Source organism: Mustela nivalis (genome assembly GCF_964662115.1).
Source record: "Mustela nivalis genome assembly, chromosome: 7".
Lineage (NCBI taxonomy): Eukaryota > Metazoa > Chordata > Mammalia > Carnivora > Mustelidae > Mustela > Mustela nivalis.
In genome coordinates this window covers 66,053,854-66,193,984 of record NC_139026.1, presented here as the reverse complement: position 1 = coordinate 66,193,984, position 140,131 = coordinate 66,053,854, and the positions used below count along the sequence as shown (strand labels likewise).

The 140,131-nt window shown below is 40.0% G+C and overlaps 2 protein-coding genes and 2 pseudogenes across 4 annotated transcripts in view; 3 read left to right on the top strand and 1 right to left on the bottom strand.

The window, feature by feature from the left end:
* The window catches only part of LOC309868824 (MANSC domain-containing protein 4 pseudogene), a 7,747-nt pseudogene extending 515 nt beyond the window's left edge, over positions 1–7,232 (bottom strand). Inside the window, exons 1-3 of the transcript in view lie at positions 5,948–7,232; positions 2,614–2,748; positions 1–126 (exon numbers count right to left, since the gene is read on the bottom strand). The exon at positions 1–126 is cut by the window's left edge and continues 515 nt beyond it. The product of the transcript in view is annotated as an MANSC domain-containing protein 4 pseudogene (transcript). The remainder of the gene's footprint in view (positions 127–2,613; positions 2,749–5,947) is intronic.
* Positions 7,233–12,792: 5,560 nt separating this feature from the next.
* LOC309868500 (kelch-like protein 42) lies at positions 12,793–24,243 on the top strand. Its single transcript, XM_082738425.1, has 2 exons — positions 12,793–14,112; positions 23,827–24,243. Exons 1-2 carry the CDS (start codon positions 13,259–13,261, stop codon positions 24,026–24,028), a joined length of 1,056 nt encoding a protein of 351 aa, XP_082594551.1. The 5' UTR covers positions 12,793–13,258; the 3' UTR covers positions 24,029–24,243.
* A 49,919-nt stretch (positions 24,244–74,162) lies between these two features.
* Positions 74,163–137,804, top strand: LOC309870252 (liprin-beta-1-like). The gene is made up of 26 exons (XM_082742437.1): positions 74,163–74,307; positions 77,536–77,744; positions 86,066–86,152; positions 87,089–87,202; positions 88,112–88,243; positions 92,785–92,877; positions 93,199–93,291; positions 94,646–94,760; positions 98,193–98,254; positions 101,581–101,665; positions 111,756–111,910; positions 117,093–117,208; positions 118,182–118,238; positions 119,405–119,603; positions 121,815–121,986; positions 124,613–124,745; positions 125,032–125,160; positions 126,651–126,801; positions 127,486–127,597; positions 127,745–127,833; positions 131,460–131,582; positions 132,307–132,432; positions 133,008–133,196; positions 134,724–134,903; positions 135,591–135,656; positions 135,938–137,804. Exons 1-26 carry the CDS (start codon positions 74,244–74,246, stop codon positions 136,022–136,024), a joined length of 3,138 nt encoding a protein of 1,045 aa, XP_082598563.1. The 5' UTR covers positions 74,163–74,243; the 3' UTR covers positions 136,025–137,804.
* Positions 137,805–138,496: 692 nt separating this feature from the next.
* LOC309868610 (rab15 effector protein pseudogene) lies at positions 138,497–139,209 on the top strand (annotated as a pseudogene). The gene has a single exon. The product of its transcript is annotated as a rab15 effector protein pseudogene (transcript).
* The last annotated feature ends 922 nt before the right edge of the window (positions 139,210–140,131 follow it).

Genomic DNA, 140,131 nt, shown 5'->3' with positions numbered 1-140,131 from the left:
TGGTTTGTTGTTCATCTAAATGCGTAGCTTTTAAAATCCTTAGTCTGTCCCGTGTGTTAGATGAGGAACGAGTATTTAGATATGTGGGACGTGATTGTTCAAAAACCAGCAAATCTGGATCTATACCTGAAAGATAAATAAGGCATCATTCATTTTATTTTTTATTTCAAGGAGAGAATATCAAAGCACAGCTTGGAGAAGTCTTGGGTTTGCCACCAAGTTAGTGAACTGAGCTTAAGTTCAAGTTCTACTATTGCATATTTCTGGAAGGCTTAGAAACGTACTGGCCACATTTGAATTTATCTTAACTTTCAAGAACACTTTCTGTTACAAACAGCTGGCTCCATCATGGAGGATTCTTTGTGTCTGCCGGGGCTTCTGGGTAACAATAGCCAATGTTAGTGCAAGAATTGCAAAAAAAGCAGTAACCATTTGAGATATGTAGCATCTTAAAGTTTTAAAAAAATAAATAATACAGAAGTATAACTGTATTCAAAATCATGAGCGAAGCCCTCTGTCTCCTCCCTTCCCAGTTCCTGAAGGTAATGACTTTGTCTTCAGTATTTTCTCTCTTGTAAAGGAACTCCTTTCCCTCTGACTTCAGACACAAGCAAATATTGCTCTGTCTATAAAGGGGAGGGGAAAAAACTTCTCAACAGCTTTTCAGTTGTCTCTCCTATCAGTTTCTGTCTCTCTGCCTCTCTCCCTCTCAACATAACGATATCCATTTCCTTTCTTTGTTGTTTGCCTTCTGCCATCTTGTTCCATCCGCACTATTCTGTCAGAATTATGCTTCTGAGATAATCAGTAGTTTCCATATTTCCTGGCCACCTCATTGTTCTGACTTCTCTTTTACCCTCAATCCTGCTGGCCATCCTTTCCCTAAAATTCTCCTCTTGTGACTCCCTGGAATGCAGACTCTCTTGACACTTTATCTCAGATTGCCTGTTTCTCATTTTTTCTTTCTTTAGCTGGTTCTCTCCTTGGTTCAAATTGGTTGTGTGCTTTCTACAATCTTTAGTCTGTTGTCTTCTGCTGAATTTTCCCTTCATCTCACCCCTTCCCCCCCTCCCCCCACACACAAATATCCTCATCGGCTGTCACCATTATGTCAGTGGCACTGAAATCCGCATCACCTGTTATTTCCTCTTTCTCGGTCCCTGGTCTCATTGCTCCTGTGGTCTACTGAAGGTTCCCACCTAGACATCTCATGTCATCACTGAACAGTCCCAAAGCCAAAATCATTTTGTCTGGCACTCTATCCCTTTCGGTGACCTCACCAATCTTCCATCACCCAAGCTGGAATCTATGTACTGCAGAGCAATCTTGGACTCCACTCTCTTCTTTTCCTTCATCCAAAAAGTGGTTCCTATCTGGTTCCCTCCCAAAGTGCTGGTAATCATCCCTCCTCTTCATTGCAGTTACGGTCACCTTCTCCAGATCTAATGCTTCCCTGACTAGATATTCTAATTCGCATCCTGCATATTATTTTTCCAGACTAAAGACAATCACACTCATCACTTTAATGATGACGTTCTCTCACTAAATTCCTTTGCTGGTTCTCTGTTGCTGACAAAGTCAAGTCCAAACACTGCTTTGTCCAAAACACTTTTGTAACCTGGCCTACCCTAGCCTTACCCAGATTTTCATTGCAACCCCGAAAGTGCCCCTTTTGTAGCCAGATCTGTTTTCTACTCTCCCGTCGTGTGATACAGAACTCCTTGTCTTGCCTCTGCCTGGCCTCTTCCACGAAGCTGCCTCTGAACATAGGTTTCTTTAGTCTCCTCTTCTTTTGAGTGCTTGTACTTGAGGCAGTATCACACATTTTTGTATTTAATTAGGTTCTACACTAATTGTGAGCCTTGTCATATCAACTAGATTGTAAGAAACTCGAGGGCAGACATACAGCTGCCATCTTCTGCAATGCTGCTCCTGGCCTGAATTAGGTGTTCAGTAAATAAAACCAATGACGAAATTTAGCGCCTTTGTATCCGGATGGCAAAAATCTATTCTTTCACATTTACCAATTTGTACCATGTGTTTGTATACATGGGCAAGGCACGCTTAAATGTGTATTTATCTAAAATAATGGTTATCTTGGGACCATTGGTAGGCTAATGTATGTTAGTAAGTGCATTTCCTTGTCCTTGACATCAATCTTTGTAGAAGCCTTGTATACAGTGTCTGTCCATAGACCTCAAAACTGCCACTAAGCATTTTCTTTGTTCCTAGTAGTACGCTTAGCCCCTCTAGTAGGAATGCCTTCTTTTTTTTTTTTTTTAATTTACTTGTTTTTTTCAGCGTAACAGTATTCACTATTAGGAATGCCTTTTTGGGCTTTTGCTAGGGGCTCCTGGAATATAGGTAATGCTTAAGCTCTTCTTTGATCACATACAATTTGTTATCATCTGGAATGAATTCATCAGTGCTGAGCATGCCAAACTAGAGCAAATTTATTTGTAGTTTTCTGCCCTGGATGCCCAAAACTTTTCCCGATAGAGATCATGGGAAAATAGTGGTTCAGGTTGTTACCAGCCAGTTTCTAGGTTATACATCTCTACTAGAGCGTTACCAACATTCTTCAGCATAAACACAAAATGCACAAATCATTACCTTCTGTTACGTTGTATAAAATGGCACTGGTTCCAGGCTCTAATATGCAGCTCTCCAGTGTGGGGCAGTGAACATGGAGGCAGTTGACATTGTCATGCATGGGATCATGGTAGAAGACAGCCACGTTACAGGAAACTGAAAGGAAAAGTGCATCTGCAGGTGGTTTTGGTTTCTCCCAGCTGGAAGAGCTCTGAGTAGCTTCTATTTCTTCCAAGAACATGGCATTCACACCAGTATATTGCAGGGCTATGTGCAGACATCTCACAGAACATGGTGAACTACAGTAACTGTTTCTATGAATGTGGAAAATCCCCTTTTATTTTTTATTTTTTTTTAAAGATTTTATTTATTTATTTGACAGAGAGAAATCACAAGTAGGCAGAGAGGCAGGCAGAGAGAGAGAGAGGAGGAAGCAGGCTCTCTGCTGAGCAGAGAGCCCGAACCGGGACTCGATCCCAGGACCCTGAGATCATGACCTGAGCTGAAGGCAGCGGCTTAACCACTGAGCCACCCAGGCGCCCGGAAAATGCCCTTTTAAAAGAAACTGTCCAGGGGCGCCTGGGTGGCTCAGTGGGTTAAGCCGCTGCCTTCGGCTCCGGTCATGATCTCAGGGTCCTGGGATCGAGTCCCACATCGGGCTCTCTGCTCAGCAGGGAGCCTGCTTCCCTCTCTCTCTCTGCCTGCCTCTCCATCTACCTGTGATTTCTCTCTGTCAAATAAATAAATAAAATCTTTAAAAATAATAATAATAATAATAATTAAAAATAAATAAATAAAAGAAACTGTCCATGGATTTTTCTCTAATCTTTCACACATTCCATTCCACACAGGATTACCTGGAATCATTTTCCAATCCCAGGATTTTATGTTCATGAAAATTTCAGTTGGCTACAGAAGCCCCTGGGGCTTATCAGATTTCTAGTTGCAGTGCCCTCTCAGAATGCTAATGCACCGGAGTTCACCAGAGAAAGAAAAACAAAAATCAAGTGACAGATGTTGTAACAAAAGAGGGAGTCATGGGAAGGCAAACACTGCAATTACTGGGAGAGGCCCGGATGGTAGAAAGGCAGCAGGCCAGGTGAACGCTACCCTGACCCTGATTATAGGGAGCACTAGCCCCATTTGCAAATCACACATCCAACGGAAAGCCCATTCAATGTCCTTTAAAGAGGAAGAGAGTCCACTGACAAGGATGTGAACATTTGGAATTCTAGTGGGTGGGGGTACGTCACTGATGCTATCCCCCTTCTCCTAAATAACTTTGCTCCATAAAATGCATCTTGTTATTTCTGGAAACCCTTAAGTCTGATTTGCTGAGTGCCAGTATCCAGTCTGTCCTCCCTCAAGTACAAAACAGACTTCCCTCCTGCTGCAGTGTAGTAGGAACCATGCACTGGGAAATATCCATTGACCAAAGGTATCAACTTCTTTAATAAAATAAGATTACAGAGGGATAGCATACAATTACCAGACCTCAGAGTATCCCTAAAGCTGTTGTGGAACTGTGGTTGGCCAAACCTTTGCTGCTTCTGTGTAAGGTTAACTGTGGGGAGCTCTATCCCACCCCTCCCCCGTTACCTCTGGGCCAGCCAGGAGGATAAAGAAGAGGGCAGAATTCAATGAATAATACATTGCGGATACATTTTAGATTACAAATGCATTCCTTAAAGACTGGACTGTCAAGTTTAAGGGAAAGGATTAAAAAAGATTCAAATTTAGACATTTAAATTTTTGATAAGAAAGTAGTTGATGCTGTAAAGAGAACAATTTTAAAAGAAGTTTTATATTCCTCTTCGTGTACATTTTAGAGTTCCAGCTCTGAATAGGTTAGTTATTGCAGGACTGTGGCTTTTTAAAGTTCTGGCTTCCAGCTAAAAACAGACGTGTGTTCGTGCCCTTTCTTCTGGAGGAAGAAAACCACAACTTGGAAGCTACAGAGGCTCTAAAATCATGGAATTCTACTGGATGCTTAAAGTATCCCTGGAAGTCCAGAGGACACAGTTTCCCTGCGATGGACAGTCAGGTAAATGGATACCATGGGAAAATGCTGAAAGGCACACCCCCCCACACACCTTCCCTTCAGGCTTATGGGAGTTAGAAGCATCTTTAAGGTGAGAATCTAGATTGGCAACCTTTTCAAAAAAATTTCCCTTTGGGGCACCTGGGTGCCTCAGTCAGTTAAGCGTCTGCCTTTGGCTCAGCTCATGATCCCGGGTCCTGGGATCAAGCCCTGCATTGGGCTCCCTGCTAAACGGGAAATCTGTTTCTCCTTTCCCTCTGCTGTTGCCTCTGCTTGTACTCTCTCTCTCTCTCACACACACACACACACACACACTCTCTCTCTCTCTCAAATAAATAAATTCTGTAAAAAAAAAAAAATTCCCTTTAAAAAATTAATTGCTCTCTTGTGTGCCTGATTAACTTTCTAGGGCTTCGCCCGGGACAGCTTCTCACACTGTGGTCAGTTTACACCCTTGGGTAGCCTCAGTACACATCCCAGAAATCTGCCATGTGTACTTGGATAGGAGGCACTGGCAATTAATAAGTCAGTATCAAACCATGGAAAGAAAGTGTAGAAGAACCAAGAGAATTATTTTAACGTATTGTGTTGCTTTTGCTATTTCTTTCCAAGTAGCTTTAAAATCTTGGAAAAATGAAAAACAAATGAAAGTAGTCTTTAGACAATTATAACTGGAAATTCTGCAATAATGAAATGTTTTCCTTATTATAAACCTTGATCATATTACATGGGTGATGCTTAACTCTGATTCTGGACTTCAGACAAAAAAATCAGAATATTTAAAATATATATTTATTTTCTTTCTTTTTGCTAGTTGACATATATCTACCTATGTCCTTCAAAACATCTAAACAATCTAAATTCTTGCTCCATGCAACCCACATTTGCTCAACACAAACAAGCACATTTCAAAAATTTGAAATATTGAGATCACCAAAAGAAGTTTGAAAAAGAAATTATTGTATTATTTTTTGAAGCCAAATATGCCATTTTGGGGGGATGTGGAAATATTGTTAGTTAACCCTCGAGGAAATCGTTTCATTTAGCACTTTAGTGAAGAAAAGAAGATTCTGTGTTACCTGTGGGTTCCATGGCACTCTGGATCATCACCAGATTTGTAAACTGAGCCAGAACTGATCCAAACGGCAAAGTCAGCCTCAATCTCTCTCCTGCCTCCCCCATCCCCTTGTCTCTCCCTCATCTTCCCTAGTCCTGATCATCTGTTCCCTGGAACCTCTGCCTAGAGCTCCTTACTTAGGTCTTCATTTTCTAAGTTTCTCCTGATTTTTGCTCAGGCATATCATTGATACTTACCATCCTTCCTAAGGCAGCAGCTCCTGCTACATTTCTGGCCGGTACTTTCAGAATAATACTTCAGGAACTGAGCTCCCAGCTTCTGAGACTCCTCCAGGTCAATCAGAAGACCTGGAAAGCGACGGATCCAACAGTCTCTATAAAAAATGGTGGGTGAGCAGAGAGAGTCTGAGGTCCACCCCATGCTCAGCAGCAGCACCAAGGCTGTTTCCACCACTGCCACGTGCATTTCCGTGGTAGGAAGATCGGGCAAGAAGTCTGAGATCCAGACAGACGCCGAAGCTGACCATCAGGGTTGAGGACAGGTTCTGGAATTTCAAAGCTGTTGCTAAGGGACTCTCCTAGAGAGTCACCTTCTAGAAAAGTGAAGCCATTCTTTGACTGCATATTGATTTTTCTTTTGTTTCTTCCCAGCTGAGCCCTAGGTGAACATTTGACTTTCTGATGTTAATTCTGAACATTTTCCAGGCCATTTTGATACTCTGTCCCTTACCCTCTTGAAGATGTGGATTCTCTCCTCTGCTTTTCTTCTTTCTCTGAAAGTGAATAGTCACAGACACCTCTTCCTAAGTAAATATAAAGACAAGTGGAAATCCTAGCCCAGAGTCTTTCTGAGGAAAACAATAATTTAGTCACTTGACGTCAGATAAAGGAAGGATCCATTACACCAGAAACAAGACATGGTTTGTAAGGGGACTGTTGTATGGTTTTAAAGAAACCTGTGACTGCAGACTTTTAATTTTTTAATTTTTATTATTTTTTTTAAAGATTTTATTTATTTATTTGGCAGAGAGAGAGAGAGAGAGATCACAAGTAGGCAGAGAGGCAGGCAGAGAGAGAGGAGGAAGCAGGCTCCCCACCAAGCAGAGAGTCTGAGGTGGGGCTCGATCCCAGGACTCTGGGATCATGACCCGAGCCAAAGGCAGAGGCTTAACCCACTGAGCCACCCAGGCGCCCAACTGCAGACTTTAAAAAAAAAAAATGTTCCCCCTATGATTTAAGTTCTGGTATTTACATTCACCAGAAAACCAGTTTGTGCCCTGGTTTAAATTTTTTGTTTTTATTAACAAAATAACAACAACAAAACCTTGAAAGTAAATGAAAACTGAAAATGAAAAAAAATTAATTTTGCAGTGATTTGAAAACATTGAATGTGGATATGTGGATCCTGGTCACTTCTTGGAGCTAGGCATTCCCCAGCCCCTCAAAGGTCAACCACAGACTTTCTTTAAAAAGAGAAAATAAAACATAACAGTGAAAATTGTGAAGAAGTTCAAAAAGTGGAAGGGGGGGGGCACCTGGGTGGCTTAGTCATTAAGCATATGCCTTCCTCTTGGTTCCTGATCCCAGTGTCCTGGGATTGAGCCCCCATTGGGCTCCCTGCTCAAGCGGAAGCCTACTTCTTGCTTTCCCACTCCCCCTGCTTGTGTTCCCTCCCTCGCTCACTCTCTGTCAAATAAATAAATAAAATCTTAAAAAAAAAAAAGTTCAAAATGGGGGCTTGTTTGCAAGTTATAAAAGATACTTCTTTGTGAAGCATATACAAAATGCATAGTATCTCTGACTAAAGCAGGGACAGTTTCTAAGAAATGTGTATTAGGGAAATGAAATGGTTTTAAATTTCTAAGTATTAATAAAAATCACTTCAATTGCAAGGCCAAAACATTCGAAAAGATACTAAAGGAGGCAAAAAATGGCCTCTCACTTTTGTGAAGGTTGTAGTTTCCATATCCCATGATGATGTCCACGTTGACAAAGTAGTTCAAAATATGAAACTGTTGGGTTTTTATCCCATTTTTATACCAAGCATAAGTGAAAATCAGCTTTTGGCATAAAGTACGGCTGAACTGCTCTTTTAAAAAAAAAAAAAAAAGATAAAGCTTTTTCTATCCTGTGATCTCAGTTTCTTTCGTACCTTTTGCACAATGACTCATTCACTTACTTGGCACAAAAATGTTAACATTCTTTGAATTTTCATTTCTCTACCTGTTTTGTAATAATAGCCTATCACATATGCTTTAATTTTTAGAAATATATGATTTAATCATCAATCATAAGCAAATAATCAAAGGGCTGAATAACTTTAAAAACAAAACATTTTACTTTCTCCTAAGCAAAAATTATAACATGGATTAAGTCCTAACCCTCATAAGCCACCTAAAATATACTAAAAATGATTAATGTGTTATTCTATTGAACTTCTCATAGAAAACAAGTTTCAGTTGCTTACCTGCAAATAATCCGACCATTCTGTCTGTTCCAAGGAGAAAGGGAAGAGAGGTTTGCTGATGGCAAAGTAAGTGACAGGCTAGGAACAAAAAGATTACTCCCTTTTTTTCCATGAGGTTCCATAGATACAGCAATTAGTTCATGCCCCGGGGACATAAACCAGAAAGTCAGCTTTCTAACCTTCTCCCCTCAGTGTCTTTCAATCACATTAAATGCAGTTTCTTTTGTGTGATATAGAATTCCTTGAAGTTCTCATGTATCCTGCAGGGATAATGGAACAACCCATAATTGCTTAATCCTTTTGCTGTCAAATGGTGTTCAAGTAAAGATCAAAGTTGCATTTTTTAAAGAATCTCCAAATACCAATGTAAAAGCATGCTTTAAAATTTTTTAAACATTTTTTTTTTTTTTGTGATTGCATAAACATTCAGTTGGAAACCAGGAACTTCTTGGAGCCAAATATTTTGAAAAGGAGAGATAGAAACTGGACTGCAGGGGCAGAGGGAGGAATCCACAATGGGCTGAGATATGCGGCCCAGAAACATCTAGTCTCAAAATTGTCCATGTGAGATGAAATTACAGAAACCAGAAAGCAATTCCAACTCTGAATAAAAAATTGCTATATAGGCTTTTTATAGATTTTATCAAATATTGAGAACTGTTACACTATTGCAATGCAGTGATATATTGTATTTATTTCCAACTGAGTGCTCTTAAGAAGGGTTCAAAGATTGTATTCTTACCTTAAAAACCACATTTTTCTTCCAAGAGCCTGATTCAGTTGTTCTAGTCTGGGAACCAGAATTCTTAAAAGCGTCCCAGGTGATTTACTAAGATGTTTGGAAAACACTGACATAACACTGACTGCAAAAAAATGGAAGTTTTACTTACATTAAGATGCTCAATCGGAATTAAATATGAACGATTTTTATTTTTTTTTAATATTTATTTGAGAGAGAGAGAGTGCACACATGGGGGGGGTCAAGGTGGGGGTAGAGAGTGAGGGGGAGGAAAAACAGACTCCCTGCTGAGCAGGGAGCCTGACCTGATGGGGGTGGTATAAAGATGAAAGGGGTTGGATCTCCTGTCCCTTCCCAGAGATCATGACCTGAGCTAAAGCCAAAAGTTGGATAGCCAACACACGGAGAATCACCCAAGAGACCCTGAGCCATTTTTAAAGAACTGTACTACTTTATAGTCATTTAAATTGTCCCACATGCTTGCATGAAAGGAAAATATTTCAGTTTTGCTTGTTAAAAAAGAAAAGGAAATAATCTTTATTAAGATGTTTTGCTTTTTATTAAATTGATATATGTTTCACTTTAAATACCCAAACTTTTGGGACACCTGGGTGGCTCAGTTGTTAAACATCTACCTTCGGCTCAGGTTGTGATCCCAGGGTCCTGGGATTGAGCCCCACATTGGGCTCCCTGCTCCATGGGAAGCCTGCTTCTCCCTCTCCCACTCCCCCTGCTTGTGTTCCCTTTCGTGCTGTGTCTCTCTCTGTCAAATAAATAAATAAAAATCTCTAAAAAATTTAAAAAAATAAAAATAAAATAAAAATCCAAACTTACAGAAAAGCACAAAAAGGAATAAAAACTACAGTCCTATAGTCTTAACACTTTCATTAACATCCTTCAGGACATCTTTATAGAAAATATATATATATATATATATATATATGCCATTGTACGTAAATGGATTCATGCTGTTCCAGAAACTGTTTTTTAAAGATTTATTTATTTATTTATTTATTTTAGAGACAGAGAACATGAGTGGGAAGGGCAGAGGGGAGGGAGAGAGAATCTTAAGCAGACTGTACACTGAGCATGGACCCCACTCAGGGCTCAATCCCACGACCCTGAGGTCACGACCTGACTTGAAACCAAGAACCTGATGCTTAACTGACTCTGCCACCCATTTGTCCCTCCAGAAACTGTTTTCTAAATACCCAGGGTAAAATTATATTTTTCAGCGTTTCTAAAGAAGGATCTACATGTTTATCCTCAGTTGTAATGGCTCTCCAGTATTTCATTCTACGAATGTACCAAAATTTACTCTGTACTTCAGCTTCCTCAGCTATGAAGCAAAATAAAAAATTGTATTGTAATCCACAAAATCACCGACAATTTTGCTTGGCATATAATAAATACTCAATAAATGCTGGCTACTATTACTATTATACGTTATGTTTTCTAATTTTTTATTATTAAAAGCAGCAATGTAATAAACATCTTGTACTTAAATATTTTTTTTCTTCTCAGTCATTAAGGTTGTATTTTCCAGAAATTCTTAAAGAAATAGCCTGTGTCTGACACTTACTGTAGTCTTTTGTAAAAAGATCATAAAATATAAAGTGTCTGAAGTGAGTCATAGTACCACAAAGGCCAGTCTTTATTATTCATTGTTCAGTCAATAACAGATCTATAAAATTATACCACCAACTATATATGAGCAATATTTTCATAAGGCTTAGAAATAATATTTTAGATCTTTTATAAATGAGTTTATATTGCTTTGACTTTGCATTTCTAGCTCAACAGAAAGCTTACTGTGTAAGTTATAAAAATGATTTGTCTTTTAAGATACTTCAAATCCGAAGTGACATTATTATCATTATCAGGGTCAAAAAGCTTACAGGTTTAGTGCCTGGTATTGTCAGACTCACACCCCAGATTCCCTGCCCATGCTAATCTTACTCTGATAATATTACTGTGCGTGAATTGCCTTTCTGATGTGCATCATCCTTTGAGTATGATTTTTTTGGGTCTCTTTTTAGAAGGCAAGAAAATACCAGTCTGAGGCATATCCATGACGTTTGGAAACAAAAGCATCCATTGGTGAAAGATTCTAAAAGGACAGGGAAGAGACTAAGAGCCTGTTCTTCTTGGCTGACCCACTGAATCTGGCATTGTTGCCAGTGGAGGCACAAATAAATCCCAAGTCCAAGCCTCTTTAATGGAGGATGTGCCTCCCAGCAAAATTTGCCAGTTTAAGGCCTAATACTAGAGGTGGCGCTTTACTTTCCCAAAGACATTGCTAAAGTCATGGTTGCCTACACCCAAGAAACTTAGAATGTCTTGACTGCACCCTTATTGAGAACAGAAGTGTGAGAAGTTGCTTGAGAATCATTACTTTTATCAGTAATGATTTAAAGTCCAAGAAACAAGGCGAAAAGATAAAGTTCACAGATTTAAAAACAAAAAACAGATGAATAAGGCAAGTCATAGATCCATCCTTGTCTCCTTCACTTTTCCCAGGAAGGCCAGAATCTACTAGAATTTTTTTCTATGTCTTTAATATGTTAGTTCCTTATCCATGGTGTTTTATAGAGAAGATAATGGAGGACAACTCACCACGAGGCAGTTAAGTTACATAGTGAGAAGAACAAATTAACCAAAAAGGTGCTGAAATGATTTCCTGCTTTACCAATCTTTCTTCTCTGGTTTTTAATGCTTCCCCCCTTGCTAAGGTAAAATGTTAATCCGGTTGTAGGAGATAACTTGTTTCAAAAAGCGGAAATGTATTTATGAAGAAGGTGTCATTTAACAACTTGCCATTCCAGAAGACAGATGAAGCTTGTCATAATAAAAACAAAGCCCAAATACATCTCCTCCCCAAGTTGAGGACTATTACGGAAGAATCTTGGTCTGGGAAAAATTTCAAATTTTTTTTGTTATTGTTTTTTGTTTGTTTTGTTTTTTAGGATAGGGTGCCAGTTCCCTCCCAATCCTTATCCCTCCATCTACCCAAAGCTAACCTAACAGTATCCCTCTCACTCCCTTCTAAGATTAATTCATATCTCATGAACAACACGAGGTCTTCATTATTTGGCCTGAGCTTTTTACTCATCTCTTTGCAACGTCCAGTGACAGAAGACCGGGAAGTTGCCCCTCCTTCAGTAGTCCTCATGGGCTGGGGAACATAGGGTGGCAAGAAACGCCACTCGGTAGGCCAGTATGACTAAAGGCGGCCAGATCTTCTGCTCAGACCATCTGTCATGGCTAGCCCAACCAAACTGAAATAGGAAAAGCAATAACTTTTAGACGAGGTTTTAAAAGAAGTCACGTGTCCTCACTTAAATTGTCTTTCTTTTAATAGCATAAAAAGACTTAACGGGCCCCAGCAGCAAATACAAGCTCGTCTGCTTCCCGACCCGTTTCATCTGCTGTACTGTGCAGCCCAGCGAGCCCTGCAGAACCTGCTGCCATCTGCCTGGACCTTCTTTCTGCAAGATGGCTCCTCCACGATGACCCTGGCGAAGAATCAGCTCTAGGTGTCACCTGCGTGTGTAGGGACGGCCTATGTGCCTCAGGCCCCGGGACACTATGCCGGATTGGGCTAGATGGGCGATCCCAGATGTGATGTCATTTTGACTCCCAGGACCCCCGACTCCCATCATCCCGGTCCCCCCACACCTGTTTCTTCTTCTCTTCTCTGTCACCCCGCTCGTAAAGCAGCGCGGAAGAAACAGCGGACTGGCTTCACCTCGCCTCCAGTCCCCCTCCCAACCCGCGCGTCGCTGCGGAGCCCGCAGGCCGCAGAGCCGCTGCGCCGGGCGTGCGGGGGAGGCTGCGGGGGCGTGGCCGCAGCCGGAGCGCCGGGGCCCGCAGCCCTCCCCGACAACGGATCCGCTCGCAGGTCTGGCGGGCGGCAGGGGTCCTGCGGGCGGAAGTGAGAAGCGAGGCGTGGCAGGAGGCTGCGGGCTGGGGGCTGGGATCCCCTCGGCGGCGGACGCGGCCCGGACAACCCGGACGAGGACGGCGGCCGCCTCCCGACGCCCGGCGCGCGGCAACCCGGCCTTTTGTGGCGTTGAGGCAGAGCAGACCGGCAGGGCGGCCGCTGCGGGGGAGCGAGGCTGAGCCGCCGCCCCCGGGACCAGGAGGAGGGGCTGCCTCGGGGGCGCCGCCGCGACCCAGAAAGGCTGGGCGGACGCGGGAGCGGGCGGCGGCCCGTCGCCTCCCTCCTCCTCCGCGGCGCCATCCCTCGGCGCGCCCAACCCGGAACCCGGCGAGCGCGTGGGGGCGGGGAGGCGAGCGCGCAGAGCTGGCGGGCACCCCCGCGGCCCCCGGCCCCCCAGCCATGTCGGCCGAGGAGATGGTGCAGATCCGCCTGGAGGACCGCTGCTACCCGGTGAGCGAGAGGAAGCTTATCGAGCAGAGCGACTATTTCCGCGCCCTCTACCGCTCCGGCATGCGCGAGGCCCTGAGCCAGGAGGCCGGCGTCCCCGAGGTGCAGCAGCTGCGCGGCCTCAGCGCCCCGGGCCTGCGCCTGGTGCTGGACTTCATCAACGCCGGCGGGGCCCGCGAAGGCTGGCTCCTGGGCCCGCAGGCGTTGGAGGAAGAGGAGATGGACGAGGTGAGCCTGCTGGCGGAGCTGGTGGAAGCGGCCTCCTTCCTTCAGGTCACGTCTCTGCTGCAGCTGCTGCTGTCCCAGGTGCGGCTCACCAACTGCCTGGAGCTGTACCGCCTGGCGCAGGTGTACGGGCTGCCCGACCTGCAGGAGGCCTGCCTGCGCTTCATGGTCGTCCACTTCCACGAGGTGCTGTGCAAGCCCCAGTTCCACCTCCTGGGGGCTCCTCCTCAGGCCCCCGGGGATGTCAGCCTGAAGCAGAGGCTGAGAGAGGCCCGGATGACCGGGACTCCGGTTCTTGTAGCCCTGGGGGATTTCCTGGGGGGCCCCCTGGCCCCACACCCCTACCAAGGGGAGCCCCCGTCCATGCTCAGGTATGAGGAGATGACCGAACGTTGGTTCCCGCTGGCCAACAACCTTCCTCCCGACCTGGTGAACGTCAGGGGTTACGGGTCTGCCATCCCGGACAACTACCTCTTCATAGTGGGCGGGTATAGGATCACTAGCCAGGAAATCTCGGCTGCGCACTCCTACAACCCCAGCACCAATGAGTGGCTCCAGGTGGCCTCCATGAACCAGAAGAGGTAAGCGCCCAGCGGGGCTGCTTCTGCTTCTTTTCCCGTTCCATTCATTCACTTGCTCACTAGTTCGTTCATTCCCTTGATGTTTGCTGGGCAATCGCAGGAGATTTTGCTGAAGTGGGAATGACATCTTCAGGAGTGTCGCTGGCCTGGACTCTGGCAGAGTTCCCAAGGAACTGAGAACTTGCGAGGAAGAAGTGGCCCCCGCCAGGTCAACTAACCGAGTACTTTCATTGTAGGTATCGCTCTTTCAGACAAACTGCCTTTTTGCCTCTTTCCCAGTTGGGGGGCGTGGGGTGGGGGATGTCTGTGGTTTCCTGGAAGGATACTGTAAAGGAAAACTTTTTTTAAGTTTGCTTTCATTTTTACCTTTTTTTTAAATTTTTTAGGCTCTAATCCTGATTACAGTGACAGACCGGGCAGTGACCTGTAATGCGGTCTTGGGAGGATTTTTGTTGTTGTTATTGACTTTGAAGCTTTCCACACTGGGGCCCCAATCTGTAAACAGATTACCATTAGAATTGTACCTTGGATTGTCTTTTTTATTTTGTATCCTCTCTTTTGCATCTCCCTTCCTTCCCAGACAGTTTCGTCTTTGTTCTAAAATTTGAGCCTGGCAGTGGTCACCTACAAAATTAGAACGTTTCAGTGCACCCAACCTTCCTCCTCCCATCCTCAAATCCCTCCCAACATGCCCTTGGGTGACATGAAGACAGGTAAAGGAGGAGGGGAGGCAAGGGAGAGTAGGGAATAGAGGAGGGAAAGGAAAAGGAAGAAGAAGGGAAAAAAAAAAAAAGAGCAGAGCAGATACAGGAAGAGATGGTAGGAAAGAAAGATGGAAGGACTCAAGATGGCCCAGAGCCATTCACACTTAAGTGGGGAGAAGAATCAATCAGTATGATCCACGAAAGGACAGGAATACCCTTTTTTCTGCTATTCTTGTATCCATCTCAACCCCCACATGGGCCCTACCCTGAAGTGTGGAACAAGTAGTTGGGGGACTCACCACCAGGCAAAGAAAGTTGTAACTGGAATGGGAAGACCATTATACATACATACTTGACTTAAGGGTACCCCAGCCTAGGGGGGTGGGGGGAACAGTGGCTTTATTTCTACTCTAACATGAAATTCATTTTGGAAAGTGTTCTTTTTTTTCTGGTGATAAAAATAATACATACTTATTTTAGAAAAGTGGAAAATGGAAAAGAATCAAGAAACAGAAAGACTATCACTCCTGCTCCCTCCCTCACAGAGGCAATACTGTGTAGAGATTGGCATGTTTTCTTCCAAGCCCTTTTTAGTGTATTATTTATACCACTGAGATGATACTGTATTTAAGGTTTGGTATCAGAAGTGTTATTTTTAGGCAAATTCTACAAGCTTTAATTGAGGTAACAAAGGGACATTCAGTGGTTACGAATGGTGCTCAGATTTGGGGTGGAAGGCCCAGCCGGTTGTCTGTCACCTCTACACACGTGTGTCCAGCTGTATCAACTGCTGCTCAACAGAACCCCTCCACCCCCAAATCCAGCTTGAGTTCTAACATAACACCTCACAGAATTCTTATTTTTTTAGAGAAGCGGGGAAGGCCACAGGGGGAAAGTGAATCCTAAGCAGGCTCCGTGTCCAGCACAGAGCCTGACGTAGGGTTTGATCTCATGATGCTGGCATCATGACCTGAGCCAAAATCAAGTCAGATCCTTAACCAACTGAGTCACTCCAGTGCCGCCTTTTCTTTCTTTACAAATCCTTGATAGTCGTTTTTCTTTTTTCTCTTTTTTTTTTAGGAATATTCTTTATGTCCTCCAGGGGAAAAAAAAAAAGGTATTCAAGTAATTCGTAAATACATGCTTAGAAAAATTACAAATGACACGAGAAACCACAGAGTGGAAGATATGTGTATCTACTGATATATATTTATATATTATACATTTGTAAATATATGTTATAAATGTACATTTATATAAACATAAGTATGTTAATAATTGTTAGGGGAAAATGTTTGTATGTGTGTACATGTAGGGGTGTCTGTTCATCTTCTATATATTTTTACCATAGGTTGATTAGGCTGTGCTGATTATTATGACAATTCCACTTGGAGAGTTTTTTCTGTATCAACAAATATCAACATACATAGAGCTGTCTCACTCATTAAGAGCTGTATTCTAGCCTTTGGCTGTATGGTAATGTAATCAGCCCATCCCTTACTCGTGAGCATTTAAGTTGCTTCTATTTGCCATTATAAACACTGCTATAATGGGATGCCTGGGTTGCTCAGTGGGTTAAGCATCTGCCTTTGGCTCAGGTCATGATCCCAGGGCCCTGGAATGGGTCCCATGTTAGGCTCCCTGCTCCTCGAGGAGTCTGCTTCTCCCTCTCCCTCTGCCCCTCCCCACACTTGTGCTCTCTCACTCGCTCACTCTCTCTTTCGAATACATAAGATCTTTTTAAAAAATGCTATGTTGAACATCTTGGCATAGATGTGCCTCTCTTAGCAGGCATTTTTCAGTAGTCCTAAATAACAAATTCCTGGAATCTCTGGATAGGTGGGCCAAAGTATATATAAGTTTTAAATTTTGGTAGCCCCTGCCAAATTGCCCATCAGAACATTGTTCAGATCTCCTCTCCTATCAACAGTGTCTGAGCTTGCCAGTTCCTGTACTCCTGCCAAGACAGGATATTATCATCATTTTATATTTTTACCAATCCAGTTGGCAAACACTGATGTGAATCTTTCTGCTTGGGAGAGAAATTTTTCCTCTCAGATGTTTATTGGCACTTTGTATATATTTTATAAGTGGCCTTTGCCAATGAAAAATAAAATTGGTTTATCTTTTTCCTATTCCGTTTAGAAATTCTGTTTACATACGTAGAATCAATCTCTTGTCTCTTAGGTAATGTTGCACTGTTTCCCCCCTGCCTTTATTTTACTGGAAGGCCTCAAAAATAAAAATCCACAAAGTGACTAGGCTGGTGAAGTCAATGAGTAGAGGGGTGGGTTGGAGTGATGATGAATCGGAGAGCTGTCACCCTACCGCAAGAGGGCCCCACCCCTGTCACCCACAGCTTGTTGCTATCTCCAAGTATAGAAAGCATTGCCAGATAGCCAGATGCCCTGATTTTTAAAGACTGGCAACTTACTGCATTGAAAAAACCAACATCAACAATAACAGAAACCTTGCAGACCAAACAAACTGTAGGACAACACTGGCATTGTGAGCCTCCAATTTTGGACATCAGATTTTAAATCTTTAATATGTAATACCTAATCTTCATTATAATCTTAAAAAGATCTCTTTATACAAATGTATCACGTATTCTTACATGAGGAAATTTAAATTTTGGGGGAGTCAAATTTGTCCTACATACTATTAGCTTTTAATCTTGCACAGGAAAGGTGTCTACAAGTTAAGAATATACAAATATTCATCTGTCTTATAATCTATTTTATGGTTTTGCCTTTTTACATTTATATTTGAATGTGTTTGGGATTTATTTTTATGTAAAGTATAATGTAAGGTTATAGCATGTTTCCTAAATGTCTCAGTGGCCTCAGTCCTCACTGTGATTTGCACAACCAGTTATCAGATGATAATTTTCCTGTTTCCATATTGACATATTGGCTTTTCCTTTACCAATAGCATACTTTTATTTATATTTATTTATTTATTTATTTATTTATTTATTTTTTCCAATAGCATACTTTTAAATTATTGCAGCTTGGTAAACTATTCTGTTATCTCGTGGAATAGAGACCCATTTTTTTCTGTTTATTTTTTTTTTAAGATTTTATTTATTTATTTGACAGAGAGAGAGAGAGAGACACATCACAAGTAGGCAGATCAGCAGGCAGAGAGAGGGGGAAGCAGGCTCCCTGCTGAGCAGAGAGCCCAATGCTGGACTCGATCCCAGGACCCTGAGATCATGACCTGAGCCAAAGGCAGAGGCTTAACCCACTGAGCCACCCAGGCACCCCTTTTTGGTTTTATTTTTATTCTCTTAGCTATTCTTTGTACATTTTCCCCTTCAGAGAAGCTTTAGAATCCAATTGTCAAGTTCTGTTGGAGTTTTGATTGATATTTATCAGTTAAGTTGGAGGAGGATTAATAGTTTCATAATACTTTGCAGATAGAAAAATTGTTTTTCCATGTATTTAGGTCTTTTGGTCTTTCAGGAAAGGTTTATGATCTTTGTATAGTCTGTATATTTTTTGCAACTATTCTCAGGAATTTTCTAGTTTTTTTTAAAACTTTTGTTTATTTTTTTTTTAAGTAAGTTCTGGGCGAAGGTGGGGCTTGAACTCAAAACCCTGAGATTAAGAGTTGCGTGCTCCACTGACTGAGCGAGTCAGGCAACCCCGAGCTACTGTTTTTTTTCTACACAGATACTTTTTTCCACCAAATTTTAAAATTGGGTGCCATGTTGGAATTTGTAACCTTCTTTATCTCTCTCATACTTTGACTCAGATTTGAGGGTCAGCTCAATTGGATGTCCCTTTCTGAACTCTGAGTTAGGCTAAATATTCAAATTCTTTGTTTCTCTAGAATACTTTCCACCTCGAATTGAAGTTTTCTGCTTATGTCTGCTTCTCTCCCTTCCAGTCAGGTCCAGTTCATTGCTTCTGTGTGCCCCTACTGCTAATGTGGTATCCAATAATTCATAGATGCTCAAAATGCACCATTGTTTTTGAATTATGAACTATATCATATATTATTGTAATAAAAGTGACTATATTATTTTTTTAAATGTAATATTGTGAATATTTTTATCTTGTAACAGTCACTGTCGTTATTTAGAATAGCAGAAAAATAATATTAGGTAACATTTAACTGAACATTTACTCTGTGCTAGGTACTGTTCTTACTGCTTTGCATGTATTATCTCACTTATTCTTCACAAAGACTGTATCAGGCAGGTTCCCATTTTACAGTCAGAAACTGTAAGTAAGTAATTTGCTAAGGTGTGTAGTAAGTAGCGTAACCAAAATGTAAATATCCATTGAATAGATATAACCATTTAGAGTATTTACAGTTTGGCTTCTAGACTGGCAGTGACCATCTTCATGTGCATTTTTTAATTTTCTTAAAAATTATTTTCTTCAGAGAAGTGGAGCACAGATGCTTTGTGCTGCTTTTAAAAATTTCATTACATGTGTTTGAGCTTCACCACAGCCTTCATTCATGTCTAGCATCTTTCTAGTCACTATTGGGCAAACAACAAAGACAACATGGTTCCTGTCCTCAAGGAATTTAGATGATGAAACAAGTAAAAATGAAACTTAGAATGGGATTGTTTCTGGATAATGTATCTAATACAGTTTCTGGAAACACCAGAGGAAACTTAGAACCTTGAGGAAAAGCAGATTTCAGCCCCTGTGATTACACAGCATTTCACATCTGGCTTGATTCACTGCCTCTGTGATGTACCTTTACATCACAGTACCTTTACTGTTTTACTTTGACAAAGTGGTCAAATGCAAAGCAGCCCACATTCCTCAGCAACGGAATAGGGTGGTGATCTCAGAATCTTAAATAGTATGGGACAGGCAGGAACCCTAGCTTGAGAGATTCTGTAAAGCCCTTTGCACCCTGGATAAAATGGTGCATGTGACCAGTAGTGTTCCCCATGCCCCCCCCCCCCCGCCCAAAAAGGAAGAAAGAGATGTTAGTGTTGTGCTGGCACACTTGAAAATGGCAGTGTGAGTACACAGCAGAGCAGAGAGGCTGCTTTGGAGTCCAGGGATGCCCCACTGCCCAGTGGTCTGCATGTGGGTTTGATCTCAGGAGTTGTCAGGACATCTGTGCGAAAGTCTGTGTACCCACAACATTGCTTGCCCTCCCTCCTTGCTTCCATTGGTGATAACTTGCAGGAACTGGCCACTGTTGCAGCAATCCTGGTCGTTCATTTCTCCGTCTCTAACATCTCTAGTCTCTCTGATTGCCCTGTACTTTTGCTCTGCAGTTGTTCTGTGTGTGAATACAAAGCCGGGAGAGAGTTAAACAAGTTTCCTGGCTGAGACGGAATTACCGTCGTCAGCCTTAGCTGTTCCCTTTTTCTCTGGGCCAAAGTTTAGTATTTTAGGGCATTTCTGGTCTCCTTTCTAGTTAAGGTTGCAGCCCGAGAATAGTGGGAAGGAAAGAAAACTATATGTCTGTTCATCCCCCACTCATTGTGATTTTGTCCAGTAGTTGCTTCGTGTGCTCCAGTCTCTCAGACACCTAGTAGGTAGCGACCTGCTGGTCCTCAGGGGAGGTTAATCCATAGGGAAGTGGCAGAAGGTAGGCAAGAGGAGGAGGAGGAGGGGACACAAGGACCTGAATGCTCCACAAACTATATGTCTTTTCTGTGTGGTTGAGAAAAGATCTTGCCATTTTTCTCTGATGTTTACTCCAATGGCAACAAACTTTTCTTTGTACCAAACCTTGACAATGGTTCCTATTTCTTGAGCTCTTAACTCTGGGCTACATGTTGTAGACACTGTTTTAGATGTCACTTCCTATTTCACACTCACAGCATCTCTTTGGAGTAGTCTCTTTTTAGATCTTTTTAATCTCTTTTTAGTAGTATTGGCTCCATCTTCCCAAGGGGAAATTGAGGATGAGTTTCATAAGTTTGCATGGTTACAGGGCCAGCACTCGAAGCCGCTCCCACCTCTGTGTCACCGGCCGCCCTACAGCTGTATACAGCTACTGTTGATCTGTGTAGCAGGGTTCAGCATGTTTCATGTCACTTAGTTTTTAAGGATTTGCTGGGCTCTTTATTTCCTTGAGGTGAAGTAGTAATTAAATCAGCATTTTTCCCCCTTTATTTCTAAGTCAGTCAAGGATGTAGCTACAACACATCATTATTTGGTTTAAAAATTATTCTTTTTACCCCCTGAAGGTAGTATGTCAGGGATCAATATTAAGAAAACACTAGAGATGAATTTTTTTTTTTTAAAGCCGTAGCTTGGATTCATACTTTCACCCTTCCAGTAGGTGAAGAGTGAAAGAGTTACTTTCAAAGAGTAGGAAATGAGGTGCTTCATGGTGAGAATTTATGGATGAGAGAGCACTTTGTATGTAATTCCAGAATACATTCCAGCTGGTGACTGTTGCAGTTAACAAATGACAAAGAGATCCTCTCGGAATTAAGAAATTTAGTCTTATGACACCCAGAAAAAGCATTCCCTCTTGTGACCCCTTTCTGCAGGTGTTCCCCTTTTCAACTCTTCCTGTGTGATATATGTTCCTTTCTCCACTTCACAGGTGGGGAAACTGAGGACGAGATGAACTGAGATTTAGTGACTTATCTAAGGTCACACAGCCATTGAGTGGTGGAGCTAAGATCTCCCCGTGTGAGCCTGGGCTCACAATCCTCAGCAGGACGCGTGTTCACTAAGTGGTCCGCGTTGGGGTGGCAGTTTCATCTTCAACTCAATATTGAAAAGCGTCTTCTCTTCAAGTGAATTTGAGCATGCTGGGTCTGGAGAGATGGAATTGTTTACTTTTAACTGCTTACTCATTCAGCCCTTACATGTTTACTTAGGACAAATGCTTATGCTGGATGAATATTAAAAACCGTTTTGATCTTAGAAAATTTACTATCTGTGTACCTTTGGGAAGCAAAAACAAATTGCAGACTGGTAAAATTTAGTCCTTATTTGCAAGCTTTATTTCCTTTGGTTCCCCAAATTTGCACACACAGAGAGGGCATCATGGTCAGATTTTTTTTTTTTTTTTTAAGATTTTATTTATTTATTTGACAGAGAGAAATCACAAGTAGATGGAGAGGCAGGCAGAGAGAGAGAGAGGGAAGCAGGCTCTCTGCTCAGCAGAGAGCCCGATGCGGGACTCGATCCCAGGACCCTGAGATCATGACCTGAGCCGAAGGCAGCGGCTTAACCCACTGAGCCACCCAGGCGCCCTCATGGTCAGATTTTAAGGACCATTGGCAGCAGGAAAAGTAAGCAACATGAAGTAGAGACCCCCCCCCCCCCCCGGTGGCTGCCACCCCAGTGAAGTCGGTTGGCATAAAATGTGACTGGCTGGCTAGGTGTAATGGACAATGTGAGGTTCTTGCTGAAGAGTACTCTGTTCACTTTGTCATTTGAAAAACAAAATAAAGACTCATTTAAACGGACACGTTGCAGGCACCTTTGAAAACATCTTACTGTTTTAGTAGGTGTAGGTGGCTATTACCCACATGTCCTATGTCATGGTACATCAGTGTTGATTAGACTCCTGCTAGGATATCACACATGGCCAACTTGTTCCCTGTTTCTTCCTCATCTACCCTCTTACCTGCATTTTTCAAATGTGGGTCTCCCCATTCTTTCTTAGGATATTGTTAATTTTGAAGACATTGTTGTATTAGTGGTAGATGTGGTCTCTAAATTTACTACTTTATTTCAAACACTAGAAAACTAAGAAATGATAATGGTAGTATCTTATCTCAGTGTGGTACTTCCTGAGAAACTGTTGCCTGTAATGTCTTGACCATCCTGTGATGAGTATTATCCCCATACCAGCAATAGTGAATTGGTGTGTTTGGACTAGGGTCAGAGAGCTGCTTCAGGTCTTTCTGTTGCATTGTGCTCTGTTCACACTCCTGTAAACTTGAGACCAAGCACCAATCTGGGAGACTGACCCAAATGTGTATCCCATCTGGCCTTCAAGGAGTCATTAATTTCTGTGCGCTACACTGGAACAAATTCGTTTTTTCTTTTCAATTCAGAAGTTAAAAGTTACAAGACTTTTATGTAGCATCTGAAGCTGATGAGCAGTATTTGATTGTATTACTGAATATGGGGCTTAAAACCAGTGTCTTCTCCTTTTAAAATTATTTTATTTATTTGAGAGAGACAGAGATAGTGAGAGAGAGCATGAGCAGGAAGGAGAGGGAGAAGCAGACTCCCAGAACCCTGGAATCATGACCTGAGCCAAAGGCTGACGCTCAACCAGCTGAGCCACCCGGGTGCCCCTAAAATTATTTTCTATTATGATAAATGAGCATTTGTTGATTTAAGTATTTGTTAACATACGGAAGCCCCCGTAAGGGTGCTGTATCAAAATATGTTTAGTTTGGTGCTTATGTAGCCCTTTGTATTGTGTTGTGAAACAGTATATAAGATGCCCTCGGATGGAGCGGTGGGATGGGGGGGCGAGAGATCTGCCAGGAGCACTTGTGGTAAAGGGGTCTTTGAACCACCCTCTAGCACCCACCCTTAGCATATGCACCATAGAAGGTGCTAGTGTGTACCTAACATGGAGCCTCCTCAATGGGGAGGAAGAATTGGAAACATGCTGAGTAGAGAGACAAGGGAGGTTATGCGTTCCTCCCTTAACACTTGCTCCCGCTGTTGAAAGAAATATTAAAATATTAAATATTAATATAAATTATTATTTAATGTTAATATGAATAAATTAATATTACTATTAAAATATCTTTGGTTCTTGGCATAAGGCTAAGCAAGACTACTCTTGGTTATATTGAGTTGCTTATCTCTAATTGCTAACATTTGAAAAATGCTTCATTCTTGTGAATTCTGAGATAGGAGTGAAATTTGAGGTGTCATTTGGCCATTCCTCTGTCCCCAGGCAGAATGGCACCCAGCTTGGAGAGCTAATTTTCTTTAGATCTCCAGCACATTCCTCAGTCTGCTTTAGCAGTTGATGCCATTTGCCTTCTTTATGGTTAAGAAAACTGACTCTCTGGGCCTTTGTATCTCTCTTTCAGGTCTAACTTCAAACTTGTGGCTGTTAATTCAAAACTCTATGCCATTGGTGGGCAGGCCGTTTCTAATGTTGAGTGTTACAATCCCGAGCAGGATGCCTGGAATTTTGTGGCACCCTTACCAAACCCTCTGGCCGAGTTCTCTGCGTGTGAGTGTAAGGGGAAAATTTATGTCATTGGAGGATATACGACCAGAGGTAAGTGAAGGGGCCAAGTAAGTGATCCTCTTCCACGTGAGCTTGGGCAGCCTGGGGAAATGCTCTGATGTACATATTGTAATTTCATACATTATATACTGGACATTTGCATATCTGGGAGGAAGAGAGTTGAGTATTACAAGGGTACTTTGGACAGAAGGGACCTTTGATCCCTTTGTGTGAGCATGAAAATTGAATGGGGTAGAGGATGTGATGAAGAGAATACGTATTTTCTTTTTTTTTTTTTTTTAAAGATGTTATTTGTTTATTTGACAGAGAGAAATCACAAGTAGATGGAGAGGCAGGCAGAGAGAGAGGAAGGGAAGCAGGCTCCCTGCTGAGCAGAGAGCCCGATGCGGGACTCGATCCCAAGACCCTGAGATCATGACCTGAGCCGAAGGCAGTGGCTTAACCCACTGAGCCACCCAGGTGCCCCAAGAGAATACGTATTTTCTTTCTGCTCTGGAAGCCCAGCCTTGTGAGCAGCTGTCTTGTGACTGGACTGGGTAAGTGCCATCCTTCTTCCAAACACATTTAACACTATGGAATTTAGGGCCAGAACATCCTTGTGGATCTGTGTTTTCACTTTCTTCGTTCTTGAGCACAAACCTATCAGACAGTTTCCAGAAGCTCAGCTCAAGGCTGTTGTTCACATAGTGTAAGAGGATTACAAAAGACAACAATATAAGAGAACTTTTTCCTGACCAGAGGTGGGAGGTGGTTGTGCTTTTTATTAAGCTGTACTGTTTTTGGTGGGCATTTGGCATTGATAATTTGGAAATAAGTTTTCCCAATAGGTTTTTTACTGCTGTTCTTGGTAGATAGCATCTCACATGATAATGACAAACTTGGTTGTGTTAGGAGACGGTGGGGCCCACCAGATAGAAGTGTGTCTTGCCTTTTATCGCTCTCCCCCACTTGTGTCCGAGTTACCTCTTGGCCAAAGAAATTTATTTATTTTTTATTTTTTAAAAAAGATTTGATTTATTTATTTGACAGGAATAGAAAGCGAATATCTTTGAGGGAGCCACTGTTGAACTCAGTACAGGTGCTGTGTTTATGCATCTAAGGAGAGGCAGTGACCAAGAGAAATGCATGGGACGCAGTGAACTTTTTTGTTTTTTAATGCCCTCAAGTTTTTATCCCTGTGGAGCTAGTCCCAGTGCCTCTCCCTCATGACTTTCCAGTAAAGAAGAGATAATTGCCAGCTTTTTGGGGTAATAAATAATTGAAAAAAGAGAGAGAGAGACCTAGCACCCATTTCTTTTACCTTCTACATTGGTGTTTGGGTACGGTGGTCAACTTCATGTGTTTAATGAAACCAAATGTTCTTACAAAGAACATTTGTTGTAAAGGCCTGTAAAATACATTGTTTGAATTTTAGAGATAAACCTCATGCCTGTCAAGCAGGTTTATATAACACTGAAAAGTAAGCCCAAATATGTAAGCAAGTCTGAAGAAAATGATTTTGTTTTGCTGGTACGGCGCACATACTTTTTTCTCTCATTGGGATCCTACTGAGTAAAAAATTGACATGGGGTGGGCAATAAAATTTACGTTAATCTCTCCAATTCTGTGTGTGGAGAAAGCTGAATGCTCTCTATGTATGCTTGGTAAGTTTTCACCACAGTTTGGCCCATTATGACATTATTGATTCTAGAATATGAGTATCTAAGGTAACAAACACTTGTCTAGTGCAACTAGCTGAACTTTGTAGGTTTCAGGTTGAGCGGTTCACTTGAAGGAGTTGTTTTAGTTTTGGATATTATGATAATGGGAATCCCAAAATGTTTTGGTTATTTCAGTTAGCGTGTGTCTGGCAAGTGCGGTCATTCGAAGCTTAAGATCACAGCAAAGGTAGGACCTTCCAGGGACCACTTTTATTTTGCTCTCAGTCCTTTTGATGTATAATGGGCCTCCTCTAACCCCAGCCCCATGTGTGTGACAAAAAGTGGAGAACCTGGTCGTAGTTTAACATGTAGCTAATAGCGTCATAGCATATTTGACACCATAATGAAGAGGAGATAATGAAATATTTCCTGTTTTTAAGCACTTTGACTTGCTTTCTGAGATATAGCATGATAACCCCAATGAGACAAAGAACATTTGTTGTAAAGGCCTGTAAAATACATTGTTTGAATTTTAGAGATAAACCTCATACCTGTCAAGCAGGTTTATATAACACTGAAAAGTAAGCCCAAATATGTAAGCAAGTCTGAAGAAAATGATTTTGTTTTGCTGGTACGGCGCACATACTTTTTTCTCTCATTGGGATCCTACTGAGTAAAAAATTGACATGGGGTGGGCAATAAAATTTACGTTAATCTCTCCAATTCTGTGTGTGGAGAAAGCTGAATGCTCTCTATGTATGCTTGGTAAGTTTTCACCACAGTTTGGCCCATTATGACATTATTGATTCTAGAATATGAGTATCTAAGGTAACAAACACTTGTCTAGTGCAACTAGCTGAACTTTGTAGGTTTCAAGGTTGAGCGGTTCACTTGAAGGAGTTGTTTTAGTTTTGGATATTATGATAATGGGAATCCCAAAATGTTTTGGTTATTTCGGTTAACGTGTGTCTGGCAAGTGCGGTCATTCGAAGCTTAAGATCACACACAGCAAAGGTAGGACCTTCCAGGGACCACTTCCATTTTGCTCTCAGTCCTTTTGATGTATAATGGGCCTCCTCTAACCCCAGCCCCATGTGTGTGACAAAAAGTGGAGAACCTGGTCGTAGTTTAACATGTAGCTAATAGCGTCATAGCATATTTGACACCATAATGAAGAGGAGATAATGAAATATTTCCTGTTTTTAAGCACTTTGACTTGCTTTCTGAGATATAGCATGATAACCCCAATGAGACAAAGAACATTTGTTGTAAAGGCCTGTAAAATACATTGTTTGAATTTTAGAGATAAACCTCATACCTGTCAAGCAGGTTTATATAACACTTTAAGCCCAAATATGTAAGCAAGTCTGAAGAAAATGATTTTCTTTTGCTGATACGGCCCACATACTTTTTTCTCTCATTGGGATCCTACTGAGTAAAAAATTGACATGGGGTGGGCAATAAAATTTACGTTAATCTCTCCAATTCTGTGTGTGGATAAAGCTGAATGCTCTCTATGTATGCTTGGTAAGTTTTCACCACAGTTTGGCCCATTATGACATTATTGATTCTAGAATATGAGTATCTAAGGTAACAAACACTTGTCTAGTGCAACTAGCTGAACTTTGTAGGTTTCAAGGTTGAGCGGTTCACTTGAAGGAGTTGTTTTAGTTTTGGATATTATGATAATGGGAATCCCAAAATGTTTTGGTTATTTCGGTTAGCGTGTGTCTGGCAAGTGCGTTCATTCGAAGCTTAAGATCACAAACAGCAAAGGTAGGATCTTCCAGGGACCACTTCCATTTTGCTCTCAGTCCTTTTGATGTATAATGGGCCTCCTCTAACCCCAGCCCCATGTGTGTGACAAAAAGTGGAGAACCTGGTCGTAGTTTAACATGTAGCTAATAGCGTCATAGCATATTTGACACCATAATGAAGAGGAGATAATGAAATATTTCCTGTTTTTAAGCACTTTGACTTGCTTTCTGAGATATAGCATGATAACCCCAATGAGACAAAGAACATTTGTTGTAAAGGCCTGTAAAATACATTGTTTGAATTTTAGAGATAAACCTCATGCCTGTCAAGCAGGTTTATATAACACTTTAAGCCCAAATATGTAAGCAAGTCTGAAGAAAATGATTTTGTTTTGCTGATACGGCGCACATACTTTTTTCTCTTATTGGGATCCTACTGAGTAAAAAATTGACATGGGGTGGGCAATAAAATTTACGTTAATCTCTCCAATTCTGTGTGTGGAGAAAGCTGAATGCTCTCTATGTATGCTTGGTAAGTTTTCACCACAGTTTGGCCCATTATGACATTATTGATTCTAGAATATGAGTATCTAAGGTAACAAACACTTGTCTAGTGCAACTAGCTGAACTTTGTAGGTTTCAAGGTTGAGCGGTTCACTTGAAGGAGTTGTTTTAGTTTTGGATATTATGATAATGGGAATCCCAAAATGTTTTGGTTATTTCGGTTAGCGTGTGTCTGGCAAGTGCGTTCATTCGAAGCTTAAGATCACACACAGCAAAGGTAGGACCTTCCAGGGACCACTTCCATTTTGCTCTCAGTCCTTTTGATGTATAATGGGCCTCCTCTAACCCCAGCCCCATGTGTGTGACAAAAAGTGGAGAACCTGGTCGTAGTTTAACATGTAGCTAATAGCGTCATAGCATATTTGACACCATAATGAAGAGGAGATAATGAAATATTTCCTGTTTTTAAGCACTTTGACTTGCTTTCTGAGATATAGCATGATAACCCCAATGAGACAAAGAACATTTGTTGTAAAGGCCTGTAAAATACATTGTTTGAATTTTAGAGATAAACCTCATGCCTGTCAAGCAGGTTTATATAACACTTTAAGCCCAAATATGTAAGCAAGTCTGAAGAAAATGATTTTGTTTTGCTGGTACGGCGCACATACTTTTTTCTCTCATTGGGATCCTACTGAGTAAAAAATTGACATGGGGTGGGCAATAAAATTTACGTTAATCTCTCCAATTCTGTGTGTGGAGAAAGCTGAATGCTCTCTATGTATGCTTGGTAAGTTTTCACCACAGTTTGGCCCATTATGACATTATTGATTCTAGAATATGAGTATCTAAGGTAACAAACACTTGTCTAGTGCAACTAGCTGAACTTTGTAGGTTTCAGGTTGAGCGGTTCACTTGAAGGAGTTGTTTTAGTTTTGGATATTATGATAATGGGAATCCCAAAATGTTTTGGTTATTTCGGTTAGCGTGTGTCTGGCAAGTGCGGTCATTCGAAGCTTAAGATCACAGCAAAGGTAGGACCTTCCAGGGACCACTTTTATTTTGCTCTCAGTCCTTTTGATGTATAATGGGCCTCCTCTAACCCCAGCCCCATGTGTGTGACAAAAAGTGGAGAACCTGGTCGTAGTTTAACATGTAGCTAATAGCGTCATAGCATATTTGACACCATAATGAAGAGGAGATAATGAAATATTTCCTGTTTTTAAGCACTTTGACTTGCTTTCTGAGATATAGCATGATAACCCCAATGAGACAAAGAACATTTGTTGTAAAGGCCTGTAAAATACATTGTTTGAATTTTAGAGATAAACCTCATACCTGTCAAGCAGGTTTATATAACACTGAAAAGTAAGCCCAAATATGTAAGCAAGTCTGAAGAAAATGATTTTGTTTTGCTGGTACGGCGCACATACTTTTTTCTCTCATTGGGATCCTACTGAGTAAAAAATTGACATGGGGTGGGCAATAAAATTTACGTTAATCTCTCCAATTCTGTGTGTGGAGAAAGCTGAATGCTCTCTATGTATGCTTGGTAAGTTTTCACCACAGTTTGGCCCATTATGACATTATTGATTCTAGAATATGAGTATCTAAGGTAACAAACACTTGTCTAGTGCAACTAGCTGAACTTTGTAGGTTTCAAGGTTGAGCGGTTCACTTGAAGGAGTTGTTTTAGTTTTGGATATTATGATAATGGGAATCCCAAAATGTTTTGGTTATTTCGGTTAACGTGTGTCTGGCAAGTGCGGTCATTCGAAGCTTAAGATCACACACAGCAAAGGTAGGACCTTCCAGGGACCACTTCCATTTTGCTCTCAGTCCTTTTGATGTATAATGGGCCTCCTCTAACCCCAGCCCCATGTGTGTGACAAAAAGTGGAGAACCTGGTCGTAGTTTAACATGTAGCTAATAGCGTCATAGCATATTTGACACCATAATGAAGAGGAGATAATGAAATATTTCCTGTTTTTAAGCACTTTGACTTGCTTTCTGAGATATAGCATGATAACCCCAATGAGACAAAGAACATTTGTTGTAAAGGCCTGTAAAATACATTGTTTGAATTTTAGAGATAAACCTCATACCTGTCAAGCAGGTTTATATAACACTTTAAGCCCAAATATGTAAGCAAGTCTGAAGAAAATGATTTTCTTTTGCTGATACGGCCCACATACTTTTTTCTCTCATTGGGATCCTACTGAGTAAAAAATTGACATGGGGTGGGCAATAAAATTTACGTTAATCTCTCCAATTCTGTGTGTGGATAAAGCTGAATGCTCTCTATGTATGCTTGGTAAGTTTTCACCACAGTTTGGCCCATTATGACATTATTGATTCTAGAATATGAGTATCTAAGGTAACAAACACTTGTCTAGTGCAACTAGCTGAACTTTGTAGGTTTCAAGGTTGAGCGGTTCACTTGAAGGAGTTGTTTTAGTTTTGGATATTATGATAATGGGAATCCCAAAATGTTTTGGTTATTTCGGTTAGCGTGTGTCTGGCAAGTGCGTTCATTCGAAGCTTAAGATCACAAACAGCAAAGGTAGGATCTTCCAGGGACCACTTCCATTTTGCTCTCAGTCCTTTTGATGTATAATGGGCCTCCTCTAACCCCAGCCCCATGTGTGTGACAAAAAGTGGAGAACCTGGTCGTAGTTTAACATGTAGCTAATAGCGTCATAGCATATTTGACACCATAATGAAGAGGAGATAATGAAATATTTCCTGTTTTTAAGCACTTTGACTTGCTTTCTGAGATATAGCATGATAACCCCAATGAGACAAAGAACATTTGTTGTAAAGGCCTGTAAAATACATTGTTTGAATTTTAGAGATAAACCTCATGCCTGTCAAGCAGGTTTATATAACACTTTAAGCCCAAATATGTAAGCAAGTCTGAAGAAAATGATTTTGTTTTGCTGATACGGCGCACATACTTTTTTCTCTTATTGGGATCCTACTGAGTAAAAAATTGACATGGGGTGGGCAATAAAATTTACGTTAATCTCTCCAATTCTGTGTGTGGAGAAAGCTGAATGCTCTCTATGTATGCTTGGTAAGTTTTCACCACAGTTTGGCCCATTATGACATTATTGATTCTAGAATATGAGTATCTAAGGTAACAAACACTTGTCTAGTGCAACTAGCTGAACTTTGTAGGTTTCAAGGTTGAGCGGTTCACTTGAAGGAGTTGTTTTAGTTTTGGATATTATGATAATGGGAATCCCAAAATGTTTTGGTTATTTCGGTTAGCGTGTGTCTGGCAAGTGCGTTCATTCGAAGCTTAAGATCACACACAGCAAAGGTAGGACCTTCCAGGGACCACTTCCATTTTGCTCTCAGTCCTTTTGATGTATAATGGGCCTCCTCTAACCCCAGCCCCATGTGTGTGACAAAAAGTGGAGAACCTGGTCGTAGTTTAACATGTAGCTAATAGCGTCATAGCATATTTGACACCATAATGAAGAGGAGATAATGAAATATTTCCTGTTTTTAAGCACTTTGACTTGCTTTCTGAGATATAGCATGATAACCCCAATGAGACAAAGAACATTTGTTGTAAAGGCCTGTAAAATACATTGTTTGAATTTTAGAGATAAACCTCATGCCTGTCAAGCAGGTTTATATAACACTTTAAGCCCAAATATGTAAGCAAGTCTGAAGAAAATGATTTTGTTTTGCTGGTACGGCGCACATACTTTTTTCTCTCATTGGGATCCTACTGAGTAAAAAATTGACATGGGGTGGGCAATAAAATTTACGTTAATCTCTCCAATTCTGTGTGTGGAGAAAGCTGAATGCTCTCTATGTATGCTTGGCAAGTTTTCACCACAGTTTGGCCCATTATGACATTATTGATTCTAGAATATGAGTATCTAAGGTAACAAACACTTGTCTAGTGCAACTAGCTGAACTTTGTAGGTTTCAAGGTTGAGCGGTTCACTTGAAGGAGTTGTTTTAGTTTTGGATATTATGATAATGGGAATCCCAAAATGTTTTGGTTATTTCGGTTAGCGTGTGTCTGGCAAGTGCGTTCATTCGAAGCTTAAGATCACAGCAAAGGTAGGACCTTCCAGGGACCACTTCCATTTTGCTCTCAGTCCTTTTGATGTATAATGGGCCTCCTCTAACCCCAGCCCCATGTGTGTGACAAAAAGTGGAGAACCTGGTCGTAGTTTAACATGTAGCTAATAGCGTCATAGCATATTTGACACCATAATGAAGAGGAGATAATGAAATATTTCCTGTTTTTAAGCACTTTGACTTGCTTTCTGAGATATAGCATGATAACCCCAATGAGACATAGAACATTTATTGTAAAGGCCTGTAAAATACATTGTTTGAATTTTAGAGATAAACCTCATGCCTGTCAAGCAGGTTTATATAACACTGAAAAGTAAGCCCAAATATGTAAGCAAGTCTGAAGAAAATGATTTTGTTTTGCTGGTACGGCGCACATACTTTTTTCTCTCATTGGGATCCTACTGAGTAAAAAATTGACATGGGGTGGGCAATAAAATTTACGTTAATCTCTCCAATTCTGTGTGTGGAGAAAGCTGAATGCTCTCTATGTATGCTTGGTAAGTTTTCACCACAGTTTGGCCCATTATGACATTATTGATTCTAGAATATGAGTATCTAAGGTAACAAACACTTGTCTAGTGCAACTAGCTGAACTTTGTAGGTTTCAGGTTGAGCGGTTCACTTGAAGGAGTTGTTTTAGTTTTGGATATTATGATAATGGGAATCCCAAAATGTTTTGGTTATTTCGGTTAGCGTGTGTCTGGCAAGTGCGGTCATTCGAAGCTTAAGATCACAGCAAAGGTAGGACCTTCCAGGGACCACTTTTATTTTGCTCTCAGTCCTTTTGATGTATAATGGGCCTCCTCTAACCCCAGCCCCATGTGTGTGACAAAAAGTGGAGAACCTGGTCGTAGTTTAACATGTAGCTAATAGCGTCATAGCATATTTGACACCATAATGAAGAGGAGATAATGAAATATTTCCTGTTTTTAAGCACTTTGACTTGCTTTCTGAGATATAGCATGATAACCCCAATGAATATTTCAAATTCTGTTTCTTACAAAGAACATTTGTTGTAAAGGCCTGTAAAATACATTGTTTGAATTTTAGAGATAAACCTCATGCCTGTCAAGCAGGTTTATATAACACTGAAAAGTAAGCACAAATATGTAAGCAAGTCTGAAGAAAATGATTTTGTTTTGCTGGTACGGCGCACATACTTTTTTCTCTCATTGGGATCCTACTGAGTAAAAAATTGACATGGGATGGGCAATAAAATTTACGTTAATCTCTCCAATTCTGTGTGTGGAGAAAGCTGAATGCTCTCTATGTATGCTTGGTAAGTTTTCACCACAGTTTGGCCCATTATGACATTATTGATTCTAGAATATGAGTATCTAAGGTAACAAACACTTGTCTAGTGCAACTAGCTGAACTTTGTAGGTTTCAGGTTGAGCGGTTCACTTGAAGGAGTTGTTTTAGTTTTGGATATTATGATAATGGGAATCCCAAAATGTTTTGGTTATTTCGGTTAGCGTGTGTCTGGCAAGTGCGGTCATTCGAAGCTTAAGATCACAGCAAAGGTAGGACCTTCCAGGGACCACTTTTATTTTGCTCTCAGTCCTTTTGATGTATAATGGGCCTCCTCTAACCCCAGCCCCATGTGTGTGACAAAAAGTGGAGAACCTGGTCGTAGTTTAACATGTAGCTAATAGCGTCATAGCATATTTGACACCATAATGAAGAGGAGATAATGAAATATTTCCTGTTTTTAAGCACTTTGACTTGCTTTCTGAGATATAGCATGATAACCCCAATGAATATTTCAAATTCTGTTTCTTACAAAGAACATTTGTTGTAAAGGCCTGTAAAATACATTGTTTGAATTTTAGAGATAAACCTCATGCCTGTCAAGCAGGTTTATATAACACTGAAAAGTAAGCCCAAATATGTAAGCAAGTCTGAAGAAAATGATTTTGTTTTGCTGGTACGGCGCACATACTTTTTTCTCTCATTGGGATCCTACTGAGTAAAAAATTGACATGGGGTGGGCAATAAAATTTACGTTAATCTCTCCAATTCTGTGTGTGGAGAAAGCTGAATGCTCTCTATGTATGCTTGGTAAGTTTTCACCACAGTTTGGCCCATTATGACATTATTGATTCTAGAATATGAGTATCTAAGGTAACAAACACTTGTCTAGTGCAACTAGCTGAACTTTGTAGGTTTCAGGTTGAGCGGTTCACTTGAAGGAGTTGTTTTAGTTTTGGATATTATGATAATGGGAATCCCAAAATGTTTTGGTTATTTCGGTTAGCGTGTGTCTGGCAAGTGCGTTCATTCGAAGCTTAAGATCACAGCAAAGGTAGGACCTTCAGGGACCACTTCCATTTTGCTCTCAGTCCTTTTGATGTATAATGGGCCTCCTCTAACCCCAGCCCCATGTGTGTGACAAAAAGTGGAGAACCTGGTCGTAGTTTAACATGAAGCTAATAGCGTCATAGCATATTTGACACCATAATGAAGAGGAGATAATGAAATATTTCCTGTTTTTAAGCACTTTGACTTGCTTTCTGAGATATAGCATGATAACCCCAATGAGACAAAGAACATTTGTTGTAAAGGCCTGTAAAATACATTGTTTGAATTTTAGAGATAAACCTCATGCCTGTCAAGCAGGTTTATATAACACTTTAAGCCCAAATATGTAAGCAAGTCTGAAGAAAATGATTTCGTTTTGCTGATACGGCGCACATACTTTTTTCTCTCATTGGGATCCTACTGAGTAAAAAATTGACATGGGGTGGGCAATAAAATTTACGTTAATCTCTCCAATTCTGTGTGTGGAGAAAGCTGAATGCTCTCTATGTATGCTTGGTAAGTTTTCACCACAGTTTGGCCCATTATGACATTATTGATTCTAGAATATGAGTATCTAAGGTAACAAACACTTGTCTAGTGCAACTAGCTGAACTTTGTAGGTTTCAGGTTGAGCGGTTCACTTGAAGGAGTTGTTTTAGTTTTGGATATTATGATAATGGGAATCCCAAAATGTTTTGGTTATTTCGGTTAGCGTGTGTCTGGCAAGTGCGTTCATTCGAAGCTTAAGATCACAGCAAAGGTAGGACCTTCCAGGGACCACTTCCATTTTGCTCTCAGTCCTTTTGATGTATAATGGGCCTCCTCTAACCCCAGCCCCATGTGTGTGACAAAAAGTGGAGAACCTGGTCGTAGTTTAACATGTAGCTAATAGCGTCATCGCATATTTGACACCATAATGAAGAGGGGATAATGAAATATTTCCTGTTTTTAAGCACTTTGACTTGCTTTCTGAGATATAGCATGATAACCCCAATGAGACAAAGAACATTTGTTGTAAAGGCCTGTAAAATACATTGTTTGAATTTTAGAGATAAACCTCATGCCTGTCAAGCAGGTTTATATAACACTTTAAGCCCAAATATGTAAGCAAGTCTGAAGAAAATGATTTTGTTTTGCTGATACGGCGCACATACTTTTTTCTCTCATTGGGATCCTACTGAGTAAAAAATTGACATGGGGTGGGCAATAAAATTTACGTTAATCTCTCCAATTCTGTGTGTGGATAAAGCTGAATGCTCTCTATGTATGCTTGGTAAGTTTTCACCACAGTTTGGCCCATTATGACATTATTGATTCTAGAATATGAGTATCTAAGGTAACAAACACTTGTCTAGTGCAACTAGCTGAACTTTGTAGGTTTCAGGTTGAGCGGTTCACTTGAAGGAGTTGTTTTAGTTTTGGATATTATGATAATGGGAATCCCAAAATGTTTTGGTTATTTCGGTTAGCGTGTGTCTGGCAAGTGCGTTCATTCGAAGCTTAAGATCACACACAGCAAAGGTAGGATCTTCCAGGGAACACTTCCATTTTGCTCTCAGTCCTTTTGATGTATAATGGGCCTCCTCTAACCCCAGCCCCATGTGTGTGACAAAAAGTGGAGAACCTGGTCGTAGTTTAACATGTAGCTAATAGCGTCATAGCATATTTGACACCATAATGAAGAGGAGATAATGAAATATTTCCTGTTTTTAAGCACTTTGACTTGCTTTCTGAGATATAGCATGATAACCCCAATGAGACAAAGAACATTTGTTGTAAAGGCCTGTAAAATACATTGTTTGAATTTTAGAGATAAACCTCATGCCTGTCAAGCAGGTTTATATAACACTTTAAGCCCAAATATGTAAGCAAGTCTGAAGAAAATGATTTTGTTTTGCTGGTACGGCGCACATACTTTTTTCTCTCATTGGGATCCTACTGAGTAAAAAATTGACATGGGGTGGGCAATAAAATTTACGTTAATCTCTCCAATTCTGTGTGTGGAGAAAGCTGAATGCTCTCTATGTATGCTTGGTAAGTTTTCACCACAGTTTGGCCCATTATGACATTATTGATTCTAGAATATGAGTATCTAAGGTAACAAACACTTGTCTAGTGCAACTAGCTGAACTTTGTAGGTTTCAGGTTGAGCGGTTCACTTGAAGGAGTTGTTTTAGTTTTGGATATTATGATAATGGGAATCCCAAAATGTTTTGGTTATTTCGGTTAGCGTGTGTCTGGCAAGTGCGGTCATTCGAAGCTTAAGATCACAGCAAAGGTAGGACCTTCCAGGGACCACTTTTATTTTGCTCTCAGTCCTTTTGATGTATAATGGGCCTCCTCTAACCCCAGCCCCATGTGTGTGACAAAAAGTGGAGAACCTGGTCGTAGTTTAACATGTAGCTAATAGCGTCATAGCATATTTGACACCATAATGAAGAGGAGATAATGAAATATTTCCTGTTTTTAAGCACTTTGACTTGCTTTCTGAGATATAGCTTGATAACCCAATGAATATTTCAAATTCTGTTTCTTACAAAGAACATTTGTTGTAAACTCCTGTAAAATACATTGTTTGAATTTTAGAGATAAACCTCATACCTGTCAAGCAGGTTTATATAACACTGAAAAGTAAGCCCAAATATGTAAGCAAGTCTGAAGAAAATGATTTTGTTTTGCTGGTACGGCGCACATACTTTTTTCTCTCATTGGGATCCTACTGAGTAAAAAATTGACATGGGGTGGGCTATAAAATTTACGTTAATCTCTCCAATTCTGTGTGTGGAGAAAGCTGAATGCTCTCTATGTATGCTTGGCAAGTTTTCACCACAGTTTGGCCCATTATGACATTATTGATTCTAGAATATGAGTATCTAAGGTAACAAACACTTGTCTAGTGCAACTAGCTGAACTTTGTAGGTTTCAAGGTTGAGCGGTTCACTTGAAGGAGTTGTTTTAGTTTTGGATATTATGATAATGGGAATCCCAAAATGTTTTGGTTATTTCGGTTAGCGTGTGTCTGGCAAGTGCATTCATTCGAAGCTTAAGATCACAGCAAAGGTAGGACCTTCCAGGGACCACTTCCATTTTGCTCTCAGTCCTTTTGATGTATAATGGGCCTCCTCTAACCCCAGCCCCATGTGTGTGACAAAAAGTGGAGAACCTGGTCGTAGTTTAACATGTAGCTAATAGCGTCATAGCATATTTGACACCATAATGAAGAGGAGATAATGAAATATTTCCTGTTTTTAAGCACTTTGACTTGCTTTCTGAGATATAGCATGATAACCCCAATGAGACAAAGAACATTTGTTGTAAAGGCCTGTAAAATACATTGTTTGAATTTTAGAGATAAACCTCATACCTGTCAAGCAGGTTTATATAACACTGAAAAGTAAGCCCAAATATGTAAGCAAGTCTGAAGAAAATGATTTTGTTTTGCTGGTACGGCGCACATACTTTTTTCTCTCATTGGGATCCTACTGAGTAAAAAATTGACATGGGGTGGGCAATAAAATTTACGTTAATCTCTCCAATTCTGTGTGTGGAGAAAGCTGAATGCTCTCTATGTATGCTTGGTAAGTTTTCACCACAGTTTGGCCCATTATGACATTATTGATTCTAGAATATGAGTATCTAAGGTAACAAACACTTGTCTAGTGCAACTAGCTGAACTTTGTAGGTTTCAGGTTGAGCGGTTCACTTGAAGGAGTTGTTTTAGTTTTGGATATTATGATAATGGGAATCCCAAAATGTTTTGGTTATTTCGGTTAGCGTGTGTCTGGCAAGTGCGTTCTTTCGAAGCTTAAGATCACAGCAAAGGTAGGACCTTCCAGGGACCACTTCCATTTTGCTCTCAGTCCTTTTGATGTATAATGGGCCTCCTCTAACCCCAGCCCCATGTGTGTGACAAAAAGTGGAGAACCTGGTCGTAGTTTAACATGTAGCTAATAGCGTCATCGCATATTTGACACCATAATGAAGAGGGGATAATGAAATATTTCCTGTTTTTAAGCACTTTGACTTGCTTTCTGAGATATAGCATGATAACCCCAATGAGACAAAGAACATTTGTTGTAAAGGCCTGTAAAATACATTGTTTGAATTTTAGAGATAAACCTCATGCCTGTCAAGCAGGTTTATATAACACTTTAAGCCCAAATATGTAAGCAAGTCTGAAGAAAATGATTTCGTTTTGCTGATACGGCGCACATACTTTTTTCTCTCATTGGGATCCTACTGAGTAAAAAATTGACATGGGGTGGGCAATAAAATTTACGTTAATCTCTCCAATTCTGTGTGTGGAGAAAGCTGAATGCTCTCTATGTATGCTTGGTAAGTTTTCACCACAGTTTGGCCCATTATGACATTATTGATTCTAGAATATGAGTATCTAAGGTAACAAACACTTGTCTAGTGCAACTAGCTGAACTTTGTAGGTTTCAGGTTGAGCGGTTCACTTGAAGGAGTTGTTTTAGTTTTGGATATTATGATAATGGGAATCCCAAAATGTTTTGGTTATTTCGGTTAGCGTGTGTCTGGCAAGTGCGTTCATTCGAAGCTTAAGATCACACACAGCAAAGGTAGGATCTTCCAGGGACCACTTCCATTTTGCTCTCAGTCCTTTTGATGTATAATGGGCCTCCTCTAACCCCAGCCCCATGTGTGTGACAAAAAGTGGAGAACCTGGTCGTAGTTTAACATGTAGCTAATAGCGTCATAGCATATTTGACACCATAATGAAGAGGAGATAATGAAATATTTCCTGTTTTTAAGCACTTTGACTTGCTTTCTGAGATATAGCATGATAACCCCAATGAGACAAAGAACATTTGTTGTAAAGGCCTGTAAAATACATTGTTTGAATTTTAGAGATAAACCTCATGCCTGTCAAGCAGGTTTATATAACACTTTAAGCCCAAATATGTAAGCAAGTCTGAAGAAAATGATTTTGTTTTGCTGGTACGGCGCACATACTTTTTTCTCTCATTGGGATCCTACTGAGTAAAAAATTGACATGGGGTGGGCAATAAAATTTACGTTAATCTCTCCAATTCTGTGTGTGGAGAAAGCTGAATGCTCTCTATGTATGCTTGGTAAGTTTTCACCACAGTTTGGCCCATTATGACATTATTGATTCTAGAATATGAGTATCTAAGGTAACAAACACTTGTCTAGTGCAACTAGCTGAACTTTGTAGGTTTCAGGTTGAGCGGTTCACTTGAAGGAGTTGTTTTAGTTTTGGATATTATGATAATGGGAATCCCAAAATGTTTTGGTTATTTCGGTTAGCGTGTGTTTGGCAAGTGCGGTCATTCGAAGCTTAAGATCACAGCAAAGGTAGGACCTTCCAGGGACCACTTTTATTTTGCTCTCAGTCCTTTTGATGTATAATGGGCCTCCTCTAACCCCAGCCCCATGTGTGTGACAAAAAGTGGAGAACCTGGTCGTAGTTTAACATGTAGCTAATAGCGTCATAGCATATTTGACACCATAATGAAGAGGAGATAATGAAATATTTCCTGTTTTTAAGCACTTTGACTTGCTTTCTGAGATATAGCATGATAACCCCAATGAATATTTCAAATTCTGTTTCTTACAAAGAACATTTGTTGTAAACTCCTGTAAAATACATTGTTTGAATTTTAGAGATAAACCTCATACCTGTCAAGCAGGTTTATATAACACTGAAAAGTAAGCCGAAATATGTAAGCAAGTCTGAAGAAAATGATTTTGTTTTGCTGGTACGGCGCACATACTTTTTTCTCTCATTGGGATCCTACTGAGTAAAAAATTGACATGGGGTGGGCAATAAAATTTACGTTAATCTCTCCAATTCTGTGTGTGGAGAAAGCTGAATGCTCTCTATGTATGCTTGGCAAGTTTTCACCACAGTTTGGCCCATTATGACATTATTGATTCTAGAATATGAGTATCTAAGGTAACAAACACTTGTCTAGTGCAACTAGCTGAACTTTGTAGGTTTCAAGGTTGAGCGGTTCACTTGAAGGAGTTGTTTTAGTTTTGGATATTATGATAATGGGAATCCCAAAATGTTTTGGTTATTTCGGTTAGCGTGTGTCTGGCAAGTGCGTTCATTCGAAGCTTAAGATCACAGCAAAGGTAGGACCTTCCAGGGACCACTTCCATTTTGCTCTCAGTCCTTTTGATGTATAATGGGCCTCCTCTAACCCCAGCCCCATGTGTGTGACAAAAAGTGGAGAACCTGGTCGTAGTTTAACATGTAGCTAATAGCGTCATAGCATATTTGACACCATAATGAAGAGGAGATAATGAAATATTTCCTGTTTTTAAGCACTTTGACTTGCTTTCTGAGATATAGCATGATAACCCCAATGAGACAAAGAACATTTGTTGTAAAGGCCTGTAAAATACATTGTTTGAATTTTAGAGATAAACCTCATACCTGTCAAGCAGGTTTATATAACACTGAAAAGTAAGCCCAAATATGTAAGCAAGTCTGAATAAAATGATTTTGTTTTCTGGTACGGCGCACATATTTTTTCTCTCATTGGGATCCTACTGAGTAAAAAATTGACATGGGGTGGGCAATAAAATTTACGTTAATCTCTCCAATTCTGTGTGTGGAGAAAGCTGAATGCTCTCTATGTATGCTTGGTAAGTTTTCACCACAGTTTGGCCCATTATGACATTATTGATTCTAGAATATGAGTATCTAAGGTAACAAACACTTGTCTAGTGCAACTAGCTGAACTTTGTAGGTTTCAGGTTGAGCGGTTCACTTGAAGGAGTTGTTTTAGTTTTGGATATTATGATAATGGGAATCCCAAAATGTTTTGGTTATTTCGGTTAGCGTGTGTCTGGCAAGTGCGGTCATTCGAAGCTTAAGATCACAGCAAAGGTAGGACCTTCCAGGGACCACTTTTATTTTGCTCTCAGTCCTTTTGATGTATAATGGGCCTCCTCTAACCCCAGCCCCATGTGTGTGACAAAAAGTGGAGAACCTGGTCGTAGTTTAACATGTAGCTAATAGCGTCATAGCATATTTGACACCATAATGAAGAGGAGATAATGAAATATTTCCTGTTTTTAAGCACTATGACTTGCTTTCTGAGATATAGCATGATAACCCCAATGAGACAAAGAACATTTGTTGTAAAGGCCTGTAAAATACATTGTTTGAATTTTAGAGATAAACCTCATGCCTGTCAAGCAGGTTTATATAACACTGAAAAGTAAGCCCAAATATGTAAGCAAGTCTGAAGAAAATGATTTTGTTTTGCTGGTACGGCGCACATACTTTTTTCTCTCATTGGGATCCTACTGAGTAAAAAATTGACATGGGGTGGGCAATAAAATTTACGTTAATCTCTCCAATTCTGTGTGTGGAGAAAGCTGAATGCTCTCTATGTATGCTTGGTAAGTTTTCACCACAGTTTGGCCCATTATGACATTATTGATTCTAGAATATGAGTATCTAAGGTAACAAACACTTGTCTAGTGCAACTAGCTGAACTTTGTAGGTTTCAGGTTGAGCGGTTCACTTGAAGGAGTTGTTTTAGTTTTGGATATTATGATAATGGGAATCCCAAAATGTTTTGGTTATTTCGGTTAGCGTGTGTCTGGCAAGTGCGGTCATTCGAAGCTTAAGATCACAGCAAAGGTAGGACCTTCCAGGGACCACTTTTATTTTGCTCTCAGTCCTTTTGATGTATAATGGGCCTCCTCTAACCCCAGCCCCATGTGTGTGACAAAAAGTGGAGAACCTGGTCGTAGTTTAACATGTAGCTAATAGCGTCATAGCATATTTGACACCATAATGAAGAGGAGATAATGAAATATTTCCTGTTTTTAAGCACTTTGACTTGCTTTCTGAGATACAGCATGATAACCCCAATGAGACAAAGAACATTTGTTGTAAAGGCCTGTAAAATACATTGTTTGAATTTTAGAGATAAACCTCATGCCTGTCAAGCAGGTTTATATAACACTGAAAAGTAAGCCCAAATATGTAAGCAAGTCTGAAGAAAATGATTTTGTTTTGCTGGTACGGCGCACATACTTTTTTCTCTCATTGGGATCCTACTGAGTAAAAAATTGACATGGGGTGGGCAATAAAATTTACGTTAATCTCTCCAATTCTGTGTGTGGAGAAAGCTGAATGCTCTCTATGTATGCTTGGTAAGTTTTCACCACAGTTTGGCCCATTATGACATTATTGATTCTAGAATATGAGTATCTAAGGTAACAAACACTTGTCTAGTGCAACTAGCTGAACTTTGTAGGTTTCAGGTTGAGCGGTTCACTTGAAGGAGTTGTTTTAGTTTTGGATATTATGATAATGGGAATCCCAAAATGTTTTGGTTATTTCGGTTAGCGTGTGTCTGGCAAGTGCGGTCATTCGAAGCTTAAGATCACAGCAAAGGTAGGACCTTCCAGGGACCACTTTTATTTTGCTCTCAGTCCTTTTGATGTATAATGGGCCTCCTCTAACCCCAGCCCCATGTGTGTGACAAAAAGTGGAGAACCTGGTCGTAGTTTAACATGTAGCTAATAGCGTCATAGCATATTTGACACCATAATGAAGAGGAGATAATGAAATATTTCCTGTTTTTAAGCACTTTGACTTGCTTTCTGAGATATAGCATGATAACCCCAATGAATATTTCAAATTCTGTTTCTTACAAAGAACATTTGTTGTAAAGGCCTGTAAAATACATTGTTTGAATTTTAGAGATAAACCTCATGCCTGTCAAGCAGGTTTATATAACACTGAAAAGTAAGCCCAAATATGTAAGCAAGTCTGAAGAAAATGATTTTGTTTTGCTGGTACGGCGCACATACTTTTTTCTCTCATTGGGATCCTACTGAGTAAAAAATTGACATGGGGTGGGCAATAAAATTTACGTTAATCTCTCCAATTCTGTGTGTGGAGAAAGCTGAATGCTCTCTATGTATGCTTGGTAAGTTTTCACCACAGTTTGGCCCATTATGACATTATTGATTCTAGAATATGAGTATCTAAGGTAACAAACACTTGTCTAGTGCAACTAGCTGAACTTTGTAGGTTTCAGGTTGAGCGGTTCACTTGAAGGAGTTGTTTTAGTTTTGGATATTATGATAATGGGAATCCCAAAATGTTTTGGTTATTTCGGTTAGCGTGTGTCTGGCAAGTGCGGTCATTCGAAGCTTAAGATCACAGCAAAGGTAGGACCTTCCAGGGACCACTTTTATTTTGCTCTCAGTCCTTTTGATGTATAATGGGCCTCCTCTAACCCCAGCCCCATGTGTGTGACAAAAAGTGGAGAACCTGGTCGTAGTTTAACATGTAGCTAATAGCGTCATAGCATATTTGACACCATAATGAAGAGGAGATAATGAAATATTTCCTGTTTTTAAGCACTTTGACTTGCTTTCTGAGATATAGCAATATAACCCCAATGAATATTTCAAATTCTGTTTCTTACAAAGAACATTTGTTGTAAAGGCCTGTAAAATACATTGTTTGAATTTTAGAGATAAACCTCATGCCTGTCAAGCAGGTTTATATAACACTGAAAAGTAAGCCCAAATATGTAAGCAAGTCTGAAGAAAATGATTTTGTTTTGCTGGTACGGCGCACATACTTTTTTCTCTCATTGGGATCCTACTGAGTAAAAAATTGACATGGGGTGGGCAATAAAATTTAAGTTAATCTCTCCAATTCTGTGTGTGGAGAAAGCTGAATGCTCTCTATGTATGCTTGGTAAGTTTTCACCACAGTTTGGCCCATTATGACATTATTGATTCTAGAATATGAGTATCTAAGGTAACAAACACTTGTCTAGTGCAACTAGCTGAACTTTGTAGGTTTCAGGTTGAGCGGTTCACTTGAAGGAGTTGTTTTAGTTTTGGATATTATGATAATGGGAATCCCAAAATGTTTTGGTTATTTCGGTTAGCGTGTGTCTGGCAAGTGCGTTCATTCGAAGCTTAAGATCACAGCAAAGGTAGGACCTTCCAGGGACCACTTCCATTTTGCTCTCAGTCCTTTTGATGTATAATGGGCCTCCTCTAACCCCAGCCCCATGTGTGTGACAAAAAGTGGAGAACCTGGTCGTAGTTTAACATGTAGCTAATAGCGTCATCGCATATTTGACACCATAATGAAGAGGGGATAATGAAATATTTCCTGTTTTTAAGCACTTTGACTTGCTTTCTGAGATATAGCATGATAACCCCAATGAGACAAAGAACATTTGTTGTAAAGGCCTGTAAAATACATTGTTTGAATTTTAGAGATAAACCTCATGCCTGTCAAGCAGGTTTATATAACACTTTAAGCCCAAATATGTAAGCAAGTCTGAAGAAAATGATTTTGTTTTGCTGATACGGCGCACATACTTTTTTCTCTCATTGGGATCCTACTGAGTAAAAAATTGACATGGGGTGGGCAATAAAATTTACGTTAATCTCTCCAATTCTGTGTGTGGAGAAAGCTGAATGCTCTCTATGTATGCTTGGTAAGTTTTCACCACAGTTTGGCCCATTATGACATTATTGATTCTAGAATATGAGTATCTAAGGTAACAAACACTTGTCTAGTGCAACTAGCTGAACTTTGTAGGTTTCAGGTTGAGCGGTTCACTTGAAGGAGTTGTTTTAGTTTTGGATATTATGATAATGGGAATCCCAAAATGTTTTGGTTATTTCGGTTAGCGTGTGTCTGGCAAGTGCGTTCATTCGAAGCTTAAGATCACACACAGCAAAGGTAGGATCTTCCAGGGACCACTTCCATTTTGCTCTCAGTCCTTTTGATGTATAATGGGCCTCCTCTAACCCCAGCCCCATGTGTGTGACAAAAAGTGGAGAACCTGGTCGTAGTTTAACATGTAGCTAATAGCGTCATAGCATATTTGACACCATAATGAAGAGGAGATAATGAAATATTTCCTGTTTTTAAGCACTTTGACTTGCTTTCTGAGATATAGCATGATAACCCCAATGAGACAAAGAACATTTGTTGTAAAGGCCTGTAAAATACATTGTTTGAATTTTAGAGATAAACCTCATGCCTGTCAAGCAGGTTTATATAACACTTTAAGCCCAAATATGTAAGCAAGTCTGAAGAAAATGATTTTGTTTTGCTGGTACGGCGCACATACTTTTTTCTCTCATTGGGATCCTACTGAGTAAAAAATTGACATGGGGTGGGCAATAAAATTTACGTTAATCTCTCCAATTCTGTGTGTGGAGAAAGCTGAATGCTCTCTATGTATGCTTGGTAAGTTTTCACCACAGTTTGGCCCATTATGACATTATTGATTCTAGAATATGAGTATCTAAGGTAACAAACACTTGTCTAGTGCAACTAGCTGAACTTTGTAGGTTTCAGGTTGAGCGGTTCACTTGAAGGAGTTGTTTTAGTTTTGGATATTATGATAATGGGAATCCCAAAATGTTTTGGTTATTTCGGTTAGCGTGTGTCTGGCAAGTGCGGTCATTCGAAGCTTAAGATCACAGCAAAGGTAGGACCTTCCAGGGACCACTTTTATTTTGCTCTCAGTCCTTTTGATGTATAATGGGCCTCCTCTAACCCCAGCCCCATGTGTGTGACAAAAAGTGGAGAACCTGGTCGTAGTTTAACATGTAGCTAATAGCGTCATAGCATATTTGACACCATAATGAAGAGGAGATAATGAAATATTTCCTGTTTTTAAGCACTTTGACTTGCTTTCTGAGATATAGCATGATAACCCCAATGAGACATAGAACATTTATTGTAAAGGCCTGTAAAATACATTGTTTGAATTTTAGAGATAAACCTCATGCCTGTCAAACAGGTTTATATAACACTGAAAAGTAAGCCCAAATATGTAAGCAAGTCTGAAGAAAATGATTTTGTTTTGCTGGTACGGCGCACATACTTTTTTCTCTCATTGGGATCCTACTGAGTAAAAAATTGACATGGGGTGGGCAATAAAATTTACGTTAATCTCTCCAATTCTGTGTGTGGAGAAAGCTGAATGCTCTCTATGTATGCTTGGTAAGTTTTCACCACAGTTTGGCCCATTATGACATTATTGATTCTAGAATATGAGTATCTAAGGTAACAAACACTTGTCTAGTGCAACTAGCTGAACTTTGTAGGTTTCAGGTTGAGCGGTTCACTTGAAGGAGTTGTTTTAGTTTTGGATATTATGATAATGGGAATCCCAAAATGTTTTGGTTATTTCGGTTAGCGTGTGTCTGGCAAGTGCGGTCATTCGAAGCTTAAGATCACAGCAAAGGTAGGACCTTCCAGGGACCACTTTTATTTTGCTCTCAGTCCTTTTGATGTATAATGGGCCTCCTCTAACCCCAGCCCCATGTGTGTGACAAAAAGTGGAGAACCTGGTCGTAGTTTAACATGTAGCTAATAGCGTCATAGCATATTTGACACCATAATGAAGAGGAGATAATGAAATATTTCCTGTTTTTAAGCACTTTGACTTGCTTTCTGAGATATAGCATGATAACCCCAATGAATATTTCAAATTCTGTTTCTTACAAAGAACATTTGTTGTAAAGGCCTGTAAAATACATTGTTTGAATTTTAGAGATAAACCTCATGCCTGTCAAGCAGGTTTATATAACACTGAAAAGTAAGCACAAATATGTAAGCAAGTCTGAAGAAAATGATTTTGTTTTGCTGGTACGGCGCACATACTTTTTTCTCTCATTGGGATCGTACTGAGTAAAAAATTGACATGGGATGGGCAATAAAATTTACGTTAATCTCTCCAATTCTGTGTGTGGAGAAAGCTGAATGCTCTCTATGTATGCTTGGTAAGTTTTCACCACAGTTTGGCCCATTATGACATTATTGATTCTAGAATATGAGTATCTAAGGTAACAAACACTTGTCTAGTGCAACTAGCTGAACTTTGTAGGTTTCAGGTTGAGCGGTTCACTTGAAGGAGTTGTTTTAGTTTTGGATATTATGATAATGGGAATCCCAAAATGTTTTGGTTATTTCGGTTAGCGTGTGTCTGGCAAGTGCGGTCATTCGAAGCTTAAGATCACAGCAAAGGTAGGACCTTCCAGGGACCACTTTTATTTTGCTCTCAGTCCTTTTGATGTATAATGGGCCTCCTCTAACCCCAGCCCCATGTGTGTGACAAAAAGTGGAGAACCTGGTCGTAGTTTAACATGTAGCTAATAGCGTCATAGCATATTTGACACCATAATGAAGAGGAGATAATGAAATATTTCCTGTTTTTAAGCACTTTGACTTGCTTTCTGAGATATAGCATGATAACCCCAATGAATATTTCAAATTCTGTTTCTTACAAAGAACATTTGTTGTAAAGGCCTGTAAAATACATTGTTTGAATTTTAGAGATAAACCTCATGCCTGTCAAGCAGGTTTATATAACACTGAAAAGTAAGCCCAAATATGTAAGCAAGTCTGAAGAAAATGATTTTGTTTTGCTGGTACGGCGCACATACTTTTTTCTCTCATTGGGATCATACTGAGTAAAAAATTGACATGGGGTGGGCAATAAAATTTACGTTAATCTCTCCAATTCTGTGTGTGGAGAAAGCTGAATGCTCTCTATGTATGCTTGGTAAGTTTTCACCACAGTTTGGCCCATTATGACATTATTGATTCTAGAATATGAGTATCTAAGGTAACAAACACTTGTCTAGTGCAACTAGCTGAACTTTGTAGGTTTCAGGTTGAGCGGTTCACTTGAAGGAGTTGTTTTAGTTTTGGATATTATGATAATGGGAATCCCAAAATGTTTTGGTTATTTCGGTTAGCGTGTGTCTGGCAAGTGCGTTCATTCGAAGCTTAAGATCACAGCAAAGGTAGGACCTTCAGGGACCACTTCCATTTTGCTCTCAGTCCTTTTGATGTATAATGGGCCTCCTCTAACCCCAGCCCCATGTGTGTGACAAAAAGTGGAGAACCTGGTCGTAGTTTAACATGAAGCTAATAGCGTCATAGCATATTTGACACCATAATGAAGAGGAGATAATGAAATATTTCCTGTTTTTAAGCACTTTGACTTGCTTTCTGAGATATAGCATGATAACCCCAATGAGACAAAGAACATTTGTTGTAAAGGCCTGTAAAATACATTGTTTGAATTTTAGAGATAAACCTCATGCCTGTCAAGCAGGTTTATATAACACTTTAAGCCCAAATATGTAAGCAAGTCTGAAGAAAATGATTTCGTTTTGCTGATACGGCGCACATACTTTTTTCTCTCATTGGGATCCTACTGAGTAAAAAATTGACATGGGGTGGGCAATAAAATTTACGTTAATCTCTCCAATTCTGTGTGTGGAGAAAGCTGAATGCTCTCTATGTATGCTTGGTAAGTTTTCACCACAGTTTGGCCCATTATGACATTATTGATTCTAGAATATGAGTATCTAAGGTAACAAACACTTGTCTAGTGCAACTAGCTGAACTTTGTAGGTTTCAGGTTGAGCGGTTCACTTGAAGGAGTTGTTTTAGTTTTGGATATTATGATAATGGGAATCCCAAAATGTTTTGGTTATTTCGGTTAGCGTGTGTCTGGCAAGTGCGTTCATTCGAAGCTTAAGATCACAGCAAAGGTAGGACCTTCCAGGGACCACTTCCATTTTGCTCTCAGTCCTTTTGATGTATAATGGGCCTCCTCTAACCCCAGCCCCATGTGTGTGACAAAAAGTGGAGAACCTGGTCGTAGTTTAACATGTAGCTAATAGCGTCATCGCATATTTGACACCATAATGAAGAGGGGATAATGAAATATTTCCTGTTTTTAAGCACTTTGACTTGCTTTCTGAGATATAGCATGATAACCCCAATGAGACAAAGAACATTTGTTGTAAAGGCCTGTAAAATACATTGTTTGAATTTTAGAGATAAACCTCATGCCTGTCAAGCAGGTTTATATAACACTTTAAGCCCAAATATGTAAGCAAGTCTGAAGAAAATGATTTTGTTTTGCTGATACGGCGCACATACTTTTTTCTCTCATTGGGATCCTACTGAGTAAAAAATTGACATGGGGTGGGCAATAAAATTTACGTTAATCTCTCCAATTCTGTGTGTGGATAAAGCTGAATGCTCTCTATGTATGCTTGGTAAGTTTTCACCACAGTTTGGCCCATTATGACATTATTGATTCTAGAATATGAGTATCTAAGGTAACAAACACTTGTCTAGTGCAACTAGCTGAACTTTGTAGGTTTCAGGTTGAGCGGTTCACTTGAAGGAGTTGTTTTAGTTTTGGATATTATGATAATGGGAATCCCAAAATGTTTTGGTTATTTCGGTTAGCGTGTGTCTGGCAAGTGCGTTCATTCGAAGCTTAAGATCACACACAGCAAAGGTAGGACCTTCCAGGGAACACTTCCATTTTGCTCTCAGTCCTTTTGATGTATAATGGGCCTCCTCTAACCCCAGCCCCATGTGTGTGACAAAAAGTGGAGAACCTGGTCGTAGTTTAACATGTAGCTAATAGCGTCATAGCATATTTGACACCATAATGAAGAGGAGATAATGAAATATTTCCTGTTTTTAAGCACTTTGACTTGCTTTCTGAGATATAGCATGATAACCCCAATGAGACAAAGAACATTTGTTGTAAAGGCCTGTAAAATACATTGTTTGAATTTTAGAGATAAACCTCATGCCTGTCAAGCAGGTTTATATAACACTTTAAGCCCAAATATGTAAGCAAGTCTGAAGAAAATGATTTTGTTTTGCTGGTACGGCGCACATACTTTTTTCTCTCATTGGGATCCTACTGAGTAAAAAATTGACATGGGGTGGGCAATAAAATTTACGTTAATCTCTCCAATTCTGTGTGTGGAGAAAGCTGAATGCTCTCTATGTATGCTTGGTAAGTTTTCACCACAGTTTGGCCCATTATGACATTATTGATTCTAGAATATGAGTATCTAAGGTAACAAACACTTGTCTAGTGCAACTAGCTGAACTTTGTAGGTTTCAGGTTGAGCGGTTCACTTGAAGGAGTTGTTTTAGTTTTGGATATTATGATAATGGGAATCCCAAAATGTTTTGGTTATTTCGGTTAGCGTGTGTCTGGCAAGTGCGGTCATTCGAAGCTTAAGATCACAGCAAAGGTAGGACCTTCCAGGGACCACTTTTATTTTGCTCTCAGTCCTTTTGATGTATAATGGGCCTCCTCTAACCCCAGCCCCATGTGTGTGACAAAAAGTGGAGAACCTGGTCGTAGTTTAACATGTAGCTAATAGCGTCATAGCATATTTGACACCATAATGAAGAGGAGATAATGAAATATTTCCTGTTTTTAAGCACTTTGACTTGCTTTCTGAGATATAGCTTGATAACCCCAATGAATATTTCAAATTCTGTTTCTTACAAAGAACATTTGTTGTAAACTCCTGTAAAATACATTGTTTGAATTTTAGAGATAAACCTCATACCTGTCAAGCAGGTTTATATAACACTGAAAAGTAAGCCCAAATATGTAAGCAAGTCTGAAGAAAATGATTTTGTTTTGCTGGTACGGCGCACATACTTTTTTCTCTCATTGGGATCCTACTGAGTAAAAAATTGACATGGGGTGGGCTATAAAATTTACGTTAATCTCTCCAATTCTGTGTGTGGAGAAAGCTGAATGCTCTCTATGTATGCTTGGCAAGTTTTCACCACAGTTTGGCCCATTATGACATTATTGATTCTAGAATATGAGTATCTAAGGTAACAAACACTTGTCTAGTGCAACTAGCTGAACTTTGTAGGTTTCAAGGTTGAGCGGTTCACTTGAAGGAGTTGTTTTAGTTTTGGATATTATGATAATGGGAATCCCAAAATGTTTTGGTTATTTCGGTTAGCGTGTGTCTGGCAAGTGCGTTCATTCGAAGCTTAAGATCACAGCAAAGGTAGGACCTTCCAGGGACCACTTCCATTTTGCTCTCAGTCCTTTTGATGTATAATGGGCCTCCTCTAACCCCAGCCCCATGTGTGTGACAAAAAGTGGAGAACCTGGTCGTAGTTTAACATGTAGCTAATAGCGTCATAGCATATTTGACACCATAATGAAGAGGAGATAATGAAATATTTCCTGTTTTTAAGCACTTTGACTTGCTTTCTGAGATATAGCATGATAACCCCAATGAGACAAAGAACATTTGTTGTAAAGGCCTGTAAAATACATTGTTTGAATTTTAGAGATAAACCTCATACCTGTCAAGCAGGTTTATATAACACTGAAAAGTAAGCCCAAATATGTAAGCAAGTCTGAAGAAAATGATTTTGTTTTGCTGGTACGGCGCACATACTTTTTTCTCTCATTGGGATCCTACTGAGTAAAAAATTGACATGGGGTGGGCAATAAAATTTACGTTAATCTCTCCAATTCTGTGTGTGGAGAAAGCTGAATGCTCTCTATGTATGCTTGGTAAGTTTTCACCACAGTTTGGCCCATTATGACATTATTGATTCTAGAATATGAGTATCTAAGGTAACAAACACTTGTCTAGTGCAACTAGCTGAACTTTGTAGGTTTCAGGTTGAGCGGTTCACTTGAAGGAGTTGTTTTAGTTTTGGATATTATGATAATGGGAATCCCAAAATGTTTTGGTTATTTCGGTTAGCGTGTGTCTGGCAAGTGCGTTCTTTCGAAGCTTAAGATCACAGCAAAGGTAGGACCTTCCAGGGACCACTTCCATTTTGCTCTCAGTCCTTTTGATGTATAATGGGCCTCCTCTAACCCCAGCCCCATGTGTGTGACAAAAAGTGGAGAACCTGGTCGTAGTTTAACATGTAGCTAATAGCGTCATCGCATATTTGACACCATAATGAAGAGGGGATAATGAAATATTTCCTGTTTTTAAGCACTTTGACTTGCTTTCTGAGATATAGCATGATAACCCCAATGAGACAAAGAACATTTGTTGTAAAGGCCTGTAAAATACATTGTTTGAATTTTAGAGATAAACCTCATGCCTGTCAAGCAGGTTTATATAACACTTTAAGCCCAAATATGTAAGCAAGTCTGAAGAAAATGATTTTGTTTTGCTGATACGGCGCACATACTTTTTTCTCTCATTGGGATCCTACTGAGTAAAAAATTGACATGGGGTGGGCAATAAAATTTACGTTAATCTCTCCAATTCTGTGTGTGGAGAAAGCTGAATGCTCTCTATGTATGCTTGGTAAGTTTTCACCACAGTTTGGCCCATTATGACATTATTGATTCTAGAATATGAGTATCTAAGGTAACAAACACTTGTCTAGTGCAACTAGCTGAACTTTGTAGGTTTCAGGTTGAGCGGTTCACTTGAAGGAGTTGTTTTAGTTTTGGATATTATGATAATGGGAATCCCAAAATGTTTTGGTTATTTCGGTTAGCGTGTGTCTGGCAAGTGCGGTCATTCGAAGCTTAAGATCACAGCAAAGGTAGGACCTTCCAGGGACCACTTTTATTTTGCTCTCAGTCCTTTTGATGTATAATGGGCCTCCTCTAACCCCAGCCCCATGTGTGTGACAAAAAGTGGAGAACCTGGTCGTAGTTTAACATGTAGCTAATAGCGTCATAGCATATTTGACACCATAATGAAGAGGAGATAATGAAATATTTCCTGTTTTTAAGCACTTTGACTTGCTTTCTGAGATATAGCATGATAACCCCAATGAGACAAAGAACATTTGTTGTAAAGGCCTGTAAAATACATTGTTTGAATTTTAGAGATAAACCTCATGCCTGTCAAGCAGGTTTATATAACACTTTAAGCCCAAATATGTAAGCAAGTCTGAAGAAAATGATTTTGTTTTGCTGGTACGGCGCACATACTTTTTTCTCTCATTGGGATCCTACTGAGTAAAAAATTGACATGGGGTGGGCAATAAAATTTACGTTAATCTCTCCAATTCTGTGTGTGGAGAAAGCTGAATGCTCTCTATGTATGCTTGGTAAGTTTTCACCACAGTTTGGCCCATTATGACATTATTGATTCTAGAATATGAGTATCTAAGGTAACAAACACTTGTCTAGTGCAACTAGCTGAACTTTGTAGGTTTCAGGTTGAGCGGTTCACTTGAAGGAGTTGTTTTAGTTTTGGATATTATGATAATGGGAATCCCAAAATGTTTTGGTTATTTCGGTTAGCGTGTGTCTGGCAAGTGCGTTCATTCGAAGCTTAAGATCACACACAGCAAAGGTAGGATCTTCCAGGGACCACTTCCATTTTGCTCTCAGTCCTTTTGATGTATAATGGGCCTCCTCTAACCCCAGCCCCATGTGTGTGACAAAAAGTGGAGAACCTGGTCGTAGTTTAACATGTAGCTAATAGCGTCATAGCATATTTGACACCATAATGAAGAGGAGATAATGAAATATTTCCTGTTTTTAAGCACTTTGACTTGCTTTCTGAGATATAGCATGATAACCCCAATGAGACAAAGAACATTTGTTGTAAAGGCCTGTAAAATACATTGTTTGAATTTTAGAGATAAACCTCATGCCTGTCAAGCAGGTTTATATAACACTTTAAGCCCAAATATGTAAGCAAGTCTGAAGAAAATGATTTTGTTTTGCTGGTACGGCGCACATACTTTTTTCTCTCATTGGGATCCTACTGAGTAAAAAATTGACATGGGGTGGGCAATAAAATTTACGTTAATCTCTCCAATTCTGTGTGTGGAGAAAGCTGAATGCTCTCTATGTATGCTTGGTAAGTTTTCACCACAGTTTGGCCCATTATGACATTATTGATTCTAGAATATGAGTATCTAAGGTAACAAACACTTGTCTAGTGCAACTAGCTGAACTTTGTAGGTTTCAGGTTGAGCGGTTCACTTGAAGGAGTTGTTTTAGTTTTGGATATTATGATAATGGGAATCCCAAAATGTTTTGGTTATTTCGGTTAGCGTGTGTTTGGCAAGTGCGGTCATTCGAAGCTTAAGATCACAGCAAAGGTAGGACCTTCCAGGGACCACTTTTATTTTGCTCTCAGTCCTTTTGATGTATAATGGGCCTCCTCTAACCCCAGCCCCATGTGTGTGACAAAAAGTGGAGAACCTGGTCGTAGTTTAACATGTAGCTAATAGCGTCATAGCATATTTGACACCATAATGAAGAGGAGATAATGAAATATTTCCTGTTTTTAAGCACTTTGACTTGCTTTCTGAGATATAGCATGATAACCCCAATGAATATTTCAAATTCTGTTTCTTACAAAGAACATTTGTTGTAAACTCCTGTAAAATACATTGTTTGAATTTTAGAGATAAACCTCATACCTGTCAAGCAGGTTTATATAACACTGAAAAGTAAGCCGAAATATGTAAGCAAGTCTGAAGAAAATGATTTTGTTTTGCTGGTACGGCGCACATACTTTTTTCTCTCATTGGGATCCTACTGAGTAAAAAATTGACATGGGGTGGGCAATAAAATTTACGTTAATCTCTCCAATTCTGTGTGTGGAGAAAGCTGAATACTCTCTATGTATGCTTGGCAAGTTTTCACCACAGTTTGGCCCATTATGACATTATTGATTCTAGAATATGAGTATCTAAGGTAACAAACACTTGTCTAGTGCAACTAGCTGAACTTTGTAGGTTTCAAGGTTGAGCGGTTCACTTGAAGGAGTTGTTTTAGTTTTGGATATTATGATAATGGGAATCCCAAAATGTTTTGGTTATTTCGGTTAGCGTGTGTCTGGCAAGTGCGTTCATTCGAAGCTTAAGATCACAGCAAAGGTAGGACCTTCCAGGGACCACTTCCATTTTGCTCTCAGTCCTTTTGATGTATAATGGGCCTCCTCTAACCCCAGCCCCATGTGTGTGACAAAAAGTGGAGAACCTGGTCGTAGTTTAACATGTAGCTAATAGCGTCATAGCATATTTGACACCATAATGAAGAGGAGATAATGAAATATTTCCTGTTTTTAAGCACTTTGACTTGCTTTCTGAGATATAGCATGATAACCCCAATGAGACAAAGAACATTTGTTGTAAAGGCCTGTAAAATACATTGTTTGAATTTTAGAGATAAACCTCATACCTGTCAAGCAGGTTTATATAACACTGAAAAGTAAGCCCAAATATGTAAGCAAGTCTGAATAAAATGATTTTGTTTTCTGGTACGGCGCACATATTTTTTCTCTCATTGGGATCCTACTGAGTAAAAAATTGACATGGGGTGGGCAATAAAATTTACGTTAATCTCTCCAATTCTGTGTGTGGAGAAAGCTGAATGCTCTCTATGTATGCTTGGTAAGTTTTCACCACAGTTTGGCCCATTATGACATTATTGATTCTAGAATATGAGTATCTAAGGTAACAAACACTTGTCTAGTGCAACTAGCTGAACTTTGTAGGTTTCAGGTTGAGCGGTTCACTTGAAGGAGTTGTTTTAGTTTTGGATATTATGATAATGGGAATCCCAAAATGTTTTGGTTATTTCGGTTAGCGTGTGTCTGGCAAGTGCGGTCATTCGAAGCTTAAGATCACAGCAAAGGTAGGACCTTCCAGGGACCACTTTTATTTTGCTCTCAGTCCTTTTGATGTATAATGGGCCTCCTCTAACCCCAGCCCCATGTGTGTGACAAAAAGTGGAGAACCTGGTCGTAGTTTAACATGTAGCTAATAGCGTCATAGCATATTTGACACCATAATGAAGAGGAGATAATGAAATATTTCCTGTTTTTAAGCACTTTGACTTGCTTTCTGAGATATAGCATGATAACCCCAATGAGACAAAGAACATTTGTTGTAAAGGCCTGTAAAATACATTGTTTGAATTTTAGAGATAAACCTCATGCCTGTCAAGCAGGTTTATATAACACTGAAAAGTAAGCCCAAATATGTAAGCAAGTCTGAAGAAAATGATTTTGTTTTGCTGGTACGGCGCACATACTTTTTTCTCTCATTGGGATCCTACTGAGTAAAAAATTGACATGGGGTGGGCAATAAAATTTACGTTAATCTCTCCAATTCTGTGTGTGGAGAAAGCTGAATGCTCTCTATGTATGCTTGGTAAGTTTTCACCACAGTTTGGCCCATTATGACATTATTGATTCTAGAATATGAGTATCTAAGGTAACAAACACTTGTCTAGTGCAACTAGCTGAACTTTGTAGGTTTCAGGTTGAGCGGTTCACTTGAAGGAGTTGTTTTAGTTTTGGATATTATGATAATGGGAATCCCAAAATGTTTTGGTTATTTCGGTTAGCGTGTGTCTGGCAAGTGCGGTCATTCGAAGCTTAAGATCACAGCAAAGGTAGGACCTTCCAGGGACCACTTTTATTTTGCTCTCAGTCCTTTTGATGTATAATGGGCCTCCTCTAACCCCAGCCCCATGTGTGTGACAAAAAGTGGAGAACCTGGTCGTAGTTTAACATGTAGCTAATAGCGTCATAGCATATTTGACACCATAATGAAGAGGAGATAATGAAATATTTCCTGTTTTTAAGCACTTTGACTTGCTTTCTGAGATATAGCATGATAACCCCAATGAGACAAAGAACATTTGTTGTAAAGGCCTGTAAAATACATTGTTTGAATTTTAGAGATAAACCTCATGCCTGTCAAGCAGGTTTATATAACACTGAAAAGTAAGCCCAAATATGTAAGCAAGTCTGAAGAAAATGATTTTGTTTTGCTGGTACGGCGCACATACTTTTTTCTCTCATTGGGATCCTACTGAGTAAAAAATTGACATGGGGTGGGCAATAAAATTTACGTTAATCTCTCCAATTCTGTGTGTGGAGAAAGCTGAATGCTCTCTATGTATGCTTGGTAAGTTTTCACCACAGTTTGGCCCATTATGACATTATTGATTCTAGAATATGAGTATCTAAGGTAACAAACACTTGTCTAGTGCAACTAGCTGAACTTTGTAGGTTTCAGGTTGAGCGGTTCACTTGAAGGAGTTGTTTTAGTTTTGGATATTATGATAATGGGAATCCCAAAATGTTTTGGTTATTTCGGTTAGCGTGTGTCTGGCAAGTGCGGTCATTCGAAGCTTAAGATCACAGCAAAGGTAGGATCTTCCAGGGACCACTTTTATTTTGCTCTCAGTCCTTTTGATGTATAATGGGCCTCCTCTAACCCCAGCCCCATGTGTGTGACAAAAAGTGGAGAACCTGGTCGTAGTTTAACATGTAGCTAATAGCGTCATAGCATATTTGACACCATAATGAAGAGGAGATAATGAAATATTTCCTGTTTTTAAGCACTTTGACTTGCTTTCTGAGATATAGCATGATAACCCCAATGAATATTTCAAATTCTGTTTCTTACAAAGAACATTTGTTGTAAAGGCCTGTAAAATACATTGTTTGAATTTTAGAGATAAACCTCATGCCTGTCAAGCAGGTTTATATAACACTGAAAAGTAAGCCCAAATATGTAAGCAAGTCTGAAGAAAATGATTTTGTTTTGCTGGTACGGCGCACATACTTTTTTCTCTCATTGGGATCCTACTGAGTAAAAAATTGACATGGGGTGGGCAATAAAATTTACGTTAATCTCTCCAATTCTGTGTGTGGAGAAAGCTGAATGCTCTCTATGTATGCTTGGTAAGTTTTCACCACAGTTTGGCCCATTATGACATTATTGATTCTAGAATATGAGTATCTAAGGTAACAAACACTTGTCTAGTGCAACTAGCTGAACTTTGTAGGTTTCAGGTTGAGCGGTTCACTTGAAGGAGTTGTTTTAGTTTTGGATATTATGATAATGGGAATCCCAAAATGTTTTGGTTATTTCGGTTAGCGTGTGTCTGGCAAGTGCGTTCATTCGAAGCTTAAGATCACAGCAAAGGTAGGACCTTCAGGGACCACTTCCATTTTGCTCTCAGTCCTTTTGATGTATAATGGGCCTCCTCTAACCCCAGCCCCATGTGTGTGACAAAAAGTGGAGAACCTGGTCGTAGTTTAACATGTAGCTAATAGCGTCATAGCATATTTGACACCATAATGAAGAGGAGATAATGAAATATTTCCTGTTTTTAAGCACTTTGACTTGCTTTCTGAGATATAGCATGATAACCCCAATGAGACAAAGAACATTTGTTGTAAAGGCCTGTAAAATACATTGTTTGAATTTTAGAGATAAACCTCATGCCTGTCAAGCAGGTTTATATAACACTTTAAGCCCAAATATGTAAGCAAGTCTGAAGAAAATGATTTTGTTTTGCTGATACGGCGCACATACTTTTTTCTCTCATTGGGATCCTACTGAGTAAAAAATTGACATGGGGTGGGCAATAAAATTTACGTTAATCTCTCCAATTCTGTGTGTGGAGAAAGCTGAATGCTCTCTATGTATGCTTGGTAAGTTTTCACCACAGTTTGGCCCATTATGACATTATTGATTCTAGAATATGAGTATCTAAGGTAACAAACACTTGTCTAGTGCAACTAGCTGAACTTTGTAGGTTTCAGGTTGAGCGGTTCACTTGAAGGAGTTGTTTTAGTTTTGGATATTATGATAATGGGAATCCCAAAATGTTTTGGTTATTTCGGTTAGCGTGTGTCTGGCAAGTGCGTTCATTCGAAGCTTAAGATCACAGCAAAGGTAGGACCTTCCAGGGACCACTTCCATTTTGCTCTCAGTCCTTTTGATGTATAATGGGCCTCCTCTAACCCCAGCCCCATGTGTGTGACAAAAAGTGGAGAACCTGGTCGTAGTTTAACATGTAGCTAATAGCGTCATCGCATATTTGACACCATAATGAAGAGGGGATAATGAAATATTTCCTGTTTTTAAGCACTTTGACTTGCTTTCTGAGATATAGCATGATAACCCCAATGAGACAAAGAACATTTGTTGTAAAGGCCTGTAAAATACATTGTTTGAATTTTAGAGATAAACCTCATGCCTGTCAAGCAGGTTTATATAACACTTTAAGCCCAAATATGTAAGCAAGTCTGAAGAAAATGATTTTGTTTTGCTGATACGGCGCACATACTTTTTTCTCTCATTGGGATCCTACTGAGTAAAAAATTGACATGGGGTGGGCAATAAAATTTACGTTAATCTCTCCAATTCTGTGTGTGGAGAAAGCTGAATGCTCTCTATGTATGCTTGGTAAGTTTTCACCACAGTTTGGCCCATTATGACATTATTGATTCTAGAATATGAGTATCTAAGGTAACAAACACTTGTCTAGTGCAACTAGCTGAACTTTGTAGGTTTCAGGTTGAGCGGTTCACTTGAAGGAGTTGTTTTAGTTTTGGATATTATGATAATGGGAATCCCAAAATGTTTTGGTTATTTCGGTTAGCGTGTGTCTGGCAAGTGCGTTCATTCGAAGCTTAAGATCACACACAGCAAAGGTAGGATCTTCCAGGGACCACTTCCATTTTGCTCTCAGTCCTTTTGATGTATAATGGGCCTCCTCTAACCCCAGCCCCATGTGTGTGACAAAAAGTGGAGAACCTGGTCGTAGTTTAACATGTAGCTAATAGCGTCATAGCATATTTGACACCATAATGAAGAGGAGATAATGAAATATTTCCTGTTTTTAAGCACTTTGACTTGCTTTCTGAGATATAGCATGATAACCCCAATGAGACAAAGAACATTTGTTGTAAAGGCCTGTAAAATACATTGTTTGAATTTTAGAGATAAACCTCATGCCTGTCAAGCAGGTTTATATAACACTTTAAGCCCAAATATGTAAGCAAGTCTGAAGAAAATGATTTTGTTTTGCTGGTACGGCGCACATACTTTTTTCTCTCATTGGGATCCTACTGAGTAAAAAATTGACATGGGGTGGGCAATAAAATTTACGTTAATCTCTCCAATTCTGTGTGTGGAGAAAGCTGAATGCTCTCTATGTATGCTTGGTAAGTTTTCACCACAGTTTGGCCCATTATGACATTATTGATTCTAGAATATGAGTATCTAAGGTAACAAACACTTGTCTAGTGCAACTAGCTGAACTTTGTAGGTTTCAGGTTGAGCGGTTCACTTGAAGGAGTTGTTTTAGTTTTGGATATTATGATAATGGGAATCCCAAAATGTTTTGGTTATTTCGGTTAGCGTGTGTCTGGCAAGTGCGTTCATTCGAAGCTTAAGATCACACACAGCAAAGGTAGGATCTTCCAGGGACCACTTCCATTTTGCTCTCAGTCCTTTTGATGTATAATGGGCCTCCTCTAACCCCAGCCCCATGTGTGTGACAAAAAGTGGAGAACCTGGTCGTAGTTTAACATGTAGCTAATAGCGTCATAGCATATTTGACACCATAATGAAGAGGAGATAATGAAATATTTCCTGTTTTTAAGCACTTTGACTTGCTTTCTGAGATATAGCATGATAACCCCAATGAGACAAAGAACATTTGTTGTAAAGGCCTGTAAAATACATTGTTTGAATTTTAGAGATAAACCTCATGCCTGTCAAGCAGGTTTATATAACACTTTAAGCCCAAATATGTAAGCAAGTCTGAAGAAAATGATTTTGTTTTGCTGGTACGGCGCACATACTTTTTTCTCTCATTGGGATCCTACTGAGTAAAAAATTGACATGGGGTGGGCAATAATATTTACGTTAATCTCTCCAATTCTGTGTGTGGAGAAAGCTGAATGCTCTCTATGTATGCTTGGTAAGTTTTCACCACAGTTTGGCCCATTATGACATTATTGATTCTAGAATATGAGTATCTAAGGTAACAAACACTTGTCTAGTGCAACTAGCTGAACTTTGTAGGTTTCAGGTTGAGCGGTTCACTTGAAGGAGTTGTTTTAGTTTTGGATATTATGATAATGGGAATCCCAAAATGTTTTGGTTATTTCGGTTAGCGTGTGTCTGGCAAGTGCGGTCATTCGAAGCTTAAGATCACAGCAAAGGTAGGACCTTCCAGGGACCACTTTTATTTTGCTCTCAGTCCTTTTGATGTATAATGGGCCTCCTCTAACCCCAGCCCCATGTGTGTGACAAAAAGTGGAGAACCTGGTCGTAGTTTAACATGTAGCTAATAGCGTCATAGCATATTTGACACCATAATGAAGAGGAGATAATGAAATATTTCCTGTTTTTAAGCACTTTGACTTGCTTTATGAGATATAGCTTGATAACCCCAATGAATATTTCAAATTCTGTTTCTTACAAAGAACATTTGTTGTAAACTCCTGTAAAATACATTGTTTGAATTTTAGAGATAAACCTCATACCTGTCAAGCAGGTTTATATAACACTGAAAAGTAAGCCCAAATATGTAAGCAAGTCTGAAGAAAATGATTTTGTTTTGCTGGTACGGCGCACATACTTTTTTCTCTCATTGGGATCCTACTGAGTAAAAAATTGACATGGGGTGGGCTATAAAATTTACGTTAATCTCTCCAATTCTGTGTGTGGAGAAAGCTGAATGCTCTCTATGTATGCTTGGCAAGTTTTCACCACAGTTTGGCCCATTATGACATTATTGATTCTAGAATATGAGTATCTAAGGTAACAAACACTTGTCTAGTGCAACTAGCTGAACTTTGTAGGTTTCAAGGTTGAGCGGTTCACTTGAAGGAGTTGTTTTAGTTTTGGATATTATGATAATGGGAATCCCAAAATGTTTTGGTTATTTCGGTTAGCGTGTGTCTGGCAAGTGCGTTCATTCGAAGCTTAAGATCACAGCAAAGGTAGGACCTTCCAGGGACCACTTCCATTTTGCTCTCAGTCCTTTTGATGTATAATGGGCCTCCTCTAACCCCAGCCCCATGTGTGTGACAAAAAGTGGAGAACCTGGTCGTAGTTTAACATGTAGCTAATAGCGTCATAGCATATTTGACACCATAATGAAGAGGAGATAATGAAATATTTCCTGTTTTTAAGCACTTTGACTTGCTTTCTGAGATATAGCATGATAACCCCAATGAGACAAAGAACATTTGTTGTAAAGGCCTGTAAAATACATTGTTTGAATTTTAGAGATAAACCTCATACCTGTCAAGCAGGTTTATATAACACTGAAAAGTAAGCCCAAATATGTAAGCAAGTCTGAAGAAAATGATTTTGTTTTGCTGGTACGGCGCACATACTTTTTTCTCTCATTGGGATCCTACTGAGTAAAAAATTGACATGGGGTGGGCAATAAAATTTACGTTAATCTCTCCAATTCTGTGTGTGGAGAAAGCTGAATGCTCTCTATGTATGCTTGGTAAGTTTTCACCACAGTTTGGCCCATTATGACATTATTGATTCTAGAATATGAGTATCTAAGGTAACAAACACTTGTCTAGTGCAACTAGCTGAACTTTGTAGGTTTCAGGTTGAGCGGTTCACTTGAAGGAGTTGTTTTAGTTTTGGATATTATGATAATGGGAATCCCAAAATGTTTTGGTTATTTCGGTTAGCGTGTGTCTGGCAAGTGCGTTCTTTCGAAGCTTAAGATCACAGCAAAGGTAGGACCTTCCAGGGACCACTTCCATTTTGCTCTCAGTCCTTTTGATGTATAATGGGCCTCCTCTAACCCCAGCCCCATGTGTGTGACAAAAAGTGGAGAACCTGGTCGTAGTTTAACATGTAGCTAATAGCGTCATCGCATATTTGACACCATAATGAAGAGGGGATAATGAAATATTTCCTGTTTTTAAGCACTTTGACTTGCTTTCTGAGATATAGCATGATAACCCCAATGAGACAAAGAACATTTGTTGTAAAGGCCTGTAAAATACATTGTTTGAATTTTAGAGATAAACCTCATGCCTGTCAAGCAGGTTTATATAACACTTTAAGCCCAAATATGTAAGCAAGTCTGAAGAAAATGATTTTGTTTTGCTGATACGGCGCACATACTTTTTTCTCTCATTGGGATCCTACTGAGTAAAAAATTGACATGGGGTGGGCAATAAAATTTACGTTAATCTCTCCAATTCTGTGTGTGGAGAAAGCTGAATGCTCTCTATGTATGCTTGGTAAGTTTTCACCACAGTTTGGCCCATTATGACATTATTGATTCTAGAATATGAGTATCTAAGGTAACAAACACTTGTCTAGTGCAACTAGCTGAACTTTGTAGGTTTCAGGTTGAGCGGTTCACTTGAAGGAGTTGTTTTAGTTTTGGATATTATGATAATGGGAATCCCAAAATGTTTTGGTTATTTCGGTTAGCGTGTGTCTGGCAAGTGCGTTCATTCGAAGCTTAAGATCACACACAGCAAAGGTAGGATCTTCCAGGGACCACTTCCATTTTGCTCTCAGTCCTTTTGATGTATAATGGGCCTCCTCTAACCCCAGCCCCATGTGTGTGACAAAAAGTGGAGAACCTGGTCGTAGTTTAACATGTAGCTAATAGCGTCATAGCATATTTGACACCATAATGAAGAGGAGATAATGAAATATTTCCTGTTTTTAAGCACTTTGACTTGCTTTCTGAGATATAGCATGATAACCCCAATGAGACAAAGAACATTTGTTGTAAAGGCCTGTAAAATACATTGTTTGAATTTTAGAGATAAACCTCATGCCTGTCAAGCAGGTTTATATAACACTTTAAGCCCAAATATGTAAGCAAGTCTGAAGAAAATGATTTTGTTTTGCTGGTACGGCGCACATACTTTTTTCTCTCATTGGGATCCTACTGAGTAAAAAATTGACATGGGGTGGGCAATAATATTTACGTTAATCTCTCCAATTCTGTGTGTGGAGAAAGCTGAATGCTCTCTATGTATGCTTGGTAAGTTTTCACCACAGTTTGGCCCATTATGACATTATTGATTCTAGAATATGAGTATCTAAGGTAACAAACACTTGTCTAGTGCAACTAGCTGAACTTTGTAGGTTTCAGGTTGAGCGGTTCACTTGAAGGAGTTGTTTTAGTTTTGGATATTATGATAATGGGAATCCCAAAATGTTTTGGTTATTTCGGTTAGCGTGTGTTTGGCAAGTGCGGTCATTCGAAGCTTAAGATCACAGCAAAGGTAGGACCTTCCAGGGACCACTTTTATTTTGCTCTCAGTCCTTTTGATGTATAATGGGCCTCCTCTAACCCCAGCCCCATGTGTGTGACAAAAAGTGGAGAACCTGGTCGTAGTTTAACATGTAGCTAATAGCGTCATAGCATATTTGACACCATAATGAAGAGGAGATAATGAAATATTTCCTGTTTTTAAGCACTTTGACTTGCTTTCTGAGATATAGCATGATAACCCCAATGAGACAAAGAACATTTGTTGTAAAGGCCTGTAAAATACATTGTTTGAATTTTAGAGATAAACCTCATACCTGTCAAGCAGGTTTATATAACACTGAAAAGTAAGCCCAAATATGTAAGCAAGTCTGAAGAAAATGATTTTGTTTTGCTGGTACGGCGCACATACTTTTTTCTCTCATTGGGATCCTACTGAGTAAAAAATTGACATGGGGTGGGCAATAAAATTTACGTTAATCTCTCCAATTCTGTGTGTGGAGAAAGCTGAATGCTCTCTATGTATGCTTGGTAAGTTTTCACCACAGTTTGGCCCATTATGACATTATTGATTCTAGAATATGAGTATCTAAGGTAACAAACACTTGTCTAGTGCAACTAGCTGAACTTTGTAGGTTTCAGGTTGAGCGGTTCACTTGAAGGAGTTGTTTTAGTTTTGGATATTATGATAATGGGAATCCCAAAATGTTTTGGTTATTTCGGTTAGCGTGTGTCTGGCAAGTGCGGTCATTCGAAGCTTAAGATCACAGCAAAGGTAGGACCTTCCAGGGACCACTTTTATTTTGCTCTCAGTCCTTTTGATGTATAATGGGCCTCCTCTAACCCCAGCCCCATGTGTGTGACAAAAAGTGGAGAACCTGGTCGTAGTTTAACATGTAGCTAATAGCGTCATAGCATATTTGACACCATAATGAAGAGGAGATAATGAAATATTTCCTGTTTTTAAGCACTTTGACTTGCTTTCTGAGATATAGCATGATAACCCCAATGAGACAAAGAACATTTGTTGTAAAGGCCTGTAAAATACATTGTTTGAATTTTAGAGATAAACCTCATGCCTGTCAAGCAGGTTTATATAACACTGAAAAGTAAGCCAAAATATGTAAGCAAGTCTGAAGAAAATGATTTTGTTTTGCTGGTACGGCGCACATACTTTTTTCTCTCATTGGGATCCTACTGAGTAAAAAATTGACATGGGGTGGGCAATAAAATTTACGTTAATCTCTCCAATTCTGTGTGTGGAGAAAGCTGAATGCTCTCTATGTATGCTTGGTAAGTTTTCACCACAGTTTGGCCCATTATGACATTATTGATTCTAGAATATGAGTATCTAAGGTAACAAACACTTGTCTAGTGCAACTAGCTGAACTTTGTAGGTTTCAGGTTGAGCGGTTCACTTGAAGGAGTTGTTTTAGTTTTGGATATTATGATAATGGGAATCCCAAAATGTTTTGGTTATTTCGGTTAGCGTGTGTCTGGCAAGTGCGGTCATTCGAAGCTTAAGATCACAGCAAAGGTAGGACCTTCCAGGGACCACTTTTATTTTGCTCTCAGTCCTTTTGATGTATAATGGGCCTCCTCTAACCCCAGCCCCATGTGTGTGACAAAAAGTGGAGAACCTGGTCGTAGTTTAACATGTAGCTAATAGCGTCATAGCATATTTGACACCATAATGAAGAGGAGATAATGAAATATTTCCTGTTTTTAAGCACTTTGACTTGCTTTCTGAGATATAGCATGATAACCCCAATGAGACAAAGAACATTTGTTGTAAAGGCCTGTAAAATACATTGTTTGAATTTTAGAGATAAACCTCATGCCTGTCAAGCAGGTTTATATAACACTGAAAAGTAAGCCCAAATATGTAAGCAAGTCTGAAGAAAATGATTTTGTTTTGCTGGTACGGCGCACATACTTTTTTCTCTCATTGGGATCCTACTGAGTAAAAAATTGACATGGGGTGGGCAATAAAATTTACGTTAATCTCTCCAATTCTGTGTGTGGAGAAAGCTGAATGCTCTCTATGTATGCTTGGTAAGTTTTCACCACAGTTTGGCCCATTATGACATTATTGATTCTAGAATATGAGTATCTAAGGTAACAAACACTTGTCTAGTGCAACTAGCTGAACTTTGTAGGTTTCAGGTTGAGCGGTTCACTTGAAGGAGTTGTTTTAGTTTTGGATATTATGATAATGGGAATCCCAAAATGTTTTGGTTATTTCGGTTAGCGTGTGTCTGGCAAGTGCGGTCATTCGAAGCTTAAGATCACAGCAAAGGTAGGACCTTCCAGGGACCACTTTTATTTTGCTCTCAGTCCTTTTGATGTATAATGGGCCTCCTCTAACCCCAGCCCCATGTGTGTGACAAAAAGTGGAGAACCTGGTCGTAGTTTAACATGTAGCTAATAGCGTCATAGCATATTTGACACCATAATGAAGAGGAGATAATGAAATATTTCCTGTTTTTAAGCACTTTGACTTGCTTTCTGAGATATAGCATGATAACCCCAATGAATATTTCAAATTCTGTTTCTTACAAAGAACATTTGTTGTAAAGGCCTGTAAAATACATTGTTTGAATTTTAGAGATAAACCTCATACCTGTCAAGCAGGTTTATATAACACTGAAAAGTAAGCCCAAATATGTAAGCAAGTCTGAAGAAAATGATTTTGTTTTGCTGGTACGGCGCACATACTTTTTTCTCTCATTGGGATCCTACTGAGTAAAAAATTGACATGGGGTGGGCAATAAAATTTACGTTAATCTCTCCAATTCTGTGTGTGGAGAAAGCTGAATGCTCTCTATGTATGCTTGGTAAGTTTTCACCACAGTTTGGCCCATTATGACATTATTGATTCTAGAATATGAGTATCTAAGGTAACAAACACTTGTCTAGTGCAACTAGCTGAACTTTGTAGGTTTCAGGTTGAGCGGTTCACTTGAAGGAGTTGTTTTAGTTTTGGATATTATGATAATGGGAATCCCAAAATGTTTTGTTTATTTCGGTTAGCGTGTGTCTGGCAAGTGCGTTCATTCGAAGCTTAAGATCACAGCAAAGGTAGGACCTTCCAGGGACCACTTTTATTTTGCTCTCAGTCCTTTTGATGTATAATGGGCCTCCTCTAACCCCAGCCCCATGTGTGTGACAAAAAGTGGAGAACCTGGTCGTAGTTTAACATGTAGCTAATAGCGTCATAGCATATTTGACACCATAATGAAGAGGAGATAATGAAATATTTCCTGTTTTTAAGCACTTTGACTTGCTTTCTGAGATATAGCATGATAACCCCAATGAGACAAAGAACATTTGTTGTAAAGGCCTGTAAAATACATTGTTTGAATTTTAGAGATAAACCTCATGCCTGTCAAGCAGGTTTATATAACACTGAAAAGTAAGCCCAAATATGTAAGCAAGTCTGAGGAAAATGATTTTGTTTTGCTGGTACGGCGCACATACTTTTTTCTCTCATTGGGATCCTACTGAGTAAAAAATTGACATGGGGTGGGCAATAAAATTTACGTTAATCTCTCCAATTCTGTGTGTGGAGAAAGCTGAATGCTCTCTATGTATGCTTGGTAAGTTTTCACCACAGTTTGGCCCATTATGACATTATTGATTCTAGAATATGAGTATCTAAGGTAACAAACACTTGTCTAGTGCAACTAGCTGAACTTTGTAGGTTTCAGGTTGAGCGGTTCACTTGAAGGAGTTGTTTTAGTTTTGGATATTATGATAATGGGAATCCCAAAATGTTTTGGTTATTTCGGTTAGCGTGTGTCTGGCAAGTGCGGTCATTCGAAGCTTAAGATCACACACAGCAAAGGTAGGACCTTCCAGGGACCACTTCCATTTTGCTCTCAGTCCTTTTGATGTATAATGGGCCTCCTCTAACCCCAGCCCCATGTGTGTGACAAAAAGTGGAGAACCTGGTCGTAGTTTAACATGTAGCTAATAGCGTCATAGCATATTTGACACCATAATGAAGAGGAGATAATGAAATATTTCCTGTTTTTAAGCACTTTGACTTGCTTTCTGAGATATAGCATGATAACCCCAATGAGACAAAGAACATTTGTTGTAAAGGCCTGTAAAATACATTGTTTGAATTTTAGAGATAAACCTCATGCCTGTCAAGCAGGTTTATATAACACTGAAAAGTAAGCCCAAATATGTAAGCAAGTCTGAAGAAAATGATTTTGTTTTGCTGGTACGGCGCACATACTTTTTTCTCTCATTGGGATCCTACTGAGTAAAAAATTGACATGGGGTGGGCAATAAAATTTACGTTAATCTCTCCAATTCTGTGTGTGGAGAAAGCTGAATGCTCTCTATGTATGCTTGGTAAGTTTTCACCACAGTTTGGCCCATTATGACATTATTGATTCTAGAATATGAGTATCTAAGGTAACAAACACTTGTCTAGTGCAACTAGCTGAACTTTGTAGGTTTCAAGGTTGAGCGGTTCACTTGAAGGAGTTGTTTTAGTTTTGGATATTATGATAATGGGAATCCCAAAATGTTTTGGTTATTTCGGTTAGCGTGTGTCTGGCAAGTGCGTTCATTCGAAGCTTAAGATCACAGCAAAGGTAGGACCTTCCAGGGACCACTTCCATTTTGCTCTCAGTCCTTTTGATGTATAATGGGCCTCCTCTAACCCCAGCCCCATGTGTGTGACAAAAAGTGGAGAACCTGGTCGTAGTTTAACATGTAGCTAATAGCGTCATAGCATATTTGACACCATAATGAAGAGGAGATACTGAAATATTTCCTGTTTTTAAGCACTTTGACTTGCTTTCTGAGATATAGCATGATAACCCCAATGAGACAAAGAACATTTGTTGTAAAGGCCTGTAAAATACATTGTTTGAATTTTAGAGATAAACCTCATACCTGTCAAGCAGGTTTATATAACACTGAAAAGTAAGCCCAAATATGTAAGCAAGTCTGAAGAAAATGATTTTGTTTTGCTGGTACGGCGCACATACTTTTTTCTCTCATTGGGATCCTACTGAGTAAAAAATTGACATGGGGTGGGCAATAAAATTTACGTTAATCTCTCCAATTCTGTGTGTGGAGAAAGCTGAATGCTCTCTATGTATGCTTGGTAAGTTTTCACCACAGTTTGGCCCATTATGACATTATTGATTCTAGAATATGAGTATCTAAGGTAACAAACACTTGTCTAGTGCAACTAGCTGAACTTTGTAGGTTTCAGGTTGAGCGGTTCACTTGAAAGAGTTGTTTTAGTTTTGGATATTATGATAATGGGAATCCCAAAATGTTTTCGTTATTTCGGTTAGCGTGTGCCTGCAAGTGCGGTCATTCGAAGCTTAAGAACACAGCAAAGGTAGGACCTTCCAGGGACCACTTCCATTTTGCTCTCAGTCCTTTTGATGTATAATGGGCCTCCTCTAACCCCAGCCCCATGTGTGTGACAAAAAGTGGAGAACCTGGTCGTAGTTTAACATGTAGCTAATAGCGTCATAGCATATTTGACACCATAATGAAGAGGAGATAATGAAATATTTCCTGTTTTTAAGCACTGACTTGCTTTCTGAGATATAGCATGATAACCCCAATGAATATTTCAAATTCTGTTTCTTACAAAGAACATTTGTTGTAAAGGCCTGTAAAATACATTGTTTGAATTTTAGAGATAAACCTCATACCTGTCAAGCAGGTTTATATAACACTGAAAAGTAAGCACAAATATGTAAGCAAGTCTGAAGAAAATGATTTTGTTTTGCTGGTACGGCGCACATACTTTTTTCTCTCATTGGGATCCTACTGAGTAAAAAATTGACATGGGGTGGGCAATAATATTTACGTTAATCTCTCCAATTCTGTGTGTGGAGAAAGCTGAATGCTCTCTATGTATGCTCTTAAGTTTTCACCACAGTTTGGCCCATTATGACATTATTGATTCTAGAATATGAGTATCTAAGGTAACAAACACTTGTCTAGTGCAACTAGCTGAACTTTGTAGGTTTCAGGTTGAGCGGTTCACTTGAAGGAGTTGTTTTAGTTTTGGATATTATGATAATGGGAATCCCAAAATGTTTTGGTTATTTCGGTTAGCGTGTGTCTGGCAAGTGCGGTCATTCGAAGCTTAAGATCACAGCAAAGGTAGGACCTTCCAGGGACCACTTCCATTTTGCTCTCAGTCCTTTTGATGTATAATGGGCCTCCTCTAACCCCAGCCCCATGTGTGTGACAAAAAGTGGAGAACCTGGTCGTAGTTTAACATGTAGCTAATAGCGTCATAGCATATTTGACACCATAATGAAGAGGAGATAATGAAATATTTCCTGTTTTTAAGCACTTTGACTTGCTTTCTGAGATATAGCATGATAACCCCAATGAGACAAAGAACATTTGTTGTAAAGGCCTGTAAAATACATTGTTTGAATTTTAGAGATAAACCTCATACCTGTCAAGCAGGTTTATATAACACTGAAAAGTAAGCCCAAATATGTAAGCAAGTCTGAAGAAAATGATTTTGTTTTGCTGGTACGGCGCACATATTTTTTCTCTCATTGGGATCCTACTGAGTAAAAAATTGACATGGGGTGGGCAATAAAATTTACGTTAATCTCTCCAATTCTGTGTGTGGAGAAAGCTGAATGCTCTCTATGTATGCTTGGTAAGTTTTCACCACAGTTTGGCCCATTATGACATTATTGATTCTAGAATATGAGTATCTAAGGTAACAAACACTTGTCTAGTGCAACTAGCTGAACTTTGTAGGTTTCAAGGTTGAGCGGTTCACTTGAAGGAGTTGTTTTAGTTTTGGATATTATGATAATGGGAATCCCAAAATGTTTTGGTTATTTCGGTTAGCGTGTGTCTGGCAAGTGCGGTCATTCGAAGCTTAAGATCACACACAGCAAAGGTAGGACCTTCCAGGGACCACTTCCATTTTGCTCTCAGTCCTTTTGATGTATAATGGGCCTCCTCTAACCCCAGCCCCATGTGTGTGACAAAAAGTGGAGAACCTGGTCGTAGTTTAACATGTAGCTAATAGCGTCATAGCATATTTGACACCATAATGAAGAGGAGATAATGAAATATTTCCTGTTTTTAAGCACTTTGACTTGCTTTCTGAGATATAGCATGATAACCCCAATGAGACAAAGAACATTTGTTGTAAAGGCCTGTAAAATACATTGTTTGAATTTTAGAGATAAACCTCATACCTGTCAAGCAGGTTTATATAACACTGAAAAGTAAGCCCAAATATGTAAGCAAGTCTGAAGAAAATGATTTTGTTTTGCTGGTACGGCGCACATACTTTTTTCTCTCATTGGGATCCTACTGAGTAAAAAATTGACATGGGGTGGGCAATAAAATTTACGTTAATCTCTCCAATTCTGTGTGTGGAGAAAGCTGAATGCTCTCTATGTATGCTTGGTAAGTTTTCACCACAGTTTGGCCCATTATGACATTATTGATTCTAGAATATGAGTATCTAAGGTAACAAACACTTGTCTAGTGCAACTAGCTGAACTTTGTAGGTTTCAGGTTGAGCGGTTCACTTGAAGGAGTTGTTTTAGTTTTGGATATTATGATAATGGGAATCCCAAAATGTTTTGGTTATTTCGGTTAGCGTGTGTCTGGAAAGTGCGGTCATTCGAAGCTTAAGATCACAGCAAAGGTAGGACCTTCCAGGGACCACTTCCATTTTGCTCTCAGTCCTTTTGATGTATAATGGGCCTCCTCTAACCCCAGCCCCATGTGTGTGACAAAAAGTGGAGAACCTGGTCGTAGTTTAACATGTAGCTAATAGCGTCATAGCATATTTGACACCATAATGAAGAGGAGATAATGAAATATTTCCTGTTTTTAAGCACTGACTTGCTTTCTGAGATATAGCATGATAACCCCAATGAATATTTCAAATTCTGTTTCTTACAAAGAACATTTGTTGTAAAGGCCTGTAAAATACATTGTTTGAATTTTAGAGATAAACCTCATACCTGTCAAGCAGGTTTATATAACACTGAAAAGTAAGCCCAAATATGTAAGCAAGTCTGAATAAAATGATTTTGTTTTCTGGTACGGCGCACATATTTTTTCTCTCATTGGGATCCTACTGAGTAAAAAATTGACATGGGGTGGGCAATAAAATTTACGTTAATCTCTCCAATTCTGTGTGTGGAGAAAGCTGAATGCTCTCTATGTATGCTTGGTAAGTTTTCACCACAGTTTGGCCCATTATGACATTATTGATTCTAGAATATGAGTATCTAAGGTAACAAACACTTGTCTAGTGCAACTAGCTGAACTTTGTAGGTTTCAAGGTTGAGCGGTTCACTTGAAGGAGTTGTTTTAGTTTTGGATATTATGATAATGGGAATCCCAAAATGTTTTGGTTATTTCGGTTAGCGTGTGTCTGGCAAGTGCGGTCATTCGAAGCTTAAGATCACACACAGCAAAGGTAGGACCTTCCAGGGACCACTTCCATTTTGCTCTCAGTCCTTTTGATGTATAATGGGCCTCCTCTAACCCCAGCCCCATGTGTGTGACAAAAAGTGGAGAACCTGGTCGTAGTTTAACATGTAGCTAATAGCGTCATAGCATATTTGACACCATAATGAAGAGGAGATAATGAAATATTTCCTGTTTTTAAGCACTTTGACTTGCTTTCTGAGATATAGCATGATAACCCCAATGAGACAAAGAACATTTGTTGTAAAGGCCTGTAAAATACATTGTTTGAATTTTAGAGATAAACCTCATACCTGTCAAGCAGGTTTATATAACACTGAAAAGTAAGCCCAAATATGTAAGCAAGTCTGAAGAAAATGATTTTGTTTTGCTGGTACGGCGCACATACTTTTTTCTCTCATTGGGATCCTACTGAGTAAAAAATTGACATGGGGTGGGCAATAAAATTTACGTTAATCTCTCCAATTCTGTGTGTGGAGAAAGCCGAATGCTCTCTATGTATGCTTGGTAAGTTTTCACGACAGTTTGGCCCATTATGACATTATTGATTCTAGAATATGAGTATCTAAGGTAACAAACACTTGTCTAGTGCAACTAGCTGAACTTTGTAGGTTTCAAGGTTGAGCGGTTCACTTGAAGGAGTTGTTTTAGTTTTGGATATTATGATAATGGGAATCCCAAAATGTTTTGGTTATTTCGGTTAGTGTGTGTCTGGCAAGTGCGGTCATTCGAAGCTTAAGATCACAGCAAAGGTAGGACCTGCCAGGGACCACTTTTATTTTGCTCTCAGTCCTTTTGATGTATAATGGGCCTCCTCTAACCCCAGCCCCATGTGTGTGACAAAAAGTGGAGAACCTGGTCGTAGTTTAACATGTAGCTAATAGCGTCATAGCATATTTGACACCATAATGAAGAGGAGATAATGAAATATTTCCTGTTTTTAAGCACTTTGACTTGCTTTCTGAGATATAGCATGATAACCCCAATGAATATTTCAAATTCTGTTTCTTACAAAGAACATTTGTTGTAAAGGCCTGTAAAATACATTGTTTGAATTTTAGAGATAAACCTCATACCTGTCAAGCAGGTTTATATAACACTGAAAAGAGTGTTTATATAACACTCTAGGATCATGACCTGAGCTAAGGGCAGTTGCTTAACCTACTGAGCCACCCAGGCACCCCTGCTTATTGCAATTTCATATTGTCACTTATTAAACAAGTGCTTGGAAATTTTAAAAAAACAATGGTTCTTCACCACTCTGAAAACCATGGTCTAGGTTCTCATACCTCCGTGTCAGAGCATTTGAAAGGCTCGTTGAACGGAACAGAGAAGAAATACATAACTATCTGTTGTCACCTTGCGTGAAAGATCTGAAACTCATTTTATTAACTGGTGGAGTGTGTGGTCTTGCAGTTAGGTAGACAGTCGGCCACTGCGTGTTAAGTGACTGAGGTAATTCAGCTCTGCCGGTTCAGAAAATTTCTCTTCCCTAGCTGACGTCTAAGTGGGGTTGTAATTTGGCCTTGAGCTGTCACACCTGCTGGGAAGCATGTGTCATTTAAAAGGATATAATGGTAACATCATTGTTTTTTCAGATCTAGGTTGGAATTTGCCCTTGACAAACACAAAATGATGAGTGACGCAAGTGATATGTTGGCTGTGGCGTTGGAGCAGATGGATGGGCTTACAGCAGGTAATCTGCGTCCTCTGAAAGATGGAATCATGACATTTAATCTGCACTTGGCTTTTTCATTCCAACTCTTTTATTACCTTTTCCACTTTATTTTCATTTATTGGTTGCCTTTAGATTCCTCGTGGTTTCACGTTAGCCCCTCTTCTCTATTTTATACCAGTATCATTCTCAAACTTTGTTTGAAAATGTCTAATTCCATTTCCATACTGTAGTTCTGACTCAAGGAGAAAGAAAGTATTCTCTGGCAATGCTCTCGGGTTCCCTTCCTCCTCGGGAGCTTTGTACTATCTGTACTTTACTGTACTCCCAATAAACCTTGCTTTGCTGCCGACCCCCCCCCCCCAAAAAAAAAAAAGTAAGTAAGTACATCTCATGGGATTTCGGTGCAGGCAGTAGCTGTAGGTCACACTTTGAGAGATACTGCTCTACCTAGGATCCATGGATATTCTGATCTATTCCCTTGAATTTGACATTTACTTTGCCACCAGTAACTCTCACCTCTATTTACTTTCTCAATTCTCTGCTAAGCTTTGGGTCTCTAACTGCCAATCAGATACCTCCTTTGAAATAGCCTATATGCATATCCATGTCATCACAGAAAGAAAAAAGGAATGGACTCTGGGTCCATGACCTGAGCCAAAGGCAAACGCTTAATGACTGAGCCACCCACGTGCCCCTTAGCCATTCCTTTTTTTCCCCTCTGAAGTCTGTCCTGTCTGTGCTCTGCCGTGCTTTGTCCTGGCAACCCTCTCCCTTGATGTTCTTGGCATTCTTGCTTTCCCGCTGTAGTTCCTCATTCTCTAGACCACCAGAATTTTCTTTCTGAAACACAGATCTGGTCGTATTCCTCCCTTATTATGAATCTTGAGTGATTCTCTGTTATGGAAGTAGAGCAAAAACAGTGTAGATCATGACCTGCTTGTTTTCTCATCATGACCAGAGGGACTGAACAGTAGGTAAACCCTTTCAGATGCTTGTGCTCTCCTAGGGGTAGTGGCTCCTTAAGGTCTCATGTCACATTCTGCGTTTTGTCACAGGAGAAGTACCTTTATGTATTTAGGAACCCATGGTCATGAAGAAAGGTTGAAGGGGCCAGTGGGTGGGGTTGTCATCCATCTGATGGTCTGATGGTCAGGGTCGAGGTGTGGGTAGCATCTACTGCTCCTCCATTCTAGCTACCTAGCCCCTGTTGCTTATCTTTTCTGGTCATAAATTTGACCCTACTCTGTTTCAGTGGTTTGAAGAAACTACAGGTGTTTTCATTGTCAGAGGTTCTTCCCTTGAATGCCATGGCAAGTCAAAGTTTGGCCTCCTTTGTTCTACTTGTATATCCCGAGACCAGATTTTAATTTGACCTCCTTTGTAGATTAGACCACATCTTGTGTACTGTGTTTAGTTCTTGGAATATCCGTTTCAAAGAGGTTATTGGTAAAACTTAAGAGGAGGTGACCGTGAAGGCGAAGAAACAACTTCATCTGGTAAGCAAGTATATTCTTGCTCAGGGCATGATAGATACTTTCACACAGTTGAAGGACTATTACGTGGAAAAGAGATTGGACTTACTGTGTCACAGTTTCGGAAAATAGAACCAGAGCCAGATCCTAGGCTGTTATCAGAGGTTATAACCTCAAATTCTTAGTGGAACTCCGTAGTCAAGACAAGTGATGTTTCTGGACAGTAGTTGAGGACTGACGTTTTACATACTCTACTAGATGAGTATATTTGTTCCTTAGCCCTGGCAGGGCTTCAGGACCAACATGAGAGTTCTTCGGAAAATCAAGACTTCCTGGGTCTCAGCTCACACTGACGCAGTCAGGAGCTTTTTGGGTAGGACCTGGCTTTATTTTCTCAAATTACTATCAGTAGCTCTCCACCTAAGGTAGAGGGAGATGTGATTGCAAATATTTGAGGAGTTTTTCTAAATATGCATTTCTCCCCTATCCCTCACCTTGTTTTGTGATGGAGACTTAAAAGAGTAGAAGGTTATTGTGGGTACATCTATTGTGAATAGTATTATCAGGTGATTGTAGTGCTTTAAACTACTGGAATAGGACACGATAGCCTGTTTTGTTTTTAAAATGCTCTACTGTTCCTCCCTTTCCCGGACATACTCTCCTCAATTTCTATTTTTCTGGATTTTCCTCTCAGCCTTATATGGTTCCTGAGGGGAAGATCATGGGAAGTATTTAACATTGGGCCTAGCATATCAGTGGTTACCATTATTACAGTTTGGCAGATTTGGGTCCTCATCATTTGGTCTAGTTCTTTGGAAGGTCAGTGGAATGGACTAACTGAAGGAAAATGCCTCTCCCTATGGTTGGAATTGATCAAGCTGTGTGGCAACTGGAGAGAGAATTTACACATTGGTTCACACTTTTCTTCCCTTTATAAGACCCTCAGATTAATGAGGTGGTAGTCAAAATATCATAATTATTGACACTTAAAGTTAGTACTTCTAATTAATATGTATATTTGATAGACCAGAAAATAAAAATCAAAGAGATGAAGAGGTATATATGAGTGATTTCTGAGCAGGCAATGGGTTAGTTATGTACATTCAAGTCATAAAACGCTTTCCCTTATAAGTAATAGGGAAAGAAAGGCTGTAAAACTATTTTTTAAAGCTGATATTAGCAAGAGTTTTTGATGCTAGGCTGCAAACAAAATCATGGGAGAAAATGTTAACACACACACACTCCTGTACATACACAAATGTATACATGTAATTCATTGAAATTCTCCAAAGATTAAATTCTGGTAAATTAACCGGAAGCCAGTCCTGTTACCCTTGACATTATGCTATGCGGTTTCCACCAAATTGTGCAACTTCTTTTACAGGGAATTTCTCAAAATCTTATGGTACCTAAATTTATATTTTGGGGAGTACTTGGCTCTATCCACACTGATCTCTACCTTCTTAGCCCTTATTTCCATGAGGTCAGCACATCTTTCACCAAAGTCCATTCATTATGTTCTTACCATAATACACAGTTGACGTCCCTGTTAGGTATTTGGTGATTGATATTTACCATCAATTATATGGATTTTATTTTTGCACCGAATCACTATGACTTGGAGAGATTCCCACGACTCCTTTATTTTCTTTTCCTTTTTGCTTATTTTGATTATTCCTCACTGTGACTGGACTTGCTTGCCACCCTCAGCTTTAGGACATTATGTAATATAAACCCTGTTGTTCTCTCTGTGATTTTTTTTTTTTAAACTTAGGTTCTAAGGCCCTGGAATATTCCAATGGAATTTTTGATTGCCAGTCTCCCACCTCCCCGGGATTCATGGGAAGCCTGCGAACTCTGCACCTTGTGGAAGACCTGCGTGGCTTGTTGGAGGTGATGGACACAGATGAGAAGGAAGGGTTGAGATGCCAGATCCCAGATTCAACAGCGGAAACACTCGTCAAATGGCTTCAGAGTCAAATGGTAGATAATGGCACATTACAGATCCTGCGCTCGGAATCTCTTGTGGCTTCTTCCAAAATTTAGAACATAGAGTAGCTGATTAGAGCAACAACAACAAAAAAGTACAGGGCAGCAGGTTCACTGTGATTTTTATCCCTTAATGCATCCCAGTTCCCTTTAAGGATAATGTTAGTGTACATTTCATGGGCTCCAGCCCACCACCTGATTTTGCCTCTGAAGGTGGACTCGCTTTCTTGGATGACCTGCTGTGGCCTAGAACAAATAGTCCTGTAAAGGAAAGAACCTTGCACGTAATAGATGCTTTCTCAGTACTATTGGAAAATTTACTGTAAAAGGACCAAGAGCAGTTCAGATAGGAAGCAGAGTGAATAGAACCTCCAAAGGCAGCGAGGCAGAGGTCTGCAGTATCTGATAGGAAGTGCCATCTAGTGATCTGTGGGGGTCATGTCAGTTCTAGGGTGTGAGGGAAGCTATAGAATTGGGCTTCCAATCGCGTTCTTCTTCCCGGAACAGTGAAGCCCCTTTCTAGGCATCCGTCTCAAAAACAGATGGCGTGGAGGATCTGCCCTTTCCCTGAACACTTTGGTATATACCATGGTTTTAATACATTTGGAACAAATAAAATCTAAAGAATGCCACTAAAAATATTGAGAGAAGAAGATAGAAAAAGTGTTCTTTCTGTAATACGAGTAATGCCACTGAACTATATGCTTAAGAATGGTAAAAGTGACAAATTTTCTCGGTATATCTTACCACCACCCAAAATGAGAACATTAATACTGTGATAAAACTGATGGTTGGATTGTATCTTGGCATTTCCCAATGCAGGTGCTGGAGACAACAGACCTGAATTTCAATTTGGGGGCTGATTCTTAGAAGCTTGCATGATTTGGGGGAGATTTTTTAAGCTGTTTGTCTCGTTTCCTCGTTTGTGAAACAGGGACAACAGCTTCTGCCGCAAGGGAGTGTGAGTCCCGGGAGCGAACTTATGAGTGCTTGTCGGTGCGCCTGGTAGACGAGTCGAAAATACAACACTGAAGAGATTGTAGAGGATGGAGGGGAAACTACGGGGTCCATCTGCAAAGAGGGAAAGAAAGTGTTGGCTCCAGTTCCGTGTCACTCCTACATGGTTCACTTTTTTACAAGACTACAGACATTTTTCAGACTATGGAGAAGCTTTGACAATATTTTAGAGACTTCTTCTCAGTTACATAATTAAGATTTCATTTATGTTTAATGATAGCCACCTTGGGAGTCCATGTCCTTAAGACTGATACCGATCTTCTCATTAATGCCACTGGCCCTTTGCAGTTCTAATTACTTTGTCTGGGCCAGGAGACCCCCTGGTTTCCTGTCGGGTGTCGCGTCTTCCTTCCCTACTGATTTCTGCTGTATCATTCTTTCATAGGATCAGAAGCTGGTTCAGAAGAAAGAAAATAGTCACATTAATAGTTTGTTACTTGTGAGGGGATATTAAATCACTAAGAATGAATTTGTTTGAATAAAGTAGCTATAGCTGTAACCTTCTAAACACTGACAAGTTTAAGACTCCGAAGTTCCTCTCCTGTGGTTAAAACAAAACAAAAACCTAAATCTGTTGAGTATGCCATATTTGGTCAGGTACTGAGATAGAAGTATTATCCTGTTAATAGAGATATTAATGGTGGAGAATTACATGCTTTATCAAGCTCTAAGTTCAAGAGGGCAAACAGAAAAATATGTCAAATTATTTGAGCCAAGCAAGCAGTTTCTGTTTGCTTTAGGTCTAACTCTATGAGTTGCCTAGAACATTCATACTATGCTTTTCCCAATAGAAGACGTTGAGGATCATGACCTTGATCAGGGCATAAAATCCCACAAGTGACCAGTTACTTAGCAGCTTTAGTATGAGGCATTCGCAAAATCAGCAGAAATGACAAAAGTGCAGTTTTTGACAAAGTGAGTGGAACTGCGATGATAGAACTTCAAATCGGCATCGTGGCCGATAAGATAAATTGAAGTGTGCCTCACTGGCTTCTGACCTGATAAGTCACAATACATTTCCATCGTATTCCTACATTTAAAAAATAGGTCCTATTAATTGCAAGTGTATCTTCTAAAAAAGTTTTTAGAACAAGTTTCATAAAAATAAAAATACTCATGACTTGAGACGTGGGGCACATTCTCTCCAGTCCCTGACTCTCCGCCACATGACCCATTCTAGGCCCGCCGTCCCCAGAATCCCCCACTGCTCTCTGCCCAGCTTCCCTTCTCATGTGTGTCTCCAGGGAATGTTTGTTCCAGCTTTGGCAAACAAGGCCCATCTTAAGATTGGGTCACAGGGTCACAGATCATCTGAGTTCAGCAGTGTCTCACTGAGACATCCTAGCTCACGTGAAAGCTTCTCACCCCCAGAACACTTGTTTCTTGCTCCCGTTGGCTATTGAGTGAAGAAGATGTGTTCTATTTCTGGAAAACAAACACTGAGAAAAATTACAACCCAGAAATAAAAGCCATATTTCTGATTTTGACCACATCTGCTCTCTTGACTTGGAAAGTACAGGAGGTACTCAGGCTTATCCTGAGCTTCGGGCTTTGAAGAACTTTCTGGCGACTTTGAATAAACAGGCATCTTTTTCTAGGAGAAGGTCATGAGTGGGCTTTTTGGGTGTGACGCTGTATATGTGAGATGGATTTCTCCCTTTGGATTTCTTTTTGAGCAGACCTGATGAGATTTTGGAAGAAATAGACATCTTCCTGGAAAGACTGTCTGTATTGCCCTGGGTTCGTATTTATTTTTTAGAGTCATAACAGAAATTTCAGAGGAGACAATAAATGGTGTGTTTCAAGATTGATGGAGGCAGACCTGCTAGTACATAGCGTCATCAGCCAATCAGTGGGGACACTCCAGTGGGGATGCTCCAGTAGCTCCCAGTGGCAGTGCTGTTGCCCTGAGATCATTATGCACAGCACAAGGTGAGAGCCTCACCGCCCTGATTCCATCACACTTGGAGAGAGGACAGGGGAGTGGAGTATTGTTGCCTGGTGGTTTGACTTCCAGTGCTCTTGCCATCACGTTCATTTATTCTTTGGACAACAGTGTATGAGATTCCTTCTTGTGCTGGTAGGCCCTGGTGAAATGTGACTGTGGTGTTCGTGGCCTTCCTGTCTTTCTCCGTTTCTCCTCCTACTCCAGTATCTGGTAGAGAGCAGGCAAACAAATGTCTGCACGCAGCAGTAGAGAGGTAATGCTGGTTAGGGTGCACGAGGCCCTGGTGTGAGAGGGTTCTTTGAGTGGCTGGAGATAAATTTAACCAAAGGAGATTTAGAGGGCTGCGCCTTCCTTTTTTGTCCTTGATACAGAATTTTGAAAAATGTCATCATGAAATAAAAAACTGGATGGCAGTTTTTAAAACTAATTTAAAAAATAAGTGTATTGAGGGGCGCCTGAGTGGCTCAGTGGGTTAAGCCTCTACCTTTGGCTCAGATCATGATCTTAGGGTCCTGGGATCGAGCCCCACATTGGGCTCTCTGCACAGTCGGGAGACTGCTTCCTACTCTCTCTCTGCCTGCCTCTCTGCCTACTTGTGATCTCTCTCTCTGTGTCAAATAAATAAATAAAATCTTAAAAAAAAAATAAGTGTATTGACTTTGGTGGAGACTGTGTATCTGTGTGTGTGTGTGTGTGTGTGTGTATCTGTGTTATAGCAGCAGTCCAACTGTTTCTTAACATTTGTTGTCCTTATAAAATGGAACTGATTTTCTTTTCCATATTGTCATTTAGCTACTCAGCACTCTGATTTGGGAATGTTCTATTCAAACTGAGTTCTGTGTTACAACAGAAGCTAAGTGTAATTGTGGCAAATCACTGCTTGCTTGTTGGTTTGGGATTTAGACAGGACAGCAGAGCTCTGGAAAGAACAAAGCAAAACGAAGCTGGGGAGAGAGGGTAGTCAACTGGAGACCAGTGCAAACCAACAGAACTAAGAAAATTAAAGGAAAATATAGCACGATACTTTAAGTGAACATAGCAGGCAAAACATTCCTGCCTACCTTGAAGTAGTAACCGTTGATATTGTTGTGTGATGGGTACTTAAGGTCTCTACTTTCAGATACAAATGAAATTTTGTATAATAAAACAGTTTTTGAAAGGGAGGCATGGGAAGCAAGATGCTAACATTTATTACATCTTTATACTTGATCATGGGTCTACTTGACCATTAAAAGGAAAATAATATAAATAGAAGAGCTTCTATCTAGATGACTGTGGGTGAGGTATATTGTGCCTTTAGCATTATATGGAGCATCTGCTCCATGAATTCAGACAACTCATATTCCCAGGGGTGGTTGCTGGCTAACTTTTGGACTCTATAATTCTGTAAGGAATAGAGCCATTTAGACATTTTACCCGTCGTGCCAGGAATATCCGGCAAACACCACAAGTTCCTTAATTAAAGTATCACTGTTGCATTCGAGCTGGATCCCTTGCCTTGCTTTTCCCTCCCAAGTGTCCCATACCTTCCTCCACACGCACTGTTAGTTGGCTACAATACTATTGAAATCCCCAAGCTGATGCTGATTTTGACTTAAACTTTCAGTTGTATCGAATGTGGTCAGGATGGAGTTGCATCATGAGTGAAAGTAGGAAGAGTTATTTTGAAGGCATCTCTGGAATTTTGAGTAAAGTAATTTGAGCTGGTGTTCAGTGCTTTGGATGTCAAATAGGCTCAACAAGAGTTGATACTCAATGTATTTTTAACTCTCTGCCCATGATTTTATAAGAATCTTGGGAGAATCAAAAGAAATGTAAGGTAGTTTTGCCTTGTGGGATCATTAAGGAGAATAAGTGACCAACTCTTGTAAGGTCATGAGGAAGCCATCCATGGCAGAATATGGTGAAAAGCTAAGTGGTGAAGGACAAGACAGAGAAGGGAAACAGTGTAGGGGCAGAAGAGAGTATGGCATAAGGTAAGAAGGAGGAGGTGAGAACTGGCTAAGAAAAATGGATTTGTAGAGGCCGAGAGGAATGATGAGTGAGTATAGTGGTGGACACACAGCCTTGGAGTAGATGTTGGAATGGCCAGTGGAAGAAAGTTCACTAGGAGGAAGAAACTGAGAATAGTATGGGTAGAGGTGGTAATTGTAAGTCTCAGGGAAGCAGGAAATTAAGGATCCAAAGGTTATGTGGAATAATGAGCTTTGAGCAGGAAGTAAGACTCAATTCCCCCAAGATGGCGGAAGAAAGGGAAGATGTCGGAGGCCATATATACTCTGCTTTGGAGAAGATGGTATGTAAGGGAGTTCATGCAAGATAGTCTCAAGTATAGTCCATTAAAAAGGCTCTGAAAACACCTCGTAAACATGGTAGCAAGAGGGAGTACAGGCTTCAGGTCAACCACGGAGTGAGAAGTGAGAGGGCCAACTTGCAACCAAGTGTTCATTCATCCTGTATTCATCTGATGGTTATTGAACACCTATCATTCGTTATTCATTCCATAGTCATTTGGTTTGAACTCACTGTGTGCCAGGTGCAAAGGCAAACCTACTCACAAAGAAGGCAGTTTGTTGGAAGAGGGGAACATACATGTAGCCACGTCTAACCTCATCTGTTCAGTGTGTTGCCTGCCACGATGAGGATTCCACGATCTGGAATCTCTAACTGGCCTATGAGTGAACAGGTAACTCAAGGAACACTTCACAGGCCAAGCCCAGGTTGAGCTGGACTTTACAGAGCGAGGAAAGATGAGGAAAGGGTGAGAAATACGGCCCGCGCCAAAGGAATAGAATTTGAGAGTGCATGCCACGTGGGAGGTTTTGAGTGCTCAGGTTGGTAAAGCTTGGGAGTTGGAGGAAAAACAGAGGTGGTAAGGTATTTGCCTAATGGAATTTACCTCCTGCAAGGATTCTTAAGTCCAAGGTAACAGAATTGGCAGAAATAGAAATAAATGTGTGAAGAGACTAGACTTTCACCTGCTTGACTAGGTCAGTGCACTCCTTGAAAAGTATTTAACTACTCCATTGGTGATTCTTAACTTTGGCTTTGTTTTGCTGTGGTGACCTGTGGTCTTTTAAAAAAAGAACTCCTTGAGCATTATGAACTCTTGTAAATATCACTAGTCTCGAGAAGTGTGAGTATGTATGCTCATAGTGAGTCAGTTTTTAGTATTTTGATTCTAAGATCGTTTTGTGATACTGATTTTGGAACATCTGATTTCCATTTCAAATGCAGTAGCTTCGTGAAACCCTTCTAGAACTTGCTATAGCAGCATTTCTAATCTTTCCATCGGAAGAAATAACAACTTTTACTTTTTATCCTCAGTGCACAGAAACCTTTTTTTTTTCTACCTCATGAAATGTATCTGTTTATAAAAGCACGTGGGGTTTTAAAAGCAGATGCCTGCTAACATTCATCATCAGAATGAGGAATTCAAAGCTGTAGAAGGCCAGTCTGAGTACTGCTTCAGATTGAGAACATGTATCATACATCCTGGCTCTGTTCCAAAAAACTGTCCTTAAGAAATTATGTAAATTTCATTTTCATGGCAGTCCCTGGGGTTGGAAGTCTTTCAGGCCACAACTTGTAATGTATTTGGATTCTTCGGTTTACAATATGACCAGAATTATGCAATGGTTATAGGGCAGGTATGTGGTCAAGCTGATGTTAAAAAACTTTATCCACTCTAAATACATGTTGCAGCCTTCCTCAATTAGCTTCTGATTCTTTTGTGGCCTCATGGGCAATGTATCCAGTGCATCTAAGTTTTTAGAAGCAACATGCTGCAATTTTCTTTTTTGTTAGCATGTGCATGTACGTGTGTGTGCGTGCGCTCAACACATGCCTTTTATTACTTCCAGAATTTATATGGGAAACTGCATTATTTGGAAAGGTAGTATAAGAATACCAGTTAATTCTGGAAAATAATAGATGTCACATCTGCTGTGTTCTTGGACGATAAGGTTGAGTTTGTGTTTCTCTGGTTTAAACCTGAAATTATTTGCTCTTTTTTTTTTTTTTTTTAAGATTTTATTTATTTCAGAGAGAGAAAAAATGAGAGAGCATGCACAGGGAGGAGAGGCAGAAGCGGACTCCCTGCTGAGCAGGGAGCCTGATGTAGGACTCCATCCCAGGACCCTGGGATCATGACCTGAGCTGAAGGCAGATGCTTAACCAACTGAGCCTGCCAGGCGCCCCTGAAGTTATTTGCTTTCTTCATTGACCTCTGGATGGCCCTATCTAACTAATTTGAGCTCCAGTGGCTTTTATTTCTGTTGTAGTTGAATGAGGAATCAGGAAATTCTATTGGGATTACCGGTCATATGATTATGAGCTACTTACATGAGATAACAAGGGACATATCAGATATACTGCTGTATTTCAAAATGATGTTTTTATATTGTGTGCTCTCCGTGAGCCTTTTTGTGTATCTCCTTAATGGCTTTTATATATGAGACAGCTGAGAAAAAGAAAAATGTGACTCGCTTTCCCAATCGGTGTTTCCTTCAGCATTTACACCATGCACAGACATGTCCGAATCTGATAAAAACGTGCGGGGCTGGAGGGAGGTGAAGAAAGTGAGCACGAATCTAAGCAGAGCCCCAGGCCAGTGCTGTGGTTGCAGGATGATACCTGTTTCCAGGCTCTGCAGGAGCTTGGCGTAACCTAATAGAGTTGAGCAAAGTCACAAAGAGTGAAGTCAGAATGGGAGCTAATAAAGTTCCTGGTAAGGTGTGGATGGGGATGGTTGGGGGAAGTAGTTGTGGACTGCTTCCTAAGCTTTCAGGGGAAGGAAGAAAGGCTTCAAAGACAAAGGGAAGGCTTGCCCTGAGATTTGGTCCTGAGTAACAGGGAGGAAGCTGATATGAGCTGCCCCCAAGGCCTCCTCTGTAAAGACAGGCATTTGCAGTTCTGGGTTTGCAACTTGGGAGGAGAGGGGAGGCACATAAGGGCAGCCCAGGACATTCCCAGTGCCCCCACCCAGAAATAGCACAGATCATTCAGGCGGCATAAGTAATTTCTGCCTGCCCACACACTCGCGAAACTTCGTATGACCCAGCTATGCGTCCCTGCGAGCATGTTAGTAACCACTGTTCCTTTTAGGTCATGATTTTTCTGCTTGATGGGAACTTGTCTGGTTTGGTGATAACATGCCTACCATGCCCATTTTACCTATTTTGAGGCAAATGGACCAAGTTTTAGACTCGTGTTTTCTAGCAGTGGTGGCAGCAGCTGGCTGAATTCTATTCAGGTTCCTTGGATTAAGAATGTATGCCATTTTATTTGCTCACAGTCGTTTCAGTTTTAAAGAGAGTCAAGCCTTACACATACTCCTTCATCTTTTCAGACAAATGGACACCTGCCCGGAAATGGAGAGGTGTATCAAGAAAGGCTAGTACGTTTAGAGAATGATAACGAATCTCTCGTTCTTCAGGCAAGTGATTTTTAACAATGCTATTCTTCCTCCACAACATATTTACAAAGACCATTTTAAATTGGGATGGCATATTCAGATGCTTGGGAGCCGCATTGCTGATAGAAATAAGTGCTGATAGAAATAAGTACGTACACACAATAGGGAGTGGTGAGGACTGTGGTAGCACCAAGGTGTGCCTCCCCGGTCTAGAGTGAGCAGCCTCGGCTCCTCTGATGACAGCCACAGTGTCATCTAAGCTGACTTTCTGATCTGATCTGTCATCTTAGTTGATCTGGTGTTTTTAATTTACAGCATAAATTGCAATTTTATACCACAGATTTTCATAAACCTGAATGTTTTTGAATCTGAATCTATTTAATTTTCAATTTTAAAAATGATCCTGTGAGCTGAACAGAACAGAAGTGAGTAGCGGACTCTGGTTTCGTGGCTAAATTTGAGTTTTCTTCTTCTTAATGTTTTAAATGCACGACAAACATTTTTATTTTGGTATTTTGAGTTAAGTAAATTGCAGTGTATTTATGGGATTGGTGATCGTGGGGAAAGACTCACGTGTAGTCCTTGACAGCTTCTCTTTCAAACATAACTCTCTTAATCTCTAATACTACCTCCCACTCCCATTCCAACCTCCCCAAAATGATGATCTATGCACATACCCTCTCGCATAAAATGGTTGAAATGAAGTTAACCTATAACTACAAGGTATTGCATATCCCCAATCAGCCCTAACCTCCTTAAAAATTGGGAGTCTGCAGGTCAAGAAGCATCACTTAGATAGGATTGTAAAGGACTGCTGTCTTATTGACAGCTTTTTTTTTCCCCTTACAACAAATGGGTAGTGACATCATTCCAGTTTTTGTTCTATTTAGAGAAATAAAGTTTGTAGTGGGACCCAAATCCTTCCTAATCTATTGCAGTATTTTGCTCTATATACAGGTAAGTGTGTTAACAGACCACGTGGATGCTCAGGGGGAGAAGATTCGAGATTTGGAATTTTGTCTTGAAGAGCACCGGGAGAAGCTGAATGCCACAGAGGAAATGCTGCAGCAGGTATGTTCAGAAGCCGTCACTGAGGTGGGGTATTCTTGCTCGCCTGTTTGAAGTTCTGCACTTGTTTGTTGTGTCCCCTCGGACGCAGCATTGAAGTTCATGATTCACCGAGACTGGCATAGTTTAAGCAAAAACCGAGGGTAACAGGGTCTCAAAACACATGCATAACATAGAAAGCGTTCATGTAATTTGAATCTGGAATAAAATACTGATAGGATTATAGGTAGTTTTAATGTTCTTCTTTAAATTTGCATATGGTTTCCTAACCCCCAGATATGAGCATATATTTTATGATTAAGAAAAAAGATACGTACCATATGTGACTTTTATGGGGAAAAGAAAACAAACCCAAACTTGTAATACACCACACACACACACACACACACAGTGCTCGTAGACGAGAGGGCCTATAATATAGCGGGTAGGGTACGTACTGGAGGGAGACTGTTTCAGTTTGAGTCCTTGCTCTGCCACATCCTTGCTGTATGACCTTTGGCAGGTTTTCAGCCTCTCTGTTCCTCACCTTCCTCATTTGTTGAACACAGATAATTCCTGAGTTATCTTTAGTAGGAGTTTCTGCTTTAGAAAGTTGTTTTGAGGATCGAACCACATCAGAACAGTGCCTAACACAGAGCGACCCTGTCAGCATCAGTGTTCTCATCAGGCTTTGAAGCAGTTAAGATTTCTGCATATCTAGAGCATGTACGTCTCCCCAGGAAGTAAGCGCACACTTAGTTCTGCTCCATGAAGGTTCACAGAAGCAGATAATATTTTCAAATTTTATCTGTTTAGTGATTAATCTTTACCACATTCCCGACTTGATAGTTACTGCTTTGCAGGGTAAGACACAATCATATGTGGTGATTTGTAATAAAACAAGTTTTGAGTGTATCTCTTAAATTCCAATAGGAGCTTCTGAGTAGGACATCCCTAGAAACTCAGAAGTTGGATCTGATGGCTGAAATATCTAACTTGAAGCTTAAACTGACCGCTGTGGAGAAGGATAGATTGGATTATGAAGACAGGTTCAGAGACACGGAGGTAAGTGATACCCTCCCCCTTAACATACATATGCGTGTGCGTCTGTATATGTCATACACATATTTCCAGAGCAAGTTGAAATTCCTTGTAGGCGTGAGGGGGAGGTAGTTAATGGCTACGTGCTCTCGTTCATCCGTGCTCCTTTTTAGGAATAATCTTTAATTACATTGGCTTTTTTTACATTGACTTTTTAATCACTAAATGCTCATGGCAATATTTATTGTGAGACTTTTTGTTGTTCGTACCTTTTTTTAAATTGTGAGACTTTTGATATGAAATTTTAATGCTTTCATTAGTCTTTAGAAAGAACTTTTCACTTTGTGACATTTGGAGCTTCTCTCTGTTCGTCTGCCTGTCTGTCCTCCTGTCCGTCCTCCTGTCCATCTGTAGTGGTTTTCTTCATTATGGAAATAATGGGTTTAAGTGTATCACTTTACTAATAGCCATTTTTACATTTTACTGATTATTTTCTATATAATAAGTAGGTTTGAAAATATGTACAGAGAACATGCTTTTATTATATAATCATAAAAATCAGATTTTTAGAGTTTATTCAGTTTGGCCTTCTACTTTTGGTCTCTTCCACACATAAATCATACCAATTAAATAAAGCTCAGTATACTTTTGTGAAATTAGGGATAGATTCTACAACTTGAAGTACCCATTTTTGTGGTTAAACGTGTTTTGTTCTTTGGGCTGTTTTATTGTTAATCTGGGTCTTTTATTTGCTTATTATTTGTTGTTGGGAAAAGAGAGCATATCCGTTTGAAATCTGTTTATTTGGAAAAAATTTGAAGATCTGCAGGACTCCCTTATCTCCCAGGGAATCTCTTCCTTTCTCTCTCTTTTGTTTCCTGGTTGGAGTATGGAAAGTTGTCATACTGCATTAGAAACTGCGTCCCAAGAAGCGGAGAGGAGAACTCATTTAAGTATTCTTCCCCCTCTGTTTTCTTTGCACACGTTTCTTTGAAGCCAACTCTGTACCATCATGATAACGGGGTCCCTTAGGTATGTTACTAGCTGTGGGCAAGTCCCGCATAGACTGGCTTTAGTGAGATTTACTCCATTGCTATTTTCCAAATTCAATTTTCTGCCAAAATGGAACTGTAATGGAAGGTCTTGGCGTATGTGTTACTTCCTCAACAGCAAAAGGAAATCCCCAACTTAGTTCACGTTCAATCTTCAAAAGTTCTTTGTCAGTCACCTATATGAGCATGTTCCTCACTTGATTGAGGCTGGGGCTCTTAGAACAGAGCTGAGAAAGTCATCCAGTTTCTCTAAAATTGTCCCTTTTGTGCTTTCTTGAAAAAATCCATTTGGATATTTTCCTCTATTTCCTCTCTGTCATTCCCTGACTCCACACTTGCTGCATAACATGACAGAGTTCAGTCAACAGATGGACTGCGTGCCATGGAGGTTACTCTGGTGCAGGGAAAGACGTCGCAGTGTTCTGGTCAAGAGTTGGCCCTTTCCCTTGTGTCCATAAAGCTGAGGGGGAGTCATCCTGCATGACTGGTTAATTTGGATCGGGGATGTTAACCAAGCATTGGGACTAAATAGAAGTGGATGTGTTAGGATTTTTTGGTAAGACTCCAGAGCAGTAGTCACATCTCTTGAGTTTGTCTGCGTTTTTTTAAAAAAGATTTTATTGAGTTGAGAGAAAAAGAGCGTGTGAGCAGGGGGAGAAGGTGAGGGAGAATCTCAAGAGACTTTGTGCTGAGTGAGGAGCCTGTCGTGGGGCTCGATCCCATAACCCTGAGCCGAAGATCAAGTCAGAGATGTAAGCGATTGAGCCACCCAGGTGCCGTGTCTGCATTTTTTTAATAAAACTTTTTTTTTTTTTTTCCTGGTGCTTCCTTCCTTTACTCATTACTCATGCATTTTCAATCATAAACAAAGTGATCCTGTCATCAGACTTTCAGTAAACTCAATCCTTGATTTTTTTCTAAGATATTTAACACTATTGGTAAAATACCACATGCATATCTAGAGATTATAAACTATAATCTGATCAACCTCATTACATATAACAACAAATAAAATAGTCCTCAAAATTAAAACCGAATTGAATATGCTCTTTCCTATTTTTGTTCCCTTAATAAAATGTTTGGTGGGGGCGCCTGGCTGGCTCAGTCAGTAGAGTGTGCAAGCCCCATATTGGGTCTGGAGCCTCCTTTAAAAACAAACAAAAATTTCCCTGGCTGTTTCATGAATCCAAAATTCCTTAACTTTGTCTTAGAATTTTAGATTATTTGGAGATTAATTTCTAAGAAAATATTGGAGTGGGGAAGAAATACAGGCACTTCTGAAAGATTAAGGGTAAAAGTCTTGAAATCCTGGAATTTTGAAGACTTGCCTGGAATGGCTGATAGGAGATGCTTAACACTATTCAACAGTGCCCCCTTCTGGTAAGAGTACAGATGCCAGAAATTGCGTTTCTGCGGAGCCTGAAGTTTCTCGGAGAGGGAAAAGGGACTAGTAACAGGGGTTTTCTTTTTATAAAGAACTGAATTGGAAATAATTTGAATTCCATTATTTTAAAGTCTTATATTGAGCTATTTCCAGATTTTCCAGCTTGAGTGACTGTGGAAAAACAGGACTTCTTTCAGGTTGGAGATTTACATTCATACTTAGTGTTGCCAGAAGGGAAATTTGGGTAGGGTTTGTTTGTTTGTTTGTTTGTTTGTTTTTTAACAGAAAAATTATCTCAATTTATAATTGTGGTTTTTTTAGTTACTTCTTTTTGCAAGTTGTCACTGTTTCTAAAAGAAGAGTTAAAATAAGACAATACCAAATAGGAATTCAAAGCTGCTAGCCATGAAAAAGTGGCAAGATATATATTAAAAAGACCAGGAGATGAAGGAAGGTCACTAAGAATTCTAGTATGCAAGAATGATTAATAAATGGGGGATAAATAAATGGGAGAAACTGACTTTTTCCTTAGACTTGAATTCCGAACCTGTAGATAAGGAATCACAGCTAAAATGTTATTAAATGATGTCAAACAGTTCCTGACCTCATTCGTGAAAGGAGGAAACAGCTGTTCCCTTACTGAGGTACTGTACTAATAACAACTGTACTAGGGGCACCTAGGTGGCCCTGTCAGTTAAACCTCTGACTTGAATTTTGGCTCAGGTCAGAATCTCATTGAGCCTTGCCTAGGACTCCATGCTTAGCGGGAGTCTGCTTGAAACGTCTCTCCTTCTTCCCCCCTCTTTAGGAACAACAAAAAAAAGAAAAAATAATTATAATAATAACTAATGAGTAATTATTATATAGTACTGTTAAGTAATTTAGGAAAGGCATCCCTCTCCCCATGTGTGAATCATTACTCATAGAAGTTTAGTAAGAAAGTTTTATTTCTTATGGTATTGCTTCTTTTTTATGGCATTTTTGTATAGTTCTGTCATCTGTTTATTTGTGGCTCAGGAGTAGAGGACTTGTAAAATGAGGAATAAAAACATGTTAAGCATTGGTGGAGTCTTGATGGTTTGTAATCAAAAAAGAAATCCTTTCCACAGTATTTGAAGTTGGTATTGTGTGGCATTCTGATTCCCTTTTCCTACTGTCTGGGCTCTAGACAAAAATATGTTACTGTTTCTTAGAACACTTAGACAAGTTTTACAAGCAAATTAGTTTTTGTTTTGTTTTGTTTTTTTAATGTGAAAGAGAAAAGCTTCTGGCTGTATTTGTATTATGAAAACCTTAGGATTATTTTCTTTTTTCTGTTCCAAATGTAACATTCATGTTATGACAATGTATTTGTAAATTACAGGGCCCTCATCCACCCTCAAGCTGAGAATCCTTGGTTTAAAAGGTTTACATTTCAAAAAAAACAATAAAAGGATTTAAATTCCATTACATTCTCCCAGACTGGGTTGATGAACAATCTATATTTTTGTTAGACAAAGGAAGAAATTGTAAAAATATTTTTATAAATAATCCACAGATCACTGAAAAGGCCCTAAAAGTAATGGCTTTACTAAAGAAAATTTTTCTAGTTAATTTTTAAAGTTGGAATCTATATGGTGATTTTTAGTCCAGAAATAGCTGATGATTGATGTATGCGATTGGCTACCTTTGTTAATCAAAATTGAAAGTCACCTTTTAACTCTTAAGCATAGGAGACAAACAGGGTTGCTGGAGGGGTGGGGGGTGGGGGGATGGGGTAAGGGGGATGGGCATTAAGGAGAGCAGTGATGTGAAGAGACTGGGTGTTATATAAGACTAATGAATCACTGACCTCTACCTCTGAAACTAATGATACATTATATGTTAATTATTTGAATTTAATTTTTAAAGAATTACCTTTGATTTCCATAATCTCATGATTGTGGGCCAGATGCATGGAGAATTTAAAATAGTGTTTTAACTAGAAAGATGCTTTGGGCCTCAGGGAGATACATTTATTTCCATTTGTCTGATCCAATTCCTACAACCTGAACCCAGGGGCTTGTTGACTAGGTTTCCAAGCTGCTATTTTGGCCTACATAGGTGTGTTGTTGCTTTCCTGATATGTTTCATTGTTCCTCCTTTGACAGGGGCTAATGCAAGAGATCAATGATTTGAGGTTAAGAGTCAGTGAAATGGACAATGAAAGACTTCAGTATGAAAAAAAGCTGAAATCAACCAAGGTAAGCTTTCTCAATGGCAAAAATTTGTAAACAGCCTGCCTCACTTACCTATGATCCATAATACAAGTTCTCAACTCAATAGATGATAAAGAAGTTATCTTACAAGTGAATGAAATTTCCCCCAAGCTGGAGACTTTCTTGAATTTGAACACCACTATTCTGAATTTTTAAAACTTGGGGCTTTAACTAATCTAGTGAAACATAACCTGTTATTTCTGTTAGTTAACCTAACCTCCTTTATAAACCGATACTATTTTCTTGGATATTTAGGCTTGTCTTTTTCTATCTGTGGTTTCTTTCACACCTCTGTCTCTCTACCAGTCTTTAATGGCCAAACTTTCTAGCATGAAAATCAAGGTGGGTCAGATGCAGTATGAAAAGCAGCGGATGGAACAAAAATGGGAGTCACTGAAGGTGTAGTAGACTTTGGGTAATGGGGTCCTGGGCCTGTTTGCTTTCTGGCTTGCGCTGTTTTGCCGTGATAGTGTTTTTTAGTAGCATGTGCATTCATCGTGTGTGTGTCATCTGTTTTTTTAAAAATACATTTAAAAAAGCTGATGGAAGGGCCAGTGCGATCCCTGATGTTGTTTTCAGAAACATATGAAATAATTAATGAAAAATAATAAATGGGCAAAATAAAAATATTCATTTAGAAATTTGATCTCATTCTCTTAGAGTACCTGAGATCCAAGCTTGGTAAAATAGTTGTAAAAATGCACCTGGAAAAAGATATCCATTTTGCCTCAGACTGCTTCTTCCTTTGGGACTTTCTTACAGGTTAACTGTATCATGACAGTGAGTTGAAATTACTGCTGTAAAGAAGCTTTTTGCCAGTGCTACTGAAAATTCCTTGTACTTGGGATCCATGCCTATCATAAGTAAAAAGTATAGGGCCAGCTTTCTTGCGTCTTTGGAGATCTTCTCATAGTACTAAACACAATACCTACCTTAAGAGACTGAAAATAAAATGTTTATCAGTTATAAAAATACACTTATTAGCACTGCAGAGCTTTATTTTCTGTGCTAAAATACAGCCAGCAAAATTTCAGTTTGCTAAAGCTAATTCTTCACCAAAATTAAACTGAAAATTTAACATTAGTAAATAGAATATTGGACTTGGAATCTTTAATAGCTACATAGTAGACAAGAAGGGGGGGGGATTTAAAATCTGTTAAATCTTTTTTCCATTGTTGTGGGAGACTCTGTCCTTTTATTTTGGTGATGAAGATGAATTAGTTAGTCCCATGATTTGGCTAACATTGTTCATCACTTGCTACCTTACCCATCAATTAAGCTCTGCCTTGTTCATGCTCAGGGAACATGAATGCCATCTTGAAATACTAAATAAATCTCAGTCAAGTCTTGATATATATTTTCCAATTTGCATTTTATTTTGCTTTTATGACACTCGGGGTCTAATTTGATTATCATCCTGGATTAACTGGGGGAGGGTTTTTTTTGTTTGTTTAACATAAGCTTTAAAACTTAGGCTACTCAGGTCCTAATTACACTTTAAAGCATTTTGTTTTAATTTGGTCACACAGAAACTTGAAACACTTATTCCAGAATTATTAGACATTGACCTTCATTAATTGTCTTGCTTCCTGCTTCCTCTTGCCACTGTCTGGTTTCTGAAGTCTGCATCTAGATTCCTATCGTTTTTTGTTTCATTCCCAAAAACTCATTATTGACTTAAGAGTTAACATGCTCCCTGAATATTCTCCTTTAGTCATAATTCCCTGTTGTAAAACGAGCTTATCATTTGTAGGACGAACTGGCATCTTTAAAAGAACAGCTGGAAGAGAAGGAATCTGAAGTAAAAAGGCTACAGGAAAAACTGGTGTGCAAGATGAAAGGAGAAGGGGTGGAAATTCTCGATCGAGGTGGGCACATACATTTGACATTTGTTCTCTTACTTTCTTAGAAACCTCCCTGTGCAGCCCTCCCTTCCTCCCCACACCTGCAAAAGAACCCCGTGTCAGTGGTGAGTCCTTTCAGAGAAAGGAGAAGGGTAGCGGAAACCAGCTGAGGCCAGGACAGCAGGGCCTCCTCCAAAACTCTTCCCTGTGCCTGGGGATCTAGTAGCTTCCTCTTCAGCAGCTGGAGGAGAGCAACTCTGTACTTCATGCGGTGTTTATTATGCATTACTAAGTTGTGAATTCTGTTGAGACAGTTCTTGTTCTGATGGCAGTACAAGGAAGTGATAGAAAGCATTAAAAGGGAACATTATCATGTCCCAGGTTTAATCTCCCTCTGAACTGAACTTGAAACAGCATGAACTAAGAGATTTAGAAACCGTTCCTTACACTTTTGAGAGAAGAGAGGAAAGGACTTTGCATCTTTGGAAGATCAAGGAAAATTTCTTATGGTGGACTGAGCCCTCAACCTGCTAGAAAGCAAAAATAATCCTCTTTTTTGAAAACGTGTGTGAATTTATCAAAAATTTTTCTCATAACTGAGGAAGTTTGTCTTGAATATTGTATGGACTGTCATTTTTAATACACGTTATATGTGATAGAAAATAACTTGAATGAAATGTGTTTTTTATGTTATATTTGGAAATATAAATGCACAGAATACCTGACAACACTAGGTTTCATTTAACCTTTCTTTGCTATTATAAATCACTGTGGCATGCAAACTACAAAGCAACTTCTGACTCTTGAAACTAAAAATTCCATTGAGTGTAGCTTTAGTACATTTTTATGTGAGCATCGGTAACCTCACTGTCTGAATAATGAAGGGCTTCAGTTAGGTTACCTATAATGTCTTTCTTGGTTCTAGAATACCCTGGCTTTATATCCCTGTAGTTGTAATTCCCTATGGATCAGAAAGCTAACTCATCAACCATTGAAGGATTTTTCCCCCCTTGTGTATTTTGGCATATAATAGAATTCTGGCGTTGTGTTTTTTTGTTTTTTAAGGAAGCTCTACACTCAACATGGGGTTGGAACTCACCTCCCCGAGATCAAAAATCACATACTATATACTGACTGAACGAACCAGCAAGGCATCCCTAGATTTGTGTAGTCTTTAAAGGACGTTCACAGATAGGTCATGCCTTTAGGGTTTTAAGAATAAAATGGAATCATGTTGTGGGCTAGAGGACGTGTTGGAGTAGTGGTTCCCAAAGACGGACGCTGGTCTATGAACTGCTTATCGCCAACACACAGCCCGATAAACACAAGAGTCGGGAGCAATGTTTAGAAACTTCATAGCAATCTGATGTTGGCATAAGATCTCACTGCGTGATCAGTGGACTCATCTCATTGAACGGGAGGTAGACCACGTCAGAGTCATTGAATTTGAGTGGTGAGGTTCATGTGTCCTAAGCCAAGTGCTGGGCACATTCAGGAAAGCCATGTGCTGACCCGTAATGGAAATGTTACAACCAAACATCACTAATGGTGTTTTCACCCCGTAGAGTATAAGGACTGCTTGTATTCCACAGACCTAACTTTAATATGCCAGGAAATAAGGGTTCACAGAGAAGAAGTGACAGAGGTAGGAACTCAAATCTAGGTCTTTGGATGAATTATATTCTCTTTCTAACCTTACACAGAGCTTCATGCATTGCAGTACCATTCCTAAAGCCACAAAATAGTGTTTAATATTCAGTTTTTATAGGGTTAGCTTCTTTATCTTAGGCAAAAGGCTAAATAATAGTACTTTAAAAATATTTATTGTTGTAATGTATATACTAACTTCCAATTCGATGGGTTTTCCTACACAGATGAAAATTTTAAAAAGAAGCTCAAAGACAAAGTAAGGTTTTTGGTGTCTTTCCATCAGCCTTTAAATTCACCAAAAGTACTACTTGGACTGTTCTTTGCATGTGTTTTAAAAACATTTATCTCACCAAAGATGTGAAGTTGCTTCATCGATAAGCTCTCCATTTCTTCAGAGTGCACAAAATAGAGCGTATATAAACAAACAGTAAAAACAAGGAGTAAAAGGTCATTTTGCTGATCCCCCCCCCCCCCCCCGATTCAGCCCTTTTGCTCCACAGGGTATAGCAGAACACCCAGAGTAACAGAGGGGAGGAAGAATTTTTTTTGTAGTTCGGGAGACAGAGTATCAGAGGAGAAAATTACTTTTCAAGGTTTTGTAGCCCACTTCTTCCCTGAGATCTACATTAAGAACTAAACATACCCTGTTGGTGTTAGACAAGAGATTGTACCCAGGCTGATTAACAGAACCCCGATTATCTAATGCATCATCGAGATAAATCATTAATTAATAGAATCTTTCCTCCAGATGTTGAATTCTTACACCCAGAGAATTGGGCATCAAAAAAAAAAAAAAAAAGGCAATTTCTACAGAATATACCTTCATATTGAAAGTGTTGTATCAGTGATGAATGATGCATTTAAGTAGTAGTTTGTTTGTTTGTTTTTCTCAGAAGCAGGTAACCTTAGCTCAATTTTTTTTTCTGTTTGAATTTTTTAAATTTGTGATTTTGTTTTAGGTTGACATTTCATCTTAAAATATTGGTTCTTTTATTATTAAAGTAATGTGCTTTTGTATTTGACTGTCAAATTTTTTTTTTTTTAAAGATTTTATTTTATTTATTTGACAGAGAGAGATCACAGTAGGTAGAGAGGCAGGCAGAGAGAGGGGAAGGGAAGGAAGCAGGCCCCTGCTGAGCAGAGAGCCCGATGCGGGACTCGATCCCAGGACCCTGAGATCATGACCTGAGCCGAAGGCAGCGGCCTAACCCACTGAGCCACCCAGGCGCCCCAATTGACTGTCAAATTTTAAGGAAAATCACATTTACCTTTTACAATAGTGTCATAAATGATGTTTATAGATGAAGCAAAGTACTTATCCTTCTGTATGGAACCTACAACCACCTTCATAGCATGACTGCTATAGATGCCACATTCCATCAGGCTCTTGCCATTCATGCCTCCATCTTGGTTAAAACTGAGTATCCTGTCCTCTGCTTATGTCATTGTGTACACCGTCCATCGCTTTCGCCCACTGCTTTCTAGGTTTCTTGTTTCTTTTTTTTTTTTTTTAATTGAGAAGCTGTGTTTTCATGGTTGTAGCACTGAAATTTCACCTTCCGTGTTCTCGTGAGGATTTTGTTATTGCTTCGAGAGAGGGTAGTTAGCTCTGACCCATATTGTTTGCTTTCTGGAGTGGTAACTATTCAGGCGACATGGAAGGTGTTCATTTTTCAGATTTTCCCCAAAAGAGGATATGGACGGTAAATATTTCATTAAAACACTTCAGTCTGAAGAGTCAGCCCCTTGTTATTGTCACACACCTTAACAAAACTGACTTCTGACATGTTCTTGTGATATTTTCAGATATTGAAGTGCAAAAAATGAAAAAGGCTATGGAATCTTTGATGGCAGCAAATGAAGAAAAGGTATCTAGATGAAATTAAAGTATTTATGTGGGTGTGTACCACCATTTTGATCACTCCATGAGTTTTCTTGAGATATGCCAGGTTGGAAGAACCCTACACACTACTGATGTTGAGGGACAGCCGTTCTGCCTTTCTACCTTCATGTGCCTGCTCTCGGTGATGGCAGTTGTCATTGTGACTGTGTGGGTAGAGTGGTGACCGGCAACACTGGGTCCACTGAGATCTCCCTCTCCCACCTCCCTGTGAATCTGGAAAAATGTTCAAGCCCTCAGATCATTTCTTTATATTCAGGTGGGAAATGAGAGAAAGGATACAGTCCATAGTGCATCCTTTCTGGGCTCGCATGAACTCTGAAAGGGGTGGTCCCTGACAACTGTTAGCTTCCCAATGAGGTTAATTTTCTTCATATCATTTTCTTCACACTCCTGGATTCCTTCACATGAGGGATTGTCTCATGTGAGACAATTTCTCTCTCTCAAAAAGCATCAATAACAAACAAATCTCCCAGTGTTGACTGAGGGCTTACTAGACATTCAAACTGCTTTAGGAGCACCAACGCTGACATAAGGTTTTAGTAGTTCCAGAAGGCTTCAAAGAGGTTGCATTTGAGCAAAATCTGAGGAAAGGCAAGAGTTGTTTATCAGGAAAACAAGAGACAGAGGCATCAGTACCATGAAATAAAATATGGCCCTAGGCTGTCTTTTAGCTTTGTTGGCCAAATGCCAGGGACTCCAGAGTCTTCTTTCCTGTTGCTTCACTGATTTCATTCTGATGAGAGCAGGGAAACAGTGTCCTCTAAAGCAAGGTGTTTTTTCATGGCCTACCTGATCAGCCATATACCCAGCGGACAGCAGCAGTCGGGTTCAGCTCGCATCATCAGAACTACTCTTACATCTCATGTTACTCAATGAATAGAACAAGGAGGCATTTTCCCAAGAAAAGAGTCATTTCAAGGAAGTAAAAAAACAAGCAACTGCCAAAGAACTTTGCCTTGATCTTTTTGTCTCAGCTTGTTTCTTTCTCTAATTCTTGTGTTCTCTGTTTTACTCTATATTTTTCCCTTCAATTCTCTTTATTTGCTCTTTATTAGGAAATAAACTCATTGCCCTCTCCACCCACCTATATTTAGGTTTCTTTTTGCTAGTCTTTACCACTGTGGAATAAAAAGGAAAGTCATTAGCAAGGGGCCCATGTAGTTTTTACTTTTTTTTTTTTTTTTAAGATTTTATTTATTTGAGAGAAAAACAGCGAACAGGGAGCTTGATATGGGGCTTGATCCCAGGACTCTGGGATCACTACCTGAGCCAAAGGTAGACGCATAACTGACTGAGTCCCCTCGGTGCCCCCATAGCTTTTACTTTTAAAAAAGTAATCACAAATTCATTTAGTCTTAATTTCTCTCTCTCAAAAAGCATCAATAACAAACAAATCTCCCAGTGTTGACTGAGGGCTTACTAGACATTCAAACTGCTTTAGGAGCACCAACGCTGACATAAGTTTTTAGTAGTTCCAGAAGGCTTCAAAGAGGTTGCATTTGAGCAAAATCTGAGGAAAGGCAAGAGTTGTTTATCAGGAAAACGAAAGCTGCTAAGGAGAGTATCTATGAACTAAACATGTCTCAAAAGCCCAGACTTGGCACAGCCTAGTGCATGTTGGGAAAGTTCAGAATGAGATAAGGTAGAGGGGTATATGACGCTGACATTTACACAGGTTGACAGGGTTTTTGAAAACCTTATTTTGGATTTGAGGGCTCCTGGGTGGCTCAGTTGGTTAAGCACCTACCTTCGGTCAGGTTACGACCACAGGGTCCTGGGATTGAGCTCCACATCAGGTTCCCTGTGGGAGCCTGCTTCTCCCTCTCCCTCTGCCCCTTCCTCCTGCTTCTTCTTCTCTCACTCTCACCCTCTTTTTGTCTCGAGTAAGTAAAAGTCTTTGAAGTAATTTTTTTTGGGGGGGGGATTTGAGAACAAGTTTCTAGTTTGAGTAATGAGGTGAATGATAGTGCCCTCAAAGAGTTAAGGGAATCTAAGCTCAAGTACCAGGGGCAAATAATGAGCTTAATTTTAGAGACATTCACTTCGATGTGCTCATGGGACTTTTAAAAGGAGATTTCTCATAGAAAGTTGGAAAATGAATCTAAATTTGGGGGTTAATGTATAATTATAGATGGGGTAGGGAGTGAACCCAGTCCATTTTAGGAAAAATACAGAATTATAGATTTTCGGAGACTAAGCTATAGTTGATATGTAAATTAGCTTTTGCTCCATGACAAATCACATTTATTATTTCTCATACTTCTGATGGTTGATTAGGGGGTTCTCCTGGTCTGGGCTGGCTTTGTTGATCTCTGCAGTTAGCTGGTGGGTGGGATGGGGCTGGATGGTCTAGGCTGGTGTGACTCACATGTCTAGTGATTAACATCCTTGCATAGATTGGGCCCATCTGGGATGTCTCTTTTCCAAATGATATCTCGTCTTCCATTAGACTAGCCTGTGCTTCTTCACATAGTGAAGGTTCCCTGGAGCAGAGAGAGAGGGCAAACCCTAACCACATTTGTTGATATCTCTTTGACCAAAGCAAGTCACATGGCCAGGCCCAAAACCAGTGAGAGAAGAGCTAGGGAGCCCATTTTTTTAGGATCCACCAGAGTGGGGGTAAAGGACAAAATCTTAAAGCACTAACATTTTATAGACTGGGCTGGGTAGATAGTGGAAGTAGAATATCTATCTGGTCAAGGGATTAAGAAATCAAAATAGAAGAAAAGAAAGAGTGGAAAGAAAAGTGAAGGAAAAAGGAGGAAAGAGTGGGGTCAGTCAAGTATCAGAGGTCAAATTAGAAAAAGGATGAAAAGTTCTCTTATTTTTAGTAAATGTGAAGTCTCTGATGACTCTGATGACTAATTGGTACAACTTTGGCTGAGTGTTTTGAGAAGAGAAAGGCCAGATTATGATTGATGACAGCAGGTAAAGACAACAGGTGTAGTAGATCTTTCTTTCAAGACCTGCCCATAAGTTGGAGAGGAGAATAATTAAAGTTGATTTTTTTCTTGTTTTGTTTTTGTTTTTGTTTTGTATCTTATTACCTTGTTTTGTTTTTGTTTTTAAAGATGGCAGCTGAAGGATAGGATCTCTAAATTTAGAGGTACTTTTTCTCTATCTCTGATGTACGTAGGAAAACTGGTAAAATGTAGATATTACCAGTTTTACTAAAGTTTAGAAATATTCCTTGAATAATGTAAATAATTCATGTCTCCCTATTCTTTGTGTTGCAATTACTTTTACTGTTTAAAGTCATAGTTTAAAGATGACAATTTATTTTATTAATAGGATCGGAAAATAGAAGATCTTCGACAGTGCCTGAATAGGTACAAGAAGATGCAAGATACAGTGATACTGACCCAAGGTAAAAAAGGTACTGTAGCTCTATAGGTTTTTCTACTTTACTTGATTTTAAGTGGCTATGAACTTTAACATTTGTTTTCATTTTCCTGGAATATCCATTATTCCAAAATAGTTTGTTTATTCATTTATTCAACAATATCATTAGGAAACAATATCACACACTTTCTTGGTGAGTAGGCCAAAGAGAATACTGTGGACTGGTTGGTCAAGGAGAACCTCTGTGTGGAGTTCATCAGATAGCATTCTAGACAGAACAGTGTGTTCTAGAGCCTGTGGGGAGGGGCATCTGGGTGGCTCAGTGGGTTAAGCATCTGCCTTCAGCTCAGGTCATGATCCCAGGGTCCTGGGATCGAGTCCTGCATTGGCCTCCCAGATCAGCAAACAGTCTGCTTCTCCCTCTACCCTTCCCTCCTGCTTATGCTTTCTCTCTCTCTCTCAAAAATAAATAAGTAAATTTTATTCATTCATTTATTTGTTTGTTTGTTTGTTTGTTTATTAAAAGAGCCTATGGGGAAAATGGGCTCGGTGTATTTAAGTAGTAAAAAGACCGTTGTGACTGACTGGAAGGAAGTGATCAGGGGGAGGATGAGAGGAGATGAGCCGAGCGGATAGAAGTTAGCGTTGGACAGGTCAGGCAATGTGAGGCATTCAGCTCTGTGAGCCCAGCGGGATCCACGGAAGGGTTTTTACAAGTCTGCGGCATTTTTCGTAACAAATGGACCATATTGGGAGGAGGGAGCAGTATCAGAAGAAGAGAAGCCAGTCAAGAGGCTCTTGCAGGATTCCAAATGGAATGTTAATAATGGTACTGATTAGAAACACATTTTGGTGTTCGAACTAACACAGTGGTGTGACGAATTAGATGAGAGTGAAGAAGAGGAAAGAATCAAGAAAGACTGATGTTTTTGACTAAAGCGACCGGGGTGGGGGGGGGGAGTGATGATTCCATTTACCAAGGTAACGAAGCCTAGTGAGGGCGCACTGAAATGATTAAGGGGGGTTGTGTTCAGCTTTGAATGTGTTAAGTTAAGTTAAAACATAAAATAAAACCAAAACCATAAGACATCTAAGTAAAAATAGTCACGCTTTGATGGGGATTAAGGAGTGCACTTGTTGGGATGAGCACAGGGTGATGTTGGGAAGTTTTGAATTACTATATTGTATACCTGAGACTAGTATTACACTGTATGTTAATCAGAATTAAAAACTTAATAAAATAGTTATGCCTTTTGATGTGGTATTATTTTATAGGTGCATGGTTCAGTTGGCCATCCTCAAATGTGGAAAATCTCTGGGGGTCATTTAAAACAAAAGTGTTAAGAACGTTGGAAGTTTTCTCATTCATTAGCAATGCAAGGTGGGGTTATTTGCTCTAAAAGTAAACATGAGTAATAAATTTTTTCAGAGATACTTGTGAAATACTCAGATTTTGGAATTTCAATTTCGATGAGTTCAAAAAGAAAGAAAATCCTACTTCAGACGAGGATTTCTGAGAGGGGAAAAAAAATGGATCTTCATCTTATTTTCCACAGGACTTAGTGTATGTTAAAATTTTAAATATCCAAATGAGCAAGCAAATGAACCTCTGTCAGTGTTCTTACAGCGATTCTCATCACTCAGCATTTTCTCTGCCTTCAAGAGAGTGTCTCTTTTTAGACAGTATTGCAAATTAACAAGTGATTAATTTTTACATAGTCATAACATTTATTTTTTTTAAAGATTTTATTTATTTATTTGACAAAGAGAAAGATCACAAATAGGCAAAGAGGCAGCTGAAAGAGAGGGGAAAGCAGGCTCCCTGCTGAGCAGAGGACCCTGAGATCATGACCTGAGCCGAAAGCAGAGGCTCAACCCACTGAGCCACCCAGGCACCCCTGTAGTCATAACATTTAAAACAGTATTTGATTTTATAGAATCTCAATACTGTAGTTTTTATATTTAAAAATCAAAGGAAAACATTAATTTCTATAATTATGAAACATAAGAAAATCAAGAAAAGAGGTATTCTTCATAATTGCACTGACATGATCATTTTTGTCAGTTTCATGGGGTTTTTTGTTGTTGTTGTTGTTGTTTGTTTAATCTGGTTTTGTTTTAAAATAGACTCCATGACCAGCATGGAGCCCAACATAGGGCTTGAACTCACGACCTGGAGATCAAGACCTGAGCAGAGATGGAGTCTGACGTTTGGAGCACCTGGGTGGCTCAGTTTGTTAAGCGTCCGACTCTTGCTTTCAGCTCAGCTCATGATCTTATGGGTCGTGAGATCAGGCCTTACCTTGGCTCTGCACTCAGGTGGAGGCTACTTGAAGATTCTTTCCTTCTGTCCCTCCCCTGGCCTGTGCGTGCATGCAATGCTCTCTCTCTCTCAAATAAGTAAATAAAGCTTAAAAAAAAAAAAAGAGAGAGAGAGACACTTAACCAACTGAGATACCCAGGCACCCCTCCTGTACTTTTTTTCATCTTTTTTAATGCATATAAAATGTGTAGAAAAAGGAGGTTGTTTTTCGTTTTCTTTTCCAAAGTTAGTTGTATTATTTTACATTGCCAACAGCAATGTATCACTTGCCAACACTTGGTATGGTATTTGAAACTTCACAATCCTGTACATTTGATATGATTTTGATTTAATTGGTTTAGTGTTTTAAGTATTCTCATCACAAGTCCCTCATGATGAAAAGTATTGGACATCTTATCATGTACTTACTGACATTTGTATATTAAAAAGAGGGAGTTTTTAACCACCATTGAAAATTATGTCCTGTTCTAATGAATAGTTTATAAACAGTGATTTCTAACTAGTATTTGTATTTACTTAGTCCTTAGAGAATGTGAATAATACCTACATTTTAATGAACTTAGAATAAATGCCTAATAAAAATATAAGAAGGTAAGTCTAGTTAACAGCTTTAAATGAGTTTAGGATTTTGTACTATTCAGAGAATAGTGTTTTAAGCATCAATTTTTGGTTTTAAAAAAGAATATCTGACATAGTTGTTCAGCAGCTAATCCTTTTCATTGCTGAAGATGTAGAAGTAGTTCTCAAAGTTGGCCGCTTTCCTGGGTATGTGGTTGCATTTGTCCATAAGGCTGTTCTTTCTTCTTTAAAATAAATGGCACAGAAGGATCATCTTAAGGAATCAGAAGATTGCCTATTGTTGTTTTTTCTTCTTTATATGTATGTGGTTTTTGTTTTGTTTTGTTTTGTTTTGTTTTGCTTTAAGAACAAAGAAATGATGATGTGAGTGCTGTGAAATGTGTAAACCTGGCAATTCACAGACCTGTACCTCTGGAGATAAAAATACATTATTAGTTTATTAAAAATTAATAAAAAAATAAGAACACAGAAATGATGAATGATGAATATTGAGTTTCTCATGGTGACTGTGTTGCTGTTCAGAATTAGTTTGTTGTACCACTGATATTCTCCGCTTGGTTGTTTCTTCTTTTTTTTTTTTTTTAATTTTTTATTTTTTATAAACATATATTTTTATCCCAAGGGGTACAGGTCTGTGAATCACCAGGTTTACACACTTCACAGCACTCACCAAAGCACATACCCTCCCCAGTGTCCATAATCCCACCCCCTTCTCCCAAACCCCCTCCCCCCAGCAACCCTCAGTTTGTTTTGTGAGATTAAGAGTCACTTATGGTTTGTCTCCCTCCCAATCCCATCTTGTTTCATTTATTCTTCTCGTACCCACTTAAGCCTCCATGTTGCATCACCACTTCCTCATATCAGGGAGATCATATGATAGTTGTCTTTCTCTGCTTGACTTATTTCGCTAAGCATGATACGCTCTAGTTCCATCCATGTTGTTGCAAATGGCAAGATTTCATTTCTTTGGATGGCTGCATAGTATTCCATTGTGTATATATACCACATCTTCTTGATCCATTCATCTGTTGATGGACATCTAGGTTCTTTCCATAGTTTGGCTATTGTGGACATTGCTGCTATAAACATTCGGGTGCACGTGCCCCTTTGGATCACTACATTTGTATCTTTAGGGTAAATACCCAATAGTGCAATTGCTGGGTCATAGGGCAGTTCTATTTTCAACATTTTGAGGAACCTCCATGCTGTTTTCCAGAGTGGCTGCACCAGCTTGCATTCCCACCAACAGTGTAGGAGGGTTCCCCTTTCTCCGCATCCTCGCCAGCATCTGTCATTTCCTGACTTGTTGATTTTAGCCATTCTGACTGGTGTGAGGTGATATCTCATTGTGGTTTTGATTTGTATTTCCCTGATGCCGAGTGATATGGAGCACTTTTTCATGTGTCTGTTGGCCATCTGGATGTCTTCTTTGCAGAAATGTCTGTTCATGTCATCTGCCCATTTCTTGATTGGATTATTTGTTCTTTGGGTGTTGAGTTTGCTAAGTTCTTTATAGATTCTGGACACTAGTCCTTTATCTGATATGTCGTTTGCAAATATCTTCTCCCATTCTGTCAGTTGTCTTTTGATTTTGTTAACTGTTTCCTTTGCTGTGCAAAAGCTTTTGATCTTGATGAAATCCCAATAGTTCATTTTTTCCCTTGCTTCCCTTGCCTTTGGCGTTGTTCCTAGGAAGATGTTGCTGCGGCAGAGGTCGAAGAGGTTGCTGCCTGTGTTCTCCTCAAGGATTCTGATGGATTCCTTTCGCACATTGAGGTCCTTCATCATTTTGAGTCTATTTTTGTGTGTGGTGTAAGGAAATGGTCCAATTTCATTTTTCTGCATGTGGCTGTCCAATTTTCCCAGCACCATTTATTGAAGAGTCTGTCTTTTTTCCATTGGACATTCTTTCCTGCTTTGTCGAAGATTAGTGGACTGTAGAGTTGAGGGTCTATTTCTGGGCTCTCTATTCTGTTCCATTGATCTATGTGTCTGTTTTTGTGCCAGTACCATGCTGTCTTGATGATGACAGCTTTGTAATAGAGCTTGAAGTCTGGAATTGTGATGTCACCAACGTTGGCTTTCTTTTTCAATATCCCTTTGGCTATTCGAGGTCTTTTCTGGTTCCATATAAATTTTAGCATTATTTGTTCCATTTCTTTGAAAAAGATGGATGGTACTTTGATAGGAATTGCATTAAATGTGTAGATTGCTTTAGGTAGCATAGACATTTTCACAATATTTTTTCTTCCAATCCAGGAGCATGGAACATTTTTCCATTTCTTTGTGTCTTCCTCAATTTCTTTCATGAGTACTTTATAGTTTTCTGAGTATAGATTCTGTGTCTCTTTGGTTAGGTTTATTCCTAGGTATCTTATGGTTTTCGATGCAATTGTAAATGGGATTGACTCCTTAATATCTCTTTCTTCTGTCTTGCTGTTGGTGTAGAGAAATGCAACTGATTTCTGTGCATGGATTTTATATCCTGACACTTTACTGAATTCCTGTATAAGTTCTAGCAGTTTTGGAGTGCAGTCTTTTGGGTTTTCCACATATAGTATCATATCATCTGCGAAGAGTGATAATTTGACTTCTTCTTTGCCGATTTGGATGCCTTTAATGTCCTTTTGTTGTCTGATTGCTGAGGCTAGGACCTCTAGTACTATGTTGAATAGCAGTGGTGATAATGGACATCCCTGCCGTGTTCCTGACCTTAGCGGAAAAGCTTTCAGTTTTTCTCCATTGAGAATATTTGCGGTGGGTTTTTCATAGATGGCTTTGATGATATTGAGGTATGTGCCCTGTATCCCTACACTTTGAAGAGTTTTGATCAGGAAGGGATGCTGTACTTTGTCAAATGCTTTTTCAGCATCTATTGAGAGTATCATATGGTTCTTGTTCTTTCTTTTATTGATGTGTTGTATCACATTGACTGATTTGCGGATGTTGAACCAACCTTGCAGCCCTGGGATAAATCCCGCTTGGTCGTGGTGAATAATCTTTTTAATGTACTGTTGAATCCTATTGGCTAGTATTTTGTTGAGTATTTTCGCATCTGTGTTCATCAAGGATATTGGTCTATAGCTCTCTTTTTTGGTGGGATCCTTGTCTGGTTTTGGGATCAAGGTGATGCTGGCCTCATAAAATGAGTTTGGAAGTTTTCCTTCCATTTCTATTTTTTGGAACAGTTTCAGGAGAATAGGAATTAGTTCTTCTTTAAATGTTTGGTAGAATTCCCCCGGGAAGCCGTCTGGCCCTGGGCTTTTGTTTGTTTGGAGTCTTTTAATGACTGTTTCAATCTCCTTACTGGTTATGGGTCTGTTCAGGCTTTCTATTTCTTCCTGGTTCAGTTGTGGTAGTTTATAGGTTTCTAGGAATGCATCCATTTCTTCCAGATTGTCAAATTTATTGCCGTAGAGTTGCTCATAGTATGTTCTTATAATAGTTTGTATTTCTTTGGTGTTAGTTGTGATCTCTCCTCTTTCATTCATGATTTTATTTATTTGGGTCCTTTCTCTTTTCTTTTTGGTAAGTCGGGCCAGGGGTTCATCAAATTTATTAATTCTTTCAAAGAACCAGCTCCTAGTTTCGTTGATTTGTTCTATTGTTTTTTTGGTTTCTATTTCATTGATTTCTGCTCTGATCTTTATGATTTCTCTTCTCCTGCTGGGCTTAGGGTTTCTTTCTTGTTCTTTCTCCAGCTCCTTTAGGTGTAGGGTTAGGTTGTGTACCTGAGACCTTTCTTGTTTCTTGAGAAAGGCTTGTACCGCTATATATTTTCCTCTCAGGACTGCCTTTGTTGTGTCCCACAGATTTTGAACCGTTGTATTTTCATTATCATTTGTTTCCATGATTTTTTTCAATTCTTCTTTAATTTCCCGGTTGACCCATTCATTCTTTAGAAGGATACTGTTTAGTCTCCATGTATTGGGGTTCTTTCCAAACTTCCTTTTGTGGTTGAGTTCTAGCTTTAGAGCATTGTGGTCTGAAAATATGCAGGGAATGATCCCAATCTTTTGATACCGGTTGAGTCCTGATTTAGGACCGAGGATGTGATCTATTCTGGAGAATGTTCCATTTGCACTAGAGAAGAATGCGTATTCTGTTGCTTTGGGATGAAATATTCTGAATATATCTGTGATGTCCATCTGGTCCAGTGTGTCGTTTAAGGCCTTTATTTCCTTGCTGATCTTTTGCTTGGATGATCTGTCCATTTCAGTGAGGGGAGTGTTAAAGTCCCCTACTATTATTGTATTATTGTGGATGTGTTTCTTTGATTTTGTTATTAATTGGTTTATATAGTTGGCTGCTCCCACATTGGGGGCATAGATATTTAAAATTGTTAAATCTTCTTGTTGGACAGACCCTTTGAGTATGATATAGTGTCCTTCCTCATCTCTTATTATAGTCTTTGGCTTAAAATCTAATTGATCTAAGGATTGCCACTCCTGCTTTCTTCTGATGTCCATTAGCATGGTAAATTCTTTTCCACCCCCTCACTTTAAATCTGGAGGTGTCTTCGGGCTTAAAATGAGTTTCTTGGAGGCAACATATAGATGGGTTTTGTTTTTTATCCATTCTGATACCCTGTGTCTTTTGACAGGGGCATTTAGCCCATTCACATTCAGGGTTACTATTGAGAGATATGAATTTAGTGCCATTGTATTGCCTGTAAGGTGACTGTTACTGTATATGGTCTCTGTTCCTTTCTGATCTACCACTTGTAGGCTCTCTCTTTGCTTAGAGGACCCCTTTCAATATTTCCTGTAGAGCTGGTTTGGTATTTGCAAATTCTTTCAGTTTTTGTTTGTGTTGGAAGCTTTTAATATCTCCTTCTATTTTCAATGATAGCCTAGCTGGATATAGTATTCTTGGCTGCATGTTTTTCTCGTTTAGTGCTCTGAAAATATCATGCCAGCTCTTTCTGGCCTGCCAGGTCTCTGTGGATAAGTCAGCTGCCAATCTAATATTTTTACCATTGTATGTTACAGACTTCTTTTCCCAGGCTGCTTTCAGGATTTTCTCTTTGTCACTGAGACTTGTAAATTTTACTATTAGGTGACGGGGTGTGGGCCTATTCTTATTGATTTTGAGGGGCGTTCTCTGAACCTCCTGAATTTTGATGCTCATTCCCTTTGCCATATTGGGGAAATTCTCCCCAATAATTCTCTCCAGTATACCTTCTGCTCCCCTCTCTCTTTCTTCTTCTTCTGGAATCCCAATTATTCTAATGTTGTTTCGTCTTATGGTGTCACTTATCTCTCGGATTCTCCCCTCGTGGTCCAGTGGCTGTTTGTCCCACTTTTGCTCAGCTTCTTTATTCTCTGTCATTTGGTCTTCTATATCACTAATTCTTTCTTCTGCCTCATTTATCCTAGCAGTTAGAGTCTCCATTTTTGATTGCACCTCATTAATAGCTTTTTTGATTTCAACTTGGTTAGATTTTAGTTCTTTTATTTCTCCAGAAAGGGCTTTTCTATCTCTCGAGAGGGTTTCTCTAATATCTTCCATGCCTTTTTCGAGCCCGGCTAGAACCTTGAGAATTGTCATTCTGAACTCTAGATCTGACATATTACCGATGTCTGTATTGATTAGGTCCTTAGCCTTCGGTACTGCCTCTTGTTCTTTTTTTTGTGTTGTATTTTTACGTCTTGTGATTTTGTCCAGATAAGAGTAAATGAAGGGGCAAGTAAAATACTAAAAGGGTGGCAACAACCCCAGGAAAATATGCTTTAACCAAATTAGAAGAGATCCAATATCGTGAGTGGGGAGAAAGGGGATAAAAAGAGGTTCAAAAAGGAAGAAAGAAAAAAAAAGAAAAAAGAAATTAAAAAGAAAAGAATTTTTTAAAAAAGAAAACACCTAAGAAATATGTAAAAAAGAAAAAAATATATATATTAGATAAACTGTTAAAAAAGAAAAAGGTAACAGTTAAAAAAAAAAATTTACCCGAAGGCGAGAAGGAAAAAAAAAAAATGAAAAAGAAAAAATTAAATTAACTGCAAGACTAAAAAAAAATCACAGGAAAAAACCATGAGTTCCGTGCTTGGCTTTCTCCTCCTCTGGAATTCTGCTGCTCTCCTTGGTATTGAAACCGCACTCCTTGGTAGGTGAACTTGGTCTCGGCTGGATTTCTTGTTGATCTTCTGGGGGAGGGGCCTGTTGTAGTGATTCTCAAGTGTCTTTGCCCCAGGCGGAATTACAGCACCCTTACCCGGGGCCGGGGTGAGTAATCCGCTCGGGTTTGCTTTCAGGAGCTTTTGTTCCCTGAGCGCTTTCCGTTGAGTTCCGGAGGACGGGAATACAAATGGCGGCCTCCTGGTCTCAGGCCCGGAGGAGCCGAGAGCCCAGGGCCCCAGAGAACAGCGCCCAGTTACTCCCGTCTGCCTGACCTCCAGCTGCGCTCCGAGCTCACCGAGCCTGCGACCGGTTCAAGGTAACACTGAGCTGTGAGCCTATTGTCCGCTCTGTCTCTGTAGCTGGCTCTCCCGTTCCAATACCCGCAAGCTCTGCGACACTCAGACACCCCCGATCCTTCTGTGACCCTGCGGGACCTGAGGCCACGCTGACCCCGCGTGGGCTTCGCCCCCCCGGTTTAGCCTCTGGAGCGATGTCCCTCAGCGGAACAGACTTTTAAAAGTCCTGATTTTGTGCGCGCTTGCTCCGCTGCTTGCCGGGAGCCGGCCCCTCCCCCGGGGTCTATCTTCCCGTCGCTTTGGATTCACTTCTCCGCCGGTCCTACCTTTCAGAAAGTGGTTGTTTTTCTGTTTCCAGAATTGCTGTTCTTCTTCTCTTCGATCTGCCCATGGATTTTCAGGTGTTTGCAATCTTTAGATAAGCTATCTAGCTGATCTCTGGCTAGCTGAAGCAGTCTCAGCTTGCTACTTCTCCGCCATCTTGACTCCTCCCCAGCTTGGTTGTTTCTGAACTGAAATTTGTAAAGCCCCAAATTCTGAAACAAAATTAGGGAAGGTTGTTGGACTAAATGAACTTCTGATTTCAAGGCTGTGAGTCTGTGGTAATAGCTATTAATACCACCCTCAGGCTCCAGGTGCTCATAGTTTAACATTTCTCCTAGAGGTCCTCTTGTTATTTTTCTAAGGATTTCAAAGGAAACTCACTTTTGATTTTTGAGGATGGGAAAAATGTTTATATTCAGTTGGTATTCTTCCTCCAAAAGTGAAATGTAAATGAAAAGCTGCCATTTTTCTCCTTTTCCTAGACCAAGATGGCGACTTTGACGGTCTGCTCACTTCTGGTTCCGTCTCCACTTTGCTGGATGCGCAGGGTTTTAGTGACCTGGAGAAAAGTGTATCATCTACACCAGTCACGGGATCTCCCAGTCGTGACCCATTCAACACAAGTGTTCCAGAAGAGGTATTTACAGACTCTCAACATTATCTTTGTAGTGAAGAGACTGTGTCATTGAAGGTTAAAATGCTGTTGACAGCAGGAAAGACCTGGGATCTTTTCTCAGTGTGGCTACTGACTGAGTCTTAGCAATTTTCATGTCAAAACTCAGTCTGCTAGGACTTTATTTGAAAGATTGGTTTTTCCCCCCCTCTTTAATAAATAAATACCTTGGGCAATGTCAAAATTGCTTAAATAATTCAGGAAGAACATGGGAGAAAGATGTCATCCTAAATAGATTACAATCTACACAATAATAATCTTTATTAGTAAAGAACAAATAGGGAATAAATGAAGAGGGATAACGTGAGATTATATAAAGAAGTTGGTTTTAGTCACTTCCAATGTTGTCTCTGAAAAATTCTGGTCTAAAATCTTCCCTGACTTCTTTAGACTTGGAAAAAAGCAGCTGGACAGGAATATTTAGTCTTGAACTCATCATTAACTTTTCTTTCACACATCAGACTGGTGCCAAAATCTGTTTCCATTACCTATTGCAAACCACCCCAAAAATTTGTGGCTTGAGTGACAGCACTTGTTTTGCTAACAAATGTGTGATGTGGGTAAGGCTCAGCAGGAGCATTTCTTCTTCGCTCCACTGGGCAATAGTTGGAATGGTGTGAAGGCTGGAGGCTTAAGTCATCCGAAGGCTACCCATTTGTATATCACATGGTTGGTTGGTACTACTGTTGGACAGGACCTCAGCTGAGGCCCTAGCTGGAAATACCTGTGACTCCCTGGCTTTCTTCTAGCAGAGCGTTTAGATCCTAAGGATGAGCATCCCAATAAGAGGACTGGGCATATTTATATCATCTTTTATGCTATGACTCGGAAACCCTGTGGCATCTCTTCTCCTGTAGTCACAGGCCCACACACATTCACAGAGAGGAAACAAAGACCCTACCTCTTGATGGACAAGTAATATCACATTTGAGAAGAACACATGGGATGGCATATACCCCTACGACCATATTCGACTAGTACAACTGCCCTCCACTCTCTGGCTACAATCATTTATATCCCTCCCCCATGCAAAATGTCCTCATCCCCTCATCAAAGACCTCTTGGTCTTACTCCAGTCAGGCTTCCGCATCCCAAGACCTTGTCATCCAGACCCGGTCAAGATGTAGGTGCAGCTGCTCAGGTTTGGCTTCTCGAGTAGCACTCCATTCCATGTAAAGAACCAGGAAATTCAAGGTCAAGTCATTTGTCCCCTACACACCTGACATGCAGTGGTGGAATGGGCATAGTAACTACTGGGCATTCCCATTCAAGAAGAGGGAACATAGACATGGAAGACACCCACGTATCATTAGTCAGTAGCAGTTCCCAAATCCAGCCAGGCTCGTGTGGCCAGTTCCTTGACAGGGCCCAGACCTTTGGGCTCTTGGTTGTTCCTTGGGAGTCATCTTTCCATTTCCAGGAGAAAGAACCTGTAATTGCAGATGAGTTGTTTTCTGCAAAAGTATCTATACGGGTCTAGGGCCTTCTGCCTTCTACTATCTCTGTCCCTCTTGGTTCTATTTGGTATAATATTTTATTCATTTGGCATTTCTTATGAATCAATTTATAATCCACTCCGTCAGGTAAAGGATATCCACAATTATCTTCACCATAAGACTTTCTCTATCTTAAGTTTTCTGTATGGCTGCTATGGAATATCCCTCTGTTTTTAGAGTTGTCGAACTTTTTGAAGGTTTCAATGAGACAGCTGTACCTTAAGTCTTCCTGAGGTCTTAACCTAGGCACACCCGTGGCTTCCTGACAGCACCTCCCTCTTTGCCCTAGAACTTTTAATTTTAGTGCAGTGTACTGTCTAGAGAAACTGGGAATGGGAAAAATTGTTTTTGTTATTGTTGTTTTTGTTTTTTAACTAAATAGTCTTGACTACCTTATGTTTTCCAATTCCCCCTTTGGTCGTCTTTCCTTTAACATTTTACTGTATTCAGTGAGAAAAAAACCAAGTGGCATCTTTTCTTTTCCTATCTATTCCTGCTGATTACCTAATGAGAAAATGAAATTTGAATTGCATGAAAATGAATTCAAGGAGGAAACATTTCTCTCTTCACTATAGGAGAGGGCTAAAAGATGTCAGTCATAAGGATTACTGGGTAGGGGAAATTGGAAGGTGGTGATCAAAAGGTACGGACTTCCAGTTATAAGACAAGTGTGCTGGGGGTATAAGGTACAACGTGATGACTATAGTTAACACTGCTGTCTGGTATGCTGGAAGGTTGCTAAGACTGTAGATCCGAAAAGTTCTCATTGCAAGGAAAAAAATGTGTTTTTTTTTCCTTTCCTTTTCTTTTTTCTTTTTAATTTATACGGTACTGCATGTCAGTGATATCCCAATAAAATTGGAAAAAAGAGGCAAAGGATTAGTTAAGGAATAAAAAATATTTTAGAGGGGGAAATAAAAAATATGTTAGAGGGGGAAAATCCCCTAATTGCTAATTATATTTCTACTGAAGGGAAAAATAACAGTTGACAGTCAATGAGTATGCTTGCTGCCTATTTACAGAATGGCAGATGTTACATGTAAGATTTGCCCAGATAGTCTCTTTAAAAAAAGTCTTTCCTATGTGAATTGTACTTTAATGAGACTTTTTGTTTGGAACCAGAATGATTTGATGAGGATTGAGTGTGTTCAGCCATATTGTTAAAGAAGAGCTAGAAGGGAGATTGGAGTTGGGAGTTAAAGTCCTAAGTTCAAAACGAAATCAAGGAAATGGATCAGTTTGTTAGTGGGCCATTTCCTTCCCCATGTTAGGAACCCGGGGAGCTACTGTGAACTTGACAACACAAGGGATGATGGCTCAATAATTCGCCCAGAACTAATCATAAAGATTCAAATTTAAAAAAAAAAAGAAAAAAGAGAGTGAAGTAATCTCCTATTTTACAGCAATAGGACTTCTTAAAGAACAAAATTCAGGGGCGCCTGGGTGGCTCAGTAGGTTAAGCCTCTGCCTTCGGCTCAGTTTATGATCTCAGGGTCCTGGGATCAATCAAGTCCCACATTGGGCTCTCTGCTCAGCAGGGAGCCTGCTTCCTCCTCTCTCTCTCGGCCTACTTGTGATCTCTCTGTGTCAAATAAATAAAATCTTTAAAAAAAAATTCAGCTGAGAAAATTTTTAACACAGGGATGATGGCTCTGTAAATTGCCCAGAACTAATCATAAAGATTCTAAAAAATAAATAAATAAATAAAAAATCGCGAAGCAACAAGATCAGACTTGTTGTTAAAGAACAAACTTCAAATGAGTAAATTTGCAACATCTTACTGGCTTTATTCAGCAATTTATGAATCAGGCAATGTCCGTTTTAGCAGATGGAAAGGAACTCTACGGATCTGTACAAAATGAAGGGCTTTTTTAGGCCGAAGGAAGCAGGAGCAGAGGATCAGGCTGGTCATTTGCTGGTTGGTTAAGTAGGGTTACTTTCCTTAATGTGCAGCAAAGAGAAGTCTCGGGGCGGGGTGGGTCAGGTAACTTACTAAGGGCAGGCAAGTGCCGATTGGTTGACCTAGGTCTGCCTTTTCTGGGAGTGCCGAGCACGGAAACTTAGCTAAGCTTGGGTTTACTGACATGGAGCTTAACACGAACCACTCCGTCTTGGGCCCAATCAGATTATTTCAACAGACTTCACATGTTATAACCTCTTAGTGTCAAGGAATGAGACCACCGCTCAGTAACTGGAACAAAAAACCACAGAGCTAAATGTATTGCTTATCTAGTTACCTCGGTGAACTTTGTTGGTCAGGGACAGTCTCTTTGATCATATGTGGGGCATGTGGGGTTGCTTGGAGCTCAGGGATTGAGGGACTCTCAGAGGCTAGAGAGAGTTGACATCCGCTGTGGATGTGTGGTTACAGAGGTGAGACTGTCATTGATTGATTGGCATCTAGAAGTGTGTTCCAGGTTGTAAGTCCCTACCTTCCTGGCTGACTTCAGAAGGAGGGACGGTCACTGATTGGTTGGTTGACTGGCAGACTGAATTCACTGAGGAAAATTTTATTTTTTTATCACAATATTTTTTAAGTGATTCATGTATTGTAGTTTATGATGGGCTCTTACACCATAATGCTCTACAGTCATCGAAAATTATTTAACCCCAGAGTATAAAATTTCTTCCATAGATTCCATCCTTAGGGTACACAAAGCATTTGTTTAGGAAGGTGTTTTTAGGCATTTTTGTTGTTGCTGCTGTAGTATTATTAAGCCAAGTGTTTTAAGTGGTATCCACAAAGAACTGGTTTGGGGGGTGCCTAGGTGGCTCAGTCGTTAAGTGTCTGCCTTCTGCTCAGGTCGTGATCCCAGGGTTCTGGGATGGAGCCCCTCATCAGGCTCCCTGCTCAGGGAAGTGGGAAGCCTGCTTCTCCCTCTCCCATTCCTCCTCCTTGTGTTCCCTCTCACCATGTCTCTCTCTGTCAAATAAATGAAATCTTAAAAAAAAAAAAAATCTGGTTTGAACAACATTCTATATTAGACTAGTGATAGAAAATAAAGTGAAAACAGATGTGTTTACAAAGCACTTTACCCAAATCTCATCTCAAATCATGACAACCCTGTCAGGTAGGCATTGCCATTCTCATGTTACAGAGGAGAAAACTGGTGCCCAGTTAAGTGACTTGCATAAGGTTAGAACCAAAGTTTTTACTAGGGCTTAAAGTTGTCAGGATCAACTATTGACTTACTTGATGGTATTATGTTTTATTCAGAACCAAGTTCAAAAATGACCTTCCTTGGGGCACCTGGGTGGCTCAGTGGGTTAAGCCTCTGCCTTCAGCTCAGGTCATGATCTCAGGGTCCTGGGATCGAGCCCTACATCGGGATCTCTGCTAAGCAGGGACCTGCTTCCCCCCTCTCTCTGCCTGCCTCTCTGCCTACTTGTGATCACTCTCTCTCTGTCAAATAAATAAATAAAACCTTTAAAAAAAAAAAATGACCTTCCTCCAGAATGTTTTCTCTGACTTTAACAGTCATTGATGTTTATATCCAGAGACCATTTTATAAAGAGAAGAATAGTGTTTTTAAACATAGGTGTATGAAATTTTTTTGATGGACCATGTAATTGTCTCCGTTATTTTTATTTTATCTCTGTGACTTCTGTCTTATTTATTGGATTTTTTACTTTCTCTAATTACATTACAGTTCCACACCAGCATCTTACAAGTTTCAATCCCTTCATTACTGCCAACATCTAAGGGCCTGGAAACGTCTGAAAGCGCAAAATTGCCTCCTCAACCAGAGACTTCATTTGAAGAAAGGTATGTCATTTATGACCCAACATTGCAATATAAATGTTCAGCAGAGTAGATCAAGCAAACACAAGAGTGCATTGCAATTTATTTACAGACACAGGTTTTACTGTGAGAGGCAAGAAACTGTAAGGCATGTGCCAGGGGACCAGTGTAAATCAATCACTACAGTCAGTTCTGGATTATTGAAATAAAGGGTGTGAAGCAAGAAGTCCTAGGGCAGGAGTCCAGGGAGGTGTGGTGTTCAGGTTAGAGAGAGATTTTAGGGGACTCAAGTTTTATGTCCTAAGTCATGGGGAGCCGCCAGTGGGTCCCAAGCCCCATAACAATGGTCATGTGGCCCAGGCTGTTCGGAAGAAGGATTTGGGACAGGGATACAGTAGTTTCTCCATTAACAAGTAGAATTTTGAGGGAGCATGTTCTCAATTACTTAACCTTATAATGAGACCAAATAAAAGAAAATATAATAGAATATTTTAGGGGCACCTGGATGGCTCAGTGGGTTAAGCCTCTGCCTTTGGCTCAGGTCATGATCCCAGGGTCCTGGGATCGAGCCCCACATAGGGCTCTCTGCTCGGCAGGGAGCCTGCTTCCTCTTCTCTCTCTGCCTGCTTCTCTGCCTACTTGTGATTTCTCTGTCAGATAAATAAGTAAAATATTTTTTTAACAAAAGAAAATATAGTAGAAAATTTTAAAAGAGAGGGGCAGCTGGGAATCCTCAGTAAATTCAGCAGCTGACTCAATCTCAGCTCAGGTCTTAATCTCAGGGTTGTGGGTTCAAGCCCCATACTGGGCATGGAGCCTGTGTTTAAAAACAAAACAAAACAAAACACACACGACTGTTTTAAAAGAGAAATCGCTTCCCCAGCACAATTTTTTGTTTTTTTGACAGTTCTGCTTACTTAGAATATATATGGTCTTTTACTTGTGAAGCACACACATTCCTTTTTTTTTTTTCCTTTTCTTTTCTTTCTTCTTTTAGTGATGGAAAAATAATCCTTGGTGCTTCTGTTGAAACCCAGCCGTGCGATAGTCTTTCGTAAGTCATGTTCTTGAATGTGGAAAATGTCATTGATACCTGGGAGAGAGGAAGCTTCTGACAAACTCACAGTGACCACTGTGAGAAGCGGATGACTGAGGCCTGAATACATTAATGCAGGTGTGGTGGTTGGATGTCAGGGAAAGGGGAGGTTGTGAGTTAACAAAGAGATACTTGCTCATGGACTGTTATCCATTATCTCGTGCCAAGTGTTTGCACGGCTTTAGCCTTCCTTCATCAGTTTTCATGTGAAGTGCAGTGCTTTGAATTTCAGGTTTGCACTGGCTTGCATTTTGACCCTAGCAGAAAAGAGTCACAGAGAATGATGTAATGGCTGGAAAGGCTGCAGTAGTTTTTTGCATTCTCCATGTAGTAAACCGGTCCATTATCTATGTTTATCCAAGTTCAAGTCTGAATTAGGAAAATCTCTTACCAGAGCAGTATTCAAAGATGAGATCTTCTCTTTTCTCACCAATATCTTTTACTTTATTTGATACTGGACAAGTCTAGTAACTTATGTACACATGAGTACATGAGAATTGCCTTTTAAAAGTTTGCATATGTGTGTTACTCTGCTTCTTAGAGCTTTTTTCTCTCTCTAAACTGGTCACCTATTCCTGACTTCCATTTTTGAAAAGACAGCCCTGTACACTTGAATGCTAGTTATGTGAAAGGGAAAAAAATCTCTGGATGTTTACAGTGTCACTTCACCTTTGCAAGGAAAGCAAACAAATTATTATGGGCAGCCAGAGGGATTTTTCTTGTATGCCTCGATCAGAACTGTAAAATGAACTACTTGGCCAGATTCAGAAAATGGATTCCTTTGTGAATTGAAAAGTAACACTTCTGTCCTTTATTTTAATTACAAGGATTATATATAAATAGTATGTGAGTGTTTTAGAAGTTCCCTGGTATATTAACTAAAATTTAAATAAAAATAAAAAATAAAAAAGTTCCTGGTCTAAATGTATACATAAAAGGATACACCACTGGTCCATGGAAAAATGCTGTTTTATTTTCAAATGTTGACATCACAAGGAGAGTCCTAAGTGTTTTTCCAGCTATTCTAACATGTGTGGGACATTTAGAGTTATTGGCAGGACAGTTAACCACCTCTGCTTTTAAAAGAACTCAATGTTATAATTTAGTAAAGCACATAAGTGACTGCCTGAATCCGGATTTTCTTTTATGACCAGGATTCAACCCACACACAGTTTTAGTTTCTTTCCAAGATATTCTCCTAAGAAACAGTGGCACCAGAGCCACTTATTATTAATCCTAATTACTATTATTGTTATTTTTAGAACTTCAAGTCTGCAAAAGTCCAGCAGCCTGGGCAATCTGAAGAAAGAGTCATCAGATGGGGTTGGTTCTGTGTTGTTTCTCTGTCTGTTACCCTGAGACGCAAATATTTAGGGATCCTCACATTTTCCCATTTTCCAAAGAAAACTGTCAAGAAGAGTTTGAGGTTTCTCTAATGCAGATTTATTAGATACCACAGTTAATGGTAAATATTAAGAAGGGTGAATATGAACAGTTGAAACTACTGGATATAATCACAACTGAAGACTAATTAGCCATTATTGGAAATAAATGGAACTGAGATTGTATAGCTTAGAAGTAGATAAAAGTTTATTTTAATTTCTAGAATTGTGTGTAACAGTTTGTGAATATATGAAGCCATTCCTATGTCCAGATTACAATGGAAAAATGTTTGTGATGTCTGATACATGGGATTGCTTAACTGTCTCCAAAAAACCCAAACTCAGAACCTCCAAAACATGTTATATGAAAGAAGCCAGACACGAAAGATCAGATAGTCCACGATTCCATTTATGTGAAGTATGTAGAGTAGATAAATCCATAGAGACAGAACACAGTTTGGCGGTTGCCAGAGATGGAGAGGGAGGAACGGAGAGAAACTGCTTCCAGGGTGAGGGGTTTTATTCAAAATGATGGAAATGTTTGGGAGCTAGGTGGAGGTGGCAGTTATATAACACCGTGAGTGTACTTAATGTCCCCTAATTGTTCAGTTACTTTTTATGTTTCACCTCAATAAACTGTTGGGGAGGTACAAAAAACAGACAAAACCCCCAACTCTCAATCAGGCTAGTGATAGTCTTAATTATCATATTTGGGCTTCCTAAGACCTCACAAAACATCCTTAGGTCACCCGCCCGAGAACAGCTGTTTATTTAATATAGCCACTGTGTATACAGCAAACATTTTGGTGTTCTGTTTTTTTGTCTTTTTTTTTTTAAAGACCTCATCAACAAGGGCTCTCGTTCTTCCTCCAATTTTCAACCATTAACTCTGTAAAGGCTACCTTCTGGTAGGCCACTTCCAGATGCACTCCCTTGACTGCTGGCTCTGAATGCCTTGAGTTGTAATGTAGGTGTCCCTGATAAGGCATGGACTGTGCACACAGCTGTAATTACAGGCATCCTTTGTCCTTTTTTGTCTTGCCAATTCAATAAATGATTAAATGATTTTGACATCTGTGGTGAGACATAGGTAATAGTTGCACTAAACTGTGGCATCTATAAACTTGTAGTTACGATGAGCAATAAATTCAGAGGATAAAATAACCACCTTCAAAGCTTGTGTCCCCTCTCCCCTTTCTCTACCTCTGCAAAAACAAAAACAGAGGGCAGGAGATGTTAGAGGAATGAGGGCATGCAAATCAAAGCATCTTTGGATCCTACTAAAACAATATAATAGATCATGTTACTGGAACTGCTAATTCAAATAACAAGAAAGCTAAAAAATCAACAGTACTTAGAAGTATAACTTAATTACAGTTAAGTTTCGCGATAAAGACCTTGACCTATTAGAGACAGCCAAAGAATCTTCTGAATCGATGAAGAAAAATTTAATTATAACAAGTTTAGTTTTGGTGTTAAGTGTATCAAGCATGTCATAGTGTTTGAAAATTGGTGATCTGTGTCGGGTAACTTGCAGGCAAGGTAATGAATATGTCTCAGAACACCCTCTCAAAAACAAAATGTTTAACAGTCACTGGTTGTGTCCTCATTTGACTAGTAATTCCTTGAGTAGAATATTTAAATAACTGGAGTAGAATCTCTTTCTGCTGCTGGTGTAGAAGCTTGGAGATAACGCCTACTTTGCACAGTGATTATATTACGCTGGGCTTCTGATGCAGTTACGGTACAAAGACTGTGAACTGCATTGTAGCCTAGTCATGTCATAAGATTTCGAAAAATAGGAAGCCTGCTGGTATTCTGGTTATGCAGTACCTTATTTCCATGTCATTGGGGGAATGAGGCAAATAAAATAAAGCTTGAGAATTTCTATGTCCTAAATACTTCACATATGAAGCATGCCGGTTATAGGTCAGTGATGAACATGTTTTTGTTGCTGCTCTTGCTTCCTAAGTAGCTTTCAGAACTGACTTTCTAAATTGTAATATGGTGCTTGGTGTTCATAATCAACTTATCAGTTCTGTGATTCTTTTAAATAAAATCACATGTGTAACAGATCAGGTGTTGTGCCCAGCGTGTACTCCTAATTGTGCACAGCCACGCTGTGTTCCATTTATTATTACTTGTCTTTTAGGATAAAGCTCCTGTAGAAAGCAGCCCATTCAGGGGCCTCCCTCCGAAAGCTCCGGGGCGTGATGCATCCGTGGACGACAACCCCTTTGGCACTCGGAAAGCCAGATCATTCTTTGGGCGTGGCTTTTTTAAAATAAAAAGTAACAAGAGGACAGCAAGTGCACCAAACTTGGGTACGTATGGCCAGCGTGCTTTTGCTTTAATTCACTCAGGACGAGGACAAGGTCAATCCCCTCCCTTCCCTGGTTCATTGATCTGTGCGTTTCTCATTCTCGGAAATGAAGGTGAATGCAAGAAACTGACCCCTTGGGTTTAATTCGGTGGTAAAGATAGCTCTGTGCAGGCCATCACCCTGCTCTCCTTGTTGGAGTATAAGTGTAGAGGAAAGACCAAAACCCTTGACACTCTCTGAGTTCATTGTAAACAGCTTCTCATCTGTTTCGAAAGTGGACCAATTAACCCCATATTGTTCCTGCTAATGGAGTCTGCGATGTTGGAAGCACAGCGCAGTGCTTGCCTTTCCTCCCCCGTGTGTATTTTGTGAGTAGGACTTTGAGCTGTGTTTCATTTTGTCATTCTCCTGTGTTCTCTCCATTGGGCTGCGTGTGATTGTGTGCATTGTTGGGATATCTGAAGATCGTGAACGAAGTGCCAGTGCACCCACCCTAGGTATCGTACCCCTGCATGCCAGCCTTCGCCAGTGCTGTCCTCCAGGCTGACTAATCCTTGCTCTTGGCATCTGCGATCTCTAGAAAGCAAGCTGGCAGCGATCAGAAAATGTTGTCCTCGACTCCAGAGAGTTCCTTCCAACTGCTGCTAAAGTGAACTTTCTGGAGAGTCTTTGCTTCCCAGCCTACGTGCTGTTTTAACCCCTGCTAATGACACCTTGCCAGGAGCTCTGGGAGGACCCAGAAGCGCACGGCACCCTCAGAGTCCAGGGCAGGACTCTCCTGCCTCGTACCTTCCAGCTTTCTCACCCTTCCGGTGCATCCTGTCTCACACTAACTCCCAGGTCCTGACAGTTCCTTCTCCATGTCTCCATTATCCCCAGAGAGCAATGTTTTCAGCCAAATCGAGAAGTCTGTAGAAGACATTGCAAATGATTGCTTTAGACTGACTTTTCTTAAGGGAATGTTCTTCTGACATTTATTGCTTTGAAGATGGAAGTGGCATTTAGTGACACTGGAGGAAGATTTCTGGGATATTTAAGGAGCCTCCCCTAGAGTGATTTTAGGAGAGGGGAAACTCCGTTTTCCTTTTTAAAAGTGTGGGGCATGGGAGGGAGGAAACATCCTCAAAACAAAAAAATGAAAACAGGATGCTTTTAGAATGAGGGTGAGTTAGGCAACATTTTCTGGTATACCCGTACCCATGATGGCTTTGGGGTTTGGATGGAAAGGTTCCTTTGGATTTTCCCTGAGATACCCATACACCAACTCATGTGGGTCAGCACAGGTTACTTTTCTCCCTTTGCAGTCTTACATTTCTAGAATACACATGGGATAAATAAAATCCAGACAACATTTTCAAATGTTTTTGCATCTTTCTTAGAAGAAATACATTGTTAATGCTAAGAGCCCAGTGCTGCTTATTATAACCTATAATCACAGCTGTGCTTCGTAGAAAAGTCAACCTCTGCAACTTTTGTATCTTGCTGAAACACCATTTCTGTGATTTTTGTACAACTTTTTCTTTCCCGTAAAAGTGTCGTCTCACACTGAGGAAACAGTACTGCTTGTGTTTGTTAGTGGGGGATCATATCTTAAGGGGCAGGTAAAAGAATTAAGAAATAGAGAATGCTGGGAGAACTGGGCGTAGCAAATTTGGATGTTACTCTTTCAAGGCAGAATCAACAGACACTGATTTTATATCAAAAGAAAAATGTGTGCATATCCAGTACAGTCTTTTCTCAGTAGGACATAGCAAGTTATAAATAGGAATAACTCTCTTGAAAAAAGACTGCCAGGGCTTGGTGACTAGGATCTGATGTAAATGCCAAAGGAGAGGAGGGAGTGAAAAGAAAATGCCAAAGAGTGTGAATGGGAGTAACAGGAAGAATATTAATTAGTATCAAGGGAATATTAAATAAGAAAATCTAAGAGAATTCTTCTGAGAATTGGATGGATTTGTTGAGTCTAAGATGTTCCTGGCACAGCACATTGGGAATATCCATAAACGTTCAGATCCTGAGTCTGGGGAGAGAGATTAGGACCAGAGATTGTGATACTGGCTGCTTATGAATGAGGGAAGTCATCATTTTGTGCCAGGCACGGAGTGGGTGAACTTGTTCAGAGATCCTGCTGGCAGGAGCCTAGAACACAATCTCGGAGTGGAAGAAGAGGACAAAACAGGTCCTATAGCAGAGAAGAAACGATCAGATGACAGATCTGGGAGATTGTCCTAACAAGATGAAGGAGATGATGTTTTTGGAGAATGTGGGAAGAATGTCAGCAGTACCAAGTGCTGCAGAAAAATCGAGATTAATTTAAGTGATCTCAGATCACTTAAAGAATGTGGCAATCCTATCCCACCTTTGAACTTCAAAGAGGTGGTAATTTGTGAGTTAATGAATTTAGGCACAATATCATATGCGATATTATACACATCATTCACTGATACACAGCAGACGGTAAAGCAGAACATAAATTTGTGTTCCATCTGTAATATTTGTAGGGTGCTCTTTACAGACCAACAGAAGAAGAATTTGTGAAGAGTTGCTAAAGTTAAGAAGGGTAGCATCTAGTCATGTTCATTCCGTACTTTAAAACTCACCAAGTATGTATTCTGTTCTTGGGATAGCTGAAACAGAGAAGGAGACAGCTGAGCACCTAGATCTGGCTGGTAGATCTTCCCAGCCGAAAAATTCGCAGATATCTCCACCATCGCCGGATTCCAAAAAGAAATCCAGAGGGATCACGAAACTCTTTGGAAAGTAAGTAACACAGCAGACAACCGGAGGGGGCTTTGTGTTGTGTGTTGCTCAAATGTAGGAATAAATGGAAGATTGCCTAGAAACAAGTATGCAGTTGTAAGGCTTTGCTGTTCCTTTGATGGAAGGAAGATTGCGATCTGGGATGCACTGACTCACTGGTTCTCAGTTAAAGTGTAAATCCAGACATCTTTTCTGACCATACATAAGCAATGTTCTCATTAACTTTAAAGTCCTAAGGTCTCCTCAGGTCTCTACAAGGCAATGTGATGTTGTTTCTTCTATTCAGACTTAGGAGAAGTCAGTCAACTACATTCAACCCAGATGACCTGTCTGAGCCTGAATTTAAAAGAGGAGGGACAAGGGCAACTGCAGGGCCACAACTGGGTTGGTCTCGAGATTTGGGACAATCTAACAGGTGAGAAAAACTGAACGAATGGACTTTGACATCTCTACCCACATGTCCAGGCTATGAGCACTTGCAATGTTAGTATTGTCCCTGGGCTGAGCAGTAGAATCTCTTGCTTACCCCTTTGCCTGGCAGAGGGGTCCGTCATCTTTAGAGCAGTGCGGGTTGGCAGTGGTTGGTGAAAATCATGCAGAAGTTGAGGGCTGCGTGAGCCAGGGGAGGAACCAAAGCTAAAGTGTCAGCAACATCTGTGTAAGAATGATTCTTTGACTTCAATCTGACTGAGAAAATAGTTACTCCAAGTACTCTAAAGCATAGCTCTAGAGAGATGGGCTAACATAGCGGTTAAGAGTAGGTTCTAGAGACAGACTGCTTGGATCTGATTGCTGGCTTGGCTGCTTCCTGTAACCTGGGTGACCTTTGAGCAACTACATCCATACTCTACGCCTCCGTGTCCCCTGGTATGAATTAGTCTAATTATGAAGATTAAAGGAGTTAATATGCGTTGAGTATCTGGTAAATAGTAACTGTTCAGTGAACGTTAATGACTAATGGATTCTGTGAACGCACCTACATAAATTCATTAAGACACAAATTCTAACGGAATTTAATCAGGATTAAATAATCCTGAATTTATCAGGACTATGTAATGCTTTATCTGTTAAGACTCTAGGAACTTTTCCTACACCCTTACCACAATTGAGGGCTGTTTTGAAATTACTGTACTGACCTACTGAGCATGAGAAGGATGGGGTTGGCAAACATCTAGCACAAACCATTACACTTAGTCTTTGGAACATGGTCTCTCCTACCCTCGCAGAAGACTGGGCACAGGTTTTATCAAGGAGGAAACCCTGGCTTTCTCCAAACACATGAAGGTCTCATTTGCCATGTGTTCTCTTTATACACAGTAGAGGATCTCCTTGTGCTGTTTTAAAAAAAAATAAAGAAAATTTTTGTTTATCTACATTTTTTTCCCCCAAAGAGGAACACGATTTACATGTCAAAGTAGAAAATTTGACCCAGAAATTACTGTGATTATGTTTCCCTGTACTCAGTGATGGCATGTTGCGCTCTTCTCACTGATAACCATTTGGAGAGAAACCATAATTCTGCTACAGTTCAAGTTAGACTTGATTTCTTTCCATCTAACCTAGTGTTTTCTGTTTAGAAATTCAGTCTTCAAACCACGTTGACTGAAACTAGTACAGTGACTTGACTTGTTGGTTCAACTTGTTTTTCTTCCACAAATCTGTTTCTTGCTCAATCATATTGAATCTTTTGTGGTTTCATTTGAAAATGAAAGCTGTGGTCCTTTTGAGGTAACTTTCAATGCCAGTACCACCTCCCCTAAACATGGACTGAAAAGTAAGCTTTTCATGGTCAAATAGGGTATTACTAGGGAATTTCTACATTCATTCAGTATAAGTTGGTCAACCTTGAGAAGCCACCGGGCTGGCTTGGAATTGTTCTTCACACAGTTGTTCGTTTTCTTATAGCGACTTGGATATGCCATTTGCCAAATGGACCAAGGAGCAGGTTTGCGATTGGCTTGTGGAGCAGGGCTTGGGGTCCTACGTGAATTCAGGCAAGCACTGGATTGCATCTGGCCAAACACTTCTGCAGGCTTCTCAGCAAGATCTGGAGAAGGTGACTGCTTCTCTGTTTTGTTTAGACAATGGCTACTGAGAAAGAGAATATGATTGTAGAATTGTTTTATACTCCAGAAAGGGGAGTGGGGGGAGCCAGTCAGTACTCTTGAAAAACTGTGTTTTCTGCTTCACACTTTTTTTTTTAAATTTAATCGCATGGATTTAACAAGAAGGACCTGATCTTAATGATTCCTTATGAAACATGTAAGCCACTGGCTATTTTAATGAGAAATAATTGTATAGACATAATAATAAACCTTAAGCTCATATTTCTCAGAATCTTTGTGAGGCTTTAGCATTGGCCCAACTTCTCAGTGTAATGTATGCAATTCAACTTTACTTTGCCAAAAGGAAAAGGAAAGAGCCCTACATCTTACGTCAAATTATTTAACATATTTCCTAATTGTTTAACCTTTTGTACAGAAAGAATAGAATTCCAGTCTTGCTGAGGAAGGAGCCTACTAGGGAATGGAACATCCCACTAAACTAGTTGCTGTGGTCTTGGCTTTCTAGGGGCCTTTTGTTCAGCAACATTTCACCAACTTGACTTGGCATGCTGACTGAACAGGATTGTCGGGTCTTTAACACAGGCTTCGTTTGGGGGGAGCTGGCATCTTTTGCCAGTGGCATCTAGCCCATAGTGACAGAATGGTCAAACCAGTGTTTCTGCTTATTATTTCAGGAACTTGGGATTAAGCGTTCACTTCATCGAAAGAAGCTCCAGCTGGCACTGCAAGCCGTGGGGTCTGAAGAAGAAACCAACCATGGAAAGCTGGATTTCAACTGGGTTACTAGTAAGAGATTTTAAATTCACTCATTCATGAATGAGTAAATGAGTGACTGACTGAATGAATGAATAAATGAATGAAGCTGCTTTTTCTTTTGAATCACAAGTACAGGTGTTGCGTGGCTTACTAACAACACCGATTTCTCTCCTGTAGGGTGGTTGGATGACATTGGTCTCCCCCAGTACAAGACCCAGTTTGACGAAGGACGGGTAGATGGTCGAATGCTCCATTACATGACTCTTGTAAGTGATTGGCTCCTGGGAGTTGGGGAAGGGGAGTGTCAAATTGCTTTTCTCTGGAAAGACACAGAAATAGTGAGCAAAATACATTGTTTTCACAATGATTCCACCAGAGTTTCAGGGTGTTGCCTTAACTTGAGAAGAGCCAGAAGAGTTTCTGTTAAGTTGAAGTCAGAGGATTTGGTGATTGCAGTATCGTGGGAAATTTAAAACTTGGATTTAAGCTGTATGAAGGCTAATCTAAACTCAGCTCTCCAGGAAGATGGTTTTATGTATATTCGACAATGTAGACCCTGAAGTGCACGCTTTGAAGGGGTAAATTTTCGCATAATTGTATATGCGAATTATATGTTATGAAGATGCTTTGTTTTATTTTATTTTAGATTTTATTCATTTATTTGAAGGAGAGAGGGAGATAGAGCACGAGCCCGGAGAGGGTCAGAGAGAGGAGGAGACTTTCACTAAGAAGGGAGCCTGATGTGAGGTTTGGTCCCGGGACTCTGGGATCATGACCGGAGCCGAAGGCAGCCACTTAACTGCCTGAGCCACCAAGGCGCCCCTCTCCTAACGATGTTTAAAAAATAGAGTGTAGAGTGTCGAAGCCCTGGGGGTTTCTGAGTTACACATTCCTATATGCAGTGACTGCTCAGAAGAGACCACCCTTTTGACCTGACATCTAGAGACCCGTCTCCTCTCCTCCCTTCTGCTTTGGAGAATGTTACCCAAAACCTGCCTCCTTTCTCTCTTTAGCCCCGTTCCACTAGGGGAGTAATCGCAGAGGCAAGAAGTAGGCTGAGGTGGACTCTCTGATTCCTGCATTACTGTTCCGTATTTTTATCCTTCCATCTAAGAGGTAGAAGGACTTTACAACAGTGGAAGAGACGGTTTCCAGGAGAACTTGTTCTAGATTCCGCAGTCCTGTTAGTGCACTGCTGCTTTAGATTCTTTTCTTTAAAAGGCCTTTTGTGAGCTACGCTCTGGAACCAACCCCAAGAAGTATCTTCTTTAAGTTTGTTGAAAATTTGGGGCATCTGGGTGGCTCAGTGCGTTAAGCCTCCGCCTTCAGCTCAGACCATGATCTCAGGGTCCTGGGATTGAGCCCCGCATCGGGCTCTCTGCTTAGCAGGGAGCCTGCTTCCTCCTCTCTCTCTCTGCCTGCCTCCCTGCCTACTTGTGATCTCTGTCTGTCAAATAAATAAATCTTTTTTTAAAAAAAGTTGTTGAAAATTTCAAACAGCTTATTTTTCAATGTCAGAATTGTGGGGTTCCTTTCATGGGATTCATTTTCTTCTCTGTCATTGAACCAAAGTCCGTACCTTGGTGGGCACCTGCTTGTAATAACACGAGCGCGTGGCACATTGCATGTATACTGTGTGCCAGACACTCTTCCAAGCTCCGTACTCCTATGAATACTCCAGTTTCAGCAAGCCTTGAGGTGACATTCTTGTTATCCCCCAGTGTTTAGGTGAGGGAATGAGAAACTTGAGAAATGGGGTAGCTCAACCAAGTTTCCACAGCCAGAAAGTAGTCAGAAGTCACAGGGTGTTTGAACCCAAGATGTTTCCAGATGCCTCCTCTTAATAGCTCAGCCTGCAACAAATTCAGTAAATACTTGCCTGCTTGTCTAGGTAGGTATGCTTCTGCACGAACATGAGTAGATTCAGGCTTAAAACCACAAGAAAAGTGCACATAAATTTTGTGACTATAAAAGAGTAAATCATCTTAGACAATTAGACCTCAAAAGTTCTGAGTCACAAAAATACCTATTTGAACATGATATCCTGGGCTGGATCCTGGAATAGAGAAAGGACCTAGTGGAAAAGCTGGTGAAATCTGGGTAAAGTCTGTAGTTTTAATTACCATTTTTTTGTTTATGTTAATTCCTCAGTTTTGATGACTACATTATGGTTATAGAAGGTGTTAACCATTAGGGAAAGCTGAGTGAAGGATATATGGAACTATTATCTCTTCTTTGGCAACTCTTTGGTAAATTAAAATTCCCTAAAAGATTTTTTTAGGGGCACCTGGGTGGCTCAGTGGGTTAAGCCCCTGCCTTCGGCTCAGGTCATGATCTCAGGGTCCTGGGATCGAGCCCTGCATCAGGCTCTCTGTTTAGCAGGGAGCCTGCCTCTCCCTCTCTCTCTATGCCTGCCTCTCTCCCACTTATGATCTCTCTCTCTCTGTCAAATAAAAAAAAAAAAAGAAGAAGAAGGCGGTGGCACCTGGGTGGCTCAGTGGGCTAAACCCCTGCCTTCGGCTCAGGTCATGATCTCAGGGTCCTGGGATTGAGTCCGGCGTCGGGCTCTGCTTAGCAGGGAGCCTGCTTCCTCCTCTCTCTCTCTGCCTGCCTCTCTGCCTACTTGTGATCTTGCTCTGTCAAATAAATAAATAAAAATCTTAAAAAAAAACAAAAGATTTGTTAAAAAATCTAAAAATAGTATCTGTTTTGATTTAAAACAGCCCTCTAAAAAAAATGTCTCAAGCTAAAATAATTTGCATTGTATTTACATTGTAATCACGTATTTAGATTTTTTTAAATCTGAAAAACTTGAATTAGTTGAAACTGACCTACGTGGAAATGTTTTGAATGGGTGTCTCAATCTTAGATTAAAATGTGTTGAATGCCTTCTAACTTACCATAAGGAAGTGCCTTAAAGAAATTGATCCAAAAAAAATTCAGGAAATAATTTTGCTGAGTAGCTTTAAGAATTTAAGCTGATTGTCCAATATTTTTATTTAAAAACTATTTCTATAATAGATTATCACCCCCCCCACCACCACCAACAAATGTGTTTATCAGTAAGGTGTGTCTAAAATGGATATTTTTCTTGTTTTATTTTCTGGGTGTGTTTGGAAATAGACTGGTGCTTATCTTGACACTGCCCTCCACATCACCTTCTGAAATAATTTGTTTTGGTGTGTTTGGTATGTTTGAAATGTTCCCAATAACCACAGACAGGAAAGTTACACCTGGAAGGAACTGATGGTGATACATGTTGCTACTAATAACTTCTTCATGTCTCCTTTCTCTTTAACTCTCACCAAAACCTTCTCATCGATCAACATAATTTTCCCAAAATTATTCACAGACTCTGCTGGATAGAGCATAATAATCAAGAACTAGAGATTCCTTGAGGCTTGGGGAATACTATAACAGAGATACTTTTCTGATTTTCTCCCAAATGGTGATGTGCCTTAGTTCAGCAAACCTAGTTCTGCTGTCCTCACTGAACATCATGGGCTCTTAACTCTTTGCTTTATCACACCAAATCAAAGTGTAACCCAGCCAATTCCTTTCCAACTGTGCTCTACAGAGCTGTGGGGTCTCACGATCCTGTTTCAAAGTGTCCGGAAGAGAAACAGGTGAAACTTGGCTTCTGTTGATACAACACTAATTTTTTGGTGGTTGTTTTTAATTTGGGGTCCTGGAGAGGATTTTGTTGGGAACAGGAAAAAAAGTGTTCTGTTACCAAATAAAGGGTTTGAAAATACAAGCGCTCGAGGCCTGTTGGTAGAGGGGTTTCCTAGTTTTACTTGTTTTCTGAAATTTCCCTGAGAAGGTCCTCCTGCTCTAGGCCAGCTCAGTGAACTCCTCTTTTTGTTGTTGTTTTGTTTTGTTTTTTTTTCAGGATGACTTACTGTCTTTGAAGGTCGTGAGTGTGCTACATCATCTCAGTATCAAAAGGGCTATCCAGGTCCTGAGGATCAATAACTTTGAACCGAACTGTTTGGGGAGGCGGCCGTCTGACGAGGTAGCACCTGAGGTTGAGATTCCCGCTGCATGCGCTCTCCATGCACGGGACAGCTGTGCGGGCAAAACAGACACACGAGTCTTCATGGGCCGGCAGGGAAGGCTTCTGCCATCCTCAGAGCCTCAAGTCCAGCCTCATTACCTTCTCGGGCTTTATTTTCCTTTATCCCCCCCATTGTGATGGCTCTACCTGTGTAACCACAAAGATTGTGTTTTAATTTCCCTCCCTCCTTTTCTCAGGTGTCTCTTATTTTCTTGCCTCCTTAAGCCACAGAGTTAAATATCACTCTAGAGACTTGTTTTCCTAAAGCACTGCTTCATGAGTTTGTGAAAAAAGCTTGGAACACTGGCACGGATGCCTCAAAACAAAACTGAGATTAGCAGACCCCTTTTCACCTTTTCTGTAAATACTTAGTGGGATGTCGAGGGAATTGTGCTCTAGAAGGCAGACTTTGTAGAAGGTGCAGTTTGAGTGTTTGGGATCCCACAGTCAATGGACTAACGCTCCTTTTATTTTGTTTTACTTTTTTCATAAAAAATAAAATGTTCCAGATTTCATTGTTTATGCACCACACCCAGTGTTCCATGCAATACGTGCCCTCCTTAATACCCACCACCAGGCTCACCCAACCCCCTACCCCCCTCCCCTCCAAAACCCTCTGTGTGTTTCTCAGAGCCCACAGTCTCTCATGACTGAAGCTCCTGGTGGTTGTTTGTTCTCACAGAACAGCGTCACCCCGTCCGAAGTTCAGCAGTGGACCAATCACCGGGTGATGGAGTGGCTGCGCTCCGTGGACCTGGCAGAATATGCCCCCAATCTCAGAGGCAGTGGTGTCCATGGTGGGCTCATGGTAAAACTCTCTTTTAATTGAAAAACTGACTTCTCATTTTGTTTCCATCAGTCAAATGAGTTAGGACATTATCAGTTTGCTTGTCATAATCCTAGCACCATCAAACTGAGCCCTCCTGTAACCATTTCTAGGGAGTCTTTACTTTCCGAGTATTTTTCCCCATCATGTATTTGTATCATGTAGGGTTAGATCAGATTTCAATCCATTGTCTCTTATCTTATGTGACCATCTGGCCACTGGTTCTCATGTGAGGCGCAGCACCAAAGGCGTGAAACACCTGCCACATCCAGATTCTATTTCTGCACAGTGATATAAGGAGTCGCCTTCCAAAGGCTCCACTTTGGGGAGCTACAAGCCCTAACTTTGGAATGCATGGATGTTGGGAACGGCTCTACTTCTCACTGGCTTAGGCAAAATAAAGATCTATAGCTTGAAAATCAAAGTCCATGCTCGGTCTCTCTCTGGGCTTTTGCGGGATCATTGGTGATGACTAAATGAAGGAACTTTGCCAATTACAAAGCGCAGGGCAGACATGCATGATACACAGTGCCTTAAATGACTTTTTTTTTTTATAGGTTCTAGAACCTCGTTTTAATGTAGAAACAATGGCTCAGCTATTGAACATCCCACCAAGTAAGACCCTCTTGCGAAGACATTTGGCTACTCATTTCAACCTTCTGATCGGGGCCGAGGCCCAGCACCAAAAGCGTGATGCCATGGAGTTACCAGATTATGTACTCCTGACAGCCAAGGCCAAAGTGAAGGTTGGTTTAGGCTTCTGTCTTCTAATAACTGGTTAAAGCAAAAACTAAAGCTGGGGCTTGGTTTTGACCTGACTGTCCCATTTTCTGGAGTTTCCTGAGTCTTGTGGATGGGTTAATGGTCTGTGCATCTTTAAGAGTAATTAAGAAAATGCATTTTTGCAAGTGTCTTTCTGGGGGAACCATTGCTCACATTTATTCTATTAGAGTTAACAGTGATGAAGAGGATGACGTTGGGATGCAGTCAATGTATTGCCAATGCAGAGTCCATGACTTGGGCTCAAACATTGATTGCAGTTGTTCTATGGATAAATCCAGCAGAAGAGGAAGATTTCTCACACAGATTCAACTTGTCTGGCTTGCAATGAACCAATCTTGCAAGTTAGAAAAAGATACTTAAGAAATGACTCAAGGTAGACCAACAGAGAATGGCTGTTTCTGGGTATACCCAGATTCATGGGTCATACCAAATTCAGATTACATTTTCTTCTTTTTAATCATTTCTCTGTGAACTCTTATGAGTCTGTTATCTCAACCAACTTAATGTGGAGATAGAGTTTATCAGCTCTTCTGCAAATTTGTACTAATTTCTTTATATATAGAAATATAGATATTTCTCTCTCTCTCTCTCTCTTTTACCTCCTCTACCTGCCTGACACTTTCTCATTAGCTCCCTTTCTCTCTTAAGAGATCTGCCAGATTTGAAACTTCTCAAAGACTCTGTTCTATTTAAATTCTCACCATCAGCCTGATCACCGTCTGCTGAACTGATAGTCTCAGGGACTATGCAGTGACTCAGATGGAGTTTCTCTTCCAAGTATCATTAGAAATTCTCTCTCCAAACAAGCGAGGATTCCTTTAGCAACCTCAGTTCTGTTATGGAAGCATAGCCGGCATACAGGATAATCATAGCTTCCCCTGAAAAGAAAACACAGTTAGGGGCGCCTGGGTGGCTCAGTGGGTTAAGCCGCTGCCTTCAGCTCAGGTCATGATCTCAGAGTCCTGGGATCGAGTCCCGCATCGGGCGCTCTGCTCAGCGGAGAGCCTGCTTCCCTCTCTCCTGCCTCTCTATCTACTTGTGATTTCTCTCTGTCAAATAAATAAATAAAATCTTTAAAAGAAAACAAAACAAAAAAAAAGAAAACACAGTTAGGACCATTCTCTTTTCCTGATCTGAGATGGGAAAACCTTGCAAAACTGGATTCATCCCTGAGAAATATCATTGCATTAAGTCCTGTTTAATCAAAAACTAAGGCTCTTGGCATTTTTTTGCGTATCACCGTGACTGCGCAGCTAATTGGGGTGAATAAGTAGAACAAGCTTAATCTTCTGAGATTCATAATCTGGATCATTTATTATATTTGGGCATATCAATCATACACACACAGGGTGCTTTTATTTTTGTCACACCAATTTAATCATCCAATTGCTTTTCTCTGTCAATGGAGTGAATATTTGAATCATGCATATTCTCAATTCTCTGCCATATGAGTTTTATTAAATCCCTGGATGTTTGCTTTTCTTTTAAAGCCAAGGAAACTTACCTTCGGCAATTTTTGGAAACTGAGAAGGAAGAGACAGGAAGATAGGGAAAAATATATTTGTCCTATGGAACTGGGACATCCATCAGGAAGTACCTCTAAGAAGGGATTTAAACCTGGATTGGACACGCGTCTGTATGACGAAGATGATTTGGACTGGTTGGAGCAGGTAAAGGCAATAGGACATGCCTGTTTTCTTTCAAGTTCCTCCAGCCATGAAACACTAAATGGAAACTTGATGCACTGTGTCTACTAATCAGTTTTTTCTCTAATATCTGAAAATATAATAAGAAAATAATAGTCAATAGCTTCCCAGTTGCTTGCTATGTCCCAGGCACTATCCTCAGCAGTTAACGTATGTCAGCTTTCACTGACAGAGCCTTGTCATCCTCAGTGTAGGGGGAAGGAAACCGAGGCACGGAGAGGCTGAGTAACTCACCTGAGATAGAAGAGCAGCTTGAAGACCTGGGCTTCCAAGCTGCCAGGCTGGGCTGCTCACTGATGTTATACTGTCTCTGGGTTATGGAAATCTGTGTATTAAGTCAAGTGGAAATACACAGCTCATGTAGTCTTTTTCAATGCAAAGTCCTGGATTTGAGTATTGCCCCCTAGTCACCAATCCTTTGATGTCATTGTCAATATCAGAGCATTAGGCTAGAGGTGCCAGTAAAGGGACATTTTGGCTCATTCTTAGCCTCTGGTTGCTGTAACGAAAGGAGGTATCCCCAGAAGTGTTCTGTTGCTCCCAGCCCGTTTCATATCACTTGCATTATTTCTTCTTCGACTTCTCATTTTGCTGTCCTTTCTTTGAAATGATGCAACCGAGTAGGTCACATGATGGGTGTGTTCTTTACAGATGGAGGATTCAGAAGACACAGTGAGACAGATACGGGTGTTCACCGAAGGCATCAACAATCTAACGGTAAGTCTGTAAAACGAAGTTAAAATGTTATTCTACAGGGGCACCTGGCTGGCTCCGTTGGTGGAGCGTGCGATTCTTGATGGGGTTGTGACTTCGAGCCCTACGTTGGGGGTAGAGATTACTTAAAAATAAAATCTTTAAAAATGAGAAGAAGTTTAAAATAAAAATGTTATTCTAAAAAGATATTTAAAATAACCCCAAAGGACTGCATGTTTTAACGGAGCGAGTGTCGTGCCGAGCTCCTGCTTCCTGTTTCATGACCCCATCCCCTTGTTTTCCAGCGCAAGTTAAAGGAGGACGACATGTTTCGGGATTTTGCCGCCCGTTTCCCCAGTGCCAGCATCACTGACGAGGACTCCAATGTTTAATCTGAGCACTTGGACGAGCATGAGGAGCCCCTTGGCTTTCCTCCACCTGATTTTTCAAACAACTCAAAGAATCTAGAACAAACAACAGATTATATACAATTGATCATTCCACCTTCTCGGAAATGGACACGGAGGCCTGGGTTGCGGGGGACAGCGTGTGCCTATTCCGAAGACGCCATGAAAAATGAGACACTGGTGAATGAGAGTGTAGTGGTCTGTCCTCTATTTAATGTAAAAATCTGTGATATATTTAAAGTGTTGCATTTAATATGAGTGTTTTACTGTAGCGTTTCACGTTCCCATTCAACAGTACCCAGGATTTGGGGATCAGGAAGCAGTGCGTGGATGATCTCGTCACGTCAGTGTGACAACACTGTAGCTGTCAGCATAGGACATCACATGCTTTCAAAATCCGTATGTGGAATTTCCTCAAGTGTTCCACGTGCCTGCTAAATGCCAGCGGCCACCTCCACTTGCCACCTCTTGTCCTATTTTATATATTTTTCTAAATACGTGTATATATTTAGTACATAGAAAATAGAACTTTTATTTTGTGACATACAGGAGATGATGAAAAGCAAATGCAGTGCTCCAAACAGTCATATACCAAGTGGTCCTCGAAAGGTTGGGATGATCTCTCCTTCTCCAAGCTGAATTTTAATGATATTAAAAATGAGTTAATATTGATCATCCCAACTAAATTAGGGTATATGAAATGCCCCTTCTCTGATGACACATCACCCAGTTAATTGTTGAAGAGTTGAAAGTTTCAGCCTTCATCTTGGATCCTTTAGCCTCAAAAGGAAGAACACCAGGGACATTTGAATACTATTAACTCAAATGAATTCAGAAGTTCCCCCCCCCCAATTTGTAGAAATTTCTGAAGAAATCAGACCCAAACAAAAACCTTCACAGTATTAAGCTGCTTATTTTCCTTCTTGCTGAGTATCTCATGACATCAAAATACTAACCATCTACCTACTGTTATTAATTGTATATTTCTCAGGCTATCAGTGGATGGGATTTTTTTATGTTAAGCTGAATATGCATCTGAACATTTCGTCTCAGAGTTCAGTAACGCTGAGGCTGCACAATGAGTTTTAGAATGGCTATATATTGATGAGAAAACGTAATTCATGTTTTTAGCACAGGGCCCAGATGACATTTATTTCTAAAGGAAATAGCGGTGGCAAAAACTTACTGTGTTTATCATTATTTTTAGGGGTAGTCGAAAAAATAACCTATTTTTTTATTCACTACTACACTTCCCACGATAGCCAACATGGTAAAGACACGTCACAAATTGGTGTGGGGAGAGGCAGTTCAGTATGTGCCCATGGATTTGCTTATAAATTCTATTTGAATATCAGTGGTGTGATCTTGCAAGTTCTTAGCAGGTTACCAAGCTTTTCAGCAAGGGCCTATAATACCAAATTACTGTTTATTCGTGACTAAAATGATCTGATGCTAATAATAATCCTTTACTCTCTACTATTCATTGTCTGGTAACTGTATTGGACTCTTACATACTAGTATTATTTTTAATGTGAACATATGTCACCATTTGAAAAACAATTTCTTATTCAAACCTGGTTAAAAAAAATATGCCAGAAGACTGTTAGAGATGCCAAATATTCTTTATTCAGGGCAGTGTAACATAACTGATGATATGTGATAAAGTTAAATATTTTTTTGATGAGATATATTTTATTTACAAAACATTGTGCACTGCTGGTTTTAACATATGAAAAGAAATAAAGTCAGTTGATAATTGTCTCCTGTTTTTATGCTCTGTGACTTTATTTTCCTTTGTGCAGAATACCCAGTAGGCTTTATTTCTGACCTATTAGAACAGTGACACAGATGCTTTATCATTTGCAAACTCCCATAAATTTCATGGGGGAGGGTTATAGCATATATCGACAGGTAGAAATTTGAGGGCTCTGAGGAATTTCTGTACAAAAGGAAATAGGCAGCTGGACTGGGTGGGGCGTAAGGAATCCTAGCAGAGGGGTTATTAGAAAAGCAAAGGGAAATGACTCGCCATCAAAGTTGAAGAAGTTTGTTTTAGAAGGAGATGTATATTCCTTTAAAGAACTAAATACTGTCTTTAAGTAAAATTTGAAAAGCGGAAACCTATCTTGGAAGAGATTGCCCAATATTAGAAGTGGAGTGAACATCGCTAGAGAAGAACAGATGTTTTGGTGAGAGTTAATCATCTCTAACTTAATAAACCAGCAGGAATGTGTGAATACAACACACCTCATTGGCAAACAGAGAGACCGGGCATGTTTGTTTAGCTGTGTGTCTATGTGCTCAGCTACGCCACGTCAATGCTGAGTCAGAAAACTGGGACTGCATTACCAGACATGACTTCACTGTAAAACACCGTAAAACTTCTCCGAAGAAGTCATTCTGCATGAGCTTCATACGTTCGATCTCCGGAAGCAGTATTGATCAGGTGAAGAGGAAATATGGGGCAAAACTCATCGCAACAGTTGCCTCCGAAGGACAGCAAAGAGGATTCCAGCATCTGTGAGGTTGTCAGCGAGGCTATAGTCCATGCAGCTCGGAAAGTGAGGGAGTATCTTGGATTCGAAGATCCTCTGAGCAATCTGTGCCCAGCTTCCAACACTCTGAACGAGATCTTCTTAATCCACTTCATCACTTTCTGCCAAGACAAGGGAGTGGATGAATGGCTCACCACCACCAAGATGACCAAGCACCAAGCTGTACTGTTCGGGGCAGACTGGATTTGGACTTTCTGGGGAGCCGACAAACAGATCAGGCTTCAGCTGGCAGTGCAAACTCTGCAGATGTCTTCCCTCCCTCCTGTGGCATCTCAGCCCTGTGACATGTCCCCTCCAGAATCCAGGGCAGGGGGGTCTTCCAGGAAGAGAAGTCGATTTGATAAGCTTGAAGAATTCTGTCACTTGATAGGAGATGACTGACTGGGCCTGTTTATCATCTTTGGGGTGCCAGGTAAGCCCAAAGACATCAGAGGAGTAGTCCTGGACAGTGTCAAAAGTGAGACCGTGCGGGGCCAGTTGCCAGGACGGAAGGCCGTGGCACAGTTTGTCCTGGAAACGGAAGAGTGTGTGCCCATCAGAAAGCTGCTGGGGAACTCTCTGAGTAAGAAAGATGGGCTGAGAGAGGTGGGCAAGGTTTATATTAGCATCCTCTGAACTGGACGTGGGCAAAGAGACTGTAAGGCAAAAAGGAAAAAGTATTTCAGCGAGCTCATCCACATGCATCATCCCAGCATGGGATTTTTTTTTTTTTTTCTCTACCCACCCTCCATTGCAAGAAAATAATCACCTGGATCAAAGCATATAATGTCATGACAACAGGGGGGGAAAAACCCCTGCTCATATTGCAGGGAAAATTAATTTATTCAATAATAAAAATAAGAGGAGAAAATAAAGTCAGCCTTGAAGTTTGATTTGCTAAGAAAAAGTCTTTAATTGTTTAATAAGTCTAGAACTGTAAAGTGTAAAATGTATTTTTACTGCTTGGGTGGGAGGTGGCAGGGTGGGGGATAAGCTGGTCCGTGAGACTACAGAATGGGATTAATTACACTGACAGCACCAGTCCGATTCAGGACCCCTAAACAAAACCTCATTCCCTCTCTTCCTATGAGCTCTGCCCTTGATCCCATCTCCTCCCCAGCTGCTTTTTCTGCGCACAGAGACTCTTGGTAGGATTCACTTTGGGACTTGCTTGAAGTGTCCACTTTCCCTATGCGTTAAACACAGTGACCCCTGAGGTGCCTGGGTGGCTCAGATGATTAAGCATCTGCCATCAACTCAGGTCATGATCTCAGGGTCCTGGAATTGAGACCCACATCAGGCTCCCCGCTTCTGCCTCTCCCTCTACTACTCTGTCTGCTTGTGCTCTCTCACCCGCCCTGTCAAATAAAACATTTAAAATAGGGGCGCCTGGGTGGCTCAGTGGTTTGGGCTGCTGCCTTTGGCTCGGGTCATGATCTCAGGGTCCTGGGATCGAGCCCCGCATCGGGCTCCCTGCTCCGCAGGAAGCCTGCTTCCCTCTCTCTCTCTCTCTGCCTGCCTCTCTGCCTACTTGTGATCTCCGTCTTTCAAATAAATA

Excerpts from the sequence above, each read along its gene's own strand:
- LOC309870252 (XM_082742437.1), top strand. The coding sequence starts at position 74,244 with ATGATGAGTGACGCAAGTGATATGTTGGCTGTGGCGTTGGAGCAGATG. Across the intron at positions 74,308-77,535 it reads GATGGATGGGCTTACAGCAG|GTTCTAAGGCCCTGGAATAT; the intron begins GTAATCTGCGTC and ends TTTTAAACTTAG. Across the intron at positions 88,244-92,784 it reads ACAGGTTCAGAGACACGGAG|GGGCTAATGCAAGAGATCAA; the intron begins GTAAGTGATACC and ends CTCCTTTGACAG.
- LOC309868500 (XM_082738425.1), top strand. The coding sequence starts at position 13,259 with ATGTCGGCCGAGGAGATGGTGCAGATCCGCCTGGAGGACCGCTGCTAC. Across the intron at positions 14,113-23,826 it reads GCCTCCATGAACCAGAAGAG|GTCTAACTTCAAACTTGTGG; the intron begins GTAAGCGCCCAG and ends TCTCTCTTTCAG.